Below are 140,294 nucleotides of genomic sequence, written 5' to 3'. Positions count from 1 at the left end.
GTACTTCGTTCAGTCTTGTTCTTTGTTACGGTTTGCTTCAGTGTCCACTGGTTCCAAGGGACTGCGGAGTCAGCAGCAGCTGAAGGCATCTCTGGGCACCTAAACCCAGTCTGGCCCGTCTCCACCTGTGTGGACAGTGTTCATTTTTCCTGGCTGCTTTCAGGGAATTCCTTGATGGCTTTTCTGGCCATTTGGCAGAACCAGCCCGATGGTAGATGATTAAGCTTGAGCATGTGTAGAAGGTATTCTTACTCCAGATTTTGGTGTCTAGGTGCTTTTTTTTAAGTCAATCTTAACATATCAATAGCAGTTTTCATCTGTATGGATTAATTCAATTAGATCTTCTTACGAAAATAGCCTACAGCTTGATGATTTACCAAAGTGATATAATCCTCAAGGACATATTACATCATATATTACAAGGACATATTTTGATCTGTTCTTAAAAGATTCATTACATAAAACTAATTTCTTAATATGAAATATGTAATACATATTTTAAAAGTAAAAACATGCACTATACATATAATACAAATATTTATATAAATATATAATTATTTTATACATTATATGTTATAAATTTTATATTAATATATATATATATATATATATATATATATATATATATATATATATATATATATATATATATATATATACTATATATATATATATATATATATATATATATATATATATTTTTTTTTTTTTTTCAATCCTTATCCTAATGGAATATATACATTTGGGGTAGGTAAGATAAAAAAAAAGTCTCTTATGCTCACACCAAAGCTGTGTTTATTTGATGAAAATACAGTAAAAACATAATATTCGCGAAATGTTTAAATGTGACTATGCATTCATTAGCCGAAGCGATTCATCTGCAATAATGACAGCGATATTCGTAGCTGTATCAGTAAATCTACGACTCTGTCTATTACGTACCAGCTTCCCATTTGAAAGCAGGTGATGGGGAATTTAGCGGTAATCAGGGGAACCGGCTTTACTGACGTAAATAGCGTGTGACAATTGCATGTGATATATCAGCTTCAGCCCTATATGTAATACGCTTTATTATTAAAAGTCACATTTTTACTTTCACAAATAAGAGATTTGTAGGCTGTATCGGGTGAATTACAATGACTGAAAGTGTCCGCTGCTCTCCTTGCCTGAACTTCAACTGAACTTGGTCTTATTGAAGCATTTAATTAACATGTGTTTGCCAGTGCACGGTTCAGGTAGAAGCTTTGTTTAAATGCGGGTCACAGGAAGAAGGTGACATCAGAGGGCTTCACCCACTGACTGATGGTGTTTGTGCTGGTGGCCCTGAGAACAGCGGGACACATCCGGTACTTTGTAGATAAAGTCGCCTTCCGCTGCACGAGAGCCTTAAAAGTCCCAATGAGAGGTAAATTTGACAACTTCACAAATGGTGAGCATTGCAATTCACTCACATTCTTAATCTTTCAAAAACCAGCATGTACAAGTATTTTACACAACATAGTTGCATATCATAAGGAAAGTGCGTATGCTTGGTTGCCTCAGTATTAAGGTTTTGGCTTTGTACCACACCACAGCTTCTAGTACTTTTGGGTGTTGATACCTAAATCAGTACTGAAGGCTACATATAAACAGCCTCGGATGACTGGAGAAATGAAACTACTGTCAGCAGATTTCAAAACATCAACCCATTTCACTTGCCACATGTCTTGGATTAACAGCGTTGATCTAAGTGATCAAAGTTAGCATTTTATATATTCACATTACTTTGCTGATGATTTGGATGGAGGGATATTTTTGAATATGTATAATTTATTTCATTTGTTTTTGTTGTTGTTTATATACATTCAGTTCTTCTTTCACACTGTGTTTCAGTGAAGTGGTTCAAAACAAACTCATTCCAAGATTTTGTTTGCAAAATTAATTTACAGTTTGTGAATATTAATTGGGTCATGCAGATGTTGCTTGGTAACCTTTCCTGAGAGTGTCCAGTCAAGTAATTTTAAGGAAACATTCATGATTGTGTTTTTCACCATAGTCGGATTCTTGAATTGGCAGCTGATCAGTGCACACTTAACAGCATGTGCCTTTCAGCCAATCAGTTAGCCCCTACTGAGCAAACATGATGTCACATAATTAATATTCATGAGCAAAGCCTTCATTTTTGTGTTTGTAAATGAAAGCTCCAATGTGAAACCACAAAAATATTAAGCACAACTGTTTTAAACTTTGACAAAAAAAAGAAATGTTTCTTAAACACCAAATCAGCATATTAGAATGATTGTAATAAGCAAAATGGCAATGCAATATGTAAACTGCAAACATATTTACAAATATTAAAGCATAAATGCATCAAGAAACATTTAAAAATCAAAAAAGCAAAACAACAATTAAACATGCAAACTATCAATTTATTTAAATATATATTTTCCCATGCATATGATAAATATTTTAAAAATTTTGTACAAAATGAAAATTAAATTGTATATAATTTACATTTTCCATTTTCTACACTAGGTGTAATATGTAAATTAAAAAACATTTTTTAAAGCTTTATACGTTGCTAAATTAAAATTAAATTGTATTACCCAAATTGATTAGATATGTTTAACATGTCCAAGCAAAAACTATAGCAAAATTATAATTTAAATGCCATTTTTCTTAAATGCATTGAGACTTAAGGGTAGGACACTTGAGATTGCATTTTCATTGTGATACCGCTGATAATTGTAGTAAAATGCAGTGTGAATTTCAAAATGCATTCTGAGCCAAATGTGCAGCAAAATGGTTGCAAAAATGGTTATTTTAAGTGTCTTTTTATTTTTCTTAAATGCATTGACACTTACATGTAAGATGTTTCGATCGCATTTTTCATTATATACCCTACCAGTGTAGAAATAAGTCAATGTGGATTTGAAAATGCATTCCGAGCTGATCATGCCCCCAACCTGTCAATCATTATATCAAGGTGGGGCTCGGCAACAAGACGCACAATGGGCTCAATATTCCCTATTAACCAAATGCTTTTCACCTGCCTCAACATCTCACTGTTTTACACTCCGATTGATACACATAAGCAGACAGTTCAATTCTACACTTTTACCTATTTGCTACCAAACTTGTTCTTCTCCTGAAGGCTAATAGATTGTGTGACCTCGAAGGCGCAGGTGTGCTGCCGCACATCTCTCACTCTACATGCTGAGTGATGCACATAAGCAAATTCCTACTCTTATTTACCACCCGCAGACATTAAATTTTATTCCTCTTTAACCAAGAACAGCTGCCGTGTTCCATGGCACCTAAACGTCACATCGCCTGCCACAAGAGCGCTCACATTTTATAGCTACCGGACACTGCGATTGATGCCAGGGATTTTTATATTAAAGGTGCCGTGATGGGGATGATTGACAAACCACTAGGTTGAACTAGTGGCTGAACTAGGTATTGCAGTCCAAATTCAAAATATTGAGAGGGTTTTTTCAACCCGCCCTCCTCCTCAGATTTGACGCACACGAAGGCTGCCAAATTGATCGACACAACATCAGGAACGAAGCCATTCTGGATCGCATGAACGTAAAATGAAATGTCCCAGGTTTTCCGCCATCTGGCAAACAAACCCGGGTGCTGAAATACAATTGGGTAAACTGGCAGTGGGTGGGTTTCACAAAACCAAAACAAACACAGACATTCCAGCCCGAATGCACATTACTTTTCAAAGGAGAATAACTGACTGCATTTTTTTTTCAGATAAACAAGTATGTTAACTATGTTAAAAAAGATTGGGCATTCCTCAAATTGGTGCAATTGTTTAGTGAAAACTCTGGCGCCAACCAATCACTTTGAAAGTATGAAACATGAAAACGTAAACAGGTAAGCTTTTAGGAGTTGTGCTCTGCCCCTAAATTTGATACGCCTCTAAAGCAGTGGCGTTGTGATTTACCAGCCGCACTGAGTACAGATTTGACGCTGTAGTGCAGGGGTCGGGCACCCAGAGACGTAGAGGGATAATCGGGTGGCACATGAGCAATAGGGGAAAGAGCATACCGACGCAGACATTTTGAGGTAATACTGTCTCATAAGTCACACATCCTGTTAGAGCCATAAATATTAATAAAGTGTGAGAAATTAACTTTACGTCAATCTGCGGACGATAGAGCGAGCATTTTCATTTTCATGTCGTCTAACTATAGTGCCGTTGTTTGAATACTAATTGAAGAGGAGTTAGGCGAAGAGGTCAACTGGAATGACCGCAAGGGCAAGAGCATTAAGAAGGTGCAGATGTATGAAAGACATCGCCACCAGAGTTCAACTCAACGCTATGAAGTAATTTAGAAATCTTTTGCAAGCGAAGATGTCTTCAAAATAACGACTTTATTCAACAATTCCTTTGTCAACAGTCTCCTCTTCTTTCAAATCTTCGCTTACAAAAAGTATTCTCGTATCTTCATAACGTTACGGTCGAACCACTGATGGCAGATGGACTATTCCTACGATGTCTTTCATACTTTTCTGCACCTTGACAGTGTAAATCACTTGGCAGTCTATGGGACAGTCACAGGCCTTCTGGTTTTCATCCAAAAATATTCTCAATTGTGTTCCAAGTCAAACGGCTTTAATGGGTTTGGAACCATTATGGGGTTAATTGATTAATGACAAAATTTTCATTTTGGGGGTGGAGTATCCCTAAGAACGTGCAGTAGCATAAAGAAAGCGGCTTGTTGTCGGTGACAGGCTCGAATGCATTTTTAAATCCATTATTGCATTAGTTCACACTGAGTGCAGAGAGTTTAATGAAAATGCAATTGAAACGTTGTGTAAGTGTTTTTCAATGCATTTAAGAAAAATAAAAGACATTATAAATCACCATTTTTGTATTGATGTCCGGTTTAAAACCAAGTCTCACTTACCATTTTTGCAACCATTTTGCTGCAGATTTGTCTCAGAATGTATTTTAAAATTCACACTGCATTTTTGCTACAAGTATCAGCTGTATCAATGCATGAAAAATGCATTCTGAAGTGTCCTACTCTTAAGTCTAAATGTGATTTAGGGAAAATGGTATTTAATGATAATTTTGCTGCAGTTTTTTAAAGCTTGACATGTTAAATATACTTAATCAATTTGGGTAATATAATTTCTATTTTAATTTTTGCAACTTATAAAAGTTTAAAATATGTTTTTAACACTTTACTTCACTAAAAATCCAATGTGTAGAAAATGGCAATGTAAATTATATAATGTAATTTTCATTTTCACTAAATGTTGCACATATGGTATGGACAAATGTAAATTTAAATACAGATATACATGGCTATTTTTAATTTATTGCATTGTCATTTTTGCATATTATATTCCAAATGGAATTTTGCTACCCATAAAAAGCTTCCATACAAATTGAGCTCTTTTCCATCACAGGAAATAAATTACATTTTAAAAATATACCAAAATATGAAATAGTTATTTTTAAGTTGTGAAAATATTTTACAATATTACTGTTTTACTGTATTTTTGATTAAATAAATGCAGCCTTTGGTGAGAATAACAAACTACTTTTTAAAACATTAAAAATCTTATCGATGGTGTGTATATAAGTACAAATAAGTCTCTTTACATTCAAATAGCTATGAATATTATTGTTATATGTAGCTTCTTTGGTGAAAATTCATCTTTTTTCTTTTATTTGCAGTGTGTAAGGAGAGCCACAAATGCCAAGGGTTGAGGAGTCGATGCTGGGTTTTCTGTTCTCCATAGAGGTCTCACTTCAAAAAACAAGGTGAGGTATCTCTTCCTGCAGTTGCTGCTGCCTTCTAGTCATTTTCATTTTTCACATTCACATGCATCCCTCCTCTGCACCTGGCCCTATATCAGCTGCTCTTCCTCTGTCTTGTCATTTGTGAACTCCCCCCCCCATTGACATTAAACAGGCAACGCAGAGTAGAATGAGATGAGAATGATTTGCCTTATGATCAGAGCAGTATAACGCGAACAATTACACTCTCGCTTTCAAGCTCCACCCGCTGACTCACAGGCTTGTGATATGTATCCGATCTGCCTATCTGTCTGAAAAACATCCCCAACCTTCAGCTGCAGGCTTGTTTTTCCATATGTTGTTTTCAGTAACTCAGATTTCAGCATGCTGAGAGAGACAGAGATAAAAAAGGATGGTAGGTGGAGAATGTGCATCTGGGGTTTGATTTTGTAACTCTGATCTTTGGTTGATGTTTCTGCCTCCTTGAATCTTGAACTTAACCCTCTGTCTGTGCCGCCTTTGAAAGAAGTTCTAGAATCACTGCAGTTGGTGTTCTGTTGACTCACTTAAATGCTTGTCTTCAGCTGTTCTGTAGTATGAGATTTGAATGGAATAACTCAATAATGCAAATTTAATACAGGAGGAGCCAAAAGAAGGTGTGCTTAATTACTTACCCTTCCCTTAACCTGGAGGGAAACCCACCTGTCAATCACCTGCTGTGAGAAACCAACTTTCAATAACCCCACTCAGGACTTCCGTCAGCAAGCTAGTCAAGGCTGGAGGGGGTGAGTGCTGGCGCTAGGGGAAATGGGAGTTGTTTGTTGCCCAGTTCAGTCGGAAAAATTGTCCATTTTGGGTTGAACGTAGTTTTATCTTTCATTCATTTCTGTACATATCAGATCATGGTGGTCCCAGAGGGGGCAGAGGTGGTTCCTGGGTGACCCAGCCCGGCTTACCCCATGCTTCCAAACCATGCCCACTTTCTGCTTTTTATGACCTGTAAGAAGAGCAAAGACTTCAAACGGATCAAAGGTTTAGAAAAATAATTGTTGAAATATGCCACATGTTGTGTAGTGTTTTGTTGTCTTTATTTTTTTATTACAAAGGGGGTCCAAATTTCTGAGATCACACAGAAAATCAGTATTTTTTTTCTATTAAACCTGGGAAAAAACAGTCGTTTTTAGCATTTGTTTTTTAAATCAGAGGAAAAAACAAACAAAAAAACAAAGATCCATTGAGAGGGGGCATGCACATTTATAATGTTAGAAAAATGTTAAATGTTGAACTTTATATTTATCAATTAATCCTAAAAGGTGCATAAATTTCAACAAAAATATTATGCAAATTGTTTTTAACATTGGTAATGATATATCAAGTTTAGTGAGCACTAATGGCACTGAAGCTTTGCCATCACAGGAAAATAACCTTTGAAAACACAGCAATGCATCATGTTGAAAACTAGCCACCATCACAGGAATAACAAATTACATTTTAAAATATATACAAAATTCAAGTATTTTTTTATTTTAATGATATTGCAGAACATTACTGTCTTTTCTTTTTTTATTTAAATAAAATGAGGCCTTGGTAAGCCTAATAAGAAAGATTTTCTTCAAAACATGAAAAACATGCCCTCCAATCCTCTAAACCCCAAACTTTCGAACAGTAATTTTTTACTCAAATGTTGTTATTCTGAAAATATAATTTGTAATAAACAATTGATATCTGATACTAGTCTGGGGAAGAGATATTAGGGGATCACAGCTTCATCTATTCTCTCGTTTTGTTTATCCCTGCTTTTTGAAGCAGCTGATTAGATTGTTTCAGTAAGAATTAAGCGTCCATTATGTAGGACAGGTGTCATATCTATATTAATTGACCTTTGCTTCACCATATGTTGACGCACTGGTCCTTTGTCTGGGCCACTTTTATGGACATCTTTCATTAGTGCAGTAAAGAGAGTCAGTCAAGCCAGCTGCTGGTTTACTGTGATCATCCAGAGCTGGGACGCCTTCCAGCATCCACATTATCCGTAACAGTCCCTGACCCTCAGCACAGCCTAATTAATACAGGCAGCACTGACCTGTGGGTGAAGGTCACACATGGGTTATAAGGATCGAAGGATATGACATTCTCTAATTGTTTGAGGTGTCAAACTCTATGCTTTATCCTAACAGGGGAATCCGCTGGGTGGTTGCATTTGACAGTGTGCACGAGGTAAATGGTGACAGATGATAACAGTATATAACGGAATGATTATTATTATATTAATATTAGGGTTATTCAAAATGACATATTTTCCAAACGAGTTTGTGATTAATCCATCCGCAAAAATAACAATACAACATGTTGTGAATCCTAGACACACAAAATCACACATGGTTATTCCCTTGGTACTTTGTATTACTTTTTTGTGAGTTTACACTACAGTGCCTAAAAGTTTGAGGTTGGTACCATTTTTTTTAAAATGTTTTTGAAAGTAGCCTCTAAAGCTACTCTCAAGGCTAAATTTATTTAGTCCAAAAATACAGTAAAACAGTAGCTATCAAGTTAAATAATATTATTTAAAAATAACTGTTTTCTATTTGACTATATATACTATATTAAATAAAAGAAAATGTAGTTTTCATCAGCCATTATACTTAGTGTCACATTATTGTTCAACAATGCATTCTAATATATGATGATTGGGACTCTCAAAACATCATGAGTTATTAGTCAAATTTTATAAACGGACATAATATTGTAACGGCCTTAATATTGTTCAGGATTTTAAGTAGAAAGTTCAAAAGATACAACATTTGTACTTGAAACTTAAATCTATTTCTGTACTCAATTGTAAATATGTTTTCTTGTTACAATTTGCAATTCAATTTGTAATGCACCTTGCTGACATAAAAGTTAGTAATTTCTTTAAAATTCTTAAACAAGAGCTTAAAATTCATAAATTAATATAGGAATAGGCTGTCAACTGATTAATTGCAATTACATTGCATCCGCAAAATAAGTTTTATTCAACATAAATGTATGTGTGTGTGATGTTATTATTTATTATTGTATATATGAATACAAAATAAATGGTCTATATTTAGAAAAATGTTATGGTTATAATAAGTAAATATACTTGTATATAATATATAAAGTATTACATGTAAATACTTGTAAATATTTTCCAAATATATACTGTATGGTGTAAACTTAGCTATATAATATATATATATAATAGATATATATATATATATATATATATTAAGATATAATATATCATATATATTATATATATTCTATTCTATATACACATAAAAAATATACACATTCCACACACGTATTATGTAAACAAAAACTTTTATTTTGGATGTGTTTAATCATGATTGATCATTTGACAGCACTACAATGAACCTAATTTGGAATGGAATTACATTTTATTACTATGAAAAAATTATGCAGCTGAAAATCATTCAGTTGCATCATTTCATAGTAAAAAATAAAATGAAATTTCTATTCAAAAAAGTAGGTTCAGGAATGCAGTACTTATTAAAATTTAAAACTATCTGTTATTTGCTGCAGTCATTTCTTGAATAACTGACTATTTCCTGTTTAATTCAGTGAATAGATATTATATTTTCTAATTGTTAGCACTGTTTCTTTTCTGCAGGAGCCTAGTAAAGAGGGAAGCAAAGTGTCCAAATCCCACAAAATGGGCAAGGAGCATCGAGAGCGGCCACGAAAAGACTCTGAGAGCAAAGCCACATCCAAAGTGGACGTTGAACGGGACGGCAGCAGCAAAACTAGCCGTGACCCTTCCTCATCTTCATCTTCATCCTCCAAGAAAACAGAGATCAAAGTGAAAGACGAGAACAAAGTCGTGCCCAAAGCTGCTTTCAAGGAGCCCAAACTCACGCTGAAGGAGTCCAAAATGGAAGGCATGTCTCCTAAAGGAGGGGGGGCGGGGTCAGCGGGCGGTGGAGCGGCCGATGGAAAAGCACCCAGCAAACGACCTTCCAATGCGGAGTCACCCAAACCTAGTGTCAAGAAGCCAAAGAAGGGGGGTTCAGAGGGGTCAAAAGGTTCCAGCAGTGGGGGGTTCACCGGCACCTCCCCCCGAACCGCGTCTTCCTCCATGGCCTCCTCGGGATATGCTGATAAGAAGGCCTCTAAAGAGAAGGGCCGCTGGGCCAAGAGCAAGTCAGATGCCCAGGAGGTCAAGGAGTCCAAGAAGCCTCCAGAATCCGATGACTCCAACTCAGATGATGAGGCCTCGTCAAAGTCTGAGGTTCGAATTAAGTGATAATAGTTTTGTTTATAAGATTAGTTTGGGATTTTAAAGCAAGATAACACTATTTATTTACTTATTTATTCAAAAAAAAAAAAAACATTAAAAGACTTTTAAAAAAAAATTTAACTGAATATGCATGTTACAGAAGGTTTGTTTTTGGTTTCAATTACAATGTAAATTGTTTATTTAGTTAAATAAGTTAGGGGTTTTCAACCTTTTTTTTACTGTGTTAAATAAATTTTAAGTTTACAATTTTCCACCATATTTATGTCTATTGTCTATATAAACACTATATCTATTGATTAGTTAAAATAGTGTTGGACCCTTTTTTACAAAGAAGTTAAGTTAGTTGGTCATTCCACACATATTATTAATAATACACCCCAAAAAAATCAGGGCTTGACCACAAGTTAATCTTTTTTTTGTTTTTTTTTTTTTACAAAACATATCTATTATAGTAAATATTTATTAATTTTCTATTTATACCCTAAATTTATTGTAAAAATCTCCAACTTAAACTTTTACAACATGTCCGCTCTTCCTACGCATTCAGCACTCCAGCCCGTCTAATTCCCGCTCCAGTCAGGAGTCCGCTCCGGATTCAGACTTTGACCACAGCAGACCCAAGCCAAGGTAGGATCTGCTTCTTTTACTGCGGGCGTGTCATGATAAGAAGCGGTCAGATCCTTAAATAGATTTCCCAATCCACTTTAATCCAGGTTAACCATGCAATGCTTTGACGTTGCCGTATAGAGAGGGTAAGGACGTTGTCAGAACCAAGGAACATTCCTTAAAATGAAGGAATGAGTGGGGCATTTTTTAAAAAAGGTATGCCTGTACTTTGTTTTTAGTGGGTTTGAAAAGTTCATTAACACCCCCATAAGTGTTGCCGGGAAACTCATGTTGGACTGGTCGTTATGGAACGTTGAGCTTTAGGGTGAAGGACCTCCAGTCGGAGGAGTCTGATGATGGACGTAGCAGCTCAGACGAAAGAGACGCCACTTCAAGAACAACCTGCCCAGTCGAGACTCCAGGTCATTCTCCCTCTTTCCTGTCAGTGTTTGTTTAAGCAGGTCTTTCAGATGTTTTAAGTCTCTGTAATCCATGTTAGCAGCGGCAGAGAGCAGGTTTGTTTGCTCAGAGTAAACACTTCTTCATACGCCTCTCTCTATTCTTCATCTCACTCAAGTGTTGCTGAACTGCTTTGAAAGACTTATTTTTGTGAGGCTGGAAGTGTGAGATTAATGGTAGAATTGGATTTTCTTTCAGTGTTTATTATAATTATTCTTTAAAAATGAATTGTATTCATTCAGATTTAATTAAAAGTATTCATAAAATTTCAATAAATAGCTTATCCAAAAAAGACAAATAAAGATCATTTACTTTTTCTCATATTGTTCCAAACCCTAATGAATCTTTCTTCCTATTTTGAATTATTCTTTATAATAATTCTAATAAAATAAAATATGTATATTTAATATTGAAATTGAAGTCTGGTGCTGTCAAATTGCAAATTGTCAAAAAGTATTTTAAAAACGTGGTTCATGTGACTCATTGGAAGTGGTCGATGTGATTTATGCACTATATTTAATGTTTGTTTAAATTTTACATTTTATTGTTAATTTAAATTATTTATTGAAAAGCTTGACTTAGTTCTTTAGTGTTAAAAAGAGAAAAATAATAATCTGATTTGGAAGTAAATCAAAAATACAGCAAGAAGCAGTATAATGGAAATATTGTTCCTCTATTTAAAAAACTGCTTTCTATTTGAATATATTTTAAAATGTAATTCAAAAGCTGGAATTTTCAGCAGCTATTACTCCTAGTCTTCAGTGTCACTATGAACCGTCGAAAAATCATTCTAATATGCTGATAGTGTTCAAGAAACGTTTTTGTTTTCTTCGATTATCAATACTTTGATTCCTTGAATAGAAAGATCCAAAAAATAAGCAGTTCTATGACATAAAAATCCTCAGGATTTAACCGCTAAAAAAGTTTTCTCAGGCGGATGATTTGCTTCATTCTAGCAGCGGCCCGAGATCGGCCCATAGGGAAAAAGCCGTCTGTCAGCCAGAAGTGTTTTGTAGAGTCGGCGCGGCTCTGGCCCATTATCTTCTCACCGATGCCGAGACTGAACCGACAGAGACGCATTTCAGCCAGAATCAGCCCGAGTGTTATTGCTATCTGGGTATATATTTACATGTTATAACTTAAAAATTTGAATGTAATACCTTTTTTCCTAATAGTTTTGCGATCAAATCTTTTGTTCACGTATTAAACTGAGACGATGCGCATCAAAGTTTTAGTGGAAAAAGAGAGTTTCAGACAGTCCTCATCTCTGCTGCACATCAGTGCTGCCGCACACAGTCTGATAAACGCAGCTCCGCTGTGCAGCGAGAGAGAAATGACGGAACAGTGTTTGTGTAGACAGGTCTTTCAGATGGTTTAAGTCTCGGTATCATGTTAGCCGCGGCAGAGCGCAGGGTTTGTTGCGCAGCGTAAACACTTCTTCATGAGCCTCTCCTATCGTCATCTCCTCAAGTGTTGCTGAACTGCTTTGAAAGGGACTTATTTTTTGTGAGGCTGAGTGTGAGATTAATGGTAGAATGATTTTCTGTCAGTGTTTATTATAATTATTTCTTAAAAATGAAATGTATTCATTCAGATTTAATTGAGTATTCATAAATTTCAATAAATAGCTTATCCAAAAAAGACAAATAAAGATCATTTACTTTTTCTCATATTGTTCCAAACCCTAATGAATCTTTCTTTTCTATTTGGAATTTTTTTTTATTAATTATTATTTTTTTAAATATGTATATTTAATATTGAAATTGAAGTGTGGTGCTTGTCAAATTGCAATTGTCAAAAGGTATTGTAAAAAACGTGGTTCCTGGACTGAATTAGGAAGTGGCAATGTGATTTATGCACTATATTTAAATGTCTTCTGAAACCCTTAAAGACTGTTAAAATTTTAAATTATTTATTGAAAATCTTGACTTAGTTCTAGCTGTTTAAAAAAGAGAAATAATATTATCTGATTTCGTGAAGATGTAAAATCCTTAAAATACAATAAACGCAGGAATAGTAATGAATATTTTTACTATTTAAAACAACTGCTTTCTATTTGAATATATTTTAAAAAGTAATTTCCAAAGCTGAATTTTCAGAAGCTATTACTCCAGTCTTCAGTGTCTCACATGAACCTTCAGAAATCATTCTAATATGCTGCTTAGCTGTTCAAGAAAACGTTTTTTATTAGTATTATCAATATTTGATTCTTTGAATAGAAAGATCCAAACAATCAGCATTTATATGAAATAAAAAGCTTTTGTAACATTATACACTATACCATTCCAAAAGCTTGGGAGTCAGTATGGGAAAGAAATGATATAAATTAATACTTTGGAAGGGGAAAGAAATGATATAAATTAATACTTATATTTAGCAAGGATGCTTTACATCGATCAAAAGCGATGATAAAGATATAATGTTACAAAAGATTTCTATTTCAGATCAGTGCTGTTCTTCCTAATTTTCTATTCATCAAAGAAACCTGAAAAAATTATACTCGAGCTGTTTCAAATATCATAATAATAATAATACATAATAGTTTTTTTGAGCAGCAGATCAGAATATTAGAATTATTTCTGAAGGATCATGACTGGATTAATGATGCTAAAAATCATCTTTAAAAACACTGGAATAAATTACATTTTAAAATAAAAACAAAAAGAAAACAGTTATTTTAAATAGTAAAAAAAATCATTTTTTGCTGTTTTGATTGTATGTTTGGATCAAGTAAATGCAGGCTTGGAGAGCAGAAGAGACTTCTTTAAAAAACACATTAAAAAATCTTCACTGGTGGAAAAATGTTTGACTGGTAGGATATGACAGAATTTTTCATTTTTTGCTTGGTTAATCCTTTAATTTCCTCACAGAGTTGAACTCTTTGATATTTGCTCTTCACAGGCTGAGCTTTTAGACAGCGGAGTGACTGGGCCAGTGACGTACCGCAGCGTCCCCAGTCGAGACCCACCTCACCCAGCCACCGAAACACAGCACCACCACTTTCAACAAACAACAACAACAACAACAAGGTGAACTGATACTCAGGACTGTGGCGGCTCCTTGTTAAGCCTTGACAAGTCATCCAACTGGTGTGTTTGTTCATTTAGTCATGCTGATCGTTCAGTTTGCAAGCACCACACTGTTTTGCTCCTTTGTAATGTCTGGATGGTTGACTGTGGAGATGATGAGACGATTCACTGACGCCCAGTGCTGAAATGTGGTGGCGACACACAGCTTTTGATCCAATGGGACTGGGAATGCTGTGTAACTGGGTGCTGACAGGAGATCACTGGGATTTAGAGCCGGGCTCCCGGCCACTTGGTCCACTCTTACTGGAAAAACACTGCATATGGACAGCAATGTCTCGATTACGCATTCTTTAAAACATATGCTATTAGTCCATTGTATGAGTTTTTTTTCCCTCTGTCTTCTCTCATCTGTCCTTTCCTGCCATTTCTTTGGTCTGTCTTCATACATGGTGTCAGGCAAAAAGAGTCCAGAACCCTGTTTACGACAAGAAAAGGTCCTGAAGAAGGGAATACGACAAGGTAGGAAGGGTTAAATCAACCTTTTTTTAATTTTTACACCTCTCAATCCCATAAGTTACTCCTGTTTGATCATTTTGACCCAACTTCCAAAAACCTTCTTTCCTGGTCTGCTGGCCACATTGGTGCAACTCTTAAGGGATTACTAAACGGAAATGGAACTTTAGATGAATATGGTTTCAATAGAGTTTTCATTTAGGGCATATTGCTAAGCGAATAAAAGTGAGACATAAAACATTAACTTTACATGTACAAAATTTGAAGCTTTACATTGAATGCCCACTTTACATTTTACACCACTTCTTGCTGTTCCTTGGGAATCAAACCCATGAGGCTTGGCATGCTAGGCCATGCTCTAATGAGCTACAGGAAAGTCTGATACTCTAATAAGCATAAAAAAAATACATAAACAGCACATTTTCAAATTAATATTCAGTTTAATTCGATTTAACTATATATTTTGCAGATATTAATAAGGGTATACTTATAAAACAGCTATAATAATAATTTATATTGTTCTTATTGCTTTCATTTTTACAAGTTAAAATTATAATTCAATTGTAGTAAATTGTTATACAAGTTAACTATAATTATATAATATATTATAATATAATATAATGAAATGTTATAATTAAATTTTTTGATTAAAACAATAAAAATATATAATAACTTTATTACATTTTATATTTAAAAAAACAGCATTTTTTCTTATATAATTTACAAACAATCAATTGCACTTAAAATACATAATTTATTTATATAAATTACATTGATTATGAATGTTAAAAGATATTGGAAAAATATAAATATATGGAAATAAACTACATTAAATACAAACACAACAAACAACTACAACTACATGAACATGGTTTGTATTATTATTTGGTATTTATTATTATTATTAGTATTATTATTATATTAATAAGGCATGTTTTGAAATACCATAACAACTACTTTTATTATATAATAGCAACTATGGTTTATTTGTTTATTAAAAAATATATATATTTTTTTTACACCTATGTCTCAGGAGGCAGTTCACCAGTGTTGTACCTAAGGTCCACTAGTTAGTGCATAATGCATGACATCATGCTGCTAATAGTAGTTTGTAATACTGTTCTTTACAACTAATTTAAGTAAACATGGGTGATGTTAATAGTTTAAGCTTTAATGTGTTTATATGTGTCTTAAGAGTAAAACCAGACCTTCTGGTCTCTTGTTCCTGACATCTTCCTCTCCTCTTTTTTTTTTTTTCCAGGCGTACACTGAAGAGCTGGTAGACCTTCATCGCAGTGCTGATGGCGTTAAGAGAAGCGTAACGTTCTTTACAGCAGGTGGGCGTTTTTTGTGTGAATTGAAATAGCTTGTGTTTGTGTAAAGGCTTTGAACAAAAACCATTGACCCGTTTCCTGCCCAACCCAGATCGTGAACCTCATCGAGGAGACCGCCACCTTTAATGTCACCAACACAACTTTTGACTTTGACCTTTTTTCGTTGGATGAGTCAACTGTCCGTAAACTACAGAGCTACCTGGGAGCCCACCGCCACATGACAGGAAAGTCCATCAACGACGGGGGAGGGGGGAGGGCTGTCCTTTTTCGCTTCTTTTGTCCTGAGGAGAGGCTGCAAAAGGTGAAGTTCTGTTCCACAGGAAATGAAAACAGTGGGAAATCATGAAAAGGATTGTGAAACGTACAGTATTTTGAGAAGGAAGTGCAGCTGTATGTACCAACACTACAACACTTCTTCGCCGCCTTAACGGGCCAGCAACTGCTAGAGGTCACATTAGAATCAGCCGCAAAGAAAAAAAAAAAAAAGTCTCCCGGTAGCATTACGCACTGATGCATCAAAGGTTGCAACCTTTTATATTTTATTTTTGTACCAATGTTTTTCAAGGTATTTTTTGATTGTGGTCGGAAAAAGGAAGCCCCGCACGAGCCATGAATGTATCGCTGTTTATCTTCTAGGGCTAGTCTTAGTGCCTTTTTCACACCATCTCATTTGTGCTCTTAGGAATTACCGCAGTGTTATCTTTCACTCCGACTTTAGTCATCCTTCTATATATGTGGGATCCCTGGATATCATCCCGGGAAGATTCCGATTTGTATGCCAATATGTATCAATCCTCATTTATGTGTTCGCCAAATGGGCCTTAGAACTTAAATGTCGTGCATTGCTAGTGCAGCTTGTGAAAGTATTTGGAAATCTGTGTTGATCTCTGTGTTTTCTGTCATCTTATCTGGTTCATTCATTAGACTAAGCGGGAGAGATAAAAGAAAAGGACGAGATGTGCTGTTTTCCTCTCATGTGGCCCCTGAAACAGCAGTCTGTAGATTCACTGTGCTTCTGACTCTGACTCTCTCGCAGAGCGACTATATCTCGACTTGACTGACTTCACCTCTGTGTCCATTGTTATGCTAATAGCTTTAAGAGGCTCCGTGGCCTGAGCTGCAGACCACATGCCCTTAACTTCACCCTGCGAGAGTCTGGGAGTGTCGTTTGCACGGGTTTTGAATCTCCAGCTGATTCGTCTGAATCGTAACGAACAAAAATGTTTAAGACTTTGTACTGATTTAGCATATTTGTGCGGTTTTCAGCAAGAGAATGCTTGAGTGTCATGTGCGTGAACTTTTGACTCCCAGTTTTTGGTGTGTGAACTTTAACCTTTGACCGGATACTGGTTCAGGTCAGCCTGTCATAAAGAGGCGGGACACAAGGCAAAAAGGGGGTGGAGTTCGCTGAACTTGAGTGGCAGCTCTGGAAAAGACAACACCCTGTTGTTGCTTCTTTTTTTTTAATATTATTTGAGGGGGTTATTTTTTATTTATGTACCTCTGCACTTTTGGCTTTGTTGATGACGGTCAAGTACTTAATTGTCTAAATTGTATTTTTAATAGTTTTATACAATATTTACATGCAATATGATATTAATTTGTCAACTATTGTGTCAAGAAATGCCAGTTTGTAAGGAATTTTAGTTTTTTTTTTGTTTTTTTTTCTGTATCAGCACAATACATCATCATAGACTGTAACGTGACCATCAGAACTTGAAAATGCTACGTCAGGCCAATTTATGAGTTCATGGCAGGGTGTGTATGTATATCAAGTTGAATTTACTACAAGTTGACATCTAGCATCTGTTTTGTTGTAGCCTCATTATTATACACTACAAGAGGAGGACTGCAGATTTGCGAAATGAACAAGTATTTGTTAATATATTTGATTTAAACCGTGCTGAAAAGCTGGTTTGCTTGTCTTAGAGTGGTTTTAGGCACTTGTCACACGGTTAAAACAAGCTAAGACCACTTGGTTTAAGCTCCTTTTTTTCTTCTTCTTCTTTTCAGCAGGATACCTCTGTGTTTTGTACATGGGATGCAGCAAAGTAACACTAATGGAGGGGCAAATATTTCAGACAGTCCTATTACACAGATACACATGTATAGTAGACAGTGGGCGAGTCTGAGGAAACATTAAACGACGGTTAATACTGCATAAAAGGCTCAGAGAGCTGTCTTTTGTCAGTCAGTGGTGGTTTTATTTGTGTTTGTGAGCGCGGAAGAACTTGCTGTATTTTTCCGTGGGGTTTGGGGAGGTCTGGGTTTTTACATATGTTCTGATAACGTGGTAGAAAACCTTCCGTGATCTGAACAGAAGAGTAACCTTTAGTATGACGTGTTAAACTTGGCATACAATGCCACCATGTGGCCATTTGATGCAAGTTGTCATAAGGGCAAAAGATGTTACTTTTTATGTTTTTATTGCAAAATCATATTATGAATAAAGTCAATTGAGTACTGTTCATGGCGTCTTTTATTACTTAGGTTTCATTGTTGGAGCCATCGTGACTGCTCAATCATCTTTAGAAATCTCAGTTTAAGCGTTGTATTAGCGTTACATTTATTGCGGATTATTTATATGAATATTTACAATTATTTATCTGATGAAAAGTCAGGTAAAACAGTACTATTGTGACATATCATTGCAATTTATTTATTTATTTATTTATTTTAAAGTAATTTATTCCTGTGATGGATAAGCTGAATTTTCAGCAGCCATAAGTCTAGTCTTCAGCGTCACATGATCCTTCAGAAATCATCCTCATATACTTATTTGGTCCTTAAAAAACATTTTATATTACGTTCTTCTGCTTAATGTTTTTTGTAGAAACTGTGATACATTTTAAAAGTATTTTTAGTAGTGCTGTCAAGCGATTAATCGCATCCAAAACAAAAGCTTACTGTGTATATTTACTATTTATATATAAATACACACACACACACACATGCATGTATATATTTTGAAAATATTTGCATGTATTTGCATGTTTATATGTATATTTATATAATTCATATTATGTATAAATTTAATACATAAACATTTTTCTTAAAATATATACATGCATGTGTGTGTATTTATGTATACATAATAAATATTCACATTACACGTATTCTGTAAACAGAAATTTATTTTGAATGTGATTAATCGCGATTAATCATTTAACAGCACTAATTTTTATGGAATTTAAAGCATTTATTTGAAATCTAAATCTTGTGTCTCGTGTCTGTACTGCCACTTTTTTCTCAGTTCAATGCATCCTCACTGTTTCTATTAATTTGTAAACAAATTTTTAACCCAGGTTTATGAAGCCCTGATACACATTGTGGTAATAAATCACCCTAGGTTAACAATTATTACAAACTCATCATCTGATCAAATTTTTTGAATTATCTTTAAAAAAAAAAAAAAAAAACCTACAATAATCATACAAATTTAGCCAAAGTATGGAAGCATCTGGAAGGGTAGTTACTAGCTGTATTCCATTGAAATTACACTATACACAAGACATATGCCTAGTCAGCTATGAGCTATTTTTGATCCTGGTGACCAATTAATATTCATTTCAAGTTAAAGAACAAGACCCTTCAAGATTTGATCATGGTTATATTACATTTATTGTCCAGTAGAGGGATAATTCACACATAAATACAACTAGAAACCTAGAGTTCCATCTGCCCAAATCAACAATGTTCAGTAATCCAGTTTCAACAATGACATGCACGTTTCAGAAACCATTAACATCACACTACACCACAAATTTTCACCCAATTGAGTTTTCAGAGTCAGGTAAAACCAGGGTACCACCTTTCCACAGTCTGAGACTTCACATCATGTTCATGTTTACACATTTCTAAATGGACTGCCCTTCAAGCTGGTCCAAATCTAGATCAGACTTGCATTAAACAGTCACAGTATTTTGTCTAAAAAGAAACAAATCTTTTTCTTTTTTTTTTTAATGTAAGTGTATTTTGAAAAAGAAGTAATTTAGTTGAAACCATAATAGAAATCCCAGATGGAAGAAAGGAAATCACTTACTAGCTCTACCTTCATTCTCACCAATTCTAATTGAACAAACAACTTGTCTCATTACATGCACAAATTAAACTAAAAGTCTTATTCACAAAAAGGCCTCGCTGTGGTCATGCTATGCAGTCAGAGAGTATACACACTTAAGTAACAGGTCCAGTATTTGAGAAAAGCTTTTTAGTGAGATAAAACTAATCTATTTAAAGAAGGAAATCATATCTTTGGGTTTGCATTAAGTGATTTGCAGTTGTTTTTATATATTCAAGCACTTGACTGATTAAATAGCACTTCCCAATTTACATCATTTAACCTCTTTGATCAACCCATATGCTTTTTTATATTGCATTGTTATCATTTTTACTCTGCAGTCTACAATTTAAATAAAATCAGTTATATTTTTGGTCCAAATATCCTTATTGCACATGCAAAGCAAAAAATAATGCAACATAGCTTGGTTAATCAAATTCTGACCTCCTCATACCAGCTCCTTCATATCCCTTTTTTCATAAGATAAATATTAACCTGTTCTCTCAATCCATATTATATGGTTTTTCATAAAGACTGCATGACATCCAACCTCTTGCTACTTTGAGGATTGACGCAGCAAAGCATCAAATCAGAAAAACAAATGTATGCAATATGTATTTACACTATATAACAGATTTCATTTTACAAAGAACTTCAAATGACAAAATTAACCAACAACTGCATAAACGAAATAAACATTCAAATTACACATTTGGTTACAAAAAACAAACAAACAGAAACATTTATGGCTTATATGGAGTCTTGCTAAATGATCTACCTAGTTTCCTTTAAACCGTCAGTGTTTTTGGTGGCAGCAGTGCCGTTGACGAAAGAGCACAACCACAAAATGCTTTTCTCAATGTATTCAGTCATGCCTGATGTGTAAGTTTGCTTGTTAGGTATTAAGATTTCTCAAACTTTGTTGATAAATGTAACCATAAATTAACTGGCATCTTTGAACACAGACATTCAAGTCACCTGCACTTACATATAAATCAAGAACATGGCTCAAAAAATTATAATTATGCAAGAAAATAAATAGTAAATCACCACAAAAATAAAAAAAGTCAAATTCACAAATGGCTTTTTTGTTTTATATAAACATGTTTTCCTTCTTGCTATAATACAGAAAAATGTAAACAGCATGAAATAAACGATAATTTCAAAACCCTAAACAAATATTAACTAAAAAATGGACACAAGGTCTGAGTGGTGTTCCTATGTAAGTGTGTGTGGGGTTTTTTATACCATGTCAGTCCCTTTGTCTCCTATCTCTGAAGTGGGTGACAAGGCCTTTTGTTGGACACCTATTTAGGAGGCAGAGGGTTGTCTGGGGTGGTTGGGGTCAAGACTTCTTTGTAAAAGTTCTCAATCTGGTCTTTGTACATCTTCATGACCACTGGCCTCTTGAGCTTCATCGTGGGCCCTGTGTGAGAGAGTTTAAAACAGCTAAACAAACAGCCTTAATAGACCTTAATCAATATAAAATCCTTACTAACAAAAGCCTTAAATAACACACAAAAAGTGAATTACTCTGAAACTTACCCAGCTCTCCGCCAGGGATAGAGAAATCCTTCTCCAAAACGGTCCATTTCTGGATGCGCTGGGCGTTAGAAGTGGCTTTCTCATTGACGCGGTTGATGCCTTCTTGAATAGCCGTGTGTACGACTCGGTCACGGCCACCGGCGATCTCGCTGACTCGCGTGGCGTTGCTGCCGAGTTTACGACACAACTCCACCGCCTCAGGGGTCAGTTCGTCTTCGGGAGCGCCCGTTTCGTTGTTTACCTGACACTGAGAGCAAAAAAGAAGCGCCATCAGCATTTTATAACAGTAAGTTATGTATATTGGAGTAAAAACGTCTTTTATTAAAACATTTCCCCGTCAATATTTTAAGTAACGTTAAATCGCAGTTTAAGTCTAAATTGGGCTCGCGTGTGCAAAGCACTCCGTCATGATGTGAAGGTGTTGTTGTGATTTCCAATACACAAAATACACCATTTTTGAGTCATTATTCATATCAGAATACAATGGTACGGGGCAAGTTACACACCCAAGGAAACATTATATGAGCAACATTAAGTATTTATTAAGTACTAGTGCTCACTTGCCTTAACAAACGCCACTAATTAGATACAGATACAGTTATTAGATAATAATTAGATACAGATACAGTTTTTTAGTACTGTTGGTTGCCACCAGGGGGCGCAGTGATTCCGAGAAAACCCGCAGAACATGTAGTTACACTCACTGTCCACTAGTTGGCAGCGGCTGCTGTTTGATAACGCTTAAACCATTTATCGCTTGATTATACTGATATGATCTTATTAGAGTGTATTAAAAATGTACTCATGCATCTTTAAAATGAATGTTATCTTACATAACCCAATTCTCTTTTTGTAAGAGCCCTTGGATGAGATGTTCTGATTAGATTTAGAGCATTCACGTTCAGGAGAGCATGACATCGGCTAGGATTACACAAGAAGGCCATTAAAAATGAATCAATAATGTTGAATAAATTTTTCCTTTAGTCATGAACTATGTTTAAAAATGTTTCCTAAGCAGGCACAATGCAACAGGCGGTTTGTCTCAGTTATCTGAGGGAAAAAAAACACAGCTGTTGAGATTTTGGGTGAAAAAGAGTCATATAGCACTAGTGGACAACCTTAACACAGAAGTTTGTATTGGGGTTGTCTGCCCTGTACTGATACCTTAATGGTGAGCAGCATGGAGAGGAACTTTCTCTTGTCTCCGATAAGCATTGCATTGCTGATGAGCGGAACGACCTCTTTAACAGCATCCTCAATAGGCACTGGGGGAATATTTTCACCTCCGGCTGTGATAATCAGTTCTGGAACACAAAAATAAACTTCATTACATGCACCTGACAAAATCACATTGAAATCTGTGTTAAAGTGAAATTATAAACTGCTCAGTGCTTTCAGTTCCAGTGAATAAGAGGAGGCACAAATCTGTTTTCGATTGATGGTCATTACCTTTAATGCGTCCGGTGATAAACAGGAAGTCATCCTGGTCGTGTTTTCCGAGGTCACCTGAGTGCAGCCAGCCATCTGCATCCAGAGCCTCTTCGGTTTTATCAGGCATATTCAAGTAGCCCATGAACACATGACGGCCCCAGAAACAAATCTCTCCATTGCCATCGGCATCAGGGTTGAAGATCTTCGTCTTGCAGCCTGGAATCACCTTTCCACAGCTGAGAAAGAGATGCAAGTGAGAAATAAACTAGAAGTTCAAGCTGAAGTGACTAAACTAGCTTTAAACAACTGAAGGATTCCGTACCTGGTGAGTCTGAAGGCATCGGACAGTGAGATGGTGTGCGGTCCAGAGCTCTCGCTCATGCCGTAGAGCTCAAACAGAGGTATGTCCAGACTGAGGAAAAACTCCAGCGTGTCTTTGGTTATGGGAGCTGCTCCCGTGTAGCACCTCGTACAGCGATCCAGTCCCAGCGCCTTCCGAACCTTCCGGAACACCAGACGCTTCGCCAGTCGATAGTTTAATGGCTTTCTGGACAGGCTGCCATTACTGAGGACACAAGATCATTTCTCTTTATTAAAACCGCCTACAGTTTATACTAACATTATTTCATGTTATAAAATGTCACTAAATGATGTATCAATATTCGTAACAAATCTTTTTTTTTTTCTAATTTAATATAATTTTAGATTTAAATCAATATTAGCAGAATAAAAGTTTGCTTGAAAATTTTAAAAAGTCTTTAATTTATTAGTATTTTATGATTTAGGAATGAAATCTCACATTACAAATATGCTTGATATAATAAATATTTTAATATTTTACTTTTATTAAGTAGTATTAATTGTTCTAGGATTTTTTTTAATGATTTAAATCATTAACATTTTTTAAATGTTTCAAATTTCTAAAACAAGGTTCAAAATAGATAAATTAAGAGCCATATTTTACTTTTTTGTAGCATTTTATTTTTTCCACTTAAGTCAACTTGCCTAGACACAGTTTGGGTTTTTATTTATTTTTAAAATAATGAAATCTAACTTCACAAGTATTTTTAATATAAATTTTATTTTAATAATTTATTTTATTCCTTAATTTTAAACATTTCAAGTTTCTTAAAACAGGTTTAACCCAGATTTTGAATCCCAGATTTTCAGTGTAGTCTCAGACTTTTGGATCTACAGTAAGTACATAAAATAAATACAAAAATTAAAAAAAGTTAAAAATCTTAATCACCTTAATTAATGTTAGTCACTATTGTGAATAAATATTTCTACCTTGTTTTGTGTCTGTGTATGTGTGTGTGTGTGTGTGTGTGTGTACATACAGCTCCATTTTGTTGAGGTTGGTCTGCAGACCCACATCTTTGGCCCAGGATGCCACCTTCCGGCGCACGGTGGAGGATTTGGCTCCAATCGACTTCATCTTTTCCTGCATCTTCTCCCACACTCGCGGCACACCCATGAACGCAGTAGGCCGTATCTCTCGTAGAGTGTTAGCCAAAGAGCCCTGGAACATACAGTGACTTCTATTAATACGCATGTAAGCAGTCTCAGCATGGTTTGCCAAAGAGTTCATGTTCACGTGTATATGCCAACATCAGCTGACACAGCCAGGGATATATCAGGTGAGACAATCAGGTATGTCATATCAGTTTCTGTCCCTGTGATCCTAAATCAATGACTCTAATATAAAACAGCACTGTAGCGCTACACTGAAACCCACAGATTGAGACACTACAGATATCACATGCTCAGCTTCTACAGATCACAGGAGACACATCATACACGCGTTTTAATATAATATCAGCAGATCTGCATTATGTAAGGGTACCTTTAGTGCATCAGGCTGTGCAAAGTACGTGACTCCTCCTGCTATCATGGGAAGCCAGATGTCAATCATCTGTGCAGCAATATGGCTGAGTGGCAGGTAACTCACGACCACTTCCTGTAGCTTATCTGCATCTGTCAGGCTCACATCTCGGCCGGTTGCAAATGCTGTCCATGTGAGCTACAGGAGGAGAGAGAACATTTTAGTGCTGAGAATGACTGGTGACTCATGTAAACCCTTGTTTTTGAGTTATGGAAGATGTGGGTTAAATATGGGCTATGTTTTGCATTCAACTCACATTGTCGTGACTAAGCATGACTCCCTTCGGCTGGCCCGTGGTTCCGGATGTGTAGATCAGTGTGCAGCACTGATTGGGTTTCTGGGAGCTGATGATATCATCCAGCTGAGCATCAGGCTCATCGCGGCCCAGCTCCATAAACTCTGCCCACTGTGTGCATCGGATATTTACATAGCAAATGTCAGATTTCAATTAGTAATGGAGGGGGATTAAAACAGAAAGATTAAGGTCTGAGAGCTGCATTGAAATATTTGACTAATCAAATGTACCGTGTAGAGATTGGGCTTTTTCTCTTTCAGCTCATCTTTGTATTGGATAATGGCTTTTAGGTGCGGTAATTTGTCCTGGACCTGAAATAAAGTGCACAGACACAGAATAAGAGATCATCAGGGAAAAGCCTACAGCAGATGTGTTTAATCAGCAGGTACTGAATGTCTGATTAAACTAGAGACCCTGAAGATCATTCTCAAGATCTGAGAACTGGCACTGTATTTTTTTTCTCTTTATCTGTATACTTCATACAATCATACTGACAAAAGACAGGGCAATTAACATTTATGAATTATGAGATTTAGGGCATACATGTGTTTAACTACTGTAGCTTAAAAATAATATCACAGTGTAAAAACTTCTGAATAGTAGTGTAGATAAAAGTTCTGATCTGAGTGTATTTAGAAAAGGTTCTAGATAGGATCATTTGGAAATAGGTCCTTCACTCTCATTACCTGCAAGATCTTCTGAAGCTGTTTGTGGTTTTCCACCACAAGGATGTTGGCCTGGCAGTTCTCCGCCACATACTGGCACGCCTCGGATGAGTTGGTGGTGTAGATGCCCACAGCAAACCCCCTGCCAACGGCATACAGAATCCCTCAATAAACATCCTTAAGTCTGTTAAAACTGTAACCAAAAGGGCGAGCAGTTCTATAACAGGAAACAACTTCAAACTTTAACATCATTCCCACCATTCTGACTCCACCTATATGTATTAGGGATGTGATTTTTCCATATAAATATGGATTTCTGTATTTTCCAACCTCTGAGGGACGACCCATGTGATTTGCATTGATCCGATGTTTTTTTTTTCTTTTTTATGGGGGAGGTTGGTTACTGCATGATGATTGAAATAACGCAAATGGCCTTAAGCGATTACCTAAATAAACTGCAAAAAGGATCATCATAGACGGAATGCTCCTGAGAGCGCTGCACGAGCTCGCAGCATCATCTGCAGGACAGTTCAGAGCATTCAAAAGCACCAAACGAGAAAACAATAACAGAATAAACGCACAAAACCACTCGACCCTTATAAATTTATGAAAGACGGAGAGAATTTGAGATGGCTAGTGCTGTCATAAAATTCACAACGGTTGTGCTGTAATTATATAATAGACTGTAGTGTGACGTGCTACATGTCTGCTGTTACAGGACTGTTTTTAATTTCGATTCACTGTTGGTGCACAACATTCATCATTAGAAACGTTTATAAATCTGTTGTTGTTAACAAAAAGAAGTTTCAGTGTCACATGATCTTCAGAAATCATTCTAATATGCTGATTTGTTGCTCAAGAAACATTTCTTATTATTATCAGTGTTAAAAACAGTTTTGCTGCTTAGTATTTTTGTGGAAACAATGATACCACTCAAACATTTGTATAAGATTTAAAAAAGAGAAACAAATTAATAAATCAAGCATGAAAGTGACAAAAAGTGAGTGTAGACATTTAAAATGATTTCTATTTGATAAAGGCATTAACGAATTTAATTAATATATTTGATAAATGCAAATAAATGCTGTTCATTAAACTTTATTTTTATCAAACAACCCTGAAAAATAAAGTGCATCATCATTTCCACACAAAATAGGAAGCAGCAAAATTGTTTTCAACATTGATAATAATCAGAAATGTTTCTTGAGAGGCAAACAAACTGTAATGATTTCTAAAAGGTCATGTGACACTGAAAACTGGAGTAATGATGAAGAAAATTCTGCTTTGCATCACAGTAATAACATAACATGTTATAATATATTACAATTCAAAACTTATTTTGTATTTGTAATAATATTTCACAATATTTCTTTTTTTTTTAACTTTATTTTGATCAAATAAATTCAGCCTTGATGAGCAGAAGATAGTTATTTCAAAATCATTAATAATTGTAATCTTTCCAAATTTCTGGCAGGTACTTTAATTATAATAATAATTCTATATACTTTACTATAATATATTATAGTACTTTATTATAATATGTTATTATATTGTTGTCACGATTATTAAATGCTGCTTTTTATTTTTTTACAGGACAGTATGTATTTTTACAATATAAGATATATGTTTTAATGTGCTAAAATGTATATTTTTAATAATGAGTGATGGGGCGTGGCTTGGGGCGTGGTCATATTTTCCTTCTTTTTTGTCTCTAGCTGATCACATGCCTGATGTTTACCAACTCAGACAATATGATGATGTTTAACAAGTACAGGTTGTACTTCAACCATCCGTCTTCACTAAAGTCATAAAGGCAGCTGGACAGTTTATGGCACAGCAGAGCCACTTTTTGATGAAAATGATTAAAGCTTTGTTTGGGACAAACATGGCCGTGTTTCCGATCAAGGGTTATGACAGTAGAATGCATGTATGTTTATGTTTGATTTGAACAATCAAAAAGGACAGAGTGTAAACATCCTAACAATAAACACTTACCCAGCTAAAATAGCCCCGATGTCAGCAATAAACCACTCAGCTGAGTTAAACCCAAGGATACCGACGCCGTGGTACCGCTCCAGACCAAGCTGTGAACATATACACACAGTTAGCATGTGTACATAAACATTTCAAACCAAAATTTCAAATCGCAGGCCCGATTTGAGGCATAATGTATTGTTTGCATGTAAAAGATGAAATTGTTTGAGTTATCGCTTTTAAGTATTCCAAGAAGTCCCACATTTTTGCAGTTAAATAAGTGTTTAGTTAAATACTGCCATTTATCTGTTTAAGATGTTTGCTAGTTCATTAACTCCAAAAGGTCATCCAATTCTCAAACAAAGTTTTGCAAGAAGACTTGGAGATAAACAATTTGTGAAGCAGTTTGGTAAAAAGACCCAGTATTAAAATAAATTATTAAAATAATTATTCTTTTGTAAAACAGACTTGTTTATATATATGGATGAATGGATGAATATGGATGAATGTGCCAAGCTGCATCATATTTGAAATTTAAAGGGCACCTATTATGCAAAATCCACTTTTACATGGTGTTTGGACATAAATGTGTGTTGGCAGTGTGTCATTATAGTGCTTAGCCTTTTAAACGTATTTGTGTACGTACATTAAGTATTTTTTTAACTGATCAGCGTCACGCTTGTGAGATTAGTTTGCGGCATTCATTGCGGGAGATTCGTTCGGTAGCGCGGTCGCACTGATCGGTCAGTTGATCCTCGTCGATGACAGGTCAGCATGGTGCGAACTCTGTAACATCGTGCTGTTTCGTCCCACTTTCAGTGCATTTGGCTTCCCACATGTATGACTAAACACTGGTTCTCTCACTCTCAGTTAAGATGCTTCTACCAGCAGTTTATTGCTGTAGATATGCAATGCAGAGAGACGTATACGCAACGCTCTCTTCTGGAGATGGGGCGGAAATATGTAGGTAATTCGCATTTAAAGCGATACACTCCAAAACAGCTCTTTTTTAGACACCCAAAAAACAACATTTTCCAGCTGTTATAATAAATGATCTGTGGGGTATTTTGAGTTGAAACTTCACAGACACATTCTGGGGACACCCAAGACCAATATTACATCTTGTAAAAAGGGGCATTATAGGTGCCCTTTAAAGTCACATCAGCCAAAATATGACGCATGCCGTGTCATCTAACATCTCTTTCGTGATGTCTTTCTTTTGTGTTTATGCTGCCTAGGGCAGCGTTTCCCAATCCTTGCTCAATCCTTGCTCCCCCCCAGCTCTTCATATTTCGTATGCATCTCTTAGCACGTACCATGTTTGTTCTATTCGACTGTAAGTGCCCTGCGAAGTGGACATCACCGGATATTCCGCCATGATTCCAGTTCGAAACGAGTGTGCTCATGTTCCATTCAAAGGGCATTAAAGTGTGTGTGATGTGAGTTCAAAATGTATTTACAGAGGCATATGATGTCACACTCGTCTGTGTGTAAAGAAGCTGGGCAGCGCAAATCCATGAATGAATGTTCTGAAGTGAAGTAAACTTGAATGGATTTCTCCTGCTCAGGGAGTAGAGAGCAATGAACACTGTGTAGGAATCATATCAATCAGAACGCAGTTCATGTTCTAATGAGCTGGTTATATGATGATCAGGTGTTAACTAAGAGAGACATGCAAGGACTGGGATTGGGAACCGCTGGGATAGGGTATACACAACTCAATCTGAACCACTCCCATAGGGTTTGAGTCGTACAAGTTACACTCCTTTTTAGTTTCTCCATAAACAAAACCATGGAAATCTGCCCACATTGGCCGCCAGGCATGACGAACTGTTCCCCACAGGGAGAGCGTGACCAGTTGGGAGTTGAACTTCATCCATAGAGACTGGGCATGGAAAAACTGAAGACGATAAACAAAAGCCTCCAGCTGGAGAGAGAAACTATTCTCAGGTACTGTGGCCAAATATCCTCAAGCTGCACAACTGAGGGACTAAAATCTGGCTCTGACTGGGTTGTGCACGATTCAAAAACATGTCCAGGTCATATTACACACCAAAAGCAAAAGTCAAAATATGAAATTATATATTTTGAATAAAGAAAATGAAGCCCATTTTAGAACATCCATCCTAATACTTATTAATTTAATGTGAACATAAACAATTTTCATTACCATAATGGAAAGGAATTAAAATGGCAAAAAAGGAATTATTTTTCTTTATTCAAAATATTTCTTATTTTTGTCTTTTGAAATTGTGGTGAAACAATAACAGTAACAACACACCTTATCACACAGTGCACTTATTGCTGGCACTTTCTCCCGGAGGTAACCTGAGGTCAAATGCTTTATTCAAGGACACAACACTGACTGCATGAGGTCTGTCTGTGATCTCAATAACAGTTACATCAGATTATGTGTGTTTATTAGGTTTTAAGTGTTTGTTATCAGGTACCTCTGACATAAAAACATTCCTTTTATCAGGGACATTAGCGACTCATTTTAGAGAAGACTGTAATGCTAAACAGCCATAATCTCAACAGCGACCGCAAGAAGATAATGAAAATTACTAGTTACTCAATTGCTAAACAATAGAAAGCCATGGGTCAAATCTGTTATGCTACCAAGGTGCTAGACTCAAAACTCAGCCTGTTAATGCTTCTCACCTTTAGTATGTTTTCCAACTGTATTACAATTAGGGCTCAACAGTATCAGTGTGAAAGAGTTTTAGGCTAGTTGCCAGTCTGTCACAATTGGTTCTGAGTGATGTATTGAACACTGATGTGATTTTTGCTGGTTTACATGTCAGTCTTACTCGCTATGATATTTTGTTAAAATAGTATGTAGTATAAAAAACCTGATTTAACAGTCCTCACCTTGAGGAAGCTCTTGGCAGCAGTGCGGCAAGACTTGTAGTACTCGTTGTATGTCATGGTTTTCCACTGCTCTCCATCTTTCCAGCCTAGTGCGTTGTAGTTGCCAAAGCGTTGGACCGTAGAAGTAAACATCTGGTTCACACGGGTTCAGCCTCAGGGACGGACTCACCCATCCTGAGCTTCACCTCTCCATCCCTGTGTGTAGTCCAGAGCTCTGTGCCCTTAGCAGGCAGGGAGAGTGAGTCGGGACGAGGGGTGGCACCTACAAAGGGAACAGCCATTTATTGCCATTAATAACTATTTATTTTGGACAGTGTTGTCTGATTATCTTTTAATCACACAACTGTAACCAGACAACCCGTATAAAACAGTTCTGTATGAGTAACATGGTACAGTTATGGTATCAGGTAGTACTTTGAGATATAACAATGCTGAATAATAAACACTGTATAAACTATTATATTCAAAGAGCAACACAGTAAAACTTCATTGGTAGTGAAATCTGTTCTAGTATCTATGTTGTGTGTTTCTGTGCACAGTTTCTAAAGTCTGAAGTGTCTGTGTGGTCTTTTCGTTTGCACAGAAGATAAAGAATTTCTGCTGCAGCATCTGTTTTTTAAATCAGATGTTTTTAGTGACACACTATCGACACTTTCACCCCATTCATCACTAGTATCCAGTATACACTCACTAGCACAGAGTTTCTGATGAGGCTTCAAAAGCAGAGCACATATCAGTATGCAAACTCTTTCAGAAAGTGACACCGTATTTTCATGCCAACAGCACAACTTTTTTGCGAACAGTTCAAATTTAAAGGTGAAGTGTTTTCACTAGAAAACAAAATTGAATCTGTTTATTTCACCAGTTGCAAGGGTTTATGGCAGGAGTACTTGCTTGGAAACAATTTTTGCTTTGGCAAAAGGAGCAGAAATGACAAACTTCACATTAAAAAACAAAAATAGTTAAAGAAAATAATATCTACAGGAATTTATTTTGACTGATTTTGCAGCGGTGCATGAAAGGGGAAGAAAGCCACCCTATAACTGTACAACGTCCTGTGCGGCGTCAGTCTGATAAACCTATAACTATATGCTGACTTCTGCAAAACCGTTTGAAATAGAAAAACAAAGCCATCACAGCAGCTTGACCTGTAATCCAAGGTCATGTGACTTGATGACCTCATTCAAAGCTCTGTTATCTTATGTAAACATGACAGACAACAGCAGAGCGATGGAACTTCTGGAAGTTCACACATGAGTTGCTTTCAAATTGCTCTACAACTGTTTAACTCATATGTGACTGTAAAATTACTATAAAAACATTGTCATCCTGCAGTGAAAGGAAAGGGAAGTTAGTTTGCATAGGGACAGAAGCGTCCTTTTAAACAATTGCTCTACTGAGCACTCAAAGGCCCTACTGATCTCAAGTTCTCCAAAAGTTGAGGTTGCATTAGAGTTTTCATGATGAAAACACTGAGGAACATTGAGCTGCAAGTTGTGGGTTAGTGCTCTGGCCAGCTTTTCATCGCTCTGCTCTTTATCTGTGTAGTGCAGAACTGAATGCACACATGGTGGTTTTGGGGCCTCAAAAAGATGTATATGGCATGTGTTCAAAATGGTGGTTACGGTCTTATGTGCGTGTATGAGCGAGAGTTACAACACCTTTTCACCCAAGTGTTTGTGAGTTTAAAGTGATTTGCGAGTGTTTGTAAAGCAGCGAGAGTGTGTGATCTCACCTGATTCTGTGTGCGTGGTCTGTTGGGCTTTGGTATTTGATTGCTCTTCTCTGGCACATGCTGATTCCTCCTCCGATGACTCACTGTGAGGAAATCAGGAAATCGAATAATGACTTTTCCAGACAAGCATCATTCTGGAGTTTAAATAGTTTCATCTCTCTCTCAGACAGCCATAAGTATCATCTTACATTACTTACATTATTCTGTGAGCAATGAGTCAAATGAGTGTTAATGTCTTTCACCATAGTGCAAAACTTGTGGTCTTTTATGCATATAAGCGTTGATTACATTTACCTTGCAGTGAAGTCACATGACAGTTGTTCGTCTATGTGAAATTTAATGTCTATGTTATCAGTGCTTTTAAAATAAATTCTTAAGACGTACTGCATTTCATACAGTCTGACATACACTAATGTTCAAAAGTTTAGGGTTAGTGATTTTTGTTTTTGGAAAGAAATTAATACCTTTATTCATAAAGAATGCATTCATTTGATCAAAAGTGACATTAAAGACATTTTTAATGTTACAAAAATATTCCAAATAAATACTGTAATATAAAAACATTACAGTTTTAACAAACATACTGTATTAAGAAACACAACTGTTTCCAACACTGATAATAATTAGTTTATAAATATATAATAAATAGTTTCTTGAGCAACAACTTAGCATTTTAGATTGTGACACTGGAGCAATGGCTGCTTAATATTCAGCTTTGCCATCACAGGAAAAATTATAAATTAAAAAAGTTATATATTATAACAAAATAGTTATTTTCTGTTTTATCTTACTTCTTTTTCCTTGATACTATTTTATTTTACTTGCTTTACACAACTGTAAGGGACATAAAAAGTGATGTAATAATGCATGTCATTATGTTAAAAGTATCTTTATTTTATGAACCTGGCATGGCACAGGCAAACATCCAGTGGTAACACAACCAGTTTTTAATACAATGACAACAATCCCACATGCCTTATATTTTGTTTACAAACACAAAACTAATGTGGCTGATCAAGCTTGTCAAGCTTGTACGTATAAATATCAATGGGAATTTAGTTGCAGACCTGACCTAGTTTGCATGCATGCATGCAAGTGTATTTGCACACAAAACAAGAAATGAAATGGAACTGACTTTGCCGTAGACTCGGCGCTGGTATCTTCCAGGGAGGCGAGACTGTCTGCTGTTCCACAGGACTGGAGGAGGCTCGCATCAGCTCCTGGATGGTCCATCACTACAGCTGTGGACATGGCTGTAGGTTCACACGCAGTCACTAATGAGAACAGACACAGAGTGTTAGGAGTAGCACTCAAAAGGTGTTTTTTTCAGCGCCTAAAGTAATTATCTAGAGAGAAGGGTGGGCTTTAACAGATATATACAATTTAATGACTGCAAATGAGACATATATGAAATTAAGACATAAAAAGATAAATTATTAGAACTAAATGAATACTTTTTACATTATATTTACTCTGAGTTGATTTTAAATATTTATAGAAAATTCATGCTCAAGTAAGCATGGTCAACAGCTAATTTTGAACTATACAATTCAACAGTGAATAGGATGTTGAGTAAAAGCCTAAATCTAAAAGTAAGCACACGAATGACAATGTGACAGTCACATGGCCAAAAAAGCATGAAAATGATTTCAACAGATGGGGCCTTCCCTTCTCTTCAGTAGGGTTTCCCCATATGAAATCAACAGTTTTTTCCCCCTTCAATCAAAGAAGATCATTCACTATGATATCAAATTTTGGGAACAAGTTGTCCAAAATCAGATTAGTCTCCCTTCACTTCATTTTATACAACCTTTTATAACAACCCTCAATAAACAGTCTTATTGGAAACCATAACAAGGTCAATTGCTCAGGCAGATGACCATATTATTCCACAAAATTCCCAAACATGGCCCCTGGCTCCTTATCTCTCAGGGTGGACTGAACAGTAATGGTATCATTTCCGAAAAAAGGAAACGCGTCACTATTGCCGGAAAAATATTGCTGCCCACCATTATATTATCTTCTGCCCTCTCCATACCACAGCCTGAACTCAGCACCTTTAGAACAGCATGTTGTTTTTACACACCGCTGCCATGAAAACACATGCCAGTGACGCTGCTGCCCTTCTGTAATGAGCTCTGGCAGCAGGGCTCACATGAGAACAATCAGATATTGCCAGCGCAAAGAAAAACAGGCTTTCAGATGTACTGAACAAAGTGAAAGAGAGACTGAAATAAACCCAGGGCATGAAAAACAAACCTGGTGCTATTCATCAGCCTTGTGCTTCATGAGCTCTTGCACAAAGGTTTTGGTTTTAGGTGCTTTTTATGGATGAGATAATGAATATGGTGACTTTTTATAATAATGAGCAACAAGAACTGTGGTAGTACTGACAATATTTTTTATAAAAAACACATTATTGTTACACTGAATGACATCTTAGTGGGTGTCTACTGTTTATTGTTTTGATGCTTGAAAACCCCTTTTCATGTAAATTCGGTTTAGTAGAAACACTTAACCTACACCTCCAATACATTTCGGTTTAGTAGAATGATTTAGCCTCTTCCTTCCCCACATTTCCAATCAATTCACCTTGGCAACTTTCCTCCCAGCAGAGCAGTCCTCATCTGCCCTCAGCAGGTGCCATGGCAAGAGATCCTTACAGACACTCTCTAACCTCTTCCAGCCCCAGCTGACTCTCAGCATGCACTCAACAATAGCAGATGCAAATCCTTGTCTTGGCTGACGTCAGCTTGCCTGATAACATCCTCATAGACTCCCTTGTCTGGAAACTCAAGGTATAGTGGTCAAATTCAAAAGGGTTCATTTGAGATTTTTGAACCCATGTGACACTGCATCTCATTGCTGGTTTGACTGATGTTCCCTTGTGTGTCTTGTAGCTGGTGGGTGAGGATGTAACTGATCAGCATTTTAGAACATTCATAAGATTCCCACACTACACTGTCAGCTAGCTTTGACATTTATCTGGATTTTTAAAACTCAAGCAACCTTTACATTAAAACCTGAATTTTCAAATGCTTGAATACTATCAGTTATTTCATTATGTAGAAATACACATCTTCATTCTGCACATTCCAGTTTAGTCTCTCTTCATTTCTGTATCTTATCTTAATCAGTCATCTGCTGTCATGTGATAAGTCCAAAGCTGTGAATAAGTGGCCATGTCATCACTCTACAGTGATACACTGCATTTATAGTGCGACATGGCCTTGGCAGCAAAAACCCAATATTTCTTTCCTAATGACTAATATATCAGCTGATGTTCAACTGGTTGAAATTTCATCCTTGAATTAATGTCTGTCATATCTCAGAATGTCTATATAGTATATATATAGCTCAAAAAGCCCCATGTGGTGTCCAGGAACATCTTTGGTGCTTGTGGGTTCCAGTAGTCCTGTATTTTCCACTCTGGGACTGCTGAGGGACTTTCTGTCAACATTCCTGGTGAATTTGCATCAGGAGAACTGGCCTCAACCTGAGACCTACACTGACAGTTTAAGTTTAGATTTTGATTTTTTTAAATAATTATTTTATCTAGAATGCTACAATACAAATGATCAAATGTGACCTTTATAGAGACATTTATAATGTAACAAAAGATTTTTATTTCAAACAGATGCTATTCTTTTGACATCACAACTGGTTTCAATAATAATCAGCATCTTAGAATGATTTCTGAATGATAATGTGATACTGTAGACTGGAGTAATGACAGTTCAGCTTTGCCATCACAGAAATAAATTACATTTTCAAATATATTAAATATATAATATAATATTATATTACAAGTGTGTCTACCCAGCAGAATGATAGGAGAATATAAGCACCATGTCCTTGAGTGTACACAAGGGTTTTGCAAACCATGTCAGCCCCACCTCAGACAACAAAAACATCCTGTAATTTACTGCCGATACATACCAGGCCGTCAAAACCGGCATTAACATACAGGACTCAACAAGAGGACAGGAGAAGGAGGGGTTTCCACAGCTGATACTGGCAGCAACTGTCGGCTACACTCAGCCCCCACCCGAAAAATTACCATCTGTATGCCGGCACAGAGAGCAGCGATCTTGCTCATAAGAACAATCGGATGAAGAGGACACTTAAAAAGTTTCCAGTGCCCATTTTCTCATTTATTTAAACAAGAAGCTTGTGTTTGACAAATATAGGCATGTAAATTTCCACTGAAACCAAATCGCTCATATGTAAAAATCGTCTCACCCGGCGTGAATGAGGCCACACCTCTAAATTCATACCACAATTCACATCCATTCGGATCTAAACACATCGAATACAAAAAATTATTCACGCATCACAAACACAGATCTGTTGCTTTAGAAACTAACTCCCAGTGTTTAGGGCTGTGATTCATTCTCACCAACTTTAGCTGCTATAAAACCATCATTTAACATCTTAAAAACAAAAATGGACTTACAATGCATCTTTACAGGTTGGAAAACACTGCTCTGTCTTTGGCTTTTCCGTATCAGGAGATGAAATGCCCGTTTCTGCGGTTTCCTTAACGCCTGACTCCAAAATGATGGCCGCTTACTCACGCCCTACAAATGTGCATGTAGCACATTCATTTTCAAACACAGAGCTTTCCCCTCCTCCGTAACCACACCCTCAACCGGCACCATCACCCCCTACAGTATCCTCCACCCTCCCCTCACCAACAACACTCCTCATGCTCTGATTGGCTGAAATCTCTCACCCCACAAGACTCACCCCCCATATAAGGGCATACCAACCCACTGAAGGCAGGAGGGGGTGGAGCTTTAAAACATGCACGCCACTCTCACTCTCATACATGATACAAACCAATGCAGATGAGCTAACAAAAGCAGCACAGCTGCACTGACATCAGTCTATAGACACGTAACCCACAAACGCACATCTGTCCTGTTTACAAGCTGCCGTAATAATGCTGACATTGTGCAGCTGTGCATTTACATACATGAGTCTGCTTGAGCTTTCTGCTCTAATTTGCCATCTTCGTCGTATGAGCAACCACAAGTGCAGCTAGCTGACCTTCAAGAGTTCATCTCATCTAATCAAGGAAACCAAAAACTAAATATGGAAAGAGATGTGCAAGCAAATGCTTCCTACAATGAGCTGTTCTCATATGAGAAATATAAAAAAGCACTACATAGATGTGTATACAGGATGCTGTGCATGTTTAGTAGGGTTTAAACAAGAACAGAATTAGGTCAGAATAAACTTGAAGCTGCTTTAGATGGTCTAATTTTACTTGATAAATGACTTTGAATACTCAAAAAATTTTACTGTATGTGGCGGACTGTGTGTCACTGGTATGCAAATTACACATACTTTGCTCTTCATTTGTTGCATTAGCATTGAAAAGATTCCTGTGTCTGTGAATTTTTTTTAAGAAATTGATCCTTTTCTTAATCAAGGATGCATTAAACCGGCTGAAAGTCACAGAAAAAAACCTTTGTTAAAAAAAAAGATTTCTATTTCAAATAAATGCTGCTCATTTTAAGCATCATGGCTTCCACAAAAATGTTTTCAACATCGATTATATTAAGAAATGCTTCTTAAGCACATAAGCATATTAGAATGATTTCTGAAGAATCATGCACTAAAGACTGGAGTAATGATGCTGAAAATTCAGATTACCATCACAGGAATAAATTACATTTTTAAATATATTCAAATAGAAAAGTCCTTTTAAATTGTAATTATATCTCACAGTCACAAACAGTTTTTTTTACTGTATTTTGATCAAATAATGGAGCCTTGGTGAGATGTTTGAACCATATGTAAAAGATAATAAAATATATGTGAAGTGCAGGCTTCTGACCACAAAGGTTAGTTTAGTTTAGCACAGGCATGTCGAAACTGCACACACACACACACACACACACACACACACACACACACACACATATATACATATATCACTAGATCTACATCTTAACTTTAGTTGCACTGAAGCAGGAAGCTACATTTTTCTTTAAAAAAAATAAAAAAATGTCTCAGAAATTTATGGACGTGAATGTAATTTGGCAGCAACAGAAAAGGACAGAATATGCCACAAACTACAGAGACTTGCTTGTTTTGTCCTTGTGCACACCGAATACTGTTATTTAAATGGAGGAAAAAAGAGCAATTTTTTTATATAATGCTAAAAAAATAGTAGAGTCCATTTAACAGTGACTGGTTAAAGTTTTAGTAAACCTCACCCCAACAGTTCACTAATACATGAGTTCTTATTTGATCACATATGACCTGAAATTAAAAGCTTTCAAAAAATGGTAATGTGAAAACATCAAGAAACTAAACCAAGAAACCAAATATTCCAAATGTGTATTAAAGTTAAGCAGCACATCATGTAAAATTCTGACTGATGTACTACAACTTTTCCCATGACACATTTCCCAGCTTCACTTAGAGGAACAGGAAATTACTCCTGCACACACAAACAGGAAAAGCGCGCAGTTTCCTGTGAAACAGGAAAGGTTCACATTGACATCATTGTCCCTCCTTCAGTGTCCTTCCATGCAAATCAATGCACAAGATGTAATCAAATATTATATATATATAATATATAATATATATATATATATATATATATATATATATATATATATATATATATATATATATATATATATATATATATATTATATAATGTATTAAAATAGATATTTCCTTCCCCATGGTTACTAAGTAATCCATTTACTAAAGATTATTTACATTACGCCATTAAATCTGAACCAGCTGTCACTGTTTGAATGTTATTTACACATTTACCAAAGGAGTGGTGTCAGACGCTGATAACACAACCCACCATATGGTTTATTATCCAGTGTTTACTATTGTAGAACACATGACAGTATTTCTGTTGACTCATTAAGAAACTCAATTTTTTAATTTCTGGATTCTTGGAAAATACATGGGCATGAAATCAGTCTTTATAAACAAATCTTTTAAAAGAATTATTCATTCTATTTAACTTCCATAAACTTATATTTTTCAGCTATAAACAATGATATTATTAGTTGGATCTACTAAACAAATAACGGTTCCACCAAAAACAAACAAACAAACAGTGTAAATAAACGAAACATCTTGTCCGCAATCAAAGATCTTCTGACCATAGAGGATTATTTCTGCCATTGAAATAAAAAGGTATTTGCGACTTTGCAATTCTGACTTTTCCCCCAACTTTTTTTTACAAGTTTATTTCACAAACTCTGACCCCCCCCCCCCCCACACCAAAAATAATAATTAAATAAATAAGGTACTGTGATTTTTTTCTCTCACAATTTGGACATGTAAAATGCAAGAGAATATGTCATAATTGTGAGAAAGAAAGCTGCAGTTCCTTGATTGATTTATTGATTGTGTGGCAGAGATAAGATTCCACAGCACAAAAATCCCCAGCACTACTTTGGGCACTGAACCGAATGAGTCAGACCCTTAAACCTCAAGGAAACTACCTGATGTTCAGTCAGTGGTCTCCTGTGGCCTGTTTAACTCACTCTGAATGCAGCGGATCATTTCATTCACTGCATCAACAACCCCACACCAACTCAAGATCTCATCATTTGACTATCCTAGAAACCCCAATAGGTGACAATTTGCATTTCTCGGGAATCATTACTCACGTATAGGCAAACATGTCTACCTTTGAGTACCAAGGGTAGTGTAAATATTCGGTGGTAATTTTAAGTGACACTGCAGTGATGTTCCTCTCCACCATAGTCAGACCTTCGACCAGCCAATGACGGCGTGGCTCTGGATAGCCATGCGATCACGTGACCGCTGAGCGAATATCCTATCCCCAGCGCCGCTGCCACAGCAGAGAAGCGTCTCCAGAGGAAGGTTACGAGCGTCAGTTTGTACTACAAATCTCGCGGGGATGTGGCTGCTAGGGTTACCAGGCAATTAAAAAACTGTATTTGTGACTCAATCACAAATTAAAAAGGTGTTGAGAGCTGCATGTTACTTAATTTCTTTTAATGTTACATATCGTATGTAGTGCAAAACACACTGAAGTTGAGTTTTTCGAGATATATATATATATATAATTATTTTTGACTTGATAAAAGATTTAAAATTATATGACATGCGTATGACAGACATGCACGTGTTCGCACGTTTCACGCTTCAGAAACCTGAGCAATCGGAATGTCTTGCTTGGTCGCTAATTAGGCTAATGTAAACACAAATAACTAGTAGCAATCACAGACTTAACTTTTAGCGTCACTAATATAACACTCACAAATACATTCTCATTGAGATATTTAATTTCGTACTCACCGTTAGTTAAAAATATCCGGATTTCCAGGTGTTACAGTTGTCACTGCAAGGTTTATGCAAATTTCAGATTCAAAGATAGATTTGAAGTCAGTTGTGAATCGCGATGAGAGAGAAAGATAACGCACGCTGATGTGTCTGTTTGTGTTTACGCGTGAGACTGTCTGAGAAACACACACCGGTTGACCTCATGAAGCTCACGCCTGCTCATAAAGTCATCATCATGAGTGGAGAGCGCCAATCATTTCTCAAGCGCCACCTGCCGCTCACTTGTCTTGATTCCCGAGTAACTCCAAGGCCGCGGCGAGGACGGACTCAGTAACTCGAGCATGCTCTTCAGCTACACCGCCGTCTCCTTGGTAACCAGGTACACTAACTAAAACAACTGTATCGGGGGCTCATTGTGATGGAAATAACACCAAAACTGAGAAATCAGTTTCACACTATATACTGCACCTCACTCTTTGATCATCGTGGTTCTGAACACGTAAACATTCGTAATCTAAATAGTGTTAAGAATAAACGAATGCATTGTATGTTTCCAGCACAATTTTAACTGGGATACTATATAATAATAATGATAATAATATATTTTTTTTAATCGTTCAGGGTCTTATTTATTAGCTCAGTGTGATATTAAACTTTAAACAACAACAACAATCGTTTAATAATCAAAACAAATATAAGTCCTCAAAGTTAAAAAAAAAAAAAACAATTCAAAAGTTGGTAGTTTGAAAAAGCATAATACTTTTATATTTTCTGCCAAAAATGTGCAGTAGACTGCCAAGACAGACTTTTTTTTCTGTCTTTTTTTTTTATTCCAAAATAATAACTGGACACCAGTTACTAAAAATTACACGTATGTAACAATGCAGCATAATGCAGTCAGAAATGAATTAGAGGTTAGTTATATATGCTTCACATATATAGTTTTAAAATACTTTGCAATATACAGTATGCGCTTATATAATATAATATAATATAATATAATATAATATATGCTTTTATAATATATGAAATATAATATAGGCTTGTATTCCTTTGAAAACAGTAATGTGTTTAATCTACGGTGATATACCGCCACCAAGCGGTGGTTGTTGGGAACTACGCCTGACATCATGGACAGTTCTAACGAAACAACTAGTAACCCTTTAGGTTTTAAAGTTTATAGATTGTACTACCGTTTATAGAGCAGCGTTGTTCGGATATTACTTAGTAAATGTATCAGTATTACTTATATTAAAATAGGTTATGCAATGCACTAACCAAGCTTTTTTTTAACTTCTCTAAATTGGCAAACCATGCGGAAAGACATGTAACCAAATCAATTCTGGGTCGTTTTTAGCACCTTTATCTGGCAGTTAGCGCGGTAAAATGACAACTTTGTGGCGGCGAAGAGCATAATCGAGGCGCGTATGTGAGCCGCACTCCGCGGGAATCAGTTTATCAGACATTAACCGCTCGGCGTAGAACGCGTTAGGAGGGGCTCGAGGTTGGCCCCGCCCCTTTCGCTTTTTAGCCCTTGACGTAGGAAGAGGACGGTAGCAAACAGTTGCCTCGAGACCCCCCCGCTCGCCATAGTGACTGTAGTCGTGGAGACAGTTACTTACCAACGGGAGCAACACTCAGCAACACAGCAGCAGCAGCACCTGGAGGAGAGAGAGAGGGAAAAGAACAGTAAAGCCAGGGCAGATCTAAGCAGAAGGCTGAGGTGAATATCTTTTTACTGCTTAGACAAATCTAAATGAATTGAATGTAAATTTAACGGGCCACGGAGGTTGAGTAATGTACATCTTAACGTGTTTTCACGCCCCGATCTCCTTCGCTGTCTATTAGAGTCACACTAGCACGCTAGTTGGTTAGCTCATCTGCTCCGCTAACTTAGGTCAGTTTGTTTTGAGATCGGCTAAACTAATTGACGTTAACGTTAGCGGAGAAATCCAAGTGCTGTGTTTGTAATTCCGCTGAATGCTATACATGTCGGTTATTGCGTCTGTAAGATTAATATGTTAATCAGATGGGTTAAATTACGAGCTATCTGGCTAACCAGTTACCGTAAACTAGGTAAACTTTCTTCTAAAGGCGTAACTGTTCGAGATCTGTCACAGGAGCCACTTAAGCGCTTTGTTCCGCGCCGTTGCTTTGCTTCAGGAATCGCTTTAATCTCGTGGAAGTGCGTGAGTCGATTCGGAGATACTGATGTGGACCCGCCTGGTCCGGTTTGACTGACGAGCTCAAGTTAAATATCTTTAATTGTAAGATAAACGTGTCGTTTTTAGTCATGGCATGTTTCTTTGGGTCTGTTTGAATGCATCAACAGGTTGCTGAAGTCGGTCTGAAGAGCGGTGCCCGATAAAAGTGATACATTTCGGTTTATATGATAATACTGACTTTACAAAGTGTTCACACGTTATTTAAATGTTCGTGTAAGCTGTAAGATTGCAAATGTATTTCACTAATTTTAAAAGGAAATTGAATAAGGCTTCTTGTCATCCGGTTCAAATCTGATTCTCTTTATCTGCACTAATATGTCTTACAGGCTGTTGTTAAAGGGTCAGGGACGTGAATCTCTTTTTTTGTCCGAGGCTATTAAGTTATTTAGAACAGCGGTTCTCAATTCCAGTCCTCGCGACCCCCTGCTCTGCACATTTTGCATGTCTCGCTTTGGTAACACACCTTATTCTGATAGAAGTGACGCTCCGTGCCATGAACTGTGTTCAGATTGACATGGTCCCTACACAGTGTTCTTTGCTGCCTACTCCCCTGAGCAGGGAAAATCTGTTGAAGTTTACTTCACTTCGGAACATTCATTCACGGATTTGCGATGCGCAGCGTCTGCACACACGGACAAGGTGTGACATAATATACCTTGGTAAATAAATAAATACAATTTAAATTCACGTCTCTCTCACCTCTGTGCACTTTGAATGGAACATATACGTTCGCATCAAACTGGAATCATGGGGAATATCCTGTGATGTCCACTTCGCAGGGCACTTACGTTCGAATTAGAACAAAAACGTCTGAAGCGATAAGAGAGACATACAAAATGTACAGAGCAGGGGGGCGCGAGAGGACTGGAATTGAGAACAGCTGTTTTAGAAATACAATAAAAATGCGATTTTATGCAAAACTGACTTCAGTATAGCATTTGAAAATGGACAAGTCATTCTGATTTAGTAGGTGCTGTATCTGCCTGGAGAAGAAAAAATAAAACATGAGAAAGATGAAACATTTTGGAAAATATTTGTCGCTTGTGATGATATTTTATTGCTGTTTCATTAAAAAAAGTAGTTTTATTTTTAGACATTAGTAAATATTTGAAAATATTTTGAAAAATCAACTCCATTTTGAACACCAAGTTGGTGTGGTTAGGGTTGTCAACCTGCAGGAAGTCAATTCATTGAGTTGTCATGTGACAAGAGACACCATAAATCATAAAGACACACCCCCTTTAGATTCCAATGACCCTGTATAAAATTCATTACATAAAAATGCTGTATGTCCAGTAACATTATAAGGACCTCTTGATATTCATGAGCATTATTATATTTGTATCATGAATTCTGTATTTTAATTTTTTTTTTTTTTTTTTTTTTTTTTTTTTTTAACCATAAAATATGTTGGAAAATGTGGGGTAATTTTATTGCATTTTTGAAGCCATTTAATTTTTTTTTTGTTTGTATTTTTATTTATAAAATATGTTTGAAAATATTAGGTAATTTTATTGCATTTTTTTGAAGCTTTTTTTTATTGACGCCTTAAAAAAACGCATGTTCTACATGCTGTATTTTTTTTTTAAAAAGAATTGATTTATATTTAAATTCTTTTTTTAAATGTATGAAATAACATGCATACAGAACTACTCATTTTTGGTCATTCTTATTTGTTTGTCATTGACACCAAAAAACAGTCTGCAGGTCTATTTGAAAACCACATAAAAACAATAATCAGTACAGTTTATATTTGATTATGCTATATTCCTATGCTTCATAATCCCACATTGTGATATTAAAAATAAATACATTTCACTGTTTTACATGGCATTTCCAAATATAATCTAAACATTAGTCTGAAAACATAAAGTTTTGATGCCTTATTGACTGCATTCTTCAGGCTTAATGTTCCAAAACTTCTTGTGACAACTCTTTTTCTTTCATTTCCGGTAGCAATACATGTATGTATTTTCTCTGCCTTTTTAAAATGTTGTATCGTAGCAAGTAGTCTAGCTGAGTGTCAGTAATGTGAAAACCCGTACTGTTATAATTGTGAGCGAATGGGGAAGATATGTATGCATTTCCTCATAATAGAGATCCGGGGGCTGTTGACGCTAACAGGTTGACAACAGCTTGACACTTGTGCTCATCCAAAGCTGCTGTAATTTTTTATAGAGTTGCATCGTGTCACCGTGGCTATGCTACACCTGCTCAGCAGAGAACCGTGTAATGAGCCCTCTTCATGACAATAGCATGCGGTCCAGGTGTCGCTCCCTCTTGGGCTGTGCCTTCCCTATGATCTCTCTTTAGCCGAGAGTGTCCGTTTGTATCAGAAAGCGCAGCTGATAATGAGGTTTATTGGCATAGAGAGGTAGAGCCAGATCCTGATGCAACACACTAGATCATGTTGGGGGTACGGCCCGTCCTTACTAGCTATAACACTCATGCTTGGGGTAGTTTTTCGATTATTTTCACCCCTTTCTGTTGTCTGCAAGCAGTGGGTCGAACCAGGTGTTTGAGATGGAGCGTGTGTTTGTCACTACTGTGGTGACGGTTCCCTCCTGAGCTCAGCTGAAGGGGGTGAGCAGCAGAGCTCACATCAGCTGTCGCGGTGGTCTGTCAGGTGCTTCACTGAGCTCTGAAATCCTCCCCACCGATGCATCTTCTCTATGCGACATCTTCAAAGCTCTAAGATCCTTTTTCTGTAATGAAATATGTTGTTACAGGTGCATATCCAGGCTGGAGGAGAAATGAATGATTCATGTAATTGAAGTTAATTATTGATGGGGCCATTCGCTGCTTCCTGGGCAGTGTGATGTCCATTAGCTCGTTTTTTGCAGGGGTTTGGTTTGCAGTTTTGCATGCTACGCTCCTGTAGCCCTGACATGGCACCTATCTGATTGTGGGGACGGTAGACTACACTTTGTTCTTGACACGACTGCACTCCACCAATCAGAAATCAAATGCTATTGGCAGGCGGCTTGCTTTTAACCCCAGTTGGCAAATTTGGATGCAACCCAGGGGCCCAGAGCACTAGGGGGCCCCCTGTAACAGGATGCGTGTAACTTCTGTGCCTCTAATGGAGGCTGCAAAAAAAAAAATGATGATTTCCAAACAGGTTTCCGAAACATTTCTTCTTCCACAATCTGTTATTATTCAGGTAGCTCATCCTGTCCCAAACTAACACTATTGGGCTCAGCCACACATTACCATTCAAAAGTTTGGGGGTCAGGTACGATTATAATTTTTTTTAAATTGAAAGAAACTGAATAATTTCATCTAGCAAGGATGCATACAATTTTAAATTGATCAAAGGTGACAGTAAAGACATTTGTAATGAAAAAAAAAAACTTTTTAAAAAAAGTTTTAAATAAATGCTGTTTTTTAACCTCTTCAAAGAATCCTAAAAAACATCACCGCTTTCACAAAAATAGTAAGCGTCACAGCTGTTTTCAGCATTGATAATGCAACACAGTTAAAATATATTAAAGGGGTCATATGATGCTTTTTAAAGATCATTATTTTGTGTGTATTTGGTGTAACAGAATATGTTGACATGCTTTAAAGCGGCAAAACTCCGCATTTGAACAGTCAATAGCAAATACTTAAACTAAAAATAAAACATACTTACAGTAGCTGATTCAGAAGCGCCAGATTGTCGTAGCAAAGTCAGAATTACCTCCTCTCCTAGGTTCATGAAATGGCTGTCCATAAAATGCGTTGCTGTTCTGTTGTAAGTAATCTCAAAGATTCCTACATGCATCTACTTTCAGAAGGCCAAATAAAGTGCTTTTGCTTTCGCCTAGATACACACAGCAGCTCCCTAACCGTGGCTGCATCAACACTAACTGCGGTTACTGAAACCACGCCCTTCTTTCTTTCCTTTTGCGTGAACATTTGGATGGCATTAAGAAAATATTTCCACTCATGACGTAGACCTGTGGGGGCGTGTTTGAATGAGCCGTTTTAGGGGGGCGTGGCAGTCTTAACTTTGATAAAGAATATTTCTTTGGTTTTGAGACTTTAGTATTGCATCATATGACCCCTTAGAATATAAACACAATTTTTATAGTAATAAAATCATTAAATGATAAATAGTGATTGATGGGATATGTTTTCTTTCAAAAACATAAATCTGAGCCCAGAGTTTTGGAAGATTCTGAAGAGACATCTTTCAAACACATTGAAAAATCATACTCTCCTCAAACGTAAAACAATATTGTAAGTTGACAAAGCTTCAGTTAAATCACAAACTGACTGTATTTGCTTTTGAGAAGAGCAGGGAGAGGGCTTTTGATAGTGCTGAGTGATAATTTAATTACTTTTTAGATCACTGCTTTACTGTTTTCTGGTTGTAGTATGAATGCATGGATAAATTTTAACTTTAGTGAAGTGGCTATTTTTGGTATGCATCCTTGCTTTGTGTAGCATATATTAATTTACTTTCAAGGGCCTCATGTATTTGCTGTGTAATCAGATGTTCATTTTGCGAGTTTTGCAGTTCTTTTTGCCGACTCTTTCAGCATGGCAAGCAGGTTTACCTGCTGAACAGGTAGGTGAATTTATGAAGATTAGCTATGAATATTGATTAGTTAATGTTGATGCTGGCTTAATCTTAGCTGTGCTCTGTTCACTGGTCTATTTAATATTAATAAGCCAAACATTAGCTCCGGGTGCCCAGGAGGCTTTAATCCTCACAAAATATAAATCTTATCATTCTGAAAATTAATATTTGGCAAAGTTTCACCTCAAAACACTTCCTCAATATACAACACAGATGTGCATGTAATTAAAATCACCTTACCTCTTGTGTATACACATGTGAGGAACAGATTATAGCTGTAAACCTGTGGGCAAATTCAAACCCATTTTTGTTCACTTGAAGGTTTTGACAAAGCCCCCGCATAATGCAGCAATAGTCCAAATCAAGCTTTTAATTGGTTACACAACCCCACCGCAAAGAAAAATAAAGGAATGGGAATGGAATTCGTGTCAACCCAGATCCATAGGCAGCTGTTATGTGTTACATGGACAACTTGATACACAAATACAGCCTGGGTTATGGAAAGAGAGGGTGCTGGGCCGGGGGTGCAACCCATGTTATTCTTTCAAAAGTCAGTGGTGGTTTAATCAGCTCGTCTTCTTTCAATCCATGTTTGTGTTGATGGATGTGCATGGTCTCAGCTTTGCAAAGCAGGTGAAGGGCCAAAGGAACAACAGAGAGGAAAATGTAGGTACGGGTACCCACTTTTTAGCCAAATGACTGCACCTAAACGCCATGGTTTTAACTCAGATATGAATTTGGATTTCTCTTCCACTTTCTGGTGAAGCGGCAGTGCGCGACAGGTGTTTATAAACTAGTCAAGTCACCTTAGTAGAGTGATGGAGGTTGTGATATTATATATACCTACAATCTGTATACACACATATTCGCATGTTGTCAAAAGAATAACCTCGTTAAATCACGTTCATCTATCAGTGCCCATTGGTTTGTGTCCTGTGCCACGGGTCAGAGTTCACCTCCAGTCATCTGCCTTCATGGAGACTTTATGCGATTGTTGTAGCAGCATCTACGTAACCTTAACCACACTGAGCTTTCTATGTGACTATAGTGTGGAGCGCGGCTTTTCAAGCAGACGCTGCAGTGGATCCCCTGTGAAAGGTATTTGTGCGTGTGCACCGAGGCACCATGGGGGAAGGGTGTCGCAAGGGGGTGGCAGATGACCAAATAACTAGCTCTTCTGTGTGTGTCTGTGCGCATGATTAAGCCTGTGCTGGTATTTAGCCCATGCTGGAAGAAGCTCGGCCTGGAGCAGAGCGCTGATGTACCCACCCCCGGCAACTGCCCTTGTGCTGTAAGGGTGGTCATAATACTTGGATCAAAATCATTAATAAATTATACAAAACACGCTGAATAATCTGATTCTTAGTTGATATGTTATGCGCGTTGTTTTGGCACTGCCAAAAGTGTACTTTAGAAATCAGGATTTAGGCTGTCCTGGCAGCATGAGCAGCACTGTTGATGATTGAAAACTTTCCCGTCTCCATAGATATCATTATCGTGTTTTGTTATTGTGTTTATATGGCTGTAATTATCTCTTTAGCTTATCTCTCACACTAACGTGGCAGAAATGGCTTCCTCCTGTAACTTTACACAAAACTGACAGGTTGACATGGAGCCAAGAAGATTCCGTTTGATAATTGCGTACAAATTGTTATCTTAGCTCTATTGTTATCGTCATAAATCGGCTTAGGGATTTGAACAAGCTCCTAACTCTTAGTATTAAATTTTGCTTCACAACTCAACCTGTAGCATTTGTGCTACAAACATAAATGATGTCTTAAATCCTGCAGCTTATTGAGGAGATTTGTTTCTATTACTATTTAAGCAATTATCAAAGCAATCAGACTTTGTTTTCTCTGTCTGGAGGAACACGTATAACTTTCCTGTAGTAAATACAGTGGTTAAGTAACATTTTTAACAAGCTGTTTTATTTGGCAACCCTGGCTTGAACTACAGGTGATTCATAAGGTCAAACAGAACCTGCTTAACAGTGCTGCTTTTTAAGTGACATCTCAACAACCACATACATCGTTAAACCTTCTCCTTTTGCGTGACAGGATATAATCGGCCGTAATCAGTATTGCAGATGATTGCTTTTATTGGGTGATACCAATTATTTTCTGATACGTTGGTGGTAAAAAGCATTCCTAGCTGTTTGCCTTTCTATTAGACAGAAAAAAATAAAAATTAAAATTCTGTCATTAAAAGGATAGTTCACCCAAAATTAAAATTCTGTCATTAATTACTCCCACCCGCATGTCGTTCCAAATCCATAAAAGACCTTCGTTCTTCTTTGGAACACAAATTAAGATATTTTTAATGAAATCTGAAAGCTTTCAGACCTTGCATAGACAGCAACGCAACTACCACATTCATCGTTAATATAGTCCATGTGACATCAGTGGTTCAACCTTAATTTTTGAAGCTGTGACAATACTTTTTAAGTGCAAAGAAAACAAAAATAATGACTTTATTCGACATATTTCTTCTCTTACGTGCCAGTTCTTAAGGCCCGTTCCTCTCATACCAAGCATGATAACTATAAAGATAACGATATTATTGTCCACACCAATGAACGATATTGCCTGTTTATTCTCAGTGCACTCGCATCTGCCCCTTTAAATTCTCGAGCTCATTATAGCAGAATGGATTCTGATTGGCTGTCAATGTTTGTATCATTCATCAGCTGAAAAAAAAAATCGTTCTGAAAGTGATTCCAATGATATCGTTTTTCTGTGCCTTTATCGTTATTGTGTGGACTCTGTTATTCTTTAATATTGAGAAAGATTTTTAGAACTATATCTTTGTTATCTTTATCGTTGTCTTTATAGTTATCGTTCTTGGTGTGAACAGGGCTTAAGACAAGCGTGAAGCGTGAAGCACACGATGCAAGCGTGAAGATCAAAAAAACCCCTATTAATAAAAAAAACATAATAATTTTTCCAAAGATGAACAAAGGGAAGTCTTACGGTTTGGAACCGAGGGTGAGAATTGAATTGACATGAGTATTTTATTTTTTAGGCTTTAACAGCTCTGTCTAACAAAAAAGGCAAATGGTATAATACTTTAATATACTGTCGACATAGAAAATATACATTTAAATAATTTAAACAAGTCTTTGAATATCTATATTAGGCATGCAATTCCACAAAACCTTACAAACCTCAAACTTTGAAATTATTTTTATGTTGTTTACTATATTTATTTATATATATATATCTTGTTATATTGTATAAATCAGCCACCCAGTTTTCTAAGATATCGGCACAGGCCATCCAAAAACATCACCTAATTTCAATATCAAAAGACAGCCTCCTTTGACTCAGGCCAGTAGACAATAACCCAGAATGCCCCTAGTGACCATCTAGGCAACATGCTAAAAGTCGCTCAGAAACTCCTTAGCAACCACATAGCCAACACACTGTCGGTGATGTTCACACCACTCAAATTTCATTCAGAAAATTACATTTGACTCTAATATTTCACATAGCTCTTAGAACTATGTTACTACAGCCAATACCTTTGATGAACTGATACGTCAAGGCAAAGTACTCTGATCCCTCTGATTTTCTTTGGGAAAAAAAGAAAAGGAAACGGGTGACTTGGCTGTGAGATGTCTGAGCAGCAGGCTGAGACTTGTCTGAGACTGAAATGTGTTGCTCATAAGAGCCTCTCCCTCAGCATTCAACCCCCCTGTTCGTCTCAAACCGCTCCTCGTCGGAGCGTTCTTTACATTCCACCTGCTTTGTATCGTAGCTCCACAAACCGCTATTAAATTCCCTGCCACAAACAGCACACTGGGCTGTGACATTTGCATCACAATGGCCTCCTCTCTCTCGCCATCTCTCTAGTCTGGGAGACATGGACAGTCCCTCTAATGTCCCCTCTTTTTACTGTTTGCATATTATACGATGGTGATTTCCTTACCATTTTCCAGTTTTTTTTTGTTAGCCCTTGATGTTCTTTTTTACAGTGTCCATAATTTAGGACAATGTCTTTAAACTAAATATTTACTTTATTTAGTTTAAGCAGAAAAAGTCTTGATTTAGAACATACTCAATTTCTCTCTTCTGTTTTGTTTAATATCCATCACTACGAGGTTTGGCACACTTCATAGTGTCAGACTCCCATTCATCCCCTCGTTCATCCTGTAGAAGTTCACTCCTGTACACTCAGGACCCTCAGAAAAAGAACATTTATTGTGGACTTTTCCTCCAAGGGTAACATCTTTGTAAGTTATCATGACTGTGTGCAGATGAGCACTTCAGCTTACCCATTCATGTGCCTCTCTATGCACCTGAATAGACGAAGAGGAAGAGCTTGTTGATTCTGTAAGGGCTGAACCCTGTGTGACTCCTCCGTTGCCCTATGTGATATCAGTATATTGTATGCAGAACTTGTCAAACAGTTGTTCTGCCCACTTTTCCCTCCCGTCAACCTAGGCCAGGGTCTCTTGTGTGAAAGATTGAATCAGCCCCAACAGAACCTGGTTGTTCTTTTTTGTTTATTAAAAAATGTACACAACATCCAACCAGTCAGAAGTTCTCTTAAATTACAAATAGTGCCATAGTCATTTATAGAACTACAATAAACACAGTTTTCCATGCAGAAAAATGCCGTATTCTCCTTACTTTAATTATTATTATCAGTAATGACACGGCTGAATTATATTTAGATGAGTGTGATATCTTGACTATCATTTTTACCCAGAATGCACATTATGGAACACGCCTATCATTGTCTCGTGAACCATTGTGAATCAGATTCTTGTAAACACTTGGATGTCATTCTTGAACATGGGCGTATGAAATTGTAGATAAGCAGTAGTACTTTACACATTAGACATTGACTGTTATTGTCTTTCATGACTGAAACCTATACTTGATTGACACATTCTGGGGGGTTTGACGTTTATTTTTTATTTATTTTATTATTTTTTTCAGTTTTTTTGACACACTAAAGATATTATTAATCATTTTTTATTTTATTAATAGAAATGATTGTTAATGAACAAATTAACAATAACAAAGTGTAATGTTTCTAAACATTTGAACTAAATTTTGCCATTATCTGTAGGACAGATATTAGATTAGTTCATTTCCAGAATATAAATTTCCCTAATAATTTACTCACTCCCATGTCATCCAAAATTTTCATGTCTTTCTTTAAGTCAAAAAGAGAGGTTTTTGAGGAAAACATTCAAGGATTTTTGACTCCAAATAGTGACGTTTCAACAGGGCCCAATGGGTTGAAGGTCCACATTACAGTTTCAGTGTTGCAGTTTCAAAGGGCTCTGCATGATCCCAGCTGAGGAAAAAGGGTCTTGTCTATTGAAACGGTCAGGATCGTTTTCTAAAAAAAAAAATATATATTTTTTAACCACAAATGCTTGTCTTGCACTAGCTCTGCAATGTGCATCTAAACTTCATGCATTACATAATCACATTGGAAAGGTTTGCTTTCCATTGTATGTTAAAATTTCTTTCGGTCACCACATGCAATTGCAGCACTATTGACAACAGATAAGGGACCTTTTTTGCATGCTAAATTGAAACTGAAGCGACTTGAATGTGACTGCACCTTGAGTACAAAATCTGTGAATATCTGTTAAAGAAATGAATAGATATCAGTCAAACATTTTATATCGGTTATGTCCTTAGCCTGGAAGATTTGGTGCACACAATCCAGATAAACCATCCGACGTTGACATGACTTATTGAATTACATAATGTGATACTTGGGCAAGATGCTTGATGTTTTAATGCAGTCTCATGTGTCTTTAGACAGTGTCTGTCTGTTTGGTGGTAACAGCCGACTATAAATCAGGAAGTTTAAACGTGTGGAAGCTTTTCACGTACAGCTGTAGACATTGCCACATTGGCTCATAAGATCTTGAAGGGCGTGTGATAATCCAGTTGTTGTTGATATGGAATCAAGTCAGTCAAAGTAGGTATGGAGTAAAGGCCATGTTGTTCTTGCAGATTATCAAAAGATTGATTCCTCAGTCTGCGTGACTCTGAAATCCGAGCGTTGAGGTGGCAGACGTAATGTGGAGACAATGTGGTTGTGACAGAATCACTTTAGGAAGTTTCTGTCTTCCTTCCCTCTGAAATATATTGGCTACTGTTGACACCTGATGCCATTTGGCATTTAGCATTGGTAGTCTGGTAATCTTCATCCCGCTGTCTTCCAAAGAGGTTTTTCAATGAGAAATGGCACTGTTGTTTTACAGCATTTAAAAGCAATGCATAATAAAGGAGATTGTGCATTTAATAGTGCTTCTCTTTTAATTGAGTGTCTTATTTGCCAGCCAGAACTTGTTGCACTGTTGCAATATAAAGCCCACAGCAGAAACTCGGCTGGCTGGAATCTCTTACGTTTCTGAAAAACTCATCCCCAAACAGCTTTCCTGCATGTGTCACTGGGTGTAGTTACCAAGATGTATATTTTTGCACCACAAACAGACACCTGCTGTGAGAGACTTCTTTTTCGCAGCACGATCCTCTGTTTTTGTATCACTATGGGCAACAAGGTGGTGTGACAACAAAAACTGGAGAGGAGTTCCACCATTTTGTCATCACTATTATAAAAACAGATAGAAAGGGCAATTATCACTATGGAACCAGACACATTTAACAGTCTTCTTCTTCACCTTCTCATAGTCTTTGTTCCAAAGGTAAGCTTTCTCTTTTACGACACACTTTTTCCCCCTCCTTTCGGAATCATCATCAGCTCCGGGTTGGGGGTGGTGCGGAAATCTGGAAAGGGGAGGAGGAGAGAGGAGGGGGATTGTAGAGTTGTAAGTGTGAACAAACGGTCTCCATGGCAACGTTCGACCGATTCTCCCTGGCTGCAGAGCCCTTTGCTTTTGGTGTGCTGGCGACGGATGGACTAGGGTTGTGTCGGGAATTGAAGATTGAGGGTTTGGCGTATGTGTCTTTTCGTGGCTTAATATTCACAGACACTAGTCCATATCTTGTTTTGATTTAACTGTGCTGAACTACTCTTGATTTATCCTTTTAAAATTTGGCAAATTCTGTGACATGGCACATTATACTCTAAATTCTATTTTTATGATTGGATTCTGTCCATGTTTCAAGCATCGTGGAAATCATAGGGCCCTAGATAAGTCGCATACATCACGCTTTCTTAATAACCTCCAGGTTCAAGCTTCGTATTTGCAGTTGGTATGGATGGATGATATATATCATAAGCGGTAGGAGCATTTGGTGTGTGTTTTTCAAAGCTGCATATCTGCAGAACATCGGCCCAGCTTGTTGGACACAGTTGTCCAGTATAGATGGCCCTTTAATGGCAACAAGTGTCTCTGCTTTATTGCAAGGCTGTTCGAACCTTCCGGCGGGTCATAAAACCAATCAGAGTGTATTTCCAAACTGCAAATCTGTCAGGAACGTCTGGATTATATAGTTGGAAAAGTAATTTGAGGCTTCGTTTACAAAGTGATTGTTGTATTTGGAGCGTGTAAGTGCAAGGATGACTTGTGGCGGCTTTTCTTTTCTTCTCTTTTCTCTTTTTTTTTGTCTTTCTGATGGCTTTAACATTCCCTGTCAGCATGCCATACCAGAGAAAGTTCTTGTAAGTCCTGAAGTACAGCTTTCTGTCGATTTTTCGCTATAAAGGCACATGTTTTTTTCCCCTCCTGAGTCCCTGCCTCCGCTCCAGAGGGTCAGAGTAATAGCTTATGTATTTATTGTTCTAAGTTTCTGGTTAATGTGAGATAGAAGGATCACTTGGGGATGGCATTGTTTGGTTTGGGAAGTATTCTGTTGGTTGCATAGCAACAGGCTCCTGGAAACGGGAGTGGACGGTGTTGCCACTAGCAACCGCTGTTGCTCTGCAAACAATGTGGGCCAGTGCAAACAAGAGCCAAGACTGTGGGCTCCTGTTTTTAATTGAACATCTGCATGTGCTTTGCCCTGATCGAGTGTTGTTTAAGTTCAGTCTGTCTGTGACAGATGTGTATAAACCCACTCACATCATCACAGGTATCACTTTATGTTTTCCTTGTCATTTAGGCCTGGTTTATTGCCAGCATACTTCCAGGAGAGGATTTGGCTCTCCGTCTCTTCACACTCAGGTTAATGAGAACAGAAGGAAATGGCTGCGATGTTGTGGCGGTCTTTAATAGCTCATTTGTGTTCAGCTGAGGTGAGCGCTTGTGTCGTGTGGCAGGGAGTCTCTGCTCTACTGTAATAAAAACCAGAATCCTATTGATGAGGATAGGCCTCTCTCGCTCTTCACACCAAAGTGCCGGGGTGCTCCTGCTTGTTTTCTGCTTTTGTGCGACCCCCTAGCTGCTGGTGGGGAATTTGTGTGGCTTTTAACCTTCTTCTCTAGGAGATTAGAAGAGATTGAGGTGCACGACTAACTAGCAGTTTCACTCGTTCTCATTATTATTATTATTATTATTATTATTATTATTATTAAAAAAAGCTAGTGGTTCTGCAAGGTTGTGATGCAAAAAAGAGTTCAAAGGTTTCTGAATGGGTCACGGACAGTGAAAAATTCTAACTAAATTTATAGCTTTGTGTATTTAAGATAGCAAAATAAATATACATTTTTCAAAAGGAGGAGAAAATGCTTCCCAGGTTGTTTATTGATTTTTTTGGGGGGGATTTCTAAGATCGAATTAAGCAGATGCCAGCATGGATTAGTTTTGTGAACAAGGTTGAACATCATTTTATGCAGCTGATGTGCTATGATACATTTCAGTTAAAAGAGCAGTTCACTTCCAGAAATGAAAAATTTCTTGATAATTTGGTCTACCCCCCGCGTCATCCAAGATGTTCATGCCTTTCTTTCTTCAGTCGATAAGAAATTAAGGTTTTTTTAGGAAAACATTCCAGGAATCTTCTCCATATAATAGACTTCAATGGTGACCAACAGGTTAAAGGTCCAAATTTTTAAGTTTCAGTGAAGCTTCAAAGAGCTCTACATGATCCCAACCAAGGAATAAGGGTCTTATCTAGTGAAATGATCGGTCATTTTCTTAAAAAATGTAAAATGTGCATATACTTTTTAACCCACAAATGCTCATCTTGCACTACCTCTGCGATGCGCATGGGCATCTTCACTCATTGTGTAATCATGTTGGAAAAGTCATGCACGGTTAGTTCTTTAGTTTTGTATACTTTGGTTAAAACAGTTGGGTAGGCCAAAAAACTCCATCTCATTTTCTCACAACATCCTTGTTTGAACTTTATTTTTATAAAGTGCATTTGACTTTCTTTGCAAGTTTGTAAACACTGGTTCGGTACTTCCCAAAAAAGTATTTACATTTGTATTTTCCTAGAAAATGACAGATTGTTTCGATAGATAAGGCCCTTATTCCTCCCCCGGGGATCATGTAGAGCCCTTTGAAGCTGCAGTGTAACTGCAATTTGGACCTTCAACACATTGGCCACCAGTGAAGTCCACAGTATGGAGAAAAAAATCCTGGAATGTTTTCTCAAAAACCTTAATTACTTTTCGACTGACCAAAGACAGACATGAACATCTTGGATGACATGGAGGTGAGTAAATTATCAGGAAATTATTATTCCGGAAGCGAACTTCTCTTTTAAAGACATTTTTCATACTTTGTTTCAAGACCCACATTTTACATTGGGCATCACGTGGTGACCCAACAAAGCTATTTGAGAAGCGCTTCTCAGAACCCAGACTGACAGGCTGAAGTAGATTTCTCTCTGAACACCTGAAGGCACACAGTGAGCGATCTCTGAGAATAATAGCAATAGGCAGAATCAGCTCCAAAGATAACTGTGCCGGGGCCAACCCCAGGACGTATTTATAACCAATGCAACACCCCTCAAGCAAATACCTATCTCTTAAAAGATCTAAGCACACTCATACTATTTACTGTATGAGTGTTCTGATGAAGCTTATTGGCGTTATGACTCGTGTTTTACCTTACCAGTCTAGTTCATGTGAGAGCTAGACAAAATCTGTGGGATTTTAACCAAATAACTCCTGTTGACTGATACAGCAAGCCCAGTTGAAAAACATTACTGTTACCATCTACAACGTGTCTAACTGGTGTAAAACAAACTGGAAGACTTCCAGCCTGGTGATGACTGGGTGATTACGCCCACACATAATCTGTGCCCGCAAGTCCACAGATTTCCACTGAACTTGAACCCACGTCATTCATAAAATTCTACCACCAATACCACTGCCCTTTGAGATTTTGTTGATTTATCATTAAAAAGCATAATCAGATTAGCTAAAATATTTGAGTGTTGTCATGGTTTCATAGTCATTTTTGAATATGTTTAGCTGAATCCCTCTCGAAATTGATGCAAGGTCTCCACAGTTAGGGCTGGGCGATATGGCTGAAAATTGTATCACAATATAAGTGTTTTTCATATGGGTCGATATCGATAATTATTGATATTTTCGTATGACCCATTTAAAAATAAGGACCAGGAGAAAAATATTACATTTAAAACATTTTTATTTTAAAATTAAAGGATTAGTTCACCTCAAAATGAAAAATTTCCTAATAATTTACTCACCCAAATGCCATCCAAGATATCCATGTCTTTCTTTCTTCAGTGGAAAAGAAATTAAGTTTTTTTGAGGAAACTGAGTTGGTTGCCATTGAAGTCCATTATATGAAGAAAAAGTCCTGAAATGAATTGGCGCAGCAGTCAGTCATCTTATCTACATCACTCACCAATTAAGTAAGGCTTTCCACTTATCACTCCACGCCGGTTCTGTTACTGAAGAATCCAACACGAGACAACGATATGGCGCAACCAAACTGTTACATGATTGGCAGGTAGCGTGTCCCTACGTTGCTAGGTTACCAGATAGCGAGTGCCTTTGTTCACGCGACCAAACTTGCTTCGCAACCTCTGGTTTCTTCCGACGAAGAAAAAAATATATATCGAACTTTTTATCAAACGCATTTTTTATTGATATTGATTACATGTCTATCGCGATACATATCGTTATCGTTTTATCGCCCAGCCCTATCCACAGTCAGCAAAAAGTAATGGAAATTAGTAAGGTGTAAGTTTTTTTAAAAGAAATTTTAAGTTTTCATTTATCTGAAAACCAAAAAGTTATTTGATGAATTAATCAATGATTTAATCAAATTTATTTAATAATCAACAGTCAAATAATAACTGATGCAGATTTTCAGTGTCATATAAGGGCAGTTTTCTATCAGTTTTTTTGTGATATACAGGTGCATCTCAATAAATTAGAATGACACCCAATCATTGACACCTTTCACAAGGAGGGTAAGCCACAAACATTCATTTCCAAAGAAGCTGCCTGTTCACAGAGTGCTGTATCCAAGCATATTAACAGAAAGTTGAGTGGAAGGAAAAAGTGTGGAAGAAAAAGATGTACAACCAACCGAGAGAACTGCAGCCTTATGAGGATTGTCAAGTAAAATTGATTCAAGAATTTGAGTGAACTTCACAAGGAATGGACTGAGGCTGGGGTCAAGGCATCAAGAGCCACCACACACAGACGTGTCAAGAGGAAAATGAGAAACGAGACCAAAAAATGCAGATGAGCTGAAGGCCACTGTCAAAGAAACCTGGGCTTCCATACTACCTCAGCAGTGCCACAAACTGATCACCTCCATGCCACGCCGAATTGAGGCAGTAATTAAAGCAAAAGTACATGTACAGTAAATGAACATACTTTCCAAAAGGCCACCAATTCACTAAAAATGTTTTTTATGAAGTATTCTAATTTGTTGCGATAGTGAATTGGTGGGTTTTTGTTAAATGTGAGCCAAAATCATCATAATTAAAAGAACCAAAGACTTAAACTACTTCAGTCTGTGTGCACTGAATTTATTTAATACACGAGTTTCACAATTTGAGTTGAATTACTGAAATGAACTTTTCCACGACATTCTAATTTGAGATGCACCTGTAATGTTTCTACTCAAATTTATTGTTGAAAAATAAACATTTAAACATATTATTTGAATTGCATAATAAAATTTGAAAGCTAAAATTAATTGTAGTGATCAAAGAGTCAATGAATTTTTTTTTTTTCTAGTAATATGGTGCTCTAAAACACTTGATTCCCTATAAAATGTAATTTAGGTTTTCAAGTGTTGGAAACCTACTGGTCAAAATATGTGGGAACACCCAGTGCTGTAGAATCCCCTTCTATTTGCAAAATGTTGTTTTAAAATCATGGATTTTAATGGATTTTCACAGTATTGACTCATTGTATAAAGAAGACCTCAAATGTGTGTCAACTGTTTAAAAAAAAAAAAAGATGGATACACCCAGGGGGCATCTGAGTTCATGCTTTTTACTGAACTGACTCATCTGGTTTGTATTCATCACAATCCCTTTATTTTCTGAAAATGGGATAGTTATATATTTTTTCTCCAATTAATTTACCTTTGAATAGAGCTTCACACTTGAGAATTCATTATTTCTATATTACTGATCTCAGGAAACACAATTAGCTTTTATTCTTTATTCTTCTATTCCCAGAGGAAAACTTTAAGTGCCTGTAATTAGCATCCATTTTTCCTGCAGATGAAATCATGTGTGTGAAGCGTATTGCTTCTCTTTTGCTCTATTTTAAAAACAAACTGTCAGTCAAGGGGTCTCTTGAAGCGCATGAGCTCTCAGATCAACCTCCTCTGCTGTTTGTCAGTCACAATCAATGCAGGCGTGCATCTTAAATACTGATCTGGGACCTGTTGAGTGGTAACTGCCACCGTCGGACTGGTAAAGAGCTTATTTAGATGTACAGAGCTCGGCGCCCCCCTGTAGCTCTCGTTCCCCGTCTCTGAGTCTGTCTCTCTAGCGCTCCGAAAGTTCCTGTGTGTGAGCTTAAAAAAGAATAGCACAAGGGGAAGGGGGTGGTAGAGTTAGGGATGGTTGCCATGGATCCCTCACCATAGCAACCGACAAACGTTTACAAAGCATTGAGGAATTTCCTCATATCAGCTGTATTATTGGAGCTCCTAGAGACGGACTCTCATTCCAAACAACCGCTGGAGATCATCAGTATCCTAGTGGGGGGACCAGCCTCATTGCCATTTTAGCTCCAGCTCCCCCCGCTCGTTCTTTTCATTATTGGGGGGGGTGTTGTTTTTCCGCCCCTCCACTTTTTCCAAAGTCCCCTTGCTCTCACCTCCTATTCTTTTTTTTTTTTTTTTTTTTTTTTTCTTCTTCTTTTCTTTTTCCTGTGGGAGGCTGCTTGGTCTCCATTTGTCACTCTTTTCTACTCTTTCCTGTTGTTCTCTGCGCCATCAACGGCTGTGAGAGTTTGGAGAGTTACATCGGGATCTCGACGACCGTGGCAAACTTAAATCTTCACTTGAGCCCAATTCCCTGTCGACTTATTGGAGCCACATTGCAGTTGTGATGGGATTGTTAATGTCTCCTTTGTTCTTTTCTCCATAATAGAGTTCAGAGGTGAGCGGCCTGCTGGGGATGCGGGTGACTCAGCCTGACTTGGCTAGGTTGAGCTCCTGGTCCTTTCGAAGGAAGAAAGTGTGAAAAGCCACTTTGTATCCCACTTTTTTTTGGCACATTTGAAGAGTTGTACTTCATTGGGCTGCTCTTATCCTCTCCAGCAACCTGCTGGTGATCCGTTTGACTGTGTCGCGTATCTTTAGTAGTGGTGGGAATCAGCAGGGATCTTGTGATATAATATTATGCTGAAATGCCAACTGACACATTGCTGTCCTTTATGCTAATTTTTTTTATTTTTACTGCATTGTTTTTCAGTGCTTCAAACTATTTTAAACTTAGTTTGTTCTGATTTTGATCAAATAAAATTAATTGAGCTATTGCTAACCTCTTTAAATATTTTGTTAAAATGTTATCTCAAAAACGCATTATCCTGAGCTTATAGTTATAACAAAAATTGTAGCAATATTAACATAAATAATACTTAACAAATATATACTAAAACTATGTAAACTAAACTGCAAATCTACCATTATTGTCATAAACTTGTGTCTGAATAATTTTCCACATCTGATTTTTGTGATGGCTGTGCTTTAAAATTAAATGATTATTATCTTAAAGGGATGAAGTATTTTGAAAGTCTGACAGTAATCAGTGTTGAGTACTACTTTTTACTACGATTTAAAAATCGGTTGGTTTGTCTCAGAATCGATTTATATTTAAATACTTAACTATTTCTAAGAGGTGATCGGGAGAAGTAAGCACTTTTATTCCAACAGAGGGAGAAATGTATAGGTGTGTTTTTGACTTGAAGCAGCAGCGTGCAGACCAATCGGCGTATGACATCAAAGTACCGCGAGAGCGATTCGAAAGCATGCGGAGCCATGTGCTCTCTGTAGCTCTCGCGGTGCTTTGTCATACAACGAGCGATCTGATCTGCATGAGCAATGTCGCCGAATTAGATGACGTTGTATATGTTTCAAGCTGGCGCGAGAAAGCAAAACCATCACACAGACAGAGGATCTAACCTCTTCGAGAATTCTTTTTGCACCTCAAGTGTGGAAACACTGGATTTTACACACTGCCGGCTGGGAAAACATGACTAAACATTACTTAAACCGTATGCAAAGTAACATAGAACTTTATTTTTATTAAAGAAAGTATTTTTTTTTCTACTGTTGAACTTTTGACTTATTTATATTCATGTGCAAGTTCAGGGTTTTGGTACTTAAAAGTTTCATGGATCAAGGTATTTTAAAATATATGCTACTTTAATAAAAGTTAAAAAAAAAAATGTGATGCATTGTTTTTGTTAATATCGTCCCTTTTTACACTGCGATTCTGGAAAATAAACGGGGTAATGTGTCCCGGCAATTGTTCCCGGGTTGCTAGATTTTTGCACTTTCACACTGCCAGTGATTACCCGGAAATATGTGAGTGCATTCACACACAACCCGTAAAGGTCCCATGAAGACACGTGATATCAGGGTGTGACGTGTAATGTACGATCCGAAAACTCTAAGCACGCAAACATTCACTTAATCTCGTGCGATAACCTGCCTTCAAAACACATTAGTGAGGAACTTACTGATCTCTGCTTCGTTTCAGTTTGCACATATTTGTTTTGTCGCGAACGTTAATCTGCCTTCAAAACATGTTAAAAGAGTCGCGCGATAACGTGCGTCATCACTACGACACGGCATTAGTTCTGGCTTTTGTTCACACAGCGCTTGTTCCGGGACTGAACCCGGCAATGTTACTAGGTCCCCGACCCGGGATCAATCCCGGTGTCAATCCCATTGACGTGTTAGCGTTCAAACAGAAGGCGACCCGGCAATGTTCGTTCAATTTTCCAACGTGCAGTGTAAAAGGGGCTTATGACTCATTTACAGTCTCTTTAAGGGTGTGATCAGGTATTTTCCATTGTCTAGTCTTTAATAAGCAAACAAAAGCAAAATAAATTGTAATATCGAATTGCAATAGTTATATAATTGCAATACTCAATTATCGCAATATATATTGAATCGGCACACAAAAGTTTCGGGATACTATTGAATCGGCAGATTAGCAAATCATCCCAGTCCTAGCACAAATGCATACTTTTGCAAAAAGCAGTCACGCTTTTGGCATACTTTTTGCTAGGTACAATGATTTTGTCATGCTAATTCTAATGTTGCGTGTGGAGTGTTAAGCTATTTAATATGGATGGTATGCAAATTAGGAAGCAACAACTGTTTTTCCTTTTAATATTTTTCACTTCCTCTCTCTTTTTCTCTGGCACGCTCAGGAGAAACCATGCAGCGGTCAGAGGGCGGCTCAGAGTCTGCATCCTCCGTGGCGCTGAGAACGTCCACTTCAGCCCAGGCGCCAGTGGTTTCAGCCCGTTCCCCGCCTCGCAACAGGTAAGCAAGCTCAGTATGATCTATCAAAACTGCTGAACAAATGTAGCATAATAAGCTGATAGCACATGACAAAGATCTGTTTAATATGAAAATCGGAGCTGCTTTAGCTCTTCTGTCATCAGTCTGAATCTCTTTAAAGATGCTTTTCAATAAGCACTGGATCCATCTGAAGCGATGAAAGACTTTCTCCTCACCCACACCCTTCATCTGTCAAAGCCACTTGAAATGATTAGCAGCGACTTTGCGTGGTGCTGCCGGGGGAGATGTTGGGTTTGGATCAACCACACATCCAAAGAAACTGGTCTTTATGTAATTTCGGTTAATATTTTGAGTAGAGCATCACATTTCCCTGGACAGCTGTAGAGGATTTGATGAAAACCAGGGCAGAATGAAATCTAGACTCCTAGTATGTAACATTCGTTGTGCTTGCAGTTTGGATCAAAGATGACACTTTTGTAAACGAAACTTTCCAGTGATCTCTCTCAATATATTAAAATCTTTCGCTGTGGGTTTTCTTCTTCTTCTTCTTTTTTTTTTTTGTGTAAATGTGTGAAATTTGATGCAACAAAGAAACGCCCTGCCACCCATCTTCCATTATTTGGACAGACAGGTAGTCCCACCCCAAGCTCACACCAATTGGTTGAGGCAAAAGTTTTGGAAATTACCACAAAAAAATGGCTTACTCGCAGTTCTCTTTCCATATTAAACTGGGATAATGGCATTCTGACATCGAAACAATTACGCACCTGCCCTTTTAAAGAGAAAAGGGTCTAATACATACATTTGTGTGTGTGTCCCTCACCCACATCCAGTGTTAGGTTAGTTCAGGCCAAGTGGCTCTTCCCAGAAGGGAGCTCAGGTGCAGCAGTTGCCAGTGTCTAGAGTGCAACAGATCCCTCCTGATCAACACACACACACACACACACACACACACACAGGATGGCTCACTGCACTTCCTGATGACCCACAACACCTTTGGCTTATCTTTTGCCTCTCTACATATTTCTTTTGCGCTCTCGTGACTGTCTTTGTCTTTCCATCACGCTCTCTCTGTCTCAGCATACTGTCAGAACCCCGAAACGCAGACATGCTGTACTTTCACGCACGTCACGCTTGGGCTGTTGAGACTAATATGTTAATAAGTAGTTTCACAGCTTGACAGGGCGTCTCTGATTGTTGAGGTGAAGCTTTTGTACTCACTGCCCCCCCCCCTACTGCCTGCAGCCTGCATGCAGCTGTTCATCTCATTTGCCTTACAGAATCTGTATTATCACATCTCAGAACTCATGCGGTGGTTATTTAGCACCAGTCTGATCCATACATGTGTGTGTGTGTGTGTGTTTAAAGGTCCAACAGGTTCAGCATGTGTACCAGTCCCAGGTGCAGTACGTGGAGGGGGCAGAGGCCGTCTACCCCAATGGCACAATGTAAGCCCCTATCAATATATTAAACCAGTGTGTCAAACCTGCTTTCAGTTGTTCACTTTGTGCAGGCAACTTATTATTGAAGACTTCCTATTGATGCTGAAGTATAATGTCATAAATATTATACTGGTGCTTTCCATGCATTTTTTAAAGCGAAAAATTTGTGACATTCTTTAAATCGTGATATCGCGGAATTAGAATAATACACCTAATAAGGAAATAAAAATATTGGACCCTTTTTTTAAATCGTAGATCGAAGAAAATATAATATTTACTGAGACAATCATTTTTTTTTTTTTTCAAGGTTACCCACTTTTCTCTAACCACTTGAGCCTAATAAAAAGGAAATTAATTTCCTTTTTTCAGGAGCCTTTAGTGATTCAGACCCCATTTTTGTGGAAAGTGCTTTTTTTTTTTTTTTTTTTTTTTTTTTACATGTGTATTCTGGAGTTTAATAATGACTGGCTGTGTTTTAATATATAGTCTGAAAGCCGTATCAGTAATGAAAACCATAGTAGCTTTCTGTCTATTTTTGTGAATGTTCATGTCCACTGTGTAAATAATAATTAACTAAAATCTGAATAAATTAGCTAAATTGGAGACTCCACCCCAAAATGAAAATTTTGTCATTAATCACTTACCCCATGTCGTTCCAAAACCCGTAAAAGCTTAATTCGTCTCTTCGGAACACCATTTAATATTTTTTTGGATAAAAAATGGGAGACACAGAAGAGAATAAGCTGCCTGCGTACTGCTCAGATTCTCCAAAATGGCGCTACTCTGATGTGGAGTGACACAGAGGAGACAAATTTTTTAATAAAGTCGTTATTTTTGTTTTATTCACATACAAAAAGTATTGTCATCGCTTCATAGCGTTACGGTTGAACCACTGATGACGGATGGACTATTCTGATGATGCTTTTCATAATTTTCTGGACCATGACAGTGTATTTTACTTGGCAGTCTATGGGACAGTCACAAGCTTCCCGGTTTTCATCAAAAATATTTTAAAGTGTGTTCCGAAGACTAAACAAAGCTTTTACAGTTTTGGAACGACATGGGGGGTAAGTGATTAATGACAACATTTTCATTTTGGGGGGGTGGAGTATCCCTTTAACTAAAAGATGAAAGATGTTGTTTCCAGGATATAGATAAGGTCCAGATCAAATCCAACTTCTAAGTTGACAATCGAAAGATGTTCTTTAAAAGTTGAGACTGCGTTAAACACTGAATATTATCTTCAGTCTTCAGTCTTCTTTCAGTCAGTACTGGCATACTCGTACAACCCAGAGTCCCAGCTGTACGGACCGCAGGGCAGTGGAAGCACCTATTTTGACACTCAAGCTGGTGGTACTCAGGTTACCACCGTCGTCTCCTCTGCTGGCGGAGTGCCCCACCAACAGCATGGGTGGGAATCGCCATGGACGTGGGCAGCAGTTAGATCATTTCCAGCGGCAGTGCCTACTTAATCCACGGCGGGATGGAGAGAGCGGGCCGCCACCCACACCTCTCACTCCTCACGCTCTTCATCCGCAATGGTGGGTTTATGGTTCGCTGTGCTGAAATCCTTCAAGACTGGTCCACTAGTGACATGGGAGAGGGGAGTTTTTAGTCTCATTATTTGAGCTCTTAGAAAGCTGTGGTTTTGGAAATGTGAGCACAGTCTTATAATGCTGTTTTATTGTTTAGATGATGTGAGACAGAAATGTGATTTCCATGTCTTTTAAACACAGAAAAAAAAATTGCAAATCCATTCCTCAGTTTATAAAAGCTAACAAAAACGTACTAACATTGTCTTTGCAAAATTGTTTCCGATATTTTAACTCTTGCCTGATATGTGCAAGGATACCAGAATGTTTAAGTCAGTAAAGCATAACTTGAAGTTTACCCATCTAGAAAAGTAGCAAAATTGGTACTGAAAAGAGAACACATTTTTGTGTGAAAGAAATACCACTATACCATAAATATACAGGCTGCATTTCTGCTCTCAACTCCTCTAGAATTGCTTCCTTTTTTTCAAGCTGAAGGATGAGTCAAAATGACTTTCTGTGGTAATCCGCAGTATGTCTCAGATGATGCTTGACAGAGTTTTTTAACTTTTTTCCCTAAGACAAAAAGTGTTTTGCTATTATGTGCATTTCTGAAACACAGTAACGTCACAGATTAATCATGTAACTTCACAGATTAATCATGCAAACACATTTTTTCCCTTACCAATACTCTAGAGAAGAGATGACACACACTGTCATCAGAGTGCAGCTCTTTTTTTCCACAGTGTGCTAGTTATGAGGTGGGCTGGAAGCAGGGACAGGGCTTAAGGAGGCGACTGCCTCTAAATAATCCAGCTCTGCCTTGTTTTAGCAGTTTTTCACAGCCACTTGAGTGGCCTCTGAAAACAAAGCAACCCTTGGGCCTCATTCCATTTGGCCAAGGGCCGTCGGGAGCCTTTTAAAGACTTGGAAGGATGCCTGTTTTTTTTTTTTCTTTCTCCCTGTGTCCCTCTTTCTCTTTATAAGTTTGCCACTCTGCCAAAACTTTCTCTCTCTGCCTCTTTATATCTTTCTCTCCTTCTAATCTTTTCTTCTCAATCTCTTTATTCCAGCTTTTTTTAAAATAGATTTTTTTTTTTCATGCCCACTATGGAAAAAAAAAAGTCCCAGTCTGGTTAATGAATGCAATAACAGAAACTTATAACCTTCTCCAGCTAATACCTGCAAAAAAAAAACCCAAAAAAAAACATGTTTAGTAGAGTCAAATTAAATCTGCTTTTTCAACATCACGCGTTTTAAATGCGGACAGTGTATGTCTATGCAGAGGGCGCAACCTCACTAACTGAGTGATTTCAGAAGCTTTTGTTGACTGTGGATAGAGATGGTTTGTTCTCATGTGTTTGAGAGTAGCCTGACCTCATGCCCTGTGTGTGTGGCTCATTAGCATATATGAGGCCGAGACAAGGAAGAGTGGCGTAACCCTCTGAGTTCCTCAAATTTGCATGCTTTTGTCCACCCATAATGAATGTGGCTGCAAACACTGACAGACTGTAATGGAAATGCTCAAAGTCCGGCTGCAGCTAACAGACTGATTTCCTTTTTCTGTTGTTTTTTTTTTTTCTTTGTGGTCTTTTCTCCCCTCCCTGTTTGTCCTCCCCAACGTTCCACCCCCTCCGTTTTTCCTTCTCTTCCCCCGTTTCATGTCTTGCATGCTTCTACTTTTCCTCAGCTTGAAATGGCGATTGAAAACCTCCAAAAGTCAGAAGGGTGTCTTATGTGCCACTCACAAAAGCAGCCTAGACTGGCTCAACAGCCATGTAAGTCAAACTGGAAAAAAACTTTATTGAAACTGGAACAAATCCTGAAAAAAAAGGCTTAGTTCATTCTGCCTGCCTCTTTGCTTTGCTTTGCTTTGCACTGCTCTGTGAGCATGCTTTTTTCCAGAAAGGGCCCCCTCCGCTCTGTGTGTTTTGGGTTTAGAGCGCCTCAGACCCCCTCTGCATTTACATGACACCACTGATTCAGTCAACGTCCTCGGGGATCACCATGTTTATATGTGTGAGATGTACCCCCTGAATATCAAACACTTAAACTTATATTTAAGAATTTTAATATTTTATATTTTAATCTTAAATTGTAGTTAGAGTAATAAAGTGGCTCTGAGCTCTTGAGTCCAAAAACATTATTCGATTTATCTCGTTTGTAGACGGACACCTTAATGTAAGGCTATGAATATTTACATTTATACAGATATATTTTTTCTGGCATCAGGCCTGAGATGTGACTGACATAATGATGCGATCAGTGGAGGGGCCTAATTTGATCCTCACAGATTATTGGTCCCTCTCACTCATTCCAAACAGAGGCATTTAAGCTCCCTCTCCCAATGTTTGTTCCTCAGTTATCAGGAGGCGGCTTGCATGGAATTCTACACCCACAAAATTGCCCAAGAAAGCCCTTTGTTCAAGTTCTACACACACCCTATGCCTTGCTTATAAAATAATTTGACTAAATGTTAATAATCCATTCATCATAATTTTTTTTTTTTTTTTAAAGAAATGGGTTCAGTTTTGTTGTTTACCCAGCCTCATTTTGTTCGTGTTGTTATTGTTAACTAAAACTGTTAAAAATGGTGTTTAATTGGATATAAATAAAAATATAAATATTAAATGAACATTACAAATGTTGGCTGACGTTACAGTAACTAATTACTATTTAACTGTAACTAAAGTTATTATAAAACTGAAATAAAAATAAAATAAGGCTAAATAAAACTATTAAAAAAACAATGAAAAAACATGAACACTATTAACAAATACAGCACACAGTTTTCACTTAAATAAAAAGTTATTTAAGAATAAAAAAACTAAAAAATATTACAATACTGAATCAAAATATTATATATAAATACTGTAACACAGTAATGCTTAAAACCAACACTTCCAAACTTTATTTGACATTTTATTCTATAGTGTACAATACAGAAGCTTTGCGTGTGAGAAAAAAAATAAAGATATTTAATTTTTCTCTAAAAATTTTGATCACATGAGGTGGTTGTTGTCAAATGATTGTGGTATTGCATCATGACGATAGGCGAAGGGCAGTATGTATGAAGAAGTGTTTAATTTGTGGTTTTGTTTATGCTATTATTTTGTGAAGAATTTAGGCTTGCTATGCTGTTTTGGATTCATTGGGTGTGTGTGTGTGTGTTGTGTGTACAGTTGCAGTGGCTGTTGGGAGCAATTACGAGACTGCTGAGGGTGTGAGTCTGCCGCGGAGCTCTCTGTATAACCACTATCTAAGACAACTCGTCAGGATGCAAAAACTGGATCCAGTTAATGCTGCCTCTTTTGGCAAGCTCATAGACGACTGTCTTCATGGGCCTTCGAACACGAGCGCCTTGGCAACCAGGTCAGGACTACACCCCCAAAATAGTAGCCGTACTGCTATAAGATGGCGTATTCATAACAGATCATCCACTCTCAAAAGAAAGAACAATCCAGTCTCAAAAAACCCACAGCAGCAGAAGAGAACGAACGTTTGAGTGGAATTTATCTGCACACACTGGTAGTAAGTGCTTTAAAGACAATGAGTCATGAGATGATGGATTAAAATAAAGGGATGTTCCGTATCAGAGATGTGCTTTGTTGCTGCTGGAATAAAAAAAAAAGTGTGGCTGATGCTCATTCTGATCTGCGTTGTGGTGTATGTGCGTATCTCAGGGGGAAACTCGAAAATACCATTGCTTACGGTATTCGTTTCTAAAGCCTGACTCGCACTATCAACCGCTTGCAGGTGAGGATATGCAGTAATGTATGGCAATGAGATCAACCAATCCTGTCCATCAGAAACAGAGGGTGAAATAAGCATCCCTTTTCTCCTTCTCAGGCTTGCACACAATCTTTGTTGTCCTATCCCAGTCACTTCTTCTTGCCATGCAAGGATCTGTGTGATGTTTGTGTCCCATGTTGTCTCACTCAGTTGTTTCAGATTCCTGATACGAGCTTTGTTTTTTTTTGTTTTGTTCTTTGGTTTATTGAAGTCAGATTTGTAATGAATTGATTGTAATAAGGGCAGTATGTAAGAATATGGACAGTTACACTCCAGTTTTTCTCTCAAATTCACGGACCACGGGTAAATATAGTTCATTTAAAAAACTTACAAATAATTACAATTAATTAATTAAAACATAACAAAAAAAAGAGACATTTTTAAGCAAAAAAATATAAATAAATAAATGTGTGTGTGTATTCTGTATATGATATATACTATATTATATATATATATATATATTATATATCTATATATATATATTTCCAGTATATATATGTATCTATATATGGTGTGTGTGTGTGTGTGTATATATATATATATATATACTATACTATTATATATAATTATATATATAGTATATATTTATATTATATATCGATTATAAATTCAGACTAATATTATTTCAAGTTATTATTTTCAAATCAGCATTTCTTGTTTTCATTTAAATTTGAGTGTGCTAAAAAATAATTAAAAGTTATTAAATGAAATACCAATAATTATATAGACAAAAATTAGGATGGAATAACCTTCCAACCAATCCTTCACTCAAAAATTGATATAAAAACAGAAATCTACATTTACACAATAAAAATGAAGAAGCGTTATTAGTATCTCATCATGATATTATTATACTCTGTAATACTAAAAACAAACAGACACAGAAAGAAGTTGAGGAACTTATTTTAACTTTGGGAATAATTTAAGTTAATTTAATAATTAAAATTGAGCCGGCAGATCAGTGACAATTTTATTCATGTTTTATAGTGATTTAATTTGGTTTCTATTATTTAAATGCAATAATTAATACACATCTATGATCATCTAAAAAAAAAAAAAAAAAAAATTTATTATGATCCTCTAAGAGTTGTTGTTGTTTCACTAAACTATCAGATCTAAGTGTCAGAAACTACACAATGTGACAGAACTACTCGACACCTTGCCATGGACAATGGTCTTCTATCTCTCTCTTAGTCAATCCTTTATAATCCCCAGTAGTGATTACTACATTATTCTTCTGTTGTTATTTCCCTGTATCCCGCCGTTAAGCCCTTGTCACAAGGATGGATGGGGAATGGGGGACAGTTCTTGAACAGTGGTTCCCCAGCACTCGCCCAGCCCCTGAGCAAAGCGTGGCGGCACAGAGCCAGCACCACCCGCAGTAAGCAGTACATTGGTAAACCTCCTCCATGATAAGATTTAATACAATCTGATTTTATTCCATACAATCACATCAAAAATCATTAGACTAAATGAACACCCAAACTCTTAAGTGAGCACAGTTTTGTGTATGTTTTGGCAGATGTGTCTCATGTCCTTGCCCCCCTTCCCTTCTCCTGATCCTGGGCTCTCTGCCTGAGCCAATCAGCTGGAACGATGTGAAATAAACTACAGAGCAACTTACAGGATTCACTGTGACGGTACTGCACACTGTTGTGGAATATTTTTTTTTAAGTCAAGACAAAAAGAATGTGATGATGCACTCATGCAAAGCTCCCACAAAGTGCAAGGAAGAGCTTTCGCAGGTTTTCATGGAAAAGAAAGCAAACTCCTTACAGCTATCTTTAGAAAAATTAAACAGAAAGCCTAGCAGAGATAAACTCCTCGTGCTTACCTGTAAACCGTTTAATCATTTGAAAAATAATGGAAAGTAAAGTGTAAAATAATGAATGTTAATGTGTAAACGAATGAATCTCGCATGAGTGAGAGTACATATCATATCAAGTACACAAGAATGTACTCTGTATGATTATTGAATATAAGAATGTTAAAGGAATTTCAATAATGAATCTAAACGTAACACAGCATAAATAAGTTACAGCTCATCTATCCAAGCTGTTTTCTTGCCTACATGTATCAGGTTTTCAACCATGAATTGTGAGTCTTGTTCTTACTGGCAGCTAGGACAAGCAAAACAAAGCACCGACAGCATCCTCAGAGAATTTGACCTTTGTATGAAACATGTACCTTCACAGCCTGTGAATATTTTCTGTTCTGTGTCACTGTCTCTGTTGACGTTGAATTTACTTTAATTAACCTCTTAATTATACTTTTATTCATTTTGACATTTTTGCTCATTTAATTCTTTTTGTGATTTATAAAAGCTTTTAACTTGAGAACAGTCTGAAAGTTGCAAGAACCCAATAAGGAATGTCCTATTTAATACATAGACAGAAATTAATAATAAATTATTAGGGGTAAAAAAAAAAAGTTTAATACTTTAGCAAGTATTGCATGAAATTAATCAAAAGTTAGAGTAAAGGCATTTATAATGGTTTACAAAAAATTTTTTTTTTTTTTGTTTTAAAATAAATGGTGCATTTGAACGTCTATTCATTAAACAGTCCTGAAAAAAAAAAGTATCTCAGATTCCACAAACAGTATTAAACACAAACTATTTTTAACATTGATGAAAAAATGTTGAGAACTAAGATCAGCATGATTTCTGAAGGATCATGTGACAGGACTGGAATAATAGAATAGTTATTTTGAATTGTAAAAATATTTCACTTCTTAAGAATAGAATTAAAGACACGAAAAAAAAAAAAAACATTTGAAAAGCACCAAAGTTTTTAATTGTAGTGTATATAATAATAGCAACAATAATAATAATAATAGTTGAGATTGCCATTTTATATTAAGCTTTTTCTTAATAGTAATATAGTAATAGCCTTAATACTTTGCAAAGTATGATGGCTCCTGAAACTAGAAAAAAATAATTCTGCTCTCTCTGTGACCATATTATCTGGCAGAAATTAGTAGATGAAGGAAAAGAAATTAGTATTCATGAAAGGAAAGCAACTCCTTATTTTATGTGCTATTGAAAAGGGAGAGTTTTCAGAGGAGATTAGATTTCCCCCCCCACCCCGCCCCCCCCCCCCCCCCCCCCCCCCCCCCCCCCCCCCCCCCCCCCCCCTTCTCTGTGAGGTACTCATAATAAAGAATGATTTGCTTCATCACACTCCAGAAAGAGAAAACAGTAAATATTAATAAACAATAAATAATCCTAAACCTTATATAGAACAATTTTTTAACGGGGTCATATGATGGGCATATGCTCCTTAACATACTGTGTGACAACAAGACCAAAAAACATAAAAACCCACTCTAAGACCCCTTCACACCAAGAACGATAACGATAAAGATAACTTAAAGATACATATTCACGTCCACACCAGCGAACCGATATCTTCCTGTTTATTCTAAGCGCACGCTCGTATGGCGCTTTAAAAATTCTCGAAGCGTGTTTACCAACAAGGATGCATGGATTCTGATTGTGATTCTGATTGGCTGTCAATGTTTTTTAATCGATCACATCAGCTGGAAAAAAATCGTTTTGAGTGTATTCCCACGATATCGTTTTTCTTTGTCCTTTATCTTATCGTTGTGGTGTGGACCGCTGCCTGTTCGTTTAATACTGAAAAACGATTTTTTAGACCTATATATTTTTCGTTATCTTTATAGTTATACGTCCGGGTTGTGAACGGGCCCTTAAACGCGGCAATTTGTTGCATCCGGTGGGGACATTAAGTCATGATTATAAGGACTTATCCTGTCGTTTTTACATGTTGGTTATCACGCTGCGTAACCACACACCAACCATGTGCTGGAGAACGGAAACGACAAACCAAAAAGCGCTACTATACACTTGCCTCCCAACACTACGTTTGAATCATCAGTGGAAAAAAATCTCGTACATATAAAAAAAACGTACTTACTAGGCGTTGAGTCCAAAGCTCCAGAAATGTTCCTTGCAAAGTTGGGAACGCCCCACATTTTTATAGAAAATGACACCCCGCCATTGTTCGGCTACATCTCACAGGCACCCAACAGTCCTCTTCCTCCGCAATAATAAGGACAGTGCTTATAGCATCCACTGGGCGAGTATTGAACAGAGTTTCCTTTGCCACTTTATAGTTCTTGACCATGTTTTTACGAAAATATCGCACTACTTTCCTGTGTCAAAATGCCCGTTCTGTTGCCAGTATCCAAGGTAAAACAGGAATTGGGGTATGGTAAGTGTGAAAACAAGCAGCTGAGAAGGAACACACACATCTAACATCATCTTTGTTGTCTGGGCAGCCTCTTACACACCTACGTGACAGCCGTCTAATGATTTAACTGCTGGCTGTCCGTCATGTTAATCAAACGGAAAAAAATCGCTTGAAAGTGATTCAACGATATCGCTTTTTCTTTTTGTCTTTATCAGCAGAAGTTGTGGTGTGGACGCTTGCTGTTCTTTAATACTATTGAAAACGATTTTTTAGAACCATATCTTTATCGCTATCTTTATAGTTATCGCCCTTAGCGTGAACGGGCTCAAACGAGGCATTTGTTGCATCCGTGGGTATACACCATGATTATAATGACTTATATCACTTTTTGGCGATGTTATTGTGTATCACGCTTTAAACACAAACCATGTCTGGAGAAACGACAAACAAAAGCTTACTATATTAACCGCTCAAACCACGCTTGAATCCAGTCAGGAAATTTGCAACATAAAAAACGACTTACAGGCTTTGAGTCAGCCTGGAACATCCCTAAAGTTGGAACTGCCCCACTTTATAGAAACTGACACCGCGATTGTAGGCTACTCACAGTGGTCAGTCCTCGCCCCACAAGACAGTGCTTATAGCATCGGCGCTGGAACAGAGTTACTTTTGCCACTTTATAGCCTGGAACAGTTAATGCACACGCGACACTTTCATGTGTCAAAATGCCCGCCTTGCAAGCATCTACCGTGAAAACAGTAATTTAGGTATTAGCGGAAACAAGCAGCTGAGAAAGGAAAAACACATCTAACAGAATCTTGTGTCTGGGCAGCTCTTAAAGTGACAGCAGTCTAATATTACTGCTGTCTGTCATTCATGTTAATCAAACAACAAAAGAGAGAAAATCTCTCACTGCTCGACTAAATCACTTTTGTAACTTTAATAAGAAGAAATACATTTAATGTACACAGTGAAGAATTTAAAGTGTTTTATATATTTGATTACTTTACAAATGTATATCAGCATTTCTTTTTTATTTTGTTCTACTGGAAATTTTGCTATATATATATATATATATATATATATATATATATATATATCTCCTTATCATGACATAAAATGATTTTGTCACAACTAACTCTTTTACTTCAACTAAGTAGAAGCAGAGCAACAACATTAAGAGCAATCTTAGTGCTGCCTGAATACTAAAGTTTATAAACTAGACTTTTTCAGAGTTCACAAAATGTAAACTCTTTAAAATCATTTCCAGACCCTTCAGGGGAAGTAGGACTGTAGTGCTTTCCCCCTCTTTCAGTAGAGGAAATGTAAGAGAAGCTTGTTTTGTCCGGGAAAGAGGGCTATTCTCTCTTTTTTTTATTTTTGCAGAGTGCTGTGTTTGACAGCCTGTTGCCGGGGAACGGTAAAGCAAGAGTTGCTACTGGTGACCTGGCTGCCAGAGGCCCAAAACAGCATGTGACCAGAGAGAGAGAGGGAGGGAGGGAGGAGGCTGTGTAACCTCGATACAAGAGTGTAGCCAATGTCCTCATCGAGGAGAATCTGAGAGCTGAGTGTAGCAGATGCACTGGGGCCAGGCACACTCCTCACTTCTACCACTCTCCCAGTATACATTTCCAACATCTACTTTTTGTTACTGTGGCCACGTGTAGCAGTTTTGCTAAAAATACCATCCCTCCACCACACACAGACTAAACTTCCTTTTTGGACATAAAACTCAATATAAGATGAGTTTTTTGCATGTGGTTTGTGTTGTACAACAATTAATTGTTTTATATAAGGAGGTGGATTGCCTTCAAGATGGGTGCTTCTGAAAGGAGTGCTGGCTGTTTTGCATAGGCCCCAAACTGCGAGGTGGACGGTGATGCCGTGAGTGGGCTGTTACTTGAGATGGATCTGGTTGTTCTTCTGCCAATAGTAAGACAAAAGACACTCCGAATGAAGGGAGGCATGCTCATTTCACTGATCTTATCATAACTTATATGAAGCTTCTCAAGAAAATTCTTGAAGCCACCAAAAAAGTCATAAGCATATCAGTGTTTTTGTTCTGACGTTATTTGTTTTGCCAATGGATTACAGTAGTATTTAATGTCAGATGTGCATTTTAAAGTATCTGGAGGACATGTTTTTCCGTTTTAATTATTTTTATACATGGAAGCATGTTCAAACTTTGCATTAAAAGTTGATTTCTCTCCTGTCAGGCTACTCTGGACGGTATTCATGACTTTGCCTCAGTTCCATCTCAGGAGAGAAGCTATGGCAGAACCTTTTGGTATTCAACAGCGCCCATCTGGTGACGGAGCCACCACCATTCCTAACTTTCAGGTGCCGTAGTCTGTAAACTTCACAGGTCCCCCAATCATGGAAAACCTGAAAATGTCTAGAAATGTTTTTTAAATGGTGATTTTTTCAGGCCTGGAAAAAAAAGTCCAATCTTAAAAAGTCATATGAATATGTATATATGTGTGTGTGTGTGTGTGTATATATATATATATATAAACATATATATGTATATATATGATTACATATACTATATACTATATATATATATATATTTCTAGGTTTGATCTGCTTTAAACTATTCATAAAAGCTGCACCACCATTCAAATGTTTTGCCGTTGGTAAGATTTTATGTTTTTGAAAGTCTCTTATGTTCACCAATGCTGCATTTATTACATAAAAATACAGTAAAACAGTCATTTAGTGAAATTTTATTATAATTTTAAAATAACTTGTTTTCTATTTTAATATTTTAAAATGTCCTTTGTGATGGGAAACCAGTCTTCCTTGTCACATGATCATTCAGAAATCATCTCTAGGCTGAAGAATAACATTTCTTCTATTATCAATGTTGAAAACCCATTTTGCAGCCTATTATCTTTTGTGTGAAACCGTGTGTGCTACGGTTGGTTTTTTTTTTTTTTTTTAAATGTTAGGCATTTTCAAAACAGCAGCCTTACTTTGAAATGAAATTTTTTTAGCATGTTTAAATGTCGTCTGTCTGTTGGACGTTAATTGTACTTTCCTGGTCAGTTTAATGCCTCTTTGCTGACTCCACCTATTCAGTCTTTAATACACACTTCCCCCATATCTATACACTCAGACCTTCCTCCTTAATGAATTAAGGAATAATCAGCACCCCCTGCCCGACAACCACTTGCGAACTGTAGCTATCTCGGTACTGCCCCCCCTTTTGCCTGGAAAAACATTGCTCGGGCTTTGCGTGCGCCACTCTATTCCCATTGTACTCGACTCTACCCATCTTATCTCATGGTGACACATGTAAATCAGTTACCTCCCACTTTTCAACCAGCCCCATTTCGCGCACCGCCCCAAAAGCTGTTTTAATCCATGCCCTTGACTTACAAGATGCCTATATTCGCCGTTCTGCGCTGCCGTGACGGATGCGGAGGGCCATCAGGAGGATCCACCAGACGAGAAGCTGATCGCTCTGCACCACATATGCACAATTACCCAGTGGATGCAGGACGCTGTGATCACATCCTGTTTATCAGGCATCTGGTGGCTCCTACAGCACTGATGTACTGCGGCCTCGTTTCCCAGTTCGTATTATAAATATACACCACACTTCCTGTGACCTGTTCCAGGGGCAGTGTTGCTGCTTGTACTGTAAGCCGAAAGTGTTGAGCTGCATGATGATGGGGAAAATATGATCTGCAGGCACCCTCACTCAAAGCTATCCGAAACTTCGCTAAGAGTTCTGGAGGGGTGGATGACCTCAGCCATTGAGTGATACCCACAGGAGATTTGTCCGCACTAAGGTATGTGTGTGTTTCTAAAGGCACATACATTTGGTGAAACATCGGCCCAATTCTGCGAGAAGGCAGAAGGTATAGAAAACCAAAAAAAAAATCTTACCCTTTAACCGCCTTTTAAAAAGTTGTGAAAAAATGTATATTAAAAAATGGTTTTATTTTCAGTATCTTGTTTTTGTCCCAGACACTTCTAATTCTACTTTTTTTAAATGCTCTTCTCAACTTCTATGATAATTAGATTCATATATGCTTTTTCCCAAAAAATGTGACTTAGCAATATGGTTACACCCCAATAATACTGTTTAACCATAAACCCATACCCTTCAACTAAAAAGGGGAGGGGGAACACCTCCATAACTCCCTTCAAATCCATCACTACATACTCGACATGAATGCGTTCCAACATAAAAAATCCCACCAAAACTTTAAAATCATGTTAACATGTTAATACTTATGTTTCTTGTGGATTATTTAGCTGGTCGATTTTTTTGTCATTGTTAGTTTTTTTTTGTGCTGGAATAGTAAAATTCAAAAGAACAGCTTTTTGTAAACTGACACTCTTGTGTTAGTCTATAATGTCCCCCACTTCACAGTCATTCTTTGATCCAATTACTACACCTTTGCTTGTAATGAAAGAATCATTCATGTCTTGTCCAAAAAAAAACCACCAATAGCTCACCCAAACTTTGAATTGTACAGTCATGTGGATAACCGAGTATGCTTTTAGATTATGCATGTGACAATATAAAGTGTTTAGGTGTAACCTTGGTGACTATACAGGATGTGAGAATTACATATTTTTGTGTTAATGCGCCCAATGTTTTATTGTCCCCTGCGCAGGCAGCAGTAGTGAGTGCGTTTGCGCAGACCCTGCGCCGTACAACCTCTCTGAATCACCGGCCCAGGCAGCGCGAGCCGTCCTGCAGAATACGTCCCAGATCAACCAGATGCTCAGCGACCCTCAACAGAGTGGACTTTTGCTAACGTGCAGGTCGGTCTCTTTCATCACACCCTGTCCTTTGACTTCTGTCTCGGGTTCATGGATGCGTTCAGCTCACTCTGCGTGTGTGTGTGTGTGTGTTTGTCACAGGAGCAGGCGTCCTGGGTGTGCCAGTGTGACGAGAGCGTCGTCCAGCGTTTGGAGCAGGACTTTAAGGTGACCCTGCAGCAGCAGAGCTCTCTGGATCCAGTGGGCTGTCACTAAGGCTGGATAACGTCGTCAACCAGGTGCTGAAGCCCTATGAGGGCGAGTAACAGCTTCCCCCGCGCCGCACGCCAGTTCCTGCTCAAGTGGTCCTTCTACAGGTACAAGGCTCTCTAGAAGTACTCTTTACTACTTGAATAGTGGCAGTATTTCCAATGCATTAATTTCAGATCAATTTGATTGGGCCTCTTACGTGATATTCTGAAGAGATCTGCGTCATGTTGTGGTTTTGTGTGGTAGTTTGTAATGAAACAACTCTCTGTGCCTTGGTTTTTCAATGCTCCATGGTGATCAGAGATCTAACTCTGCGCTCGGCCGCCAGCTTCGGCTCCTTCACCCTCATCCGCCTCTGCTCTACGATGAATACATGTTCTATTTGGTGGAACACCGTGTCGCCATGGCAACCGGAGAGACGCCCATCGCTGTCATGGGGGAGGTGAGGAGATCCGATATTTCAGACCTTCACGTCTGAATCTGACCGCTTGTGTTTCGAGCTGAGCCATGCAGGTGTTTCTTTTGGCTCCGTGGCTCTTTATGAAAATAAAATATTGCCGGAGTGTGAAAAGTATCTTTTTCAAGGAGTTTATTTAAATAACCAGTGTCCAAGAGCATATATACATGCGTCAGCAGAATAGAACTCAGAACGTTTGCTGAGGCAGTTTTTCCAACTAGCATCAAACACACTAATGCAGAGAATTACTTTATTATCAGTAGATTTTTTCACTGTTGTACATAAATTGATAAAATAATATTTTATATTTATTATGATCCATTATCCATCCATATATTGCATCATCTGTCTATACAATTAATCTTAATTATAATGATATATTAATTATCATCCACCCATCCTAATGTAATGATATTTAATAATTATTAAATTCTCATGTAATATTAAATCACATGAATCTCTCTCTCTATATAATCTCTTATTAATAACTTATTCCTTATATAAATTAATCAAAATAAAAATAAAAATCTGCTCAGACGTAATATTTACCTTACACTTTTTGTTTTTTCTTCCGGTTAAGAAGTACACTAACTTTGGTAAACATTTGTTAGTGGTAAAAATTGTTGTTTGTGGTGGAAATGATTTTCAACCAATATTGATTTTGATTTAACATTAGTTAATATTTTGTCCGTATGTAGGTAAAAGTTTCTAAAATGCAATAAATAGCATAAAATATGAGGTGTGTTTTTTTTTAAATTTGTTGTCGTCTTCATATGTTCAGTTCAGTGACCTCAGTTCCATGATGCCATTAAGACTCATGGAGAAAGGTAACGAATGTGATGCCGACCCAAACTAAGTTTCAGTCTTCATTTGAAGGTTCCTCTTGCTCTTATCGGCAAATCATCCTTCTCACTTTTCCTCTCCCAGATGCCTCCTTCTCAAGACGATCTGGCCAGTGACGGAGACCGATGTCGGCTCAAGCGAGCGATGAGCGAGCCGGCGGTGATGCCGAGAGAGACTCGAATCGAGAAGTCAGTCCCTCCCTGCAGGAGACTAATCCGCTAAGAGGCAGGACCACCTCAACAGCTGCCGGTGGTCAGAAGATAACACCGTATCTGTGAGGTTTTTCTGTATCTCGAGGGTACGTAGGGTCTGTTTAGGGTCAGTGTGTGTCTCCCGGCTCGCCTTTAGGTTTCTGCGACTGTGAAACACGAACGTGGCTGGTTTTGTGATGTTTTTTTTTTTTTTTTTATGTGCCATAGTCTTCTTTCAGTGCCTTAGATGAGAAAAGAAACACTAGAGCAGACCTGTCTCTCTCTTTCTCTTTGATTTTCTATCGTTCTGGGTAGTTCCCAGCGGCCGTTTGCCTCTAACCACAGAATGAATGTATCATGTCTCAGAACCTCAGATGTCTAAAGCACCTTTTAAAAGATGGTCAAATTTTAGACTTTCGGCCTCGGCTGTTTCCTCAGGCGTATCCATGAAACCTGCTGACCCCAAAGCTGCCCGCTCAGTCGCCCCCAACCTGCTGCACATGCAAAGCCTTTTCAATGCCGTTTTGTAAGATAAACCCCGGCCATATGAGATGCCTAGTCTATACCTCAACCGTTTGTAGTTCTAACGAATGAATGTCTAACTTTTCTTACGATTTAGAGATTATTTGACTCGGTTTGTTGCCCTGAAAGCGGCCCGGTTCTCGTTTCGAAAGCTTCGGGATGTACTACACCTACTGTATTGATGGAGATCGCTCTGTATTAGATGAACCTTTCGCTCTAGTTTTGTAGTTACTTGACGAGTTCTTAGTTGTTTGCAGGGGTTTTAAAAAGAGCCTAGTCGACTGATATATTGAACCGTACCTGTGTGTGTGCGCGTGCATCTGTCACACACGGCCTTCGGAAGTAACTGGAAGTGAGTGTGCACTCGACAGGTTGTGAAATAGTTCTTGTGTAACATACAAGCTTTTTTTATTTTTAAAGAATGATTAAAAGAACTTCATTTACATATTTAAGTAGATATTGTGTAAATGTTATTGCAAAAAATGTTACCGACTCAAAAAAACTGTTAAAAGCGACATGATAGCTAAAAGCTTTTTCTAGAAGAACGTAGAAATCCCAAAATAGGACACGTCCACGTAACAGAATATGCCTCATCACCTGGTGCTGTACATCTGATGTTTTAGTTTTCACACTTGGAATGGAAACGACGAGTGTGCTGACATAAAGCTGGAAATCTTTTCAGGAGCGATGTCGTTTTAAGGATCGTTTGTAATTGTTTTGACGATGTTGTGATGAACCCGGTCGGGATCTTTACTGGTGCCTGGTAGCGGCCCGTAATGGGTTTGAAACCCTACATGTCCCTCTCTGCTATTTACAAAGATAAACTTCATTTCTACTAGCTTTGTGTTTGTTTCTGAGAAGTGATTGGCAGGAGGAAACGTTTTGTCTCATTGTGGTTGGTTGTGAGCGTCATGGTCTCTTTGCCCTGTTGTGTGCTTTTGGGAAGGGAATTTGCCTCATCAAATTTTTTTTGTAAGGCTGTTTTTAAAGCTTCTTGCTAAGGTGGGATTATTGTTATGGAGTTAAATGCAATTCTTCTCACTACTATATTGATACCTTATTTTTGTGTCTTTAAAAAAATTCTTTATTAGGCCTCAACCGTTTAGTTCGACTGTATTTTGTACTGGTATTTTCGTTGGTAAAAGTGTAACTAAATTTGTGTAAGCCACTTGCTTGTTGTGTAATGACTGACACGGACTCGTTTTCCATATTAAAGCTTTCTTGAATACTCAACATACATACATTCTGTCAATATCAGACCTTTATATTCATTATATATCTTCATACGTACTCATTCACAAATTTGCACAATAAAAAATTTGAAAAGAAAATATACATCAGTTCTTCAAACTTGAAATAAATGTGTGGCTTGCGCACTGAACAAACAATTCTATACAAATAAAAGTAGAGGCTGGGTGTGGTCCCTAATTGGGTGGAGGGCATACTTGACCTAGAGCAATGCATCATGGGTATTAGCGATTTCCCACATGACACTGTATATACAATATGATCTCTCCTCTTCAGGCCTGTAGCATGTGGACAGTTCCAGCAGCCCAGGGGGGATAAAAAGTGCAAACGTTGTGCCTCTGTGGAAGTGCTCACAAAGAACAGCCAGCCATGTATTTTCCTGTAAAACAATAAAGATGAAAAATTGTTCATGCTGTTATTATATCTGTCTTGAGTTGCTATTTCAAGAAAACACAGCAAAAATGGGTCCATTTTAAAATATCTAAACATCATAACATTAATATCAAACTTTTTTATTAAGAGTTTTCATAGATTAAAACGCAACTGTCATACCTTAAGCCAAGTTTTATATCGCAAGAATTTTATATAGCTATAAAAAAGTTATGATTAGAATTTTTTGATTATTGCTTGATATAAAATAAATGTTAACTAAAAAAAATACACATATTCGTTATATATACAGTACACATACAATTTCAGCTAGAAACATTTTCATTTTAATTAGTAGTTTAACTTGATTTGTACTAGAATATCTAAAACTGAAATAAAAATAAATACTATAAAATACTACTCTAACACTCACACCCAAAATTACCTTTAAAATTTAAAATGAAAACTGAAAAAGTAAAAATAAAAACTAATAGTATCTCCGAAACTAAAATGACAGTCAAGTTAATGTCAATGATTTTTTTAAATATCTTGAACACATGAAAAACAAAAAACTTACATCTAATCATTTTACAGATGAATACACTGAAAAATTAAATAGCAAAATATTAACAACTATAAAAAAAAAATAAACATTAAGCACATAAATGAAACAAAAACTACTGTTACATTTATGGCATTTTAGATGCATTCACTGGGACATGAAACGTACTGTTACATTATGCATTTTCAGATGCATTCACTGGGACCATGAAACGTTACTGTTTGAGTTACGGGGGGGGGGGGGGGGGGCCCGCCGCCCGCCCACGACACCGGTATGTACGTTATGGCATAAACAGTTTTTTTTTTTAGAAAAGCTGAGCTTGTTGTGCTACGGTTCCAAAATCGGAGGTTTACTTTCAAGTGTGTCGATATCATAGTATAATATATATATGTGTGTGTGTGTGTGGGTGTGTGTGTGTGTGTGTATATATGTTAACGATGAAGCGTAATATCTATTCTAATATGGTTATTATTATTTTATTGGCATATATAACAGTTGTCCGCTGTATAAATTATAAAACACTATGACAAGGTAATGTTTAATTTATTAATATATATATTTATTAATTACATTATATTATCATCTCACACATGGGCATTTTCTATGTCTAAATTCTAAATCAAAATACATATCTGATAAGTCTTAATATATAATTAGCATCAAAACAAACAATTCATATTTCTCAAGGATTAAAGATTTAAACGGTTTAAAAAAACTAAAAATGATTGCACAACCATCAATTAGGTGGCGATATGCACTAAGTATGTAAACGACCATTGAACAAAAAAAAAAAAAGAAAGAAACAGCATGGCGCACTTTTCTTAGCATCCGTTTTCCATAGTGACTCGTCAATCATCGCTCTGTTGAGATTGTCTTGAGTCTTAACCAGTAACACTCTGAGTGAATGAACTTACTGCCGGACATGTTTTTGGAACCACATACGTCGAGGGTAAGCGAGGTTGGGGTTAAACTCAACCTAAAGTTTTCAGGGTTTAGCTGACGGTAAGTTAACCCTGCTTTCTGGAATACACCATCGAGAGAACATCCTGGCAACCACCTGACCAACAAGATATCTGACTGAAGAAATGAGTTGCGGCTTATGAGGGACAAAAAAGTAGGTCTGGCCCCCACCTGTGGCAAACCCTTCTTCACCAGGGACATGCGGTAGCGGCTGCCCACCAGTCCACGTCCAGGCCTGCCCGATCCCACGAACTGCACAGCCAGGCTCGGGGGAGGACCGCGGGGCACCTCCAGGCACCCCCAACTCACTCACAACTTGCCAAAACCTTACAACAACCAAAAAACACAAGCAAAAAAAAAAAACACACACACACAGATTCACAGAGTCAGCATCAGCTCCTGGGTTCACGTCACATATGTGCAAGAGTCTTTTGAAATAAAAGAGCATCTTAGAATAACCTAATGGTGGCCCTATTTTAATACATTGTTGCTTCCAAAAGTTCACAGCACTCCCATGCTGCTCTGTCTGATCATATGTATTCCGAAGTTTGTTTCTTGGCCTCTAGCTCTGAGCAGCCTCTCTTCCGCCCACTTCTGCTAACAAGGATCTTGTGTCAGAACGGTGATCTAAACTCAGATGTACCAACAATAAACTATATATAGTGCACGGCTTTTATTTTCAAGAAAATCAATACTCGTTAGATATGTTTTAGTTCCTCCGTTGTATATCACAGTTGTTTGAAAAGTTCTAAAATGAAACTTCTGTCATTAGTTTACTCATCATTTCCAGCCCATATGCTTTTTTGGTGGAACATTTTTTCACAATTATTAATTAAATAAAATTACAACTCTGTATGATGCATTTAAATCAAATAAGCCACAGGTTAGACTTCATGGAAAAAGAACCAAAGGTGTTTGTTGTTATAGTTAGCATTAATTGTTTATATAAATTTAACTTTTCATTTAGGTCCTTTAAATTTAAGTCTCTTAAGTAAAATCAGGGTTGTTATTGCTAAAATAAAAATATTGAAGCTGAAATAAAATAATATAAATATGCAATGAAAAAAAATCTTAAGAATTCTCCTTTTGTGGAATAAATATGCTATTAATATTTGGAATGACATGAGGGTGGAGAAAAAAAAATTCCAACTTAAACATGAATCATGAATAATAAGCACTAAAAAGAGAAAGGTGAGGATGAACAGGTGGTGGCAGCACTGACCTTTGCTGTGATTGGTTGGAGAGAGGTTGGACAGTTTCCATAGGAGTTTCGTCTTTCCTCTGTGTTCCTGTGAAATAAAACAGGTTCTCTTCATCTATCAGCTCTTTCATCACATATTCACTGTCATGTTCTTCCCAGTACTGTGTTATTGATGGAAGTCATTCACACACACTGCTTCTCACCAGGAAGCGGGCGGGACTGGCACTGCAGGTCGGTGGCGGTGTGACGAGGGGCAGCAGCACTTGTACGGAGGTCAGCTGGGTTGGCCGGGGCGGTTGCGGGACAGCAGTGGTAATCCAGAGACACACGGGTCACTTGTTCCACTGCGCTGACACTCGGCTGACAACAGGAGGGCCGCACGACCCGGATCCTGAGAGGATGCCTAGGACAGAGTCCATTCAAACAGCTCCGATTAACATTTTTCTAAGATGTTCAGCCGTTAATATTTAAAAGGAATATTTCTGAGTTCAATGCAAGTTAAGCTCAACAGAAGTCAAGTCAACAGAAAAAAAAAACAAAACAAAGACTTCATTTAGTCCAATTTCTTTTTAGGGCACTAATAATGGAAGAAATTAGGACCAATTTAGGGAAGATTTAAAAGCAGAAATGTGAAGCTTATAATTTTCATTATCAAGCACACAGTGTTTATACCATTTTATACAAGCACTTCTACAACTTAGGGTTGTAAGATTGTTAATGTTTTTGGAGCTTTGAAGTCTCTTTATGCTCACCAAGGCTGCATTTATTCTGATCAAAATACATACAGTAAAAATGACAACTATTTGTGTGTTTTACGTCTGTCCCTTAAGATCATGAAGTGCATCCTTGCTAAATAAAAATATTAATTGCTGAAAAGAAGAAGAAGGAAAAAAAATTCTAGTATAAAAAAAAAATATATATATAGTCATTTAGGGTTTATGGTGATCTAGCAAAAAAAACGATTGACTAAAACTTTGCAAAGAGCACTACTATAATATTTACCATTTACAGATTGGCCTCAATCACAGTAACCAAGGTTTTTGCCAAGGAGTGAAAATAAATTTTGGTGGCAATGTTTTATGCCCTGTTGTACTGAACATGTTACCATTTAAAGCGGGTGTCATGTTGTAATTGCAAGCACCTCATTAGGTGATTGTGTTGACTGACTCTGGTATTTTAGTGCAGAGCCCACATTTGTAAGGGAGGCCTGCGGGTTGAGCTCTGCCTCTCTCATGCAGGGGAAGTGGTCAAGGCCGGAATGTTGAACCAGAAAATCCTGGGTGTCTGGGTCACTCTGTGAGGGGTCGCGGCTGAGGTACAAAGACCAAAGATGATGTCCATAGAGCTTGTATTGACCCCAGTCCAGTCAGTTTTAGTGTTCAAGAGCATCATACCTGTTAGGAGTAAACTTATGGTTGGGTAAGAAGTGGTCCACTCGAGAGATGTTCACCAATCTGAAGCTTAATACTGGTGCGTGGGTTGGCTGTGAAAATGCGAATGATGCCAGCAGGAAAGGACATAGTGAGGTCCGCCGGTGATCTTAACCAGACAGCTGAAACACAGACACACAGCGAATCTCTTTAAGAAGTTGGAGCTACAGTGTGATAAAAGGCTATGTCATCCAGATGGGGGTGGATGTGAAAGAATAGCTCAGACGGGACGCAGGTGTTGTGTTTCTCCTCCTTTGAAGTAGGCATTGATGTACTCTGTGATGGCCTGCGGGGCTACAGGCCAGGACCTCCTGAGTGCTCAGAGAATATGGGACTGGGCCGTCGTGAGACAAACCTGCAGGGATCACAATTCAACATTAGATTGAATTAGAAATGTCCAAAAAACTGCCTAATTAAGACGCAACAAAACTTGTCACATATGTTAACTTGCCCAAACTTCATTTGCCCGCTGTCAGTTCTGGGATTTTTGTGGGAACGTGGATAAATAAATTCTGAATACCCCATAGGGCTTTGGGAGATGCTTACATCCTCTTTATTAGATACATGCCTGTGGTTTATTGGACAAAATCAAAAAGCACGACAAAAATAGTGATGAGGACATTCCCCTGACTGTCCCCTCCGTAAATGTTCTTTATGCTCTACATTGGATTAGCCTAATACAATTACAGCAACGCTCCTCCTCGGGCTGTATCTCACAGTGTAATTTATGATTAAGTTTCGTGTTCTGTGATAATGCTGGGTGGGATTAGGGAAACAGGGAGTGTTGTTCCGGAGTCACCCTCGGGCCCCCTGGGCTGGGGCCAACGGTTCTGCCACCCCCCCCCATTCGCTGGGGGAAACTGGAGAAAGATGAGGAGCGTGGAGGGGGGGGGACCTGGGTTCGGCGGCAGAGGAAAGGACGAGCACATGGACCTAGACTGAGACACGACACCAAACAAAAAAAGGCCAAAAATCCAAATTATGAACGGAAGATTTACATGGTACTTCCTTTAGCCATACTTTCTCCAAAACTAATACAACATTGATGCTCGGGAAGTAAAGAAGAAAAGTTCACGGGTCCATGATATCTGTCTACTCTCTATTTTTAATTGATTTTCTCCTTTCCTACTGGTGGTGTGGATGGAAAAACTAGTATTTTGGGTTGGCTGACTCAAATTGCCAGAGGCCTGTTTCTTCTAATGCAATTTAATATTATTTGTTACCTTACAGTATAAAAGCAGTTAAAAGCTTGATGTGGAAATCTCAATAGTTGGGTTGTTTAATTTTTAGAGCTGAAGTTACAAGGGGAGCAATCCTGAAGGGACCACATGAGAGAAACCACATCTCGTAAAAACAAGAGATGAATGAAGGAGGCTGTGCACGCAGAGCCCCCGATTAAAGGGATTTGTTTATAAAGCTTTTTAAAGAAGCTTAAGTGTGCTGGTGGGATAGTTGGTGTAAAACATAAAAGTCTGTGGAGCATTTTTACCCGCTCACACAGCCACTGAGTCTGCCTGAGGAGCGCTTGGACCGAACCGAGCGAGGGGGAGCCCAATGCCAGACGCTCAGTGCTGTCCTGCCTGGAACCATGCTGGGAGACTGAGAGGAAAAGGCAGAAAGGCAAGAGCGAAGATAAAGAATCCAAATATGACAATTCTGTCATCATTTCTTCACTCTCATGTCATTCCAAACACAACTGGACTTTTTTTCCCATGGAACAAAACAATCTGAAAAAAATATTTTGGCCACTTTTTTCAATATTATAAATATATGCTATTTTTAAAGTCTTCAGAAAATATTTCACTGAAAATCTTGAAACATTTGCCTATTCATGTGAAAGGTAGAAATGTTACTGATTCATAAAAACTGAAGTTGGAAATAAATCATTAAATTGCTCTGAATAATTCATTCATGGCATCAAATGGATCTTGCTAATGGACACACATTTTTTAAGTAAGGGGTAATTGTGTCTACATGTTTGTTGATTTGCCATTGTATACTGGCATTATATTTGTCCACTAAAGTCATTAAAACACCATATTAGTCAAACCACTAGTCTATAATACCTGGTTGTGTGTTAATATCCAGGAAGTTCTGGTCCTTGTCTGTAGAGAAGCAGAGGTCCTCCTGGTGTGGCCCAGAATGCCCGTGTTAGTGGCGGCCCGTTTCTAACGAGGCTCATCATTAACAAGATCTCTGTTTTCTGATGGAATCCTGTGTGGACAGTGGTATTTTGTAGTGCCCTCACTGAAAGGGTTATGTACTGAGTTTCCAGTGCACCAGCTCTTTTTCTTCGGTCTGAGAATTGGGGGGGGCGGGGTTAGGAAACCTGGGCACCCGGCCTATTACTACTGGCTCTGCCTTGGTTCGCACCTGCCTGCGCCGCCAGCGACGATTGGTGCGTTGGACTACCGATCATAGTAATAGCGATAATGGATCATCTGGGGACTCGGAGGTGGGACGCTTACGTTCTCTCTTTCGCTCTCGGTCTTTTTTTTTAGCGAGAGGAGGGGATGGGGGAGGGAGGGTTTTAGTGTCATTCAGAGAGATGGAAAAGGGATCGGTGGTGGGCGGCCTTCCATGCCCCCCCTGCCCATCCCTGGTGGGCCGAGGGGGAGGCGGGGGCCCAGGCATCAGTGGAGGCAGGTTGTTCTTTGGGGGCGGCGCTAGCGTTGGACAGCATCCAGGAAGGGGTCCTTTCTGGAGGGAATTGTGTGTTTACAGCTCCACACAGAGGGCTCAAGTTCTGAAGACGTCAGGCTGTGGGAGAAGGCCGGGAAGCTGAAGGTGGTAGGCTCGACATCGGTCGGGGCACGTGGAGAACGTAGATTGGGAAGTCCAGGCTTTTGTGGCGTCGTCCTGTGGAAGAGGAGATCGACCAGGGGAGGGGTCACGGGAAACGCAGCGAGAAGGGGTCCGACGATCGGCTCAAGTTTACAGAGTCTGTTAGATTGAGTGGATGGCCAAGGCTGCCCAACCGGTGGGCCTTCCTGGGGAAGCCCCAAGGGGCTGATGGGAAGGGGAATCCAGTCCAGAATCCCTCCACATTCTCAGGAGAGGATGAATCAGAAGAGAATGCTGCATCTGTCAAACAAAAAGAAAAGTCTATTACTGATCAGAATAGAAACCTCTTGAAAAAAGCAACAGATTTGATGAGGAAAAGGCTGACTGTAGAAACATAATTCACATTCCACTTTGCATGCTTTAATGCCTACACAAGCGAGACAAAGCGAGTCAATTAATTCTTAAAATATGGTAATGCACACTTTTAAAGCTTTTAATTCTCCGTTTTCTAAAATGCTCTAAGAGGATAGCTCGTCCAGTCGATTCTCATCTCTCAAGGGTAATGTGGCTCGGGGGGTGGTGTGCTGCTGGAGATTTACATTCAGATGCAGCAAAGGCGTTCCTGGAGCTGCTGTCTGCCCGCAAAGCTGGTGGGACTTAAAGGCCGACTCCAGAGGAGGTCCAAACAGAGCCGTCCGAACCCGGATGCTGTGGAACTCAGCCTGCAGAGATGAGAGGAGGGAAACTGAATGGGTAAAGAAGTGAACCTAGGAGAAACTGAGGCCATTAAAATGCAGAAATTTAATAAACTGAAATAAAAATGAAACAATATTTATATTACTTATATTCAATCTAGTGTTCAAAAGTTTTGTGGTCTGTAAGATTTTCCTTCTTTACAGAAAAAAATGAATAAATTTTAATTGAGAAAGGAAGGAAGCACTGGATCACAGTTTCCCACAAATGCAAAAATAAATCAGCAAATGTTTTCAACACCCTTGCTAATAACAAAAAAAAGTGTTTCTTAAGCACTAAACACTAAATCAGCATATTTGTGAAAGGTTTCATGTGGACACTGAAGACTGGGAATAATAGCTGGCTTGAAATTTCCAGCTTTGCTATTATGTGAATATTTTAAAATATACTGAAATATAAAATAGTTAAATTGCAGTGGTATTTCACATTATTACTGTTTTACTGTACATTTGAACAAATAAATGCAGCTTTGGTGAGCATAAGAATCTTCTTTTAAAAACATTAAAAACATTACAGACAGCAAACTTTTAAACGGTAGTGTTTATAATCTAAATAACCTAATAAAGGGACGACTGTATATCTTAAAACATAAAATAACCTTCAAAATATTATAATCTGTATAATTTAAATAAATCGAATAAAACATTGTTTAATTTAAATAATTTGTGAAAGTATTGAAATAATAACTGATTAAATTTAGAATTTGTATTTATTTATTAATAACTGTATTTTTTGTTCAGTTTGTCTTTAATAACATGTTTACTTCCGGGCTCAACCAATGGTGTGGGTTTGGGGTGAGACCAACATTCAGCATTTAGCATTTATGCATTTAGTGCCACCAAGATCACACTCTCAGCAGACCACCAACCCCTCAAACTCACCTCCCACAGACGTCTACATTGCTTTGAGCTGGATCAAATGCACGCAAGGCTGCTGACCCCCCACCCGATGGGCATTCCTGGATGTGGCGTGCTTAGGGCATGTGCAGAGCAGCTTGCAGGGGTCTTCACTGACATTTTCACCCAAGCAACTGTGCCAGCATGCTTTAAGTCCACATCCATTGTGCCCAGTGCCAAAACACTCCTCCCAGACGTTCCCTGAATGACTACCGCCCCGTCGCACTCACACCTATCATATGAAGAAAAGCTTTGAGCGACTGGTCCTAGCACACCTCAAGGACTGCCTCCCCACCCACATTGGACCCACACCCAATTTGCCCTTACCGTAAAGCAATAGGAGCACAGAGAATGCAGTATGCACAGTGGCTGCAACTCCGGGTACTCACACACTTGGACAATAACAACACATATGCACGGATGTTGTTTGTTGACTTCAGCTCAGCATTTAAACACTGTCATTCCCCTCTAAGATGACCACAAAACTTGGAGACCTGGACATTAACACCTCCCTCTGCAACTGGGATTATGGACATTCTGACCCACAGACCTCAGCATGTTAGGTCAGGGCCACACCTGCTCCACCACCATCACACTAAACAACCGGTGGTACCACAGGGCTGGGTTGCTGAGCCCATTCCTCTACTCCCTATACACCCCCGACTGCAAGCCGGGTGCGTGGCTCCAACTCCATCAAGTTTGCAGATGACACCATGGTTGATTGGCCTCATCAGAGACAACGATGAGACTGCCTACAGGGGTCGCCTGGAGGTTCAGCACCTGGCCGCATGGTGCGCTGACAACAAACCGGCTCCTTAACACCAGTGAGTAAGACAAAAGGAGCTCATTGTGGACTTCAGGAAGAAGAAAGGAAGCACGCATGACCCCCATCCACATTAACCGGATGGTTTGTGAACAATGTCTCCAGCTTCAAGTTCCTGGGAACCACCATCTCTAGAGGACCTGTCCTGGACCACAAACAACCTCCAGCCTGGTCAAGAAGGCCCACCAGCTCCTCTTCTTCCTCAGGACACTGAAGAAGAACCAGCTCTCTTCAGTCATCCTGGTGAACTTTTACCAATATGCGATCGAGAATATCCCCTGACCAGTTCTATCACAGTCTGGGAGTATGGGAAACTGCTCCAATTTGTGCTGCCTGACCGCAAGGCACTGCAGAATGTGGTGAAAACCGCCCAACGCATCACAGGGACACCACTTCCTGCTATTTAGGACATCCAGAGGAAACGCTGTCTACATCGAGCTCACAGCATTCTTAAGGACTCCTCTCACCCTGACCATAGACTGTTTTTTACCTCCGGCCCTCCAGGAGGCACTTCAGGAGGCCTCCGGACCAAGGACCAGCAGACTCAGGAACAGCTTTTTCCCTACAGCTGTCTCCTTTCTGAATTCTGTAAATTATGTCCATAGTACTGCCTTATCTGTATATTTACTGTACATTTGTAACATATTGTAGACAATGTTTATTCCCGTACTTACTGCTTATTGCACTTCTGGTTAGATGCTAACTGCATTTCGTTGCCTCTAATCTAACCTAATCTAAATCTGCATTTTTGGAAGTTAAAGCGTTCAGTGACTATACTGTATGAAAAATCTCTCTGTACCTGCTGTGATTTGGGCTCATGGACGTGGATCTGCGCAGACCCTCCTGTTCTCCATCTGTAGAACAACAAACAGTAAGCAATTAAGCAATTTGAGTAATAGTGAGCCTGGGAGGAAGGCAGCACCATTACCATGTTCTTCAAACCACTTTTCACACACCAAATGGTTTCCACTTTTGCTATTATTGTCAAAAACCCATGATGCAAAATAGAGCTCAATCTGAGACTCTAATTACAGCAATTCAGCTGACCTGAGATCAGGTGCAGTTTATGACACTGATCCAGGTCAGCTGGATGGCAGATTGCTGTGATTAAGGTGTCAGATGCAGCTTGTGGGATAATGGCATCTATTAATGTGGACAGAGGAGGAGGTGGGACATTGTGTGTGTGACTGTGGCCATTTGAGATGGCTTGTCGAAATTGGTCGCAGGAACAATGCATAAGAACTGAAAAATGAATGATCTATGATGTAACTCTAGCTGAATGAGTACAGAAGTGGACATCTGCAGAATGTGACCGACCTCTCTGGGGAACACTTTCCCCTTCCCCTTCAGATCGACCTGCTGAACTGGAGTTTCCTGTAATGGAGAAATGCGACACATGAAAAATATTCACACGAACATAATATATAAGTAATAACGTAATAACATAATATGCATAATACAATATAGTCTCAGATAAAGAGGGAAATACAAGTTAACTTACGCGAGAGCTGCTTCTTTACTGACACCTACAGAATGGGATGAATGAAAGAAAGAGACATAAAAAAAGACAATTTAATCAATGTTTTGCACCATATTTTTATCGACATCTTTAAAATGAGAGAGTATATTGTAAAACTGCACAATTTTTTTAGCTTTTGCTGTATATTCTTTATTTTTCAAACCAACAAATATGACAGAAGTCATTGAATAAACTAGACACAGACAAAAAAACACTATTTTACAAAGATTGGATTACAATAAAAACTTAAAATATAGATCAACTAGACAAAAAACTGTTTTTCAAAGATTTGATTACACTAAAAAACCGAAGCCTTTGGCAAATACAGTCATTTGTTTTTGCTCAAGATTGCATTTTAGCAGTCTGGTACCTTGCAAACATGACTTTGTTTACAGACAAACTAGTAAAATCCTGGCTCACGGAAGTTGCAACTAATCAGATTAGAGCTGTTTAGTTAGTCTGTTTATTCGTTTAGTACATCTGTTTATTTCATTTATTCTGAAACTAAAAATGTCAAATAATGGGAGAATAGCAAGACAATGTGAGTATTATTTGACTAGTCTTGTGATCTCAGATTTATATACAGCTGAAAAAAAATCTCTTAAAACCACCTGCATCAGTCTCACTTTAGCTATTAAAGATTAAATACCCCCCACATCTTACCGCTCTGTTAGGGGGCAGGGTCAACGCCCCCACCGTGGCCTTCAGCTCCAGTTCATTGGCTGCTGAGTTGCTACGGTTACCGCTGGCAACCGGGCGGATCTTGATGTGAAACTTCTTGGGCTCATCATCATCGAAAATCCGAGTCGCTGGAATAAAAAAATTTCCCTCCTTCTCCTCAGCAGCACAACGTAGAGAGCAATGCAGTTCAAGGAGCAAATCCAGAAACGATGCAGGATACGTATGTATTTGCACACAGGTACAAAGAATACAGACTGCAAACACTCACACAAACACAGCTGTTCTGACACTCTACAAACTGTGATGAGATGCCAAAAATAACCATCCTATTTAGGAAGGCTACTGAGTTTCATTTCCTTAAACACCCTTCATGATGAACTTAAAATTCTCAGGAACCCAAGAATGACAGCAGATCTTCATCACAGGGTATTTGAGGAGAAATTGTTATTGGAAAGTAGATGGCATATCCATCACTGTCCATTACCAAACAACAGAAGTGTCTCTATGACATCCTGCTTTCTCAAACCACACTTCCTGACAATAACTTCCTAGTATGTGATACTTTTGATGGTGTAAAGACAGTATTTCAGAAAATAATAATAAAAAGCAAACAAAGGCGGCAAATAAATCTCTCTCCTCTCCCTCTGTTTTAGACCATGTGGATGAGCTATGAGACTAAAAATAGGTTTTGGCAAAATTGTTTGTTGTAGTGCTGAGGATATACTTCTCAATCCTCAAATATCTACAGTAGGGTTCAAAAGCCTGAGGCCAAGTTGAAAATCAACTTGAAAATAAACTTTAGGATTTCAGAAAGCTTTATAATTTTGAATGACTAGTGACTTTTGTACAGATGTTTTAATGAAAAATCTTCAAGATTCTATTTCTAGGTCATTCTTCAAATAAGCAGACTAGTGACTTTTGTACAGATGTTTTTTGCTTCTACTGCCAGTTCAAGATGCTCTTTTGATGATTGTCAAATCATGCTGGATCAAATGATTATCAGGTTTTACACAAACTTGTGGAGGTAATGAAGCTTGAGTCCAGCTGTCATCACAGCAAAAGAGAGACAAACTGAATACCAAGAAATTATGAAATTCATATCAATTTCATGTTAAACTGTTATGCTGATAATTTAACTATATTAAAATGAATTGAAGCTAGCAGTCTCAGACTGGACGTACATACACAGTTCTGCACACACACACACACACACACACACACTGAATGCACTCCTGATGGCTTATTCTTAAGGATATCATTCTGGTTGAAAACATCTGCACGTATCACAAAGCCCTCATCATCCACTTCGAGCGGCGAGTTCTACACAAACAGACAGCACAAGCTCACAATAAGGAACAACATTTAAAGGCACAGGACATCAGCTGACAGAGTTGTGTCTGTAACGTGGATGTGGTCTGTCTTTCACTCATGAAGACTCTAATGCTGTTGCCATGGCTCATATGAAAAGAGCCCCGATGTTTTAAAAGAGTTAGTAGTGGCATGATGTCTTACACAAGAGCCAGTAACTCGTGTGTGTTTATGAAGGATTTTGGCAGTCAGTGGGCTATCAGACATTCATTAAACACCCCAATATTGCCAAGGTTAAATATAGCTTAACGAGGTACCAGACCTTGCCAAAACACGTCACTCTCTCTTGCATAGCGTATTCACACAGAAGCCTGTGTAGAAAGAGTCTGCATTCTGTGTACAGTATGTTTCTGTTTACTTCTGGAGGAGGGTTTACTTAGCTATTTTTAAGGACAAATTTGCCCTCAGAAGTTCACAAAAACCTCTCCAAAACAAGTATTTAGAATGATGTTCTGGAACTGGTTCTTTTGAGTGAATCAAATAAATTCAGCATAAATCAGTGCAGTTCGATTCAACAAACAAATATAAGCCAGTTCAGTTGATGAACCATTCCAAAGACTCACATGTTTAGGAGTTACAGGTTTGGAATCAGTCTAATGAATGAATCACTGAAACGCAAATTATCATGACTTTTAGTGATGTCCCATATTAAAAATGAAATGAAATTATTCAAATGAAAAATGCAATTAACATTTTTGGAGTAAATTATATTCCAATAAATAAAATATAAGTACATCTCTGGCTTTGAGATGTTCTCACTAGTATAGGGTCTATGGTGTACATACATATGTGTTAGTAAACTAACAACTGGTTTGAGATAAGATGGTCTAAAAAGAAGTTTAATCAAGTGCAGCTGATGATACAAGACCAGTAACTGCACACACACAATTACCTGTTCTCAGTGTAAAATCAATTCAGCAAAGAGAGAGTGTGTTTGCGTGTTATGGGAACTCACAAGTGCATCTGCCACAGCTGAATCCCTAGAGGACAAAAACAGAAGAGGTATGAAAATCCATACAGTATATAAGAAGAATTGTTCACTGAAAAACTCATTTTGATTACTTTCCTGAACTAGAACATTAAAGGGATAGTTCAACCCAAAAATGAAAATTCTGTCATTAATTACTCAACCTCATGTCATTCCAAACCTTGTGTTGCTGTCTATGCTCTCCAGTTTCATCAAAAATATCTTAATTTGTGTTCCGAAGATGAACCAAACTTTCTTACCGGTTTTGGAACATCATGAGGGTGAGTAAATAATGACAGAATTCTCATTTTTGGGTGAACTATCCCTTTAAATGTGTTGTGTTTCATATGATTGCACGACTCACGTTGAATCTGGTTCCTTGTCTTTCCTTCCCAGTCCAGGAATCCTGAAGGCTTTAGCACGACTCTTTTTACTGTTCTCAGATACTAGTGGGGACAGATATTCCTCAAACCCCTACTGGACCTTTTACCACACAAACACACACACAGAAAAACAGAAGTTTAAGGAAAGTTTGGAGATGTGCGATACATTTGAAAGCACAATATGAAAAATCATAAAACCTTGTATTTTGCAGAAGAATGATTTTCAATGCATTGCTATCCAATAAATCAGAAATGCAATATCTGGGGAAATTAGAAAGTGTTTTATCTTTCTGTGACTCACCGGGTCTCTCCTTCCCTGTTCCCTTCTGCTCTGTAAACTTCTGAATGAGGTTCTCAATGCCAATGTTCTCCACGTTCTGCTTGAATTCCTCATGGACCTGAAGGAGACAGAACAAAGATTTTTTTATCAACCACAGCTAATTGAGACCACATTGACCAGAACACCTCTGAGCCACAGGGGTAATTCATCTTAATAGTTTTCAACACAATTACAGGATGCTAAAAAGAATATAGGAGTAGGTAAAATCCCCAGATGAGCCGTACCTGCCCAACCTGTACGTGTGTGTCTTCAATGGAGTGTGAATACGCTTTGATCAGTAGTTTCATCTGACGTAAAATGAGCCTCCTCAATGTCCCCTGAAATTTCTGCAGATGTAGAAGGACAAATGTAAAGAGAAGCTACTGACCTATACTGACCGATAGTACTGTTTAAAAGTTTGGTGTCGGTAAGACTTTTTAAAATGTTTTTCTCTTATGCTCACCAAGGCTGCATTTATTCACCAGACATTTTAGTAACAAATTATTGCTTAATAAAAGTATCATCTTCTCAAACTTCTGAAGAGTAGTGTACATTGTGAATATTTACAATATGTATGGTCTCAACCTTCTTATTGCTTTAAAAATGGTTAACAAAAATATAATAGAAATAAAAGAAAAACAGATTTGATATATCTTTTAAAGGACAGTTAAGTTGTAAAAACATACCATTATGCTATAAAATTATTATAATACGTCATTGCCTACTTTTTAGTTCTTATCACCATATATTAATGAAAGCATTTTTAAGCAAAACTAAGCCAAAAAATATTCTGAAGGTTGTTTCGATATTTGACCTTTTATGAGCTAAAGTTTTTTACATTTTGTAATTTTTAGGATTGTTTAGACAACCCTATTATGAATTATTAACAACAGAAATTAGGGCTACTCCACTGAATACATGTGGGAAAAATACATGTGCAAAATATGGACAATTCAAGAGATGGCACTGAAAAGGATTTTATTAGACTGCACAAGCATATTTGCAACTTTTATTTGGCATCTTAGTAAATCAAGACCTTATATTTGAACTTTTACAGAACTGGCCCTAGCATTTAATAGTGGTCAGCTTCTATAATTTAAAGATTATTGTTGATGCCTTAATTGAGGGATATCACGACTCAGTTGGTCTCAGAGTGATGTCAGGACTCTTACATTTTACTGATTCATCCTTTCTTTGCTCTCAAATTATTCATACTTGCAGGTCGACACCAGGCAGAAATAGACTGTAGGCATGTAATCATTCTGTCAAAACAGACTGCTTTAATGGCCCTTGTAGCCATGGTAAACTTTACATTGCTTTATTGAGGCTCATTGTAATACTGTAAAATTTGCTCTGAAGGTCTAGATTATGAGAACAAGTGAGCTTTAAAAATGTTTCACATATGTGACTGTGGTCTGTGCTTATGTCCTTAGCAGGGGCTGGAAAAAAACCTGAAAATCACCAACCTGTGCGGATTCGCTCATTTTCTGTTCAAGTCTCTTCCAGCACGGTTAAACTTCTCAATAGACCCTGCAAAAGACTCAGCTGCCTTCTTAGATTCAGCTCAGCCTGAGAAAAGAGAAAGAGACAGATGTATATATGAATATATAAAGTCAGAAATTCACGTCTTTATTTTTTAAGATCATAAAAAGAGGATGAAGGCTACCAGCTTAAAAGATTAGTTCAAACAAAAATGAAAGAAAAAAAATGTTGCCCTCATGTCATTCTAATCTAGTATGACTTTCTTCTTTCTTTATTTCTGAAAAAACATTGGCCTGTGTCTATAGGGCTTTCGCACCGAGTAGTTCTAGGAACTAGCTAGAATGGTGGTTCACGTAAGTCAGACCATATTTTGAAGTAGGAGCTAAATTAGTTCCCCCAAACGGAGTTCCTAGAACTAAATACATTACTAGTTCCTGTGGTGCAAACACACCAAAAAGTGGGTACTTCCAACAATAGTTCTAGGAACTATGAAAAGGTTCCTCTGGTGCGTTCAAAACAAAAGTAGTCATGGCTGCTTCGTTAAGAAATTGTTCTTTTGAATCGGTTTTAATGAATCAGTTGACATGGTTCACAACTCTGGTTCCCAAGTCCAACCGGTCATTTCATCTGTGAATAACCTGAATTTTGTCTATTTGTCATGCAAAATTATCATGATTCGAAAAGTAGCCACAAATTGCATAGACTACTTTCATGTTACTTCTATTGTTCTTTGGTGTCCTTTTTGAGGTTTACAATGACATGAGGGTGTGCAAATGATGAAAGAATTGAAATTTTGGACTTTAATGTCTTCTCTCTTCAAACACACAAACACCACCTTTTCCAGCTCTTTCTGAGGCACTCCTTCTTTGCGCAGTCTCTCCAACTCTGTACACTTGCTGTGATAGCCTTCTCTGGCCTTCTGCAGGTGGCCGTTCTGCAACCTGAAGAGACTGCACTGACTCCAGAGTCCCGATCACTTCCTCTTTTGTCTACATAAGACACAACAGATTTAAATACACAACAGATATTAAGCACAAATTTAGAACCCAAATTTAGAACCCAATTTAGAACGAAACAGCAAGGCACAATTATGGGTACAAAAGCCAGTTATCAGAGACATAGGCAGAAATTCTATCAGGCTAAAAGCCCTTTATTTACCTTGCGGTGAATTTTGACCTGCTCCTCACTGTACTTGTTGATGTCACGGATGAGGTCGTTCATCTTCCTCATGAGCTCCAGGTGGCAGAGGGCCAGTTTGTCCGAGGACACGCGAAACACGTCCCACATGGGGGCGAACGTGCTGGGGGCGCAAAGCAGGTGGTTAGATGTGATGTATGGAAGTGAGTAGGCCGCTCTGATTTCTTACAGCACAGCAGTATTAGAATAACAACAGGCTTCCTCACCTTTGTAGTTTGTAGAAAAAAAATAAAGTTATGTTTCTGTTAGCTTTATGTTTGTGCTTTTAATTCTTTATTAAATTTGTCTCTATGCCCACTTTGCATCACAGTAAAATCTGTTTTTACAGTGTTAAAGCACTGTGTGATTGTTTTGTGACAACTAGCACATGCTTTTGCAGACAGGAAGTGAGGTGAAGAGAGCAGAGGAAAGAGCTAACCATAGCAACAACTTTTCGACCAATTGCACACAACCGCACGTCCTCGCACACACAAAAATACACACATACAATCCTCTTGAATATCCCTGCTGATAAGTATCTATAAGTCAGCAGCAGGCCAAACTTTGCAAGAGAAAAACCTTTTTAAGTTTTGTTCTTCTCCAGATGACAAAATCAGATGGCAGTAGTGGTTTCAACTTTGAGTCCAATATTTTTATCTACTCTGGTCAACCAAACCTGTAAAATGTCAATAACGTCACGGAATAAAAACGGAATAACGTCACTCACCCGAGAGGGCTTCCATTGCTAGCCATCTTAGCGAGCTTGCTCATGGATTTTGAGTAAGTCTCCTCAATAGCTGCCCTTCAATGCAAAGACAAACACACACACACACACACACACACAGATTGTCAGTAGGTAATGGATTCACATATAAACACAAAAGCAAATATACTTTCGCATTAAAGTGATGTACGTAGCAGCAACATCAATGCCTCAAAGGGTCACAAAAGTTCTTTAATGGAAGTTGCAAAGCGTTTATATTCAAAATGGTGCACACACTACATATGAGAAGAAAAGAATTTATGTGAGGCCAAGTCTATACCCAAATGTCAGTTATTACATTTTTCCTTTTTTCAAAGAGTGTGGTAACTTAATATTAGTCATGAGTAAATAATAATAAAAAATGATCTTAGATTGTTTGAAACTATTGAATAATTTTGAACATGGTACGTATTTGTAAGTGACTTACAAAAAAAGTAACCATCAGCCATCAGGACAAAAACTCCTCAAAAAGAGTGAGAAAAGAGTGTAGTTTCATAGGGTCATGGCCAAAGCTGAAAACACCAAATATTTCTTATCAACCACTACATGATCTGCTTCTCTGATAAGCCAAGTTTTTTTGTACTGACTTTAGAACATGAGTCTGCTCATGGGAAAAAGGATGTTGTCATTATCATCCCAGTGCGCCTATGCTATATTGTTGGCCTTATCTCTTAGAAAACATCTTACGTGATTCTTATAAGTGAAATTTAGCTTTCTGTTGGGACATCACAATGGAAAGTCAAGTGAGATTCTTCAAGGAACACAGCTACTTTAAGGCACAATGTCCTGAGTGGATGCAAAATGTCCTCTGAAAATTGATTTATGTAATTTATTGCACAAGCTATGCTTTTATCAGTGACATATTTGTCTCTCTCAATTACTCAGCACTCTCCTCCAGGGCTTTCCTGGACGGATTTCTAACATAAAAAAAAAATACAAATTTAATCCTCCAGTCCATGACAGAGGGTGCCCTGCATCCAGCTCCATTATAACAAAATAGAAGAGACTATCAAAGTTGGCAGGAGGCTTGGCGGAGCTGTAAGTAGTCTCTGTTCTCTCTGCTGAATGAGAGAATCCTTTTGGAGTTTTCATTTTAATTACTGCAATTAGCTCCAACTCAAATGTCTACTACAGATCAAAAGGAATCCTCACACATCCAACATATGCTGTCAGTGGAACGAAATGAAGATCAAGCTTTCTTCATCTGTTTTATACAATGCATGTACGACATTTACTGACTGCTGAGCTGCCTTGCATTTGTAGAATCATTTGGATGAGTGGACTGCTCTCAGATTTGTGTGTTTTGACACTTCAGTGCTGTGTGCTGAAAGACAGAACTGTGGTGTGAAGAAATGAACCAAAGAGCAAAAAAATACAAAAAATCTGTGCAAAAACTATATGCCATACGACAAGAATCAATGGACATGCTTTATTTTAAGGTTAAATTCTAATATTAACAAATCATAACTATGACTTTTGCCTCAATAAACTACTTATTTAATGCTTATTAATAGTAAGTGAAAAGGAAGCGGTTTCTAGTTATTGGGGTAGGATCATGTCATGCAGAATATGTGCTTTAGAAGTACTAATAAACAGCTAATATGTTATTAATAGCCATTGTAATAAGCAACTAGTTAATAGTTAGAATTGGTCCTTATACTAAAGTGTTACCAAATCAATGATATCAGATAAGATATAACATTACATTATACTATGTTATGTTACATTTTTACTGTAATGTAATATATGATAGAATGTAATAAGATCAAATAAGACAAAAACATTGCAATAATGTGGCATTGCAACAACGTAACGTAACATAACATAATGTAACAATAAATAATATGATAACATGTAACGTAACATTTTACGATAAAATATAAGACAAAACATTACACTAACAACGTAACATACTGTAGGAACATAAATGTACAGTAACATCATATACAGTAGTAAGATTAAATAAGACAAACCACAACACATAATGTAACATACCTTAATATAATATTTTCAGATAAGACATAACATTATAATAATGACAAAGTATAGTATGTCATGTAACATTAAACAATAAGCTGGAATAAGACAATAATTAATGTAACAGTGTTATATAACATTATAGGATAACAAGGAACCTAACATTACAGTAAAAAGGAAACAGTATAATGCAGCATGTTTTTGAAACATTATCAAAACACAAACCATTCCCATCTTTAATTTCACTTTAAAACACAACTGCTGCTGGTGAGTTAGAAACACAAGGAATAGAAAACAAATTTCACACTGTCACATTCCTGACAGTACCAGTTACACCGTCTCATCCCTCCTCCCCATCACCATGACGACTCCTCCCAAAACAACGCCTCACCTCTCGCGCACGAACTCGGCCAACTCTTTGGCGGCGATCTGTCCATGCTTCATGTTGTGGTAGAGAACGTCAAAACCTGCATTCTTCTCGTCTCCTCCCTGTGAACCAACAAACACACCACCATAAGGTACATTTCTGCAGTGTGTGTAAAAATGAATCATCGTCAGAAACAAATAAGTGTTAAAATAAAAATAGCAAGAGGAACTTGGAAGATTTGGACTGTCGACTGTGGGCCGTTGACTACAGCAGGCACAAAACACAGTAAGTGCCTGTACAGAATGTCAGCATTTGTAAACAAAACATCATCTTCGAAACATAAGAGATTTAAAGTCAGAGGAAACCACAAAAAAAATAAAAAGTAAATAAGTCTAATTTCTCAAGTTATGCTGTGAGTCCATGAAGCTGAATGAGGTCCAAAACTGGTTCAAACATACAAACTTACTCTAACATCACTGCCTTCCCTTCTCCTTAAAAATGTCTCAAAAAACCACAGTGCAGTGTGGTATAGTGAAAATACAACAGTAAAAGAATCGCACAGCAGTGTGTGCAAGACATGCCACGTGAGCAAACGGAGCACAACACACAGATTTCCTCAAAGGCCAAGGCCCCAGTGGGGAGATCCTCAGATGATAACCTTTGGAACAAAGTAACGGCACATCCTGCGGTCAAAGTTAGCAACGTATAAAAAATAGCCCCCTTTTCTTTGAGCAAACAGAAAAATGTCAACAAATGAGAGACAGAGAGAGATGACAGAACCAGGGCAGCACTGCGCCATAAACACCTCCACACCATAGAGAGAAACTTTCCCAGGGTCAAAGACCATAGAAACCGGACAAAGAATAGAACTGGTAAGAGCCAAAAACATACTACAAAACACAATGCGTTTTTACTACTGAAAATGTCACCCACTCTATGTGATGACCAAGTACAGTTTATAACTGCTGAAGGCATGTCATTTGTGTCAAGTGAGTGTTCGCTTTTGTGCCGTTAGCACTCTCCTAACTACTTTTTTTCCAATCAAATCTTTTTTAGATGCATGGTCATGAGATAAGTGAAAACTTGGAGCTACAGTCAAACAGTAGTTATTTATGAAAAGCAGATGTAATAATTAACAAATTTGTACATTTGAATTTTCAGCTGTGACATTTTAACGTGGGTGACATAATTTTTTACATTCTGTTTTTTTATAACAGCCGATTTTCTGCTGTTCTGAGGCTGAAACTAGCTGTTAAATATTCAAATTACAAAAAAATGCAGCTCTAAAAAATGTTTGTAAATTCTAAAATACAAAAACAAAAAAAAATTCAGATCATACAAAAACACGGCAGCATCAAGTTTTTATATGAAGAAATTCCAAACTCCATACTGAAGATTCTAAAATCCACAAATTTCCGGTCCTACCTCAAAGTAGGTCAAAGGGCCAGCTTCAGTGTTGCACACCGGGGAAAGTTAGTTTTATCAGAATAGATTTTGGCCCGTGACAAGAGCTGCTACAATGGAGTGGTGACTGGTGAAGTACCAAAAAACAACTTGAACCAAATCAAGAAATCAAATAGTTTGAGAATTTTAATCAAATGTCACAATGTCGGTGACATGCGTTTGGTTATTAAACAAATCCCTATGAAGAAATACCTGTGAAAAATCAATCAGCTGAAAAGTTGGTCACTCCTGCAACTTTATGAACGTTCCAGTGGGCATTATAGTCAGATCTCAGACACGGGTTTCAGTTACCCATGGACCAGGCTGGTGATTCAGTTTCCAGTATTTTATTATTTACCATGATCACAGATAGTGTGCTGTTTAAAAGAACTGAGGTTCCAAAATAACAAAACCCATATTGCAACCAACCATGTAATTTTAATCTCTAAACCAAACATTAAAACAAACAGCTGATGTTTTGTAGTGTGGCCCGTATACTTGCTGAAACCTAGACCCCTTTGGAAAGCTCGTCGACGAATCTCCCATGATTCAGTCTGCTCTGCCCACACAGCACAGGTCGCACCGCCTACACCCGTTCTACCGTGTGCTCTCTCTCCTCCCTGCCCCGTTCTCTCACTCCCTCTTCTTTATAGATGGATGGGAACACAAGATCTGGCAAGTAAACGACAGTCTTTCCACCACCTGACACTCGGTCAGAATTCCGTGTGTCTGAAAGCAAAATGGAATGCTACGGCCATCTGCTGACACCCAGAGTATTTTCTGTGTTTTTATTAGCTTCATTCTATGAAGGTTCAATTTGCAAAGTATACAAGCAGATATGCCATACACTTATCTATCGTGATGCGGACACAGAGGAGCTTTGTGTTTGAAAGAGAGCATGATAGACAGGGAGTGAGAAACAGAACAGCTGCAGTGACATTAAACAGGGCTGCAGGTGTTGAAAGAGAAACTCCAATCCTCTCCGTATTAACGTGTCTCCCAAGATAGCAGTTGCTAAAGCGACAGGGTTCCCCTGGTAACTGTGAGAGAGTGAGAGACACATGACGGCTCATTCCAAAAGGGTGACAGGCATATGTGTGTGTCGGGGCTGGAGAGGGGGGGCTGAAGTACTCCTTTTGTTAAAAAACCAAGACCCAATGCTGTTAAAATTGGTTTAGTTTGATCTATCCTCTCAGGAAGTGGCACTTGTGAAGGGTGAAAGCCAATACTAGCCTAAATTAAAAAATAAAAACCTCACTGAAGATAAGTAAATGGTCAGCAATTAAATAAGAATAAGAAACTAATTACAATACAACATACATTGTATAAAGAATTCAAATGTATAGAAAATGCTGCATATTCTTCACTGTGTAAATAAAGATATATTTCTTCTTATTAAAGTTTGGTTAAAAAGTGATTTAGTCAAGAGCAGTGAAAGATCTGCTCTCTTTGATGTTTCTTTAACATGAATGACAGACAGCAGAAATATTAGACTGCTGTCACTTTAAGAGCTGACCAGATCCAATATACTGTTAAACGTGTTTTTCTTCCTCAGCTGTTTGTTTTCACTTAATACCTAAATTATTATATTTACCGGGATTCTTGCAAAGACGGAAATTTTGACATACAGTGTGTGTATTTATCTGTTCAAGGCCTATTTAATGCACATTTAATGTAAACATACAATTTCTACTAAAATACTATTTCAGTCATTCTACTTAAAGTCATGTTTAATTTGATGTGTTACTTGCCATTTTTCTTCAAACTTAATAGCAATTTCTGATTTAAAAAAATGTTACAACATAAAATGTCACCAAACGACGAGAGCGATTCTGAAGAGGGTTTTTAACCTCTAACTTTCCCATTATGCTGTGTCAATGGGCTTCTCTATTAAAAGACAGACTGAGCGTGTGACTGAACTTCCAAGAGTAACATCTTCTAAGAACCACCACACAATGACAACCTGTGTTAGTCTGCAAAACGTAACCAGTCTCACTTGATTTTAATTACCCCGTGCGGTTAGCATACAAGCAGGGAAGATGATTTTAGCAGCATGTAAAGACTAATATGGAGTTTGATGAATGAGCCAAGCCTCATGAAAATTGTAACTGGATGATTGCAGGGCGTTCCAGTGTCGTGATGCTCAGGGCAGTGAGGCAATCATGTGAGACCCACTAAACACACACAAATGACAAAACAGAACACCATGTTCACTGTAGTCCCTCCAAAAACCTTTTCACATACTACCATCACCATGAACCTACATTAACTCAAAGAAGCAACAAGAATAAGAATTAAATTATTAAAATTTTGTAAGCAAAATGAAAATGAAATTAAAAAACAATAATAAACAAAAAAAAACACAGACAGTTTTGTTCAGTGCTCACAATCAAGCTTAAATTTATGCTAAATGCCTTAAAACATTGTTCTTGTTCTTTATATCAATTATCAAAAAATATATATATATTTAAAATGTTTTACTTTACATGTAATGAATGCATGAAATTTCACTTTTTGAAATAAGTTACAAACAAAAAATACTTTCTACGATATTCAAATTTTTTTGATATGCACCTGTACATAAACTCAAATAGGAAATAAAACAGTTATCAAATGAGCATATTTTGTCCTATTTTGTGTCCTAAACTCCTGAAACATTGGTGACTAGGGGCTTCTCTAATGCGATTTGGGGAAAATATCTAATTGCGATTTTTTTTTGGACAGATATTCGCGATAGCGATTTGATTTGATTGATTTTATGTTTTGCAAAGTCAAGCTTTAGCTTAACATTGTCAGTAGTGTGCTGCACAGTATGTGTATCGTTACACTGCTGAAAAAAAAAACAATAATAAAACCATCCTACAGAACTTCTTATGGTTTCCATTAAAACAATTACAAAATTATATTATGTTTAGTACATTATTCAAATAATAATTACCACCATTTTTCTATTGTTTCCCATCTGCCAAATTACATCCCACCAATAGAATCCATCAAATACCAGTACACACCATTATAGTTTACATTAAAGCCAATATAATTCCCATTATAACCTTTAAATCCATTAAATTTTCTATTGTGTTTTGGGAGGGGTTCTATTGTTTTTTTTTTCAGCAGGGAATATTATAATGGTATTACTACTTTTACAGAATTTATTTATTTACTGAATTTCACAAAAAAGATTTGTTTATTTTGTGTAAATAAATAACTATATTACTTAAGTCAATTATTAAAGTATTGCATGGGTTACATAGGCTGATTTATTCATTTTTAAGTATTTGGGATTTTAAGAACAAGTGGAAAATATGCTGAATGTTTCATTACATCCAAGTGAAATTAGCAAAGCAGTTATACTAAATTTACACTTGTTTTAAACATGGAGCCAGGCGCGAGTTGACACAGGTTGCACGCGTGCGTCAAGCCTCGTCCATATTGCCAGATGCGCTTGTAGCGACTTGCGGTGCAGAGCCGCGGAGTATAACCGAACATTACGAGATAGGCTGCGCATGTGAGGTGAGTTTACACCGGCTCCTCACTCCTCCGTGAGACACAGCAGGAGAGGAGCGAGAATGAGAAGCATTCTGAGACATAGGCTGTTTGTGCGGTCTTCCTGAATTGGCAATAGTTAACATGCATTATAAACTTCTTTCAAATTAGCATCTGTTGGGGTGATCAAATGTGCAAGATAATGTTCATGTACTAATAAAAATATTTTATGAATTTATGAATTTATCTTTTATTCTCCAGTTATGAAAGAAGAACTGATAAGGGAAGCTCTTGATATGTGTTGTGACATAGCTCTTGCAAATTAACGTTACATTTTTGTTTGAGGTGTGTGTCATTTCAGAAGCCGAAGTAATCTCATATTACATAACTTTTTCTTTGTGCATTCTCTCTCTCTCTCTCTTTTTTTTTTTTAATGGTAGGCGTTTACGAAGTTGGCTAGAGCAGTGCTGATTGGGGAGAAAGGAGGTGCGCCACTCTTTTGTTGGATTAGCCTGCCACTCAAGACTGGCAGTCAAGCATATGCTCTGGAACTCAAGAAATTTAATATCGCGCGTCCCCCATTGCAGGCTTTATGATTAGCAAAAATCGCCGAACGCGATCTCAAATCAAACGGTTGTGATTTGATTTAAATTAATCCACACAGCCCTATTGGTGTCTCATATTTTTTTAGAGCAGTCAGTGCAATTTTGGAAAGAAATCAATCAAATCTTTTTATGTTTGTGGAAAATATTCAGATGTAACCCCCTTTGTAATTCTTAACATTTTCATAAGTAGCTGTAATTTAATTTTTAACGTATTTTCTTCGTAACTGTAACAGATTACAGTTACATTTATTCTAATAATTAAATTACGTAATTCCGTTACATGTACAGTAACGAGTTACTCCTCAACACTGCTGAATCAAATCAAAACCAAGGAATTCAAAACTTTTTTAGAACAGAATCAAAATAATTCTCAGGGAAATCCTTTTCCTTTTTGTCATCATCATTTGCATCATGATGAGCATTTTAGTATGTTATTTGATTATATTTGTTACTTAGATATTTAATTATTTGCTCATTTCCCAGAACTCCTGCAGAGGTGCTGTAGTGTTAAAAAGCATACTGCTGACTGTGCATTAAAACACACACACACACACACACACACACACACACACACACACACACACACACACACACACACACACGGCCCAGTCCTGTCACCTCTGATAAATAACTGCATTAGCTCTTTGGTAAGAAAGGGGGAATCACTTTATTTGACCTAAAAATACATCCTCTTCTCCTCTCTCTTTTACCTTTATCTAGACAGGTCAGATTAAACCAAACGAGGTGGGACAATAAGACAGATACAGTGGGTAGAAGCCATTATTGAACACATAAGCCTTTTCTTCTCTTAGTAAATATATTTCTTAAGGTGCTGTTGACATAAAATTTTTCACCAGATATGCGGTAATAACCCAAGTAATCCATACGATATAAAGAAAACAAAACACAACATCTTTCAGAAAATAAGTTCTGTGTAATAAAATAATGGAATGACCCAGGGACAAAGTAATTAGACACACACTTACTGAAATGTATTTAATACTGCACGTGCACAAAGCCTTTGTTGGTGGCAGGCAGCTTCCAACATGCCTCCTGCATGAAGAAACTAGTGGCACGCATTGCTCAGGTGTGATTTTGGCTCATTCTTCCACACAAACAGTGCTTCAGACCTTAGCAGAAGGTTTCCGTGGGCCTCTTCTGGCGAACTCCTGATCTGTAAGCCTTTTCCATAGATTTTTCTGGCCCCAGTTCCAAGTCAGGTGATTAATAGGCCATTCTAGCAGCTTTACTTTCTTTCTCTGAAACCAAATGGAGATGTTTATTCAGCTGTAATTTGGGATCACTGTCTTGCTGGTAATGTCCACCCTCGTTTTATCTTCATCATCCTGGTAGATGGCAGCCGATATTAATCCTAGAATGTCTCCAGTGTACATTTTTCGATTTTCATCCCTTCCTCTTCAATTATATGATTTTTGCCAGTTCCACACCATGATGTTTTTGGGTGATGTGCAGTGGGCCATTTGACCTCCAAACATAGTGTGAAATATGGCTCATCCAAATGAGTTTAATTTTGGTCTCATCTGAGCCAGACTATATTCTCCCAGTATTTCACAGGCTTGTCCTAATTGTGGAGTGCAGCAAATTTTAAACATTCTTCAAACAATGCTTTTTCTCCCCTTTCAGCAATGGAGTCTTGCATGGTGAGTGTGTATACAGGACATGACAGTTGAGTGCATTACTTATTATTTTCTTTGAAACAGTTGTACATGCTAATTCCAGGTCTTTCTGAAGATCTCTACAAGAGGTCCTTGGCTCTTAGACAACTCTTCTGATAATTCTTTTCACTCCTCTGTCAGAAATCTTGCGAGGAGCACCTGGTCGTGGCCTGTTTATGGAAAAATAATGTTCTGTCCACTTCCAGATTATGGCCCCAACAGTGCTCACTGGAACATTCAGGAGTATAGAAATCTGTCTGTAATCAATGCCATGAGTTGAGAGAGCTCTTTGCTTTTACTCATCATGAAATGTTTCTTGTGTGACACATGAGAAAAATGGTGACGTGTTCAATACTTATTTTTACCCCACGTATATTATTTACTAACAGTGTGACGTTTCTCTTGAATTGGAGATGGAGAGAGGGACTATAAATTGACTTGATGAATTCTCTCTCTAGATTGGTTTGAAATAAAATGAGTTCGTGCGTTTGCCACATGTTGTATGGCTTGCTTTCAAGCACAAGCAAATCCACCGCAGATCACTACATGACAATGGAAACTGATGGAGCACAATGATGAGAGGCGGTTATGATTAAACTTAGTAGCCATAATATATAAGCTGAAAAGAAAGACATTGTTAAGTGTGTGTGCCTAAATCAGGTAACCAGATTATAAAAATCTACGTTTAGAACTACATTATAAAAGAATGGATCATGAATATTATATTTTTGATTTTAAATTTTCCTGATTATTTTGCTGAATCCTTAATATTTTTAATACTTAATTTATATTAAGTTACTTGCTGAACAACGCTCCTGGAATGTGTACATGTGCAACATGATTACCGGAACTTAGTGAGCCAATAATATTCACACGACACGAGACAAGAAACCACTTCAAAAAACCTTATTATGAAAATGCAATTGACAAATCGTCAAGGAATAAGAATATTAAAAAATAATCAAACAGGAAACACACAATCTTCATTATGAATAGCATTTGAATTTTCTGATGGTACTATAAAGTTGCATGAGGGTTGACTGAAGAAAAGACATCTCCGTATAGGCCAGAGCTAAGGTCAGCCTTAGCATTTGTCTAACTATACTCTCATCTTCCGAACTCCAAAGCCCATGAACTCTTTAATGTGACACTGAGAAAATCTGCATCCAACTCACAAAACCGGAGAAACAGTACAGTAAGTGAAACGAAATGAACTGATTAGGGCTGTTAAATGAGCTTTCTGTTGTCAGCGACAAACATCTGACTGGCCTGCTGAACGCCCTGTTTTACATCTGAGGAGGAAACAGATCGAAGACAGTCATAAGGATGAAGAGCGCACAAAGCTAAATAAGGAATGTAGCTTATCACATGCCGATTGCGAACTTTCCCTCTCTGAGACTTAATTAATCATGCATTTTCAGTAATTAACCAAATGTGTCGCCTTTTAGTCATTTCACACAGTGTTTTCATTCAGTGCTGCAAAACAGTCAGAGAAGGACGAGCGTGCACATAATGTCAACATGAATCAGTGTTTCAAATCATTTTACTTCAGTAATTTTATGACGTTCACACTAATAACAATCCAGATCACCAGAATAACAACCTAGAAACATCATAGCAAAAAAAAAAAAAAAAAATATAATATACATACATTTACATAACAGTTATTATAAAATATTACAAAAATATTATATTAAAATAATGCATCAACTAGCTGGGGAACTTATATTAAAAAAACTTGTTTTTTATAGTTAATTAATTTATTACCTAGCAAAAAAAAAAAAAAGACACAAGCACAAAAAGGCCAAATGTGTATTAAAGTAAACTGGAGTCACTTTGATTTCTCATGTTGATTTTAAAAACCGCTTTTCAGAGTAACAGAAAAAAAGAGTGAAGGCGGAAGCTGCTCTGCATACACATCTCGTATTGAGTGATAGAGGGGGTCCAGAGTGAATACTAGTTCTGCATGGATGCTTGTGGATTATTTATTAGGGAGTTTGGGGGTGTGGTGGGGGGGTTTTTTTAATACCATCTTTGTGGTCAGAACACAATACGTGGATGTCCCTCTATCTTACCACAGTCCCAGTGACCAAAGCCAGACAACTAAATTAGCCTTAGCTGAAAGACCGCTCAGCAGACCACAAGGGCTTGCAACCACACCAAAAGAGAAGATAAAAAAAAAAAAAAAAAAACCTCATCGACCACAAATGAACGAAAGGGCGTTCAGACTAACAGAGGAAACCCTCCTTTATGCTTTTTTATACTTGTCAAGTGATGTTTTAGAGGCAGTCAAAATGCCACTTACACAAAACTAATCTGAGGGCACCGATGTTGTAAATATGCTATTAACATTGGGGTCTTTAGCTTGCAGTAAGGGCTTCTGTACTGTTATATAATGTTGCCTGTATTCAAGCAGTGGGTCCTTGAATATTCTGCCTTGATTTCTCTCTCTTCTTCCCCGTTCTTTGAATGGGCCCGGCTTGGGGTATTAAAGTAGGACGCCACCTGACGCCGCACCTGCCAGGTCGAGGTGGGAATTAGACAGAGCATGGCTGTATAATGCAGGGGGAAATGCTCGACAATAGCCCCTGGCCCATCTGCCTTATTCGCATCTCTTCACTTTTTTCTCAGTCTTTGTTCTTTCTTCTCCTATCCCTCCTTCATCTTTTCAATGACGCCGACCATGAAACAGTCCAGCTTTCAATCCCAACCGCTTCCAAAGCGCCAATCTGTACTAAACTTACTCTGAGGGTAAAACTTATTTGCCCTCTTACTAGTCTACAAAGCTGAAACATTAAAAACCACATTGGCATAAGAAATCGTGACAGAACTTACCCCAAACTTTTCTTCTTGAAATACGGCTCCCCTCTCCATTCTAGAGGGTTACCTAGAGAGTCTCTGAAATAGAGACGAAGAGGGGTTATGGCCCAGATATAATATTTAGACGTTGTTTTGCTAAAGACGCTATTTTAGCGAAAATGGTCAGCAAATTGTAGAAATTCAACTTCATTTAAACAAAAATAAAAAATTAAATGTCTTCTTTTTTTTTTTTTTTTCTTCCTCTCGAGTCTTCATATTCATGAGATCTATCCACTAATCTTCCTGGTATTTTAGTTTACCCATAGCCTGATAAATTCTATTTACTTTTGTCCAATTGAAAACTAAAAACTAACTTAGCAAAACTACAATTATTTATTCTTCAATTTTATTTAATGTTAAGTTGATTGAAATACAGATATTTTAAATAGACCGACATACAGCAATATAAAAGATTTCATCCAATAAATGAAACGACTACAAAAAACACAAACTCTGCTATAAGCGATATGTATTCATATAGTGACGTATACAAATCATAACTATTCTGTAATCTAATCATATTCTTGTGCGAAATGTGCCAGCGACAGCGGTCTCATCGCAGGTGGTCACTCATAACTAATTGCGTATTCCTTAAACATCGAGTGGCTCGTCTTTCTCTGTGCATAATCTACTTCCTATTACAACTTCCGAGACGTACTTTGTCGAACGTGTTTACTTTGGATGTATTTTCCTCAGACAGCGGGGTTAGGAAAGAAACCAGGTACACCCCAATCAAAACAAGTCTCTAAACCTAGAGGAAGCAGCAGCCATCTACCCCCCGCCCGTAAGGTCTTCTTTGCCCTGATGTAGCACGGCTCACCTGCAGAGGCCTATGTTTACAAGATAAATCGCTCAAAGACATATTTGTCCATAAGACCAAAACCACCGCTGAGTGCCACAAACAAATCATACTTTCTCTGCTCCCATGTATCAATGCTCTGCGCCCAGAGCATCACAGACATTTGACTGTGAAAGTGTCTCTTTGTGAATGTCAATGTCCCTCCATACTCAGAAATATAAAACCTCGATCCTCCCTTCAGCCGTAATAGCCTGACCACACTGCATCCCTCTGGCATTTTTCTTTTTTTTTGGGTATCAAGGTCTAGTCTCGTTTAAAACCCAATGTAACATTTGTCTCTTAAGGTCTCGCGGGCTAAATGACACTCTGAAAAAAACGCTGTTTGATTAGTTTAGGATGTCAGATCAGTTGAACTGAATGTTTCTAAAGGCGTTTCTATCCTGCAAGTTGATGGTATATTGCGACGGGCTGAACATCTCTCTGAGGTCTCTCACCAGGTTTTGCAGACGAAGCTGGGAGTCACTACCAGAACACTCGTTCTATAACTAACACGCCTCTCTCACATGACCGCGCACACACACACACCTCACATACCTCTTAACACAACACACTTTCATCCTCTTTCCTTCCTTCTCGTTCATCGTTCCTCACTCTATTCTCATACACGACATCATAGCCCAGTGAACTGGTTGGCTTCCAGAATGTGACCGTTAAGCTTACAGGCATTTCTAGGATTCGATGGTTATATATCATTGGCAGGTTATGTGCCAATCCTGATTTCTTATGCCACAAACATCCTACAAGTCTCAACACCAGGGCGCTCAATAAGTGAGTGATCCCTGACATCATCCAGGTCCATAGCAATCCTTCAGAAACAACTAATTTTGTTTAGAGGCTTATAGTGGCCTGACAGGATAGTGGAGGTAGACAGGAAAAGTAGAGTGAGGGATGAAGGTGAATTGAACTCAGGACACACCCGTCAAAAACAAAATCAGTAATACGCCGCCCAACATAATATAAATTCCGCCTTTGGCCCCTGCTGCCACATACCATAATGAAGTTACATTATCATCAGCAGGAATGCTATTTAACAACTTTTATGTTAAATATGTAATAATTATTTCAAAATATAACTGTTTTTATACCTGTATTTTTAAACAGCTCTTGGGTGAGCATAAGAGACTTCTCTGCTCTCTCTCTATCTCTCTCTGTCCGTCTCGCATCGTTCTTCAAAAAACAAAAAAGATTATGGTAGTGTATGTATCATACTATTTCACAATCAGTATCTGTTTCTTGACTAGCTGAATAGATGACAAATATCAGCTCTGGTTGCATGTTTCTCGTCTTTCTTACTGCATTCTGAAATAAATTTAGTTATAGCAATTACGTTCCTTTTAAAACATGATTTAAAGCGCTTTTAACATTTGCAGGAAATTGCCACTTAGAGACATGCGATGTGTGGCCCCTGAGTAGAAGCTGTTGGTGAGAGTCAAGCGCTGGGCCCCAGCAGAGCAGCGTGACGTCTGGCAGGTGTGATTCCTGTTATGTTATCTGAGCCAGACTTGGATGCTGGCAGGAAATCTGCAGCTCATGGAGTGATGACCACCAGGCTTTTCTCTCCTGCTGGCCAGGCCTCACCTGGACCACCATGGAGCGTCATCAGCCCGGTGCACAGCACGACATCTCACTCCGACAGCGGAAATACTCATGCTTAAGCCTTGCCCTATCCTCTCCTTTCCCTTTTTCACCACCCTCATCGAATTAACTCGACCCAGCCAACCTTAACAACCACTACGGATGACACAAGCTTGGCATAGCGTCTGTTCGTTTCCAAAAATAAGACTCAGTCATTGGTTTAGAGTGCTCCAAACAGACCTTCAGGGTATAATGTGGAGAAAGAAGTGAATACGATCCAACAGGGACTAGAAGGAATTTCTAAACATGGGCTTCTCGTTCTCTGTATTAGGTCTTTATGTCAACCATGTATATGTCAGTGGGCATGACAATAGCACAGTACTGGAGTTTTTTTAAACTTTCTAAAATATTCACTTAACACAGGCATTCGTTACTATCAACCATTGGCATGATCATATGCAAAAAAAAACTTAGATGTTTCAGCGTTAAATAACAAGATATAACTACATTCTCCAGCCATTTGGGATCATGGCAAATCTACCCTTTGGGCTTTTTTGTGCACCAAAAAACACAGTGACACTGCGCAATTGAATTTTCCATTGAAAGACTATAAGCCTTCTAGAGCTGATTCTGTGGTCAGTGTGGAGTCCGTGGGAGGATCCATCTGGTGCTCTCAGTTTTATATTCACTTTTTTTCTAGTTTTATCCATAGCTTTTTTCATCATTATCATCGTGTTTTTTTTTTTCAACATTTCCATGTCATACTCATTAATATTAGCCAGTTATTCTGGGACTACCGTTTTATCAAATTTTGGTCAAATTGTCACATTTTATTCTAAAATACTTGAGAAAAAAATAATGTTTTAGCTGACAAAAAATGGCTAAATTAAACCACATATTCCAAAATGTATGTATTATATTTAGACTATGCATGAAACATACCAAAAAGCATGTTGAAACGTTAACACTGAGATGGCATGAAAACTTTACCAAAAGTAAAGCGGACAGCCAAGCACCCTCATCCCTCTCTGGCAGAATTCAAATGGCAACTCTCAGCACTTCTCATCCTTTTATTCTCTCTCTCTTTCTTATTTTCTGTGACTGAGAGGATTGTTAGAGAACTATTGGCAGATGCAGATGCAGCTCAGAGGGGAGACGCTGATCTCCTTTCTCTCTCTTTCTATTTGAAGCTTCATATGGTGCTGTATATAAACAGAAGCAGCATATTAACCCTCAGTTAGTGAAACTCTAAAGGAGGAAAAAGGCATGCTTTTAAAAAATATTTCTAAAATACTTCAGGGCTGCATTAGAAAAGAAATTGAGGGAGCAAGCCAACCAACAGTGGCCTAAAATACATTTATAAGAAATGACAGTACTTAAATCAAAATCCCTGATGAACAGCCCTTTTGAGGAAAAAGATGTGCCAAGGCTGTCTGGTGAATTCAGCCTCTAATACTTATTACCGTGTGGGTTAGTGTGAATCAGAGTGGTTTTGTGTCCTTCCTCACCTGCTCTGGCAAAGAAAATGAGCTGAGAATATTTCCTGTCAGAGGGGTTTTTGCAGCTATCTTCAGCGGCGCCATTGCAAATTCCCCACCCACTTACAGCAGGCCAGGCTGTCTGTATCTCTGCATCAGAGCTTCAGCAAGATGCCCAGAACTTGATTTGGTGTGTGATTACAAATAAATTTGGAGGGGGATTTTTTATTGGAAATTCTGAGGCTTATGCTGTAGAAGCCCCGTCTGCTGTTTCCTCAAGAACAAAAAGCCCTTACAAAATGTTATGTGTAGTATTCAGTTCACTAAGGAAACCTAAGACCATGGTTCTTGAATGATTCAGTTACAGTATATCCGATATTTTTCATCTCATTTTGGCCGATACCGTTACTGATATATTTCATTTTGTTTGGAAACAACACCAAGCCTCTCCTGTGTGGAAATAATAAGCAAATTATTTGTATTTTTAACAAGAACTTATTTGTTAGAATTAAATAAACAATAACGAAGTTATTTTATAATGACAGTACATTGAAGCTTTGAAAATAACTATAAACTAACTATATATACATATATCAATTGCTGTATTTATTTATTTATTTATTTTTTTTTCAAAAAGATGGAGTAGTAACCTTAACATTTTATTTTAAGATTTAACATTTGTAGATGGTCTAAAGCAAAGAGTTGTAAAAATTCTGAAAATCTTTTAGAGCTCATAATTTGTTTAAAAAAAACAAATTATCATTATCAAAAGTGTCATGTTTGTGATTTTTTTTTTTTTATTCATGTAAGCTATAGCTACTGACCTTTAAATTGAAACATACTCATGATTTGATGACATCAATTACTGCTTTATTTAATTAGAAACACATCTAAATGTATCCGTGTATTTTACTTTCATTTTATTAGAAGCAGGCCAACAGCGCCTCCTGCGGAATTACAACTCCTAACTGAGCGCGCAATTAGGACGACTCAGCGGAGGTGGCCGCTGCTGCCACTGCACGTGCTATTACTGTTAACTTATCATACACAAACATGTCATTCTGTACGTGCATTCTCAGCATTTAAGTGCAGCGATCCAAAACAGCTGAATCTAATCAACATTCAGGCAAAACTTTGCTTCAAGAATGAGCCACACTGTTGACGTGATCTAATCGCTAGAACAGACATATCGGCATAAATTTTTCCATATCGGGCGATGCCGCATATGTACATTTTAAAGCCATTATCGGCCGATTCCGATATTGGTTCGATAATATCATGCTTCCCTAATGGAAATACCATGTTACATGTCCAAAATCATGGCAATTTGTCAATATTATATGAGCATAAGTGCTTTTTAGCAGTTAGCGCAGTATTATTATTAACAACAGCACATTGTGAGTGTGATATTGCTTATGCAGAACAGTTCACTATAGTAAATATTCAGTAACTTACATTTTAGAAACAATATTACACATTATTTTGCTCCACCAAATAAAATATTTGCAAACAACCAGTCACTTCTCTCATTCTGAATGAAAAAACTAATTAGCAATTAAGACAACAACTATCACCAAAAGAATAAAAAACAAGGTTTTAAACCACAGGTTTCCTCTGTCTAAAATTAAGTGTCAGCCACTCTAGATAATAAATTATCTGCTAAAAACTAATTAGCAATTAAGACAACATTGAATGTCACATCACTGAACAGTACAGAAGGCAAATGGCACCACGTGGACAACAGCCATATATCCTTCCACACAACAGAGTCCAGCTTGTTTCTCTGTTCAGAGCCCAGGAGAATGAAACCACAGTCTCTGCCGGCTTTTGTGCTGTGCTGAATGCTGTTGTTGTTGTCAGTAGTGCTCGAGCACAGTCTATGACAGCAGGCCAGAGCTCACCTCCATCCGGTACATCACCCAGCTCCATAAGCCATGCGAGTGCATGCAGAATCAACAACTGTATACAATGCATTAATTAATTCAGATCATTAAAGCATGTTTGTGCAGCCCAATAGCATATTTAAATGATAGAACACATCTAGAAAACACTGGCAGAGGTGCATTAGCAACACAAATGATAAACAATCGTCCTATTTCTCTGGCAATCACTGTTGCTTTCTCAGTTTTTTTGGGTGGCATCGTGCGTCTCATAAATGACCTAGATAGCAAATTTGATTAGGGTCTTCTGAATTCAGGGACAGTTGCATCTGAATGGCGCAATTACATGCCAGTGAGATTTTTCCTGTAAACTAGCTTTTATTATCATGCCACTCAGCATGTAGTCATGAAGTCTGTACTCACCCGATAATCTCCCTGAAATGCTGTTAAAACCTTGAAAAAGGACAACTGACAGTTTATACTCAAAGCAGTTCAACTGTTCTTCAATTTGTTTCCCAGCGTTCTCTGCCTTTACATACATGACCTTCACCATTCACTAAATGTCAAACTGCTTAAGCTAGTGGTCTACTAATCTATTTTACACTGATTTTCAGGCAATAGCCTTATTTAGCCTATATAAGTGTTTGTAAAACAAAGAGAGCTGGTGTGATATGGCATGAATGTCATAAAAACGTAGTACCTACATGTACTGTTTAAAGGATTAGTTCATTCCAGAATTAAAATTTCCTGACAATTTACTCACCCCCATGTCATCCAAAACCAACATGTTCATTCCTTCCTCACTCAAAACAAAAAGAAATTAAGGTCCTTGAGGAAAACATTCCAGGATTTTTCTTCATATAGTGGACCTCAATAGGGCCCAACAGGTTGAAGGTTCAAATTGCAGTTTCAGTGCAGCTTCAAAGGGCTCTACATGATGCCAGCCAAGGAAAAAGGGTCTTATCTAGTGAAACGATAAAAAAAAAAAATTCAAATGTACATACATTTTAACCACAAATGCTCATCTTGGACTAGCACTGTGATGTACATCAACGAAAGCTGCACTGAAACTGCAATTTGGACCTTCAACCCCTTGAGTCCTACTGAAGTCCACTATATGGAAAAAAATTCAAAAAAGTATATATATTTTTTTTTTCAAATGCAGAAAGAAAGGCACTAATCCTTTAATTGTTGAACTAATCCGTTAATTGTTATTTATACAGTCAACATAAAAACATCCATCAAAATAATACCATGCAACTTAGACTGCACGTCTTCTGAACAGGGTTATTACAAAAACATAAAAAATAAAAAAAAGTTAACTGAAATAATATCTCCAAGATGCTTCAAGACACCTACCTGCAAAGCTACCTGAAAAACTATGCGCAAGTGCAGGCAAAAGCTGCTTTAAACACAAAGGATGGTCATACCAAATGTTGATTTAATTTAGATAATAGAAGGTAATTGATAAAGAAAATCTATTTATGACATTATTTTTGACAGCATCCTCATTTTACAGCACTTTTACACAAGTGCCTAAAACTTTTAACAGTACTGTAGCTTTGCAGGTAGGTTTCTTGAAGCATCTTGGAGACATTGCCATTACAATACTCTATCTAATCTGTCTCAGTTTGTTCTGTTTCTTCATGTCTCTCCAGACAGACTGATGATGATCAGATCAGATCTCTGTGTGAAGCACTGGCTGTTGTCAGACAAAAATCATCAAAATTATTACAATTAACGGCAAAATGAATGTTTGGAAATCTAAACTGATATTTCCTACTGACACACTACAGCAAAAGACAGAAATTACTGACTTAAAACCATTTTTTATCTTGTGAAAATAGATAGAGTACCTAAAAATAAATACCTAAATACATAAAACTAAAACTGGAACAGACCAACATTAGACATTCACTATTTATATATGAGTATTGACCATGTTTTATAGATGGGCAACCAATCTTGTTACTTTCTATCATACCATTTGTATTATCACAGGGGTTATCAGCTCATCTTATGTTTTAAAGCAGTTTTTGGTACTTTGAGTAGACTGGCATATTTACATTATATCACTTGATGAAATAGAGGGCTATACGTTTCTGGTAACAATAAGGTTATGTTTTTACAAATTTAACAGGATATATTTATAGTGCATTATTGACAGCAAACTACAGCATACATCATTTGTGATTTTGGGTATATTCCTCACACAAAGCTACCATATGACTTCTTCTTTTATGATACTTTTTGAAGCTTAACAGTATAAATGACCTATCACTTTCCTTGTAAGGAAGGATCTTACCCATAATCCCCAAGACCTCCTTTTGCGTTTCATAGAAGAAAATAACAAGGAGTTGAGGATGACCAAATGATGACATTTTTTTTATTTTTGGGTGAACTATTGTATTAAAACATTTAATTATAAACAAGCTGACACAAATTGATACTCATGGAAAAGTCCCACATCCAATTCATGTAACAATGACCCACAATCAGGCTAGGCTCAGAGCCACGTTCCCTTCTCCAGGCTTCTGTGTGCCTCTAGACAGCCCAACAGACAGAAATCCTCCATCTGCCACAGGCTGCCAAGCTTTGCCCACAGGCGCTGTCCTGCTTGGCAAGGATGTAGGTGAGCCAGCAGCACTGACACACAACTACAAATCTTTCAATGCTGATGCTAACGACCACTAGTTAACAGCGGATGACAAAACAAGTGATAGGAGGACTGGACCAGACTCTGCTAAAATAAGATGATGTTCCTCTGATAATGAGAGAGTCTAATACAGCAGGTTCCCTCTGATGAAGTCTAATCAACACGACCAATTCAAGCTGATTCAAATTTAAATGCAAAGTACTGCGCATCCCCCACCTCCCTCTCTCTAACCTTCTCTGCAGGTCTTCAGAGTCAGGGCCAGGGGTGTTTCTGAATGATCCTTCTAATCTCAAACCGCACCGGCTTTCATGTGTCTCGACTCTTTCGGGCCTGATAATGGATCTACCTTGACTTACAAAGTACCAGACTGACTACAACTCAGCAGGCCCGGTGTGGGGTTAAAGTATCTACAGTTAACTTCAGCATGACCTGAAGAAGCTAACCTATAAAGGAGCTAAAAGCTGGAGATGAGATGTAGAGCCCTTTCAAAGCTCTTCACTTGAGTAAGACTCAGAATTATCCAGATGACTACAGGGTTCAGAGCTCGAATCAGTCTTTTATATAAAGTGAGACAGGATGTACAGGATGTATGAAATAGCCTCCAAAATCAGTGTGAAACTTTGAACAGAGATAATAGCTTACTCTACAAAACAAAAAAACTGTGCATTCTGCATGCATGCTTGCACTGGCGAGCCGTGCAGCACTGAATGATATCTCTCGTGCATACAGAGGAAATGCAGCAATATCAGTCTTCAGTCTTGGCATTTGCAAGACTCAGACGTCATCACACTACTCAGAAAACCAGATTATAAGGTAGTTTCATTTCTTTTATCCCTTGCAGTGCCGTCCCTGCCGATGCTGAATTTCTAACAGGCTTTAAAAGTTGTTAGCATTTATTCTGAGAAAAGTGCAGTGCTAGAAGTGTTAAAACCAACAGTTTTGGACATGAAGTCAAAATGCATAATGTGACTAGTCATGGTACAGAATCTAAATTTAAATTTGACAACCCTAACAAAAGTAGTGGTCAACCGATATTGTTTTTTTTGACAGCTGATGCCGATGATAGGTCTTGTAAAGCAGGGGGCCGATAGCTGATATAAAGCAGATATAATTTTTTTATTATTATTAATAATATTTAAGAAATTTGAAATCATCTGACAATGGATTTAAAAAATAAATGTGTAAAATAAACATACTTATACTTTAGAAGACAAAGTATTTTTTCAGAAATAAATAAATATTTAATAAAAATATAATTAAAAAGGAAGTAAACACTGTAACCAACAGGGCACTCAGTATTCTGGGAAGTTTGTGTGCATTGGGAATCATATTTTTCAAATAAAGAAAGGTTTACACTCATTTTACATACAACACACAGAAAAAAATGACATGAATATGACAGTGAGCAAATGCACAAAGCGCAGCATAATCTGAAATCACGAGTTTAAAGCATTAAATTCACACGGACCGACCATCAGAACACACGATCATGCCGAATAAAATGCACACTTCACAAGATCTCACAAACGGATTTGACTAAGTTTGCAAGGTTTGTGAAATTAAATGTTCATTAGCCATTCAAAGATTAGTTTAAATGATATAAATTTGTATTTGCTTAATGCTGATGTTAAACGAGAAAGTATTATAATGTTTGCCTTTCTATTACTAATAATATAAAATCAATTATTATAATACATTATATACAAAATAATAATAATAATAATAATAATAATAATAATAATAATAATAATAATAATAATAGCACCCACCTGGGCGAAACCACAATCTCAAAATAATTAGCATACAATTATGCAACTTCATACCAAATATCTTGGGTCTCCATCATTTTTACTAATCCATAACTTCTGACTGTTTTTTCCTATTTCTCTGAAATTTAAAATAATGCATCTAGACTTTGCTCTATTTTCTTAATGAATGCAAAATGAGGCGAGTATTTAATAGCTTATAATGAAAAATGAAAACATACACTGATGTAAAACACTTGGTCATCAAATTTATGTTAACAATCGGTTTAATTCATAATGACTTGATAAATCAGTCTATTAATTCAATGTTTGGGATTTTTTTGTCAGTTTTTTTACTGGTCACTTAACTCGAGAACCTCTTGGAATTTTTCACGGACAACAATTTGACGAGAAGCTACATTACAAAAATCAGATGGTTGAATGGTTTGTTAATTTGTTTTTAAAAACACTCCTGCATTATTTCCTGTCTTAGCCACATCTCAATGCCCTCAAGTACGTCTTAATTGTCTTAAGAATGTTATGTTTGTGTACTGTAGTTACAGATTATAATTTTGTGAATCTCTGGGTTCTTTTAAGGACAGACTGAACAAGAACAAGTCAAGACACACACTCAAAGGAAAATCTGCATCTGCATCACAAGACTCTTATCATGAGGCGGGAATACCATGCCGAACATTTACAAAACACGCTGCAAGAGATCACACAGTGGAGTTACATAGTAGAGTACAGTGTATATGAGCCCCAGGATCTGTGTTGCACAACAACTCAGCTTTTGACTTTGTGGGAATATGACGAACTAGCCTGCAGCAATTCTCCACAAATCTACAACCACATGGCACACTATAGCTCAGGATGTGAAACTGTGCACCAAGTGTTTCTAGAAATAACCTGCCACACTTCCGAACAGGCGACTGGCCACTTCTAGAGATATTTCCCCTGATCCACTCCATCAAGAATGACAGGGACATTATTCATCCACACAATTTGCAAAACAAATGATGCGTCCTTTAAGGCATGAAATTCGAAATAGAGCTGCTTTTAGAATCTTAGTGAATCTACACGGATATAAAGACAAACCATTCTAAAGAGTATTCATTAAAACTAACCAGTACTTGTTACTAGAAAGTAATCCAGTATTTTTTTTTTTTAACATGCTTTGGTTTCACAAGTAACCATTCATTTGATTTTAGTACTTCTATTACATACTGGTAGAATTTATTATAAGTGATTTGTATCTGTTTAGTCGCTAGTATAGTTATTCATTACATACTAATATTTATTTTTTCTACTATTCTCTGTTCCATTAATTAAAAGCAGGTTAACTGTTCTATTGTTACTATTTACAATTTGAATATATTTGTCAGTGAATGTAAATTTTAGGTTCATATAATATCTATTCACTTCCAATTGCTGTTGCTGGTACCTATTCCAGTTTTACTAACTATTCTATACATTCAACTGGAACAGACACAAGTGTCTCATAAATTAATACTAGAATCTAAAACATAAATGCAAACAAAGCTGGGACAGATACAAGTATTAGTGCCAAATGAATAGCTACTAGTAAAATTATGTACCAGTAACAACTGGAAAAAGTAATTATCTGAAGTGAATAATGAACTAAAGATAATGTGGAATTTGTTACTAGAATAGTACCTGTATGTAATGAATAAGTACTAGTGACCAATTGAATTTATTAGTAGAGTCATTATTTTAATAAATACTGTCCTAGTAACTAAATGCATAGTTGCTAGTTAAACTAAAACGCACATGTCATCGGTGGAGTATTTACTAATACTTTAAAATAAGCATTAGGCCAAATAACATAAGTACTAGTTAGTTGGCATGTCACATTACTGTACATACAGTTATTGAATGCAAGACCTGAAGCAAAAGATAAAATTCATAGCATAAAACACATATAATTAACAAACAAATTAATCTATCCAACTTTCAAATTCCACCTAAAAGACACAAAATCTCCATTACTTTGCCCATTATTATTCTGTCACAACAACTTCCTTCCAGAAAGCACTGTGTCTGAAGTCTTTGTTCTAGACAGAGGAAATATATGCACTGATGGGGAACAGCGCAACACATGCTGTGCGCTGCCAGCATAAACTGAAACTGACCTTGTAGGAAATGATAAAGCTTTTGCTCCACAATGCTGACTGACACACTGAAACAGAGATGCTCCGCTGGTGAGGCTCACTGTCAGTGACACACACACGATGCGCTGCCTTCTGCTGTACGCCTATTATGTTGCATTCCAGGTAAAATGTTTCAACAGCATAACCAATGACTTCATACTGTGCATAGAAACGTAAAAAATGTGTTACCTGGTTGTGGTTTCAGTAAAAACAACGTGGCTCATTTTCATCGCTGGTAAACGCCGGTAGTTGTTCCCACCGTGCCGCGTTCAATGTGTTACGGAGAGTAGAAGGTTTGAACTAACAGTTGACAGTGTTCGGAAAACCCCGCCCACAGTGCTCCTATTGGTTCACCTTACCCAATCACTCAACCGACAAAAAATTTGTAAGCATGGCAACTGCGTTTCCAAAGTCCCAAATTCCTATCCCCTAGCCAATAGAATAATGGTTCAATTTCAAGAGGCAACGCCCACCTGCCAAAGACAAGAGTCATTGGATAAAGTGTTTGTCAATCAAAGTAATCCTTTATAAAAGGCGGGAACCCTTGAGTTCGATTATTGAATTTCGGAAAGGAATGAATTTGCATATAGTACACTATATGCAAATTCATTTCTTTTCCTAAATTCATAAAGACAAACCGCTGTCCAAATGGCCACAAAAATGAAGTGCTCGTCAAATAAAGTGCGCATCAAATATTTACATATAAACAAGAAAAAATCAATAAAAATACAATAATAAAAGAGCAAAAATGTATTCATAATTATTAACAATAAAAGAGCAAAAATAAAAAAAAGAAGCAAACAATTTTAAAAAGCAGCAAAAAATTCCACCACAAAATATATATATCAAGTTCAGTCAAAAATTGAAATGACACAATGTCACAATTTATCATATTTATTAACATAGTTACCCATGAGCAATGTGTGATATAAGTTAACGACAAATTTAATAATAATAAATTATTAATTAATACACTGACCTTAGTATGCTGATTTAGGTCATTTTACATAAATACAGTCTCTGCATGATGACAAAACAAGACATATTTTAAAAACCACCAGAAAATGAATTAATTTCTCAGATACTGTATGCATCACATGGCAATTTCTCAGCTTTTTTTATTAAAACCAATTAGCCACACAGCAGAGTTTTCTCAAGGATGCACAAATTGTTACATATTTAATCAAAACAGGACATAACAAATGTTATTCTACAGCAGTGTGATTCTTGGAAGCAGAAGGGGAAGATCTGCTGTGCTCCAAGGGATGTGGGAGTGGGTCAGAGGGAAGAAGGGGAAGAGTCAGTTCCGGAGTGGGTGTATCATAGTCTGGGTGGCTCTTGCTACGGTGAACCGTGACATTGTCTCTCTTTTCAAAACGGCGACCGCAAATCTCACAGGGGAACTGGTAGGTGCTCTCAGCATTGTGCTTTCGCATGTGCCAATTCAGAGAGGCTTTCTGTCGACAGGTAAAGCCACACACCTCACACCTAGAAAAAAAAGAGACAGTGCGGGTTATATCTGGAGCTGAAAATTGTAGTAGCGAAGCCTTGAGCAATATAGTCGTTCTGTTAAATATTGATGGGATGTTCATGTAAAAATGAGTTTGGGAGTTACAGGGCCTAGTGCACATGTGTGTGGTGAAACCCATACTGCAGCGGTTTCTCTCTGGTGTGTATCCTGCGGTGGATGATCAGGTTACTGCTGGTTCGGAACGCCCGGGCACAGAACTCACAGATATACTCTCTCTGATCTCACACACACAAAGAATCATACAGAGAGAACCACAGCATGAAAAACAATAGTCCCTACTATTAACTGTACTTGATCAGTGGCTTTGCTTCCAGATACAAATTTAACATTGGAAAACAAAATTAACAATATTCCAACAATTAAAACAACAGTTTTATTTATTAGTTTATTTATATAATATTATATCAAATAAAAATATTGTTACATTATTATATTTTCTTTTAGCATCTATAATTGTTCATAGTTTTTTAGAACTTTTTTGGAACAACTTTATATTAAGCGTCTCTACCTACGATGTATTAACATTTAAAATAATCATTTGATACAATGCACTTATTTTGTAAGTACATGTTTTTATATCGTACTTATATTTAAAAATACCTTAAGGTAATGACATCTGTAATTAATTTATGTAATTACATCTAAGTACACTGTTGTTGATCCTACCACTACTCCTTAACCAACCCTTAAAGCTAACCATACCACCAAACCTATCCCCAAACTTTTTTTTTTTCTTTTTCACCTTATCCATTTTGGCATCTCTTTAATCTTCTACCAAATTAACTGAATGAAATATAGATTAATTTGTGTCAAAATACAGTAAAGTGTGATTAGATACCCAGCCTTACAACAAAAATAACGCAACAACAAAAAAAAACATAGGAGTTTTCTTCTCCCCTCTAAAAAAAAATAAAAATATTTTTTTTTTTTTTTCATTTTATTATTGCATTCAGCATTGTTGTTTACCTGCAAAACAGACATATATCCCACAAGCTGACAACCACTGGATTAGAAGAATTTAATTACCATATTATTTTTTTTTTTTACCTGAATAGACTAATGTTGAGATACTGTCTGGACATATCAATGCATGCATATACTCATACATATAGTTCCTGTCCACCCAGAAGTACACCGGATGACATTTATCACAAATATCATTCATATGGACTAAAAACTCACTACTATGTAACTTCACATGTTCCTTCGGACGCTTCTTAATATTGAATGACTCGCTGCAGGTGGGGTGCGAGCAGATGAAGCTCTTCTGCTGGAGATGTTGGTACTTGACGTGATGCTGTGGAGAAGAACAGATTGTGAGATGCTTTGCCATCCTGTCACAGTGTTCATGCTTTTCCATAAAACCTTGCAGTTTATCCTGGATCAGTGCAAAATAATGGAAACTAGAGTTCTTCTCTCTCAGAGTTGTTTTAGTCCAGTAAAGATTAATGAATATGTCATGGACATGTCAATACTGACTCAGCACTCACATTTAGATATTGCAGACTAGAAAAAATCTTATCGCAGCCTTCAAACTCGCAAGTCAAAATGACTCTGGATGTTGATTTTCTGTAAACACAAAGACAAGTATCATCTAAATATGATGTTAACACATGATACAACAGGACATTCCAAATAAAACCATGGAAAATAACCAAATACATAAATAAATTACTGTTCTAATATTTAAAATATACATAACTATCTATACATAAAAAACTATCTAAATATAAAATACTATATAAATGTTTTTAAACCTATAGGTCGGTGAGAAAAGTGTACAGAACTTTAGGGTTCCACTCAACTTATTGGGAATCAAAATACAGAAATATGTGCTGTTAGACAAATCACCTGATATTTTTAAGAGTTCCTGTCTTTTTGTTGGCATTGTGTGTCTCAGGAGGATCTGATTTACTCTGGGTCCCTCTGTTGGTTAAATTCAGCACTGCAACTTCCTCATTGCTAGGAAAAAGAGAGTTCATTTAACTTATGTCTTTTTCAGTCATTAAGTGTTTCAGTACAAATGAATAGCGCACATACATATCGGTGGGACTTTGGTTTTCAATGGAAACTCTTGCAGGTCCATCTCCTGTCAGCTCATTACTGTCTTCTGGGGATCTGACAGTCAGAAAAAAAAATCAAAGAGACTTAAAACTGAAACAAAATATTGTAGATACAGCTAAACCAAATATGCAAAGATATATACCCATGATCTGAATGTAAAAAGTCAACAGCCACATCATTTCCTGTCCCAGGAGTCGCTGGAACACCTTAACACGTGGTTGTAGTTAGTCAAAAACAGCATATGTCTTTGAGAAAAATACTTAAAAACAGTCACCTGCATTATTGTTTTCCCTAAACATTTCAGACCTCGTCTTGCGTTTCTGTTCTGTGTCATTTGTGGTAACTTCTTGTCTTTCCATGTCTGTGTCTGGATCCTTCAGCTGCCTTCTGCCTCATTGTTTGAGTCTCTTTGGGCTAAATGCAGTTCTATCACCTTGATTTTTCAATGTCATTACGTTCTTAAGAGGAGACCACAAAAAATGATGTCCATTTTTCGCAGGTGTATTTGAGACACACGCACACCTCTTTGGACTCAGTTTCAGCTTCTCTTGTCCCTGCTGCATGAGAGCTCTGATCTCGCTCTGTTGTTTTTTTGACACTGCCACAAAACACAACACTGGAAAAGAGCATGCATGTCCATCCATGTCTGTACAAAAACAATAAGATCCCCCAAAAACTACTCCGTAGTAGACAACAAAGTGCTTGTCTCTCCTTTCCCATCGCCTAAAGAAGCCCAGTACAGACCAAAAGTTTGGAAACATTACTATTTTTAATGTTTTTGAAAGAAGTATATATATATATATATATATATATATTATATATATATATATATATATATATATATATATATATATATCTAGAGCAGACCAAAAAGTTTGGAAACATTACTATTTTTAATGTTTTTGAAAGAAGTTTCTTCTGCTCATCAAGCCTGCATTTATTTGATCAAAAATAAAGAAAAAAATTTAATATTATGATATATTATTACAATTTAAAATAATTGCTTTTAAATTTATTATACTTTAAATTATCATTTATTTCTGTGATGCAAAGCTGAATTTTTAGGATCATTAGCAAAAATACTATAATAACAAAACATACTTACAGTAGCTGATTCAGAAGCGCCAGATTGTCGTAGCAAAGTCAGAATTACCTCCACTCCTAGGTTCACGAAACGGTCGTCCATAAAATGCGTTGCTGTTCTGTTGTAAGTAATCTTAAAAATTCCAAAATGCATCTACTTTAAGAAGGCCAAATAAAGTGCTTTTGCTTTCGCCTCGATACACAGCATCTCCCTGACATTGTTGCTTCAACACTAACTGCGGTTACTGAAACCACGCCTTCTTTCTTTGAGTGAACATTTGGGAGGCATTACGCAAATATCTCCACATAGTGATGTAGAGCTGTGGGGGCGTGTTTGAATGAGCCACTTTAGGGGGGCGTGACAGAGTCTTAACTTCTATAAAGAATATCTCTTTGCAACTTTACAGATCTTCTTCATGCACCAATAGCTTGTAACACTCCAAAGAGAAAGGAAAAATTTAAATCGCATCATATGACCCCTTTAAGGCCCGTTCACAACAAAGACAATAACTATAACAATAACTATAAAGTTTTAATAATGTTTTTAATTCTGTGAGAATAGGGAAATCTACACTACAGTAATAATGATAATGACAAAGAGGAACAATATCACTGGAATCACTTTCAAAATGATATTGTCCAGCTGATCAGAATCTACCCGACTTTAAAGAGCTTAAGCATTTAAAGCAGCAGACAACATAACAGCATTATGCGCTCAAACAGAAATTCATTCTGCATTGGTGTGGATGCTAATGCATTTAGCATTGTAGTTATCCTCATACTATAGTTATAATTTTTGGTGTCAATGGGTCTTTATTTAGTATTTTTGTCTTGTTTTTTTTTTCAGTACAAATAACTAAAACAAAGATTAATTTACTTGAGAACCAAAATTACAGAAGATATTAAGTCTTGTTTTCTGAAAGAAAAAAAAAAGTTATCAAAATTAAGCGAGTTTATGCTTGAAGCAAAAATAAATAAATAAATGTTACTGGGGTAAGAAAAATAAACTTAATTCAAAGAGTAAAGAAGATTATTTGTCTCTTTCCATGGAGAGGAGCATAAACTCACTTAATGTAATACATTTTCCGAAAACGAATAAGTAATTTTCCTTCTTAAATAAATGCATTTTGATTTATGAATTGTCTAATACATGTAATGGGCAACAAGACAAAAATATTAAGAAAGAAAATCTTGCATTTTTTTAATGTTTAACAACACAAAATATGTTTTATTTAGTTATGATGAAATCATAGAGGTTAATATACTTGATAAATGATAAAGTATTATAGAATCAATTATGTCAGACTTGTCTTTTTGTTGTTAACCAATCCCTTAAAGGAGGGAATCTGTGGTTTGCCTGAGCACTTGATACAAACTCTTGAAGCATAGCTGCAAAACATAAAGCAAATGTCATTGTCAGTTAGACCACATTTTATCTGAAATGCTTCACACAGCACTAAAAGACCTGGCTGTCAGCCATACCTCAATATGTTTAGAACTCCATAAATCACAAGTTCATCTGTGCTTTTCTGCCTATACGTTCTTTAAAGCTCACTCATAATTCCTGTCTTTTCCCTGTATGATTTGGAACTGGTTCAGAAAATCTGAGTCTCATCTTCAAAGCCAGAATCAACAACTGCAGATGCAATTCAACAGGAATTCTAGAACGTGCATCCAGCGAACTGTCATCTAGTGGGTCTAAGGGTAACTGTATCTCTCTGCAGAACAGGATGACTGTATTACACCTCTCCAGCAGATGCTGAGCGAGCTCTGAGTGAAGAGAGAAGCCCAGTTTCTCTTTGAGCTGACCCCAGCTCTGCAGACACGAGCCCAGCCGCACACGAGACTTACTCCTGCGGGCATCCAGCTCCCTGCGCCGCTGAGTGTCTTTAGAGGATGACATCATACTGACAGGTGCCACTCAAAATCAGGTGAAGATGATGAGAGGTTTGTATGTTCGTTGCTGTAGAACAAATGTGGACTGAAATCATCAGACAGATGAATAAATTGTTTAAGTGGCAATCATTGGTTTCCAAAATGTCATATTTGCAAAAGGTATTGTAAGAGCACTGTAATGGTTTTAATTACAGTTACAGCACAACTGCATAAATAAAGGGCTCCCATACTAATTTATTAATATTAATTAATTATGACTACTGTATTATGACTATTATGGCTGTATTATAATCATTATGATTACTACATTTAATTCGGGGTAACTTTGCAGCCTTGTCAATAAATCTAATACATATCTATATTAGATTTACTACATAGAAAAAAAACAGAATATAAAACAGTTCATATAAAATCTAATTGATATCGAGATGAGGTTGACTATTATGTTCTGAAACATTAAGTGTTTTTTTGGAAAACAAAAACTCATATTTAAAAAATCAGGCTATTTTGTACTCTGTTCATGGGAAGATCCAGCAGCAGCTGCTCTTATGCCTGATTTTATGTATGTGCATAATATGTCTTAAAGGGGTCATATGATGTGATTTCAAGTTTTCCTTGCTCTTTGGAGTGTTACAAGCTGATTGTGCATAGATAAGATCCCTGAAGTTGCAAAGACTAAAGTCTCAAAACCAAAGAGATATTCTTTATCAAAGTTAAGACTGCCACACCCACCTAAAACGGCTCCCACATCTAACATGCCCCCACATCTCTACGTCATAATGTGGAAATATTTGCGTAATGCCATCCAAATGTTCACGCAAAGAAAAAAGGTGTGGTTTCAGCAACCGCAGTTAGTGTTGAAGCAGCCATGTCAGGGAGATGCTGTGTGTATCGAGGCGAAAGCAAAAGCACTTTATTTGGCCTTCTGAAAATAGATGCATGTAGGAATCTTTAAGATTACTTACAACAGAACAGCAACGCATTTTATGGACGACCGTTTGAGGTAATTCTGACTTTGCTTAGACAATCTGGCGCTTCTTTTTGAAGTTATTAGTTATTAAGTATTTGCTATTGACTGTTCAAATGCGAATTTTCAAATTGTTAGTTTTTCGTTCACACAGAGTATTCATCTGTGTGTGTGATAAAGAGAGAGAGAGAGAGAGAGAGACAGGGTCACACAGTGGAGTCAGCTGTCTTAACCGTCCGTGACTTGTGTACTGCAAACACATACGAGCTTCATCACTGTGTCTGTCACGCGACTCTCAATCGCAGCTTCAAAAACAAGCCCAAAACAAGCCCAATATATTTTTATCATTTATCATCAATATTATTTATTATCAATTATTTATTACCAATTAATGAGCCTGCAATATAATAAACTGATTAAACTATTAAACCTTTTTAACTGAAAAGCAAAAACATAAGTTATTTTACGAAAATCAGCAAACCGCAACAAAGCAGGAACAAAACTCATCTCCAATCACCTATGAGCAGAACAGGATTGGAGAGATGGAAAAGGAAAAAAACACAAGAGCTTCAAAGGGGAGCTGTAACACAGCCACATATTTATAACCTACTAAATTATTGGCTATTCGAACCAAATATACTCTTAGTATTAGTAACAAAAACACTTAAAAAATTAAAAAATTACTGCCCGTGATAATTAGGCTAATACATTACAAAAACATTGTAAAAATTAAAAATTAAAAAAAAAAAAAAAATAAAAAAACTCCACACCAACCCACTACAACTACTTACTATAATTACATTGACAACAGACTCACTCAACTTAAAATTGAACTTGACTTTTCCTCCAATCCCTCAGTGAAAAAAAATTAACGTTAAAAAAAGGCGTGTGAGGAGTAGGCGGAATATTTGCCAAACTGCGCTACAGAGCTTATATTTTTGCACCAACTGGCCATTAACTGTGAGCAGACTTTGAGCAAGAGTGTCAATCAATGCATTGGAGAATACAGTGAACATAAATGAAAAGAAACGAAGTTGCTTGTCAGGTTTTCCTAACAAGCAACCATATATTACAAAATAACGCCAAAAAAACGCAACCCAGGATTTTTTCATGCAACTTTACAAAAAAGAAGCCCAAAGTCGCATATAATACGGCAGACTTGGCAACTATGATTATTAACTGTCTTTACATTTATTTTGAAAGATGAAGCTTGCGATTATGGAAAGGGGCATTACATTTCCAACGAGTGCTTGCAGTGTTCACCCAATCACAATGCACTGGGTCAGTTGGCCAATCAGAGCAGACTGTGCTTGTCAGGAGGGACTTTGTAGAAAACGACTCCTTTGAGAGAGGCGGGGCATAGAGGACTTACAATAATGTACAGTATTTGAAAAATAATGTGTTTTTTGAACATTAAAGCATGTCAACATATTCTGTTGCACCAAATACACAAGACAGTGATCTTTAAAAAAAGCATCATATGACCCCTTTAAGCTGACAACTTGTAAGAAACCAGTGACATACCTTAAATAAGACCCTGAGTGATAGTGTTTGCGGGGCCCACTTGATCGAACTGTTGCCCTTTTAAGGAGGACCCGCTCAGTCGATCAGCTCAGTCGAACACTAAAGTTGGTATAAAAAGCATTAAAAAATTCTCGCGATGAAAGAGAAGCTACACAGAATATTGGCTGAAATCCTCTTCTCAGTGCGATTATGTGAAATATGTTCATTCAATATATTCATATATCAATTCGAGCGAGCTGCAGAAACAGAAAGCAAATCGGAAGTTTCCTGTCCCAGAGGTCTTCGCGGCACAGCTAGGATCTATGGGAAATGTAGTCCGAAAACAAACATCTGTGCAATATTATCATTTTTTATGATAATCCAGTGTTTTAAGCATTACAACGCTTGTTCTAAGTCATTTCTAAGACATATTACAATACAAAAAAAATTGTATAAATATCCAAATCAAACTACATTTATATTAAGTAAACCACTTTCATTTAATCTCCATATTATTGTTTACATTTCTTAAGCAAACTACCTTAATACATTGTCCCCCGGTTTCCTTTACATTTTACATTTACATTTAATCAGTTAGCAGACACTTTTGTCCAAAACGACTGACAAATGAGACCAATAGAAGCAATCAGACCAAGGAGAGAACAACAACGGTATACAAGTCCCATGACAAGTCTCAGTTAGTCTAGCACAGAACCCATAGCTATGGTTTTTTTTTTCTCCCAAGGTTTCATAGACAAGGTTTAAGCCTAGTCCCAGAATAAAATGTAAGTCTGAGCTGTTATAACTAAAAGAAACTTGAACTGATTGATCTTAAAAAATATATCAATGCCATCAATTTGTTTTGTCTCAAGAGGGACACCAGTGATGTTTTTTGTAAGGCACATTTATAAAAAATACTTACAGTACATGTCCTAATTGAACGATGGCTTAATCCTGGCTTAGTCTAAACCCTGTCTGTGAAACCACACCTGTGTGTCATGATTTCAATAGCCTATATAATGTTTACACATTTAACATTTTCAATAATTTTCTAAAATATAGACTATAAGTACACTTGATTTTGTAATACCACTACATTTATTACTACTACAACTATGTTAGCAAACGGTAGCAAAAATGCAACAGGATAAAAGACATGAGAAAAGGAGTGTAACGACAACAACTCAAAAAGGAAGCAACATCAGTTTCACATGTTAGACTGGGCTCAACCCACAGCTGCATGTATCAGATCACCCTACCACACATCACTAGGAACACAACGCACACCACTTACCTCTCATCTCACAGCCCAGACCACAATGGATGAACTCGGTGAGTTGTTCAACTATATTTTATGTCTATTTTATATGTCATTCTAACAATAAAGTCTTAATCAATGTAAATATGTACTGTAACATATTTGTAATCCAAAGGCTGAGATGATTTTCTACGTTTATTTTCTATCATTTTACTACAGTTCTCTGGTAATCTCATTTAGACTGTGACCTATAAATACAAGCAGGTATTTGTGGTATGAGAATTGTTCTGTGACTGTTTCAGTGGTTTACTCATTTTAGACTAAAACACTCATCAGCATGCCACACATTTCAATGCGACCAGTGCATTATCAGTGAAAAGCTGTGACATTTTAGAAAATAGACAAAACACATTAATGAATCGACACTGATGCTGTTGAACCAAACAACAGCATCAGTGTAAAGTCCCTGAAGATGTAACAGGATGTAACACGTTTGAATACAGGTTTGTGTACCCAAGCCATTCTAAGAGAGATTTTGAGGTGTTACATATATATACATATATGCATTTTTTTGCTGGTAGCACTTTGGTATACTTACGATTTATTTTTCTTCTCCGCATGTGAAAACTAATGACTCCTGTCACTCTTAAGAATAAACTGATGTTCTTGTGAAGGATTTTTTTTTTTTTTAATCTCCTATTTATCTTGGTATTTTGACAGAAGTGAGTCACATAACCCATGTCTTTATTTCTATGTCAGCAAAAAAGTGTGGCAAAAGTTTGAAATTCATGTGTTTGTTATTTCATGTTCTGCATCCGTTGCGATGACAGTGACATGCCTTTTCACTTCCTCAGGAAATGACACGGATTGCTAACGTATAGTGGTTTTCCTTTAGTTCAATCATAACCATGACTACCTCAGTGCAGGAAGGTTTTTTTTTTTTTTTTGGTTGTTTTACGTGTCAAAGTTTGTGTTCAGTGTTCACTGATTTCAGTGCAGGTGTTTCACATGTGTGAATCTGATATTGCAGACATGCTTTTAGAGGAGCTGGCTCAGAACTCCACCCAGACTTCAAATGTTCCTGCAACCATTCCACCCAAAACTCTCCAACTGGGAGCCTTGGTTAAAAGTAGCAACACAGCTCAGCTTGAACAAGTAATAACATTTCAGGCCAATTCATTTTCAAACTGAATTTAAACAAGAAATTGAAAAGCATTAAAATTTAGAAAACTTTCAAAAACAGTTTGGGGCTGGTAAGATTGGTCTCTTATGCTCATGCTCTTTTCTATTTGAATATATTTTGAAGTATAAATTATTCTTGTGACAACAAAGCTAAATTTTCAGCAGTCTTCAGTGTCACACGATCCTTCAGAAATCATTCTAAAATGCTGATTTGTTGCTCAAGAAACTTTTCTGATTATCATCAATGCTGAAAACAGTTGTGCTGCCTCATATTTTTGTGGAAACCATAATGCATTTTTTTCAGGATTCTTTGATGAATCGAAAGTTCAAAAGAAGCATGTATTTGATATAAATTGTTTTAATTTTTTTTTATTGCTGAATTAAAGTATGAACTTCTTTAAAAACATCTTACTGACCCCAAACTTTGAACTATTTAATATCTACAGAATTTAGTCCCAAACTGAGCCATTCTAATGTCTTTCTCCTCCCATTACAGACTGACTCCTCAGGATTTGTTGCTGGTCCAGGAAAGACATGTAGTCCCTACAGGTATATCCACCTCCCTCCAAAATCTGGAGTAGAAAGAGCCTGTCCGTTGATGTATATTATTCATAAAATACCTTTTGGCATACATGGTGTCCTTGGAGGTTTAGCAGTTAAATAAGAAGAAGAATCTATTTCTAGTGTGGTTCCAGTCCCCGTGGAGGCCGGAGTGATGAGTCCCGGCACAGCTACACGAGAGCTCGACTCCATCATGAATGAGCTGCTAGGACTAGGCCTGGAGGTGAGTGAAACATGAGGTGGACATCAATTCATGCATCAGCTGCTGTCTGTTAAATCACTGTTGCACATTATGAGTATCACCAGAAGAGGGCAGTATAAGCACATTAAGGTTATGCCCCCTTGTCAATTACTGAAAGAAGTCATTAAAATTGTCCAAAAATGCTTCATTTTGTATAGGTTTCAGAACCCACATCAAACCCACCTCCAGTGGCTCACAAGTCAATGAAAGACAAAATACCTGAGGAAACTAAAGAAAGTGATAGTGGAAAGCAAAAAGAGGCTAAGAAACCACAGCATCCTCCTCTGTCAGAGAAAGTATCCAAGAATGTGGATGCTATAGACGACTTGCTGGGCTCTCTCAGCTCAGACATGGAGAAAATGGGGGTCCGGACAGCTGCCAAAGGCCACTGTGCTTCTTGTGGCAAGTGTATAGCTGGGAAGGTACTACCAAGAGGCAGACAACAAATCTACAAATTGCTAATCAGTTTTCTGTACTAACAAACATGTCATCCTGTATTCCAAACTGCAGATGATCACAGCTTTGGGTCAGGTGTGGCATCCAGAACACTTTGTGTGCACGGCATGCAGCGAGGAACTGGGCACATGTGGCTTCTTTGAGAGAGACGGCAGGCCGTACTGTGAGAAAGACTACCAGAACCTCTTCTCCCCTCGCTGCGGTTACTGCAAGGGTCCTATTACTCAGGTGACCTGCCATATCTGTCTCTGTTTACCCTCTGAAAGCTCCTTGTTAGAATTTCCCCAGGCATGTTAACTGAAAATTGGGAAAGTTATGGCTCCATCCAGTAACTGAATTATTACAAATTATTAGAGTAACCATTATAGTAAACCAAATTATTATGAATTATTATAGTATTATAAGTAAACAAAATTAATTAATAACCTTAATGTTTATATATATATATATATATATATATATATATATATATATATATATATATATATATATATATATATATATATATATATATATATATATATATTTGGACTTCAACCCACCAGCTCAGAAATACTGCTCTAGACACAACGACTAAACTAAATAGAGTCTATATTTAAATAGCAATAAAATGCAATACTAACTTAAATAAATAAATGTGGAATGTGATTTTCCACTCTTTCTCTTCACAAACAAATGAATTATTCTAGCCAATCAAGCAGGTGATCATTTATTGTGTTTTGCACAGAACATTCTAACAGCAATGGATCAGACATGGCACCCAGAACATTTTTTCTGCAGCCACTGCGGAGATCTATTTGGACCTGATGGTGAGACAACTGCAGATTTATCAATTAAACTAAAACAATTTATCAACACACGAATGCCAAGAACATCCCACACTACATTTTGTGAGTCAGCAGATCTGGTCGTCATTTGAGAAATGACCGTTTGTACTGAATGAATCTGTCTTTTCCAGGGTTTCTGGAGAGAGATGGTAAACCATATTGCTCTAGGGATTTCTACCGCCTCTTTGCACCCAAATGCTCCGGCTGTGGAGAGCCAGTGAAGGAGAACTATCTGTCTGCAGCCAATGGAACCTGGCACCCTGACTGCTTTGTCTGTGCGGTGAGTGAATTAGTGGCGTTGAAGGCTGGAATGCAATACAGTCATGTGACTCACTCCTTATAAATAAGGAATATGGAGTCAGTCAGTCTGTACTATTGTGTGAGCTTCAAAGGTGAATTCTTCACCTTCCTAATCTATCACTCCAGAACATTCTTTTTCATTAAACGTTTCTTTAATACCCTCTTTCTGCATCTCTTTCCAGGACTGCCTGAAGCCTTTTACAGACGGTTGCTTCCTTGAGTTGAACGGTCGGCCCCTCTGTTCCCTGCACTATCACTCCAGACAGGGCACTCTGTGTGGCACCTGCGGAGAGCCCATCTCGGGTCGCTGCATCGCTGCTCTGGACCGCAAGTTTCACCCTGAACACTTTGTGTGTGCGTTTTGCCTTCGGCAACTGAGTCAGGGAGTGTTTAAGGAGCAGGCAGGGAAGCCATACTGTTCAGTTTGTCATACAAAACTCTTTGTGTGAAAAACTTGATGTTTATCAAGCAAAATCAAAGTTTTAAAGTGGTTCTCAAACTTTTTAAAGCCCCCCCCCACCTTGAAAAATAATATAAAATATACAAATAAATATAAAATAAACAAATAAATATATTAATATATTAGAAAATATATTAAATTAATTAGGATTCATTTTGTGATTCCAGGAGTGATAAAACCTGTATTTTCTTTAATAAAAA

At 37.4% G+C, this 140,294-nt stretch overlaps 3 protein-coding genes, 1 long non-coding RNA gene and 3 pseudogenes across 6 annotated transcripts in view; 4 read left to right on the top strand and 3 right to left on the bottom strand.

Annotated features, from left to right (window-relative positions):
- The window catches only part of LOC109059298, a 25,866-nt pseudogene extending 9,551 nt beyond the window's left edge, over window positions 1-16,315 (top strand).
- A 3,256-nt stretch (window positions 16,316-19,571) lies between these two features.
- LOC122138193 (long-chain-fatty-acid--CoA ligase ACSBG2-like) lies at window positions 19,572-37,064 on the bottom strand. The gene is given in 16 exon segments (XM_042729148.1): window positions 19,572-21,455; window positions 21,575-21,821; window positions 22,739-22,878; window positions 23,024-23,241; window positions 23,328-23,570; window positions 24,346-24,527; window positions 24,852-25,028; window positions 25,147-25,296; window positions 25,416-25,496; window positions 25,872-25,992; window positions 27,846-27,934; window positions 30,696-30,841; window positions 30,844-30,957; window positions 32,431-32,513; window positions 33,566-33,704; window positions 36,887-37,064. Coding segments are annotated over 16 exon segments (2,256 nt in total). The 5' UTR covers window positions 36,894-37,064; the 3' UTR covers window positions 19,572-21,336.
- Window positions 37,065-42,309: 5,245 nt separating this feature from the next.
- Window positions 42,310-64,903, top strand: LOC122134623. The gene is made up of 3 exons (XR_006155369.1): window positions 42,310-42,448; window positions 63,229-63,343; window positions 64,691-64,903. It is a non-coding gene; the product is annotated as an uncharacterized LOC122134623 (long non-coding RNA).
- Window positions 64,904-65,891: 988 nt separating this feature from the next.
- Window positions 65,892-80,813, top strand: LOC122138296 (annotated as a pseudogene).
- Window positions 80,814-84,331: 3,518 nt separating this feature from the next.
- On the bottom strand, window positions 84,332-108,264 carry LOC109095387 (annotated as a pseudogene).
- Window positions 108,265-126,680: 18,416 nt separating this feature from the next.
- On the bottom strand, window positions 126,681-129,961 carry LOC109094923 (zinc finger protein 692-like). Of its 3 annotated transcripts, none has more exons than XM_042729145.1 (8): window positions 129,635-129,961; window positions 129,503-129,566; window positions 129,337-129,414; window positions 129,148-129,258; window positions 128,787-128,865; window positions 128,479-128,593; window positions 127,417-127,516; window positions 126,681-127,253 (listed from the first exon to the last, which is right to left on the bottom strand). In XM_042729145.1, the coding sequence occupies exons 1-8, from the start codon at window positions 129,717-129,719 to the stop codon at window positions 126,971-126,973; spliced, it is 915 nt and encodes a 304-aa protein (XP_042585079.1). In that variant the 5' UTR covers window positions 129,720-129,961; the 3' UTR covers window positions 126,681-126,970. The 3 variants fall into 3 exon arrangements, with proteins under 3 accessions (XP_042585079.1, XP_042585080.1, XP_042585081.1); XM_042729146.1 differs by having other exon boundaries at window positions 127,105-127,246; XM_042729147.1 differs by having other exon boundaries at window positions 127,107-127,246; window positions 127,381-127,516.
- A 6,042-nt stretch (window positions 129,962-136,003) lies between these two features.
- The window catches only part of LOC109095386 (leupaxin-like), a 4,326-nt gene continuing 35 nt past the window's right edge, over window positions 136,004-140,294 (top strand). The window contains exons 1-9 of the mRNA XM_042729144.1: window positions 136,004-136,141; window positions 137,098-137,222; window positions 137,746-137,798; window positions 137,934-138,033; window positions 138,210-138,473; window positions 138,562-138,735; window positions 139,235-139,316; window positions 139,466-139,614; window positions 139,817-140,294. The exon at window positions 139,817-140,294 is cut by the window's right edge and continues 35 nt beyond it. Of these exons, the coding sequence (XP_042585078.1) occupies window positions 136,021-136,141; window positions 137,098-137,222; window positions 137,746-137,798; window positions 137,934-138,033; window positions 138,210-138,473; window positions 138,562-138,735; window positions 139,235-139,316; window positions 139,466-139,614; window positions 139,817-140,083 (1,335 nt within the window). The 5' untranslated portion in view covers window positions 136,004-136,020 and the 3' untranslated portion in view covers window positions 140,084-140,294. The remainder of the gene's footprint in view (window positions 136,142-137,097; window positions 137,223-137,745; window positions 137,799-137,933; window positions 138,034-138,209; window positions 138,474-138,561; window positions 138,736-139,234; window positions 139,317-139,465; window positions 139,615-139,816) is intronic.

The sequence above is a fragment of the Cyprinus carpio genome, chromosome B8 (genome assembly GCF_018340385.1).
Source record: "Cyprinus carpio isolate SPL01 chromosome B8, ASM1834038v1, whole genome shotgun sequence".
NCBI classification, from domain to species: domain Eukaryota; kingdom Metazoa; phylum Chordata; class Actinopteri; order Cypriniformes; family Cyprinidae; genus Cyprinus; species Cyprinus carpio.
This window is presented reverse-complemented; position numbering and strand designations above follow the sequence as displayed.

What these genes read in the sequence shown, in the direction of transcription:
- LOC109094923 (XM_042729145.1), bottom strand. Translation starts at nt 129,719, where the DNA reads ATGGAAAGACAAGAAGTTACCACAAATGACACAGAACAGAAACGCAAG. An exon ending in CTAGTCTGCAATATCTAAAT is followed by an intron (nt 128,594 to 128,786) that starts GTGAGTGCTGAG and finishes TCTTCTCCACAG; the next exon opens with CATCACGTCAAGTACCAACA. An exon ending in ACATGTGAAGTTACATAGTA is followed by an intron (nt 127,517 to 128,478) that starts GTGAGTTTTTAG and finishes TGTGTGTGTGAG; the next exon opens with ATCAGAGAGAGTATATCTGT.